The sequence below is a fragment of the Loxodonta africana genome, chromosome 26 (assembly GCF_030014295.1).
Source record: "Loxodonta africana isolate mLoxAfr1 chromosome 26, mLoxAfr1.hap2, whole genome shotgun sequence".
NCBI lineage: Eukaryota > Metazoa > Chordata > Mammalia > Proboscidea > Elephantidae > Loxodonta > Loxodonta africana.
In genome coordinates this window covers 13,476,333-13,598,228 of record NC_087367.1, presented here as the reverse complement: position 1 = coordinate 13,598,228, position 121,896 = coordinate 13,476,333, and the positions used below count along the sequence as shown (strand labels likewise).

The 121,896-nt window shown below is 40.5% G+C and overlaps 2 protein-coding genes across 10 annotated transcripts in view; both read left to right on the top strand.

The window, feature by feature from the left end:
- Positions 1–306: 306 nt before the first annotated feature.
- FOXN2 (forkhead box N2) lies at positions 307–67,544 on the top strand. 4 transcript variants are annotated; one of them, XM_064277124.1, is made up of 7 exons: positions 307–463; positions 32,897–33,074; positions 40,850–41,400; positions 50,398–50,522; positions 52,828–52,892; positions 56,881–56,949; positions 58,371–61,822. In XM_064277124.1, exons 3-7 carry the CDS (start codon positions 40,864–40,866, stop codon positions 58,892–58,894), a joined length of 1,320 nt encoding a protein of 439 aa, XP_064133194.1. In that variant the 5' UTR covers positions 307–463; positions 32,897–33,074; positions 40,850–40,863; the 3' UTR covers positions 58,895–61,822. The 4 variants fall into 4 exon arrangements, 3 of the variants coding, with proteins under 3 accessions (XP_064133194.1, XP_064133193.1, XP_064133195.1); XR_010319471.1 differs by lacking the exon at positions 32,897–33,074 and adding an exon at positions 62,645–67,544 and having other exon boundaries at positions 308–463; positions 58,371–59,236; XM_064277123.1 differs by lacking the exon at positions 32,897–33,074 and having other exon boundaries at positions 308–463.
- A 46,939-nt stretch (positions 67,545–114,483) lies between these two features.
- Positions 114,484–121,896, top strand: part of PPP1R21 (protein phosphatase 1 regulatory subunit 21) — an 85,461-nt gene continuing 78,048 nt past the window's right edge. For all 6 annotated transcript variants that reach the window (XM_023557254.2, XM_064277121.1, XM_064277120.1 and 3 more), the window contains exon 1: positions 114,484–114,585. In XM_023557254.2, coding sequence (XP_023413022.1) covers positions 114,529–114,585 — 57 coding nt within the window. In that variant the 5' untranslated portion in view covers positions 114,484–114,528. The remainder of the gene's footprint in view (positions 114,586–121,896) is intronic.

Here is a 121,896-nt window from a genome sequence, read left to right as displayed (position 1 = left end):
CCGCCCTTCCGGACACGGCAGTCCCCCAGTCGCTGATGCGGGCAGCCGGCGGGTCGGGACCCCTCCCTCCGGTAGGAGATGGGAGGAGACCGGAGGGGTGGGTGGGCCGAGCCCCTTTCCCAAGAGTCGCGGGAGGCGGGGACTGGAGGGTGGGGAGGGGCGGGGCCGAGAAGGAGGGGCGGGGCGGGCGGGAGGGGAGGGGCGGGTCGGGCGGGAGGGCGGGGCCAATCGCCTAGGCGCCGCGTTGCCATGGCAGTGGGGGAGGGCGGAGGGAGGGGGAGGAAGAGAGCGGGAGGGGGATGTGGTGCTGCTTTGGCCGCCACCGCAGCTGCCGCTGCCTGCTCGTTGCCGCGTCTTCCCGGAGGCGGCTGCTGGAAGCCGCCGGGAGCAGCTGCGGGGCTCTGCCATATTGTGTCTTCCCCTGGCCGGCCCTTGCCTTCCCCCTGCGGCGGCCGAGCTGACGGTGAGTCCCGGCCGGCGCCGCTCGGCAGCTGCGCTCCCCGCCCTGGCCCGCGGCGCCGCTCCGGGGCGCTGAGGCAGCGCGTGCGGCCAGCGCCGGGCGTGGGGCGCGGAGGCAGCCGTCCCGTGACGCGCCCGGACATTTTTGTTCTGTGAGGAATTGGCGCCGGCGCGGGGGTCTCCCGGGCGCGTGGCTCGGGTGGCGTGCGGGCCCTGGGGGTGTGGAGCCGAGGCGAGTGTGGCCCCACGAGGAGTTGGGAGTTTTCCGGAGAGGTAACGTCAGCCGGGAGGGGGTGCCGGCTCCCCGGAGGGCTCGGAGGCGGCCCCCGGCAGGCGAAGGGCTCCCGTCAGGGCAGGGTCCGCTGTCGGCGGAAGTACCCGCGGCCCTCGCGAGCCGCCGCCGCCGCCTGGGAGCTGAGCCCGACGTGCCGGGCGCGGGGTCCTCGTGCGGCCCCAGGGGGGAGTGCCCGGGCCCGGCCGAGTAGTGGCGGGGAGGCGCGGGGCGCGGCCGGGAGCGAAGTTCGGGCGGCGGGGGGCGGGGCGCGGCCGGGAGGTGGGCGACCGCGGGCCGACAGCGGGCGTCCTGGGCCCCTCGGCGGGTGGCCGTCGTGCTGGGTGGGAGCGAGGGTCGCGGCGGTGCGGAGCGGACACTTCCTGTTTGCCGCCCGCTCGGGGCCCGCGGTTACCGCTGCCCCTCAGGCGTCGTTTTCCGGGCGAGGTGAGGGGCCGCGGGAGAGCGGTCGGGGCGTGTGGGAGGCCCCCCTGCCTCCCGGTCCGCCCCGCCGCAGGCAGCCCGGAGGCCGGCGGGGCTGGGAGGGGACGCGGCCCGGGCGCGCGGTGCGCTCCGCTCCACTCCTCGCTCCGCCCCTTCGCCCCGCGCCTTCTTCCTCCGCAGCGCTCGGGAGTTGGGTGCAATTCCAGTGCGGTCTCGAGGTCTTCTCGGTCCTGATTGCTACTTTAAAGTCTCTTTAAAGCAGCCCCTGTAGTTCATTTTCTCCTTGGTGGGGGAAGGCTTCGCGTCTAAAGAAATGACACAGACTTTTATTCTTCTACCCCAAGTGCGAGGGAGCGGGAGGAGGGCGGTTTAGTTCCTGGTTAGTTTGGTGCTGCTTCTCCGACCGTCCTTCTGATTGTGACAGCCACGTGGTCGGCTGAGCGCAGCCCGGTGCTTCGGCGGCACTGGGATCTGGGGCTTCGGTGGTAGCCGGGGGCTTTGCAAGCTTTGCATCTCCGTTTATTTTGGCGCTTCTGAGTTGGGGAAGTGGAAAAATCGGCACCGTTTGCACGCAGTGTATCTTTGTTCCGTCTTAATCTTAAAACTTAATTCTGTCCCCTTGGAGTTAACTTAAGGTATCTTATTGACATTTTTTGCCTTCCTCTGCCGTTTCGATGATTGATCTTTAAAATCTCAGCAGCAGTATTAGGCACTGTCAATTAGGCGCTAAGCCCATGGTTCTGGGGAATAGAATAGTACGTTATGGAGTTTCCCAACCCTGGAAAACAATCGTTTGAATTTCAGAATCATCAATAAGAGGTTCAAGTGTAATCAGAAATAATCACATTCAGGAGGCTTTCTTACTGGTAGTTTTATAAAAATCTCACTTATTTTCTTTTTACATAAAAATCGTGACCCGAAAAGATAATATATTACCAATGAAAAGCTTTTTTAGGGATGAAAGAAATACTCCATATAAATTTAGGTATGTGCACTTTCTTAAGCTTTTTTTGGAAAAGTATTAATACAGCAGTAGTTGATATGAATGTTAACACGAATAGATTTCAGTTAAGGAAATAAATTTAATTTTTATATAGTACAGTAAAAGGTAAAAGAGTTGAAGGTAAGATTTTAAAAAAGAAACTTTTGGAGAGTTTGGAAAACTTTAAAATTTAAATCAAATCCGTGGTTACTAATTTCATCAGGCTTCATTTCGTGCTTGCTTTGGTGGATTTGAATGATTTCAGTAACGTGTTTTTGTTTGAGTTAGTTTTGTTTGCAGAATGCTGAACCACAGGGAACATTTAGAATATGTAGATAATTTAAGTTTTAGCAGCACTATTCAAATTTTTAAATTACACCACAACAGTGCTAAATTAATAAAATATTGGAGAGGCGCTCTGGCCTTCAGTGCAGAAAAGATAATACAATTAAGAAATGAGTGTGTATGTTGGCCACTGGGAGCAATGCCTAGTTGAGAAAGGAAAGTAAATGTGGTGACGAAATACCTCATGTAAAGCAGGAAGCACTAAAAATACGCCGAAGGATATGCTGGAGTGCTATTGGTTGTGGGAACCAGCTATCAAAACGAAGCGTTGAAAAGGGCTGCCCTTAGTGTTTTAACTAATTTTCTCTCTAGGTGTGAATTTTCCTTATGTCCTTTTGGTTGCTTTTAGACTGTTGTCACTTTGGCCACCGGGTTTTGCATAAATAAATGCAAAAAGAGGTCCTCAAAAATAGCTTTGAGCGCCCAATGCTTTACTAATTCCTTAAGGAAGGAAAAGAGGTCTTAAAATTTGACCCCTATTCTTAGGTTGGAGAGACAAGATTAACATAGATTAAAAGAAAAAGTTTACAATCTGAGAGGACATATTTTAGGAGTTAAATTGTATGATGCAGGCAGGTACTGTAAGAATTGAGAGGGAAACCTTAGAGGGTTTGAGTAGATGGGGCTGAGGGGGGACTCCTTGGAGAAAACAAGGCCCTTGCCTTCTAAAGCCTCATCTTTGCATTACTCGCCTTAGGTTACGGTTCCTGAGGATGATACCACTCTAATGACCAAAATCCCTTATATCAAATGTGAATACAGTAAGTCCCAGGTTAGGAACATCCACCCTATGGACAACTCTGTACTTGTCCTTTAATGTTGTATAAATTTCAAGGCTTCTAACTGGTTAGTTCCAGTTGGAGCCCCTGCTGAGAACTTGCGTTTCTTACAAGCTCCTAGGTGTTGCTAATGCTGCTGGTTAGGGACCAATTCTGAGACCCACTAGTAAAGCCTAAGGAAAAACCAAGCCCGTTGCTGTGGAGTTGATTCCAACTCATGGTGACCCTAGTGGACAGAGTAGAACTGCCCCATAGACTTTCCAAGGAGCGCCTGGTAGATTCGAACTGCTGACCTTTTGGTTAGCAGCAGAGCACTTAACTACTATGCCACCAGGGCTTCCACTAGTAGAGCAGTGGTTCTCAAATTTTAGTATACATAAGAATCACTTGGGGATCTCGTTAAACCGTAGATTCTGATTCAGTCTATCTGGGGTGGAAATGTAAATTCTCAGCAGGGGTTCAAACTAGATCGAACCTGTTCGAATGACAACAAAAACAAAAAAAACCCAAACCTATTACCATGGAGTGAATTCTCACTCAAGTGACCTTATGGGGCAGAGTAGAACTGCTCCTATAGGTTTCCAAGGCTATAAGTCTTTGTGGAAAGAGACTGCCACATCTTTCTTTCATGGAGCAGCTGGTGGGTTCGAACTGCCAGCCTTCTGATTAACAGCCAAGCACTTAACCACGGTGTCACCAGGGCTCCTGGAACTGGCTCAAAGCCCTGGTAAATTTGCCCTCACTTTGAAGCGATTGAACCAACCCGGCTCACAACAGATTCTTCATGACAGTCACCTTCACTTGCTGCACTGGAAGCTTTTAAATCATTGAAAAGGCTTCGAGCCTTGTTTTGCCCTAAAACCACCAAAACCAAACCGAGTGCCATCGAGTCGATTCCAACTCATAGCAGCCCTATTGGAGAGAGCAGAACTGCCCCATAGAGTTTCCAAGGATTGCCTGGTGGATTCGAACTGCCAACCCCTTGGTTAGCAGCCATAGCACTTAACCACTATGCTGCCAGGGTTTCCTTTTTGCACTAAAGTAAGGCTAGATAAGAACTGTACAGACCTGTTCTGACTTACAGATTTGACCTAAAGACACTTTGGAACAGATCTCATTCGTAACCAGGGGAGTACCTGTACCAAACCTCTTCTCACAACATTTTGGACTTTTTGAACTCTGTCCCCAGCCTTCTCCCGTCTTATCTTCCACCAATCTATAGGAATTGTTCAGTATCCACTACTCAACCTGGTATTACACTTTTACTTTTTTTAAACCTTTGCTGCTGTACCGTTTTTCTGTTGGAAATGGACCTGCACACATCCTCATAACTACTGATAATTTGCTGAAGCTAGAGGCCTGGCTGAAATCTTCATTTCCCTGAGAAGTCTTAGAATCATAGAATTTTAGAGTTCCCTTCGTCTTTGCAACTGAAAATTCTTTCCCTTCTCTAAACCTGTTGCTGTCGATTCGATTCTGAATCATAGTGACCCTATTGGATGGAGTAGAACTGCCCCATAAGGTTTCCAAGGATTCAAACTGCTGACCTTTTGGTTAACAGCCGAATGCTTAACCACTGCGCCACCAGGGCTCTGTCCCTTCTTTAATAGCATTTAATTTCTTTGGGTTGTAGCATTCTATATGGCCTTGTTTTCATTTAGTATTTTTTTAGCCTATACCATGTGCCAGACATTGTTATAGAAACTGAGGATACAACATTGAACAAGACAAATATTCCCATGTTCTTTTTTAGTTATCTTTTTAGGTTTTCTCACCACAACTAGATTATAAGGTCTTTTATCACCCAGAGGAGTCTTATTTTCTCAGATATCTGTTACATGCTTAGTGAATATTTGGTTGTTTTCTGCATAAAGAAAAGGCAGGACTTCTAGTAGAGGTGAAGAGATGGATGGAAAGACATTTCTTTAAAAGTGAAGGGAACAATACGAAATAACAACCAATTATGGATGGTCTTTGAAAACATTGCCTCTGAATTTAAACATGGTTTAGTACAAAAGGAAGATGGTGTTTGAACTGGAGAATATGATAAAAATCCTTATTTGGGAAAGTTTCATTTGACCACGGTGTACAGGACTGATTACTAACTGTGGGAATGGAGAGGAATCTATTAAAGGAAAAATCAAGAATTCAGAGAGAGCTTTGGAAAGAGAACATCATCAGGAAAGATGAGTTCATTTAGCTGACTGAAGTGAGTGGGAGATATCATAGTGAATATAACTTGTAATGACTGGAAATGGAGACGTGAGGTAATCCATTCGTATAGAGGTGACTGTTGGGAATTTTGTCATAGAGGTAACAGCTAAAGTGTTGAGGACTAAGGAACATGCAGGGGGTATTTGCTTTGGTTATATGTGACTTCATAATTCATACTGTAGACTTGTACAATGCCTGTGGTACTGTTTTATTAGGAATGCTGTCCCTGTCTTACCATCAAATATAAAGGGATCAAAATAATGTTTATCATTTCACTTCTAAGGGATTTGGGTTCATGTATTCCTTATTTCCCTTAATCCAGTTTTTAAAACTTAAATGAACATTATCTTAGAGTAGCTTTACGTTTACAGTAAAGTTGCAAGATAGTACAAAGAGTTTCCTTATACTTCTTGCTCAGTTTCCTCTGTTGTTAACGTCTTACATTATGTACTCTGGTACATTTGTCATAATTAAGGAAACAAAATTGCTGTATTACTATTAGATAAACTAAACATTTTATTCAGATTTCACTAGTTTTTCCCTAATGTCCTTTTTCTGTCTCAAAATTCCAGTTTCTCAGACTTTTCTTGTTTTTGATGGCCATGACAGTTTTGAGGTGTACTACTGAGGAATTTTGTACAGTGCGTCTCATCTGGGGTTTGTTTGTGTTTATCTCCTGATTAGAATGGGGTTATGAGTTTCAGGAAAGAAGACAACAGAGATGAAGTGCCATTCTCTTCACATTTTGTCAAGGGTATATGCTAACAACATGACTTACCATTGTTGATCACCTGGTGGAAGTTGTGTTTGCCTTGGTTCTCCGCTGTAGATTTACCCACATCTCGCCCCTTCCATACTCTGTTCTTTGGAAACAAGTCACTGAACACAGCCCATGCCCAGGACCTTAACCTAATTTTGATTCATCTATTCTTTATTTCCCTCAACCTATTTTTTATTTCCAGAAGTAAACATTTAAACTTGGATGGGTATTGACTAACTACTGTATTTAGGTGCTAAGTCGTGAGAAAGAGAGTCATCATTCCTACTCTTCTGGAGTATGTCTGATTTAATTTATCCCTTCATCTATATAGATCTTTATTTCATTGACAGTTATAAACACAAAATTACTGTAAGCCCTAAAAGGCTAAATAAAGCTCTTTACTTAAGTAGCCATGTAGAAGATATGTTATTGTCATAAGGGTTAAATGTGTGCAACATAAAAATAACTGTCTTTTTGCTGCTAACACAGATAATGAAAAAATAACTTTGATTCTCTCCAAGCAGATGTATTACTGTTAAAGTACCAGGATGGTTAATGAGCATGAATTGAGTATAAGAAAATTCTTGGAAAAGATAGGTGTAAACCTAAGAAAATAAAAGCTTTTTGATAGTATTTTCATAGGTACTGATGCTTCTGCCACTCAGGAGCTTTCTTTTCTGAGAAATGGTTTGGGAGCTGTGTTGGAGAAAGAGGAGGGACCCTGGCCTCTCTTTATGAGAAGCCATGATTACTTATGGAAGAGAAAATGAGGGTAAGGGAAATAAAGAACATTAATCGTATTTTTGAAAGTGATGATAAACCTTTTTTTGGAGGGAGGCCACTTTATAATTAATAGAAGACTGATGGCATTCTAACATTGGAACGTTATTGATAAAATAATACCAGTTGTATTGGAGAGTAAGATTTGATTAACCAAAGATTTGTTGAATGAGAATTCCAGTTAGTTTTTTCTAGTTAACTAGGTTAACTACACAGCATGCTTACTTCGAACTGTTTCTGAAAATCTTTCTAAAATATATTAATACACATCACATTGTACAGCCCACTGAACATAATTTAATATTTAGAATGTTGCAGTGAGCGAGTTAGTGTAGTTATTTTGAGTTTTATACATAACCTTGGAAGTAGAGAATTGGGGAAACTGATAGACTTATATCCTCGTGGTTTATTTCTTTATCCTGAATGAAGAAGTAAAAAAGAGGAAGAAATTTCTGTAAATTAAGATTTTACTGTTTTGCCTGTGCTATGCACAGTGATTAAGAAGTTGGCAGTTTGAAGCCCCCAGCCACGCCTTGGAAATCCTGTGGGGCAGTTCTGTCCTATAAGGTCACTGTGAACAAGGTTTTTTTTTTTTTTTTGGCAGTATACTTTTGACCAATCCCCCTTTCCTTAAAAGGTCAACTGAAATACTACCTCCTCCTAATCTGATTGAAAAACATTTATTAATAATCAAAGCAATGATTGCCACCTTTTGTTAAGTGTCTACTGTGTACTGGCACAGGACTCTACTCTAGACACATGACTATGTAATTGAATTCCCAAATAGTAAAACCCTGTATGGAGTGTTTTATTCCCATAGATAAACAGATTCTGGGAAATTATGTAAATAAATTGCTGAATATTTGAACCCAAGTCTGTCAGGCTTTAAAATCCATATCCTTTGTACTGTAACCTAGATTCTTAAAAAATGGTATTTACCAGGATGAAATGCTTACATGTTGCCTTATTCTCTTTAAAGAATAGGGAAAAATACAAGGTCAGGAGAGGAAACAAATATTTATATACCACCTATTATGTGGCAGGAATGCTACTATTTATTAGTGAGTTAAGTAAGTGGTGTTATTCCCTGAGACTCAGGAAGATTAAGTCATTTGTCAAAGATTACATATATAAGTTGTTGGCTGATGCACGTACTTGACTTCAAAGCCTTACTTTTTGACTTTTCTGGTATAGCACCCTGTTACATTTATCCATTTCAACATTTGGTTCCTAAATATTATGGTCTGTGCTAGATGCTGGTTACACAAAAATGAGTGTATTGCTTTCTGCCTAAAAGGACCCATCTTTTAGTATTTTTTCAAGTGGGTGATGAAAATTGATGTAGTAAATTGTGGCCAGCATTTCTTAAAAGAAAAAAAAAAAAATGGAAAAATTCAGTGCCTTGTACATGGTAAGTGTAAAGAATTATTTCATGAAACTTTCAGATAATAACGTGTATGTTTTGAGTCTTTATGAAAAATGCATTTCTTAGTGTGGGATAACATCAAAAATTTGAAAACCACTTGCATTAGGTTGGATTCCCTTGAGAAGCAAAACCAGTGAAACATATATATATATATATACACACACACATACACGCACAAACACGTATATATGTATGAGAGAGATTGATTTATCTCAAGGAAATGGCTCATGTAGTTGTACAGGCTGACAAGTCCTTAGGTCATGCGGCAGTGGAGGCTTCTCCTGACAACATAGCTACAGGGGCTAACAAACCCAAGTTTGGCAGATCAGGTGGCAGGCCACTGGCTCGTGGGCTGTGGAGGCTGACGATTTCCAAGATTGGAAGGTAAGTTGGCAGGGCACTGGTTCACAGGCTGCAGAAGCTGGTAAATCTTAAGACCAGTGGTTAGCGTGGCAGGCAAGTGGCTCAAGTCCCAAGAACTGGAGGTTGGATGGTGACAGGGCCAGATGCAGGATCCAGAGCAAGTAAGCGAGTTTTGCCAAAACATCCATATATATTGGATGTAGGCCACCCCTGAGGAAACTCCCCATACAACTGATTGGCTGATCACATTAGATTACATCATGAAGGATAACTACATCATTACATGACTGCCATACCACTGAGAATCATGGCCTAGCCAAGTTGACACACAGCCTTAACCATCACAGTGGAAGAGATGGAAAGGTAAACAAATGAATAATCCTAAATAGCAAGTCATTTATATAATGGGGAGGTCAACACATGGGGTCACTATGAATTGGAATCAACTCACTGTCAAATGGTTTTGTTTTTTTTTTTTTCTTTTTATAGGATGTAAGAGTTACAGATGCTAACCAAAAGAATGGCAGTTCGAATCCACCAGGCACTCCTTTGAAACCGTATGGGGCAGTTCTCCTCTGTCCTTTAAGGTTGCTATGAATTGGAATCAAATGGGTTTGGTTTTTTGGTTTTAAGGAAGCGCTATGGAAAAAGCAAATAATTCGAGGAACTCTCCCAGGAGAGGTGACTCTGAGCAATCTTAAAGCGTCTTAAAGCATTGAGTATGGAGTCCATGAAGGAATGACCATGGTATATCCAGGAAATCTAGGGGTAGTGTGAAATGCAGCAAACAGGAGCCTAGTGTTTTAGGGAACTTATAGGTTACCGTACCAAAGATTTTAGATCTTTATTACTAAGTCTGTGATTCTGAAGTCTCATGGTGTTCTCTTGCTAAAGAGCAAGTATATTTATTTATTTGACTCCATCACACAATCTAGGAACAATTTTAGGAATAGAAAATTTGGCTGTATGACATATATGCAGTAAAAATGATGATTTATAAAAACAATCGTAACCAAAAACAGTTACTTTGAGGTGACTATCAAATATTTTCCACTTTTTCTTGTGTTTTATTATCTGTTGGCTATTACTAGCAGACTAAAGTTGTAAGAAAACTTTATTAGAGAAAAAGTTGTCAGTTAACTTTAACCCTGAATTGTGAAGACCACTATTCAATTTTGATGATACCTAGGGGCCAGCTGCTGGAACAAAAGTATCAGAACTAGAGCTTGTAATCTTCACCTACAGCTCTGTTTTGTTTGGCTTGTAATAATTATTTGCCAATATTTAAATATTGGTACATTTCACACAAAAACCTACAGTCTGTTATCTCTTGGAAATTTGAATATCGTGGCAACATTAGTTTCTTGTTCCCAAATGGTCATAATTGGCTAAAGCTCCTTAGCTGCTGTCCCCCTTTTAGGCAAGGCAGTCCGTGTCATTCTCTGTTGTCTTACATCAGGTCCTTTTCATTCATTTGTTGCTTACCTGGCTGGCCCTTGTAGGCATTTGAATTGAGTCCTTTGTATAACACTTTGTGTTTTGAAAAGGGGATTTTGGTTTTTAAAAGATCACTCTGCTGGTATTGGGGAGGAAGTATTGGAGGAATATGAGAAGGGCCTGGTTAGAATGTTGTTATTATAGAGCAGCAGATGAGATATTCTTTTCTTCCTTTGAGCCTATGGTACTTTGCACCTTTCTCAAAGCACTTAACTCTACCGAGTGTTTCTTACCTCTTCAACTGATTTGTAAGTACCTCATACATAATACGTGCTAGAAAAGTACTTGTTGAATTTAATTATGTATATTCTAAGAATCAGTAAATGTCAAATACTTTTTAAACATGTGTTGCACGTGAGTGGGAACCAGAACAGGTTGGTACCATGTAATGACAGTAGACTTTTAATTCATTGTTTTGTTTGCCAAACACCGGAAGGAAACACTGTTGTGGGAAAATTGGTCTCTTGGTTTGCCATGTAATTTAATTACATTGTTTTGAAGATTATTCCAAAACCTCTTTATTAACCTGTTTTCTACTGATACCTGTAAGTAGTTTTCAAATAATATCAGCTGCAGTTTTTTATTTTCCAAAATTTCTTTATTCTTTTTATTATAAAATAAAACATAGATGCAGAAAGCCACACCAAACAAATGTATAGCTTAGTGAATTATTATAAGGCAAATGCCTTTTAACCATCTTCCAGGTAAAGGAGTAGAATTTTGCCGGTCACCTTAAGAGTCCTTCCACGTGCCCGTTCCTAATCACACCCCCCTTCCTTCAAAAAGTGACCACTCCTGACTTTTTTTGAATGATCACTTAATTAGGGTTGTTTTTAGTTTTATTACCCAAGTGTGTACTCCTAGTTGTCTGTATAGTTGCATCTCCCTCCCTCTGTGTTGACCTGCTTGCCCGCCGCAGTTTGTCAGATCTTTAAGTCTGCAGGTTTTCCCTCTCTCCCTTTAGTTTCCCTAGAACTTACCCATTCAAGAATTCTGGGCCTTTTGACTTGCCAGGTCTCCCGCAGCCGGAATGTTGCCCGTTGCACACTCACGGAGCAGCTCAGCATGCGCCTCTGTCCTTTCCATCTCCTGCCAGTTGGCAGTTGGGCCCGTTGTTTGATTCTGCTTGAAGACTATAGTTGCTGGGCTTTTTGTTTTGTTTTAGTTTTCTTCATCAGGGGGCATCTAGTATCCTGTTTTTGCTCTTTCTTGATGTTGGCAGCCTTTAATGCTCAATGCCTAGATCCATTAGTCCACTACAGCTTGCAAGATGATGAGTTTTTTTTTTTTTTTTCCAGTTCCATAATTCTGTTTTTGTTTATCTATTGGAATAATTCCATGACAATACAATTTTATAGAATAGTTTTCTGTCACCTACTATTTGGTTACCCAGTGGTACAGATCATACAGGAAAGGCAAATTATTGCTTGATTCCTTCCTTTTGTTTAGCCAGTTTTTAAGATAATGAATTGATTCCTTGCATTTCTCAGAAAGTGACATTTTTCTTTCTTTTTAATCTTACTAATTTATGGGCTTCAGTCCATTGCCATGTATTCATTGAAACATTATTTATTTTTTGTATATTAAATCTTTGTTCTCCTATCATTTAAAAAAGTAGTATGGCATTACTACCCTGCCAGATCATATGGCCATTGTTGTTGTCAGGTGCCATTGAGCCTGTTCTGACTTGTATGTACGACAGAACAAAACACTGCCCAGTCGTGCACCGTCCTCACAATTTTTGCTGCATTTGAACCCATTATTGCAGCCACTGTGTCAGTCCTTCTTGAGGGGCTTCCTCTGTTTTGCTGACCCTCTACTTTACCGAGCATGATGTCCTTCTCCAGGGACTGGTCTGTGTTGGTAATGTGTCCAAAGTATGTGAGACAAAGTCTTGCCATCCTCGCTTCTAAGGAACATTCTGGCTGTGTTCGTTCCAAGGCAAGTTTGTTTGTTCTTCCTGGCAGTTTATGGTATATTCAGTATTCTTCACCAACACCATAATTCAAAGGCATCAGTTCTCTTTAAAAAAAAAAAAAAAACCCATTTCTGTCGAGTCAGTTCCAACTTGTAGCGACCCCAGTCCTCCTTACCCAAAACCAAACCCAATGCCATTGAGTTGATTCCGACTCCTAGCAACCCTATAGGACAGAGTAGAACTGCCCCATTGAGTTTCCAGGGAGCACCTGGCGGATTCGAACTTGCGACCCTTTGGTTAGCAGCCGTAGCACTTAACCATTATGCCACTAGGGTTTCCCTAATCCTTCTTAAAAAAAAAAAAAATCCTCCTTAGGTCTCCCTTATTCATTGTCCAGCTTTTGCATGCCTGTGAGGTGATTGAAAACACCCTGGTTTGGGTCATGCATACCTTAGTCCTCAAGGTGAAGGCTTTGCTTTTTAACACTTGAAAGAGGTCTTTTGCAGTGTACTTACTTGCCCAATGCAATCCATCCTTTGATTTCTTGACTGCTGCTTTCATGGTCATTGATTGTGGGTCCAAGTAAAAAAAAAAATCCTTGACAGCTTCGGTTATCATGATGTTGCTTATTGGTCCAGTTGTGAGGATTTTTGTTTTCTTTATGTTGAGGTGTAATCCATACTGAGGGCCGTAGTCTTTAATCTTCATCAGTAAGTGCTTCAAGTTTCTCACTTTCAGCAAGCAAGTTTGTCATCTGCATATTTCATGTTGTTAATGAGTCTTTCTCCAATCCTGATGTCATGTTCTTCATATAGACCAGTTCTCAGATTATTTGCTTAACAAACAGATTGAGTAAATATGGTGAAAGGATTACAAGCCTGACACATACCTTTCCCGATTTTAAACCATGCAGTATCCTCCCTTGTTCTTTTTGAACAGCTCCCTCCTGGTCTGTGTACAGGCTCCACATGAGCACAATTAAGTGTTCTTATGGCCATTACATACTATAATCTTTCCTTTTAAACCTCATTTAATCTAATTTCTTCAAGTATAACCTTTTGTTTAATGCTCACCACCAGGTTTTATATTGTTACCTGTAGTCATTTTGGCTTCTACTTTATCTAGTTGGTTCCTTAGGAAGGGCTTCTGAGAACAGTGTTTTCCAAGTTCTTCTATACCATTAACCATTTGTGTCCTATATAGTTGAAATTCAGTTTTGTTTGATACAAAATCCTTGGCTCACATTTTCTTTGAGCAGCTTAAAAATGTTACCCCATATTTAACTGGCATAAAGTTACTGTTGAAAAGGGTGATGATAATCTATTTTATTTCCCTTATAAGTCACATGGTCTTTTTGCCTAGATTCTCAAAGGATTTTTTTTTTTTTTCTTTAAACTTTCTTAGTTTTACTAGATTATGATTTGATGTTGGTCATTCCAGGTCGATATTCACAGATACATGATGTGCTCTCTCAGTATGTGATTGCATATCTTTTTTATTTCAATAAAGTTTTCTTGAATGATTTTTGTATTCTTTTCCTTTGCTTTGATTTTGCTCTTCCTGTTACCTGTATGTTGGATCTTCTTTGCTTGTGTTCACTCTTGTCATTTTCTCTTGAGTCTTTCTTCAGTTCTTTTCATTAAGTTTTCTTAATTTTCACCTGTTTCTCTTGACTTTATCTGATATGTTTATTCTTTCTTGTATTCCTTTTAAGTATTTATTTACAAAAAGGTTTTATCTTTTATCTCAAATTCTTTCTTGAGCTATGTTGCTTCAAATCTGAGCTTTTCTAATTATATATATATATATGTATGTATGTAGCTGTGCATATATTTCATGTCTTATGTAATTTCCTTAAGATCATTTTGAAATAAAAGCTGATTTTGATCTGTTCTGTGAGCATCTCTTTCTGGCATGCTTTCATTGTGTGTAGGGATATTATTTTAGCCTGTTTCTTTTTTCTTATTATAACTTAGTTTGGGATACAACCTTAATACTTTCAGTCATTTTGTATGTGAAACTAGTTTTCCTAGACTTGCAGAAGAAGACTTGGTTTAGATAGCCCCTCTAACTTTATTGTGCTCCCCACCTCCCTTTTTTTTTTTTTTCAACTGTATGTTGGGTTTGGGTTTGTATCATTAACAAATATGGTGGAAGGCATACTGAGATTTCCTGACTGTCATGCTCTGACACTTCTGTCTGGACTTTATTGTTGCTTCATCTTGTCTGTTCCTATCCTGTTCAGTTTTACTTCCACTCTCGGAAGTTGCTCCTAAGTGTAGGGCTGTGTCTTGGAAGAGAGCGTACAATATCAGTTTCAAGAGTTCAAAGGGACTAGACTGCTGCAGGCTTATAGACCTTACTGTAGACCCCTCACTTAGCTCCTATTTGGAGTAGACACCCACTTCTCCCCAGTTTCAGCTTGTGTTCACAAATTGTCTCTCAGTGCTTTCTAGTGAATACCTCCTGGCTATTTTGTGCTTCTATTCTCAAGTCTCTCAGACAATTCATTGCTTCCTTCTGCTTTTTCTCACTTAGACACTGATAAAAACAAATCTTGTGGCTGTTGGTGGTTTGTCTTCAGTTCTTTGTATTTGGAGGTTTGTGGGAAGACTTTGTCGGTAGTTTTGTTGGAAATATCATCCATGGGTTTTTGAGTTTACTCTCTAGTTGCTCTGTTTGTATGTAGGGCTTCACAGGGAATAAAAAGTTAATGCTGCCACCACAGCTGCTATCTTACCAGATCCTCTTTAGGATAATTTTAATTTGGATGATCATATCTTTTTTTCCTAAAATCTTGGTAAAGCCTTAACTTTTTCATTTCTTTTAATGGTATTATAATTTTATTCTTTTCACTGATTTTGCATGTCAAAAAGCTCTGAACCTGTTGTTTTGCCCTAATTGTTTTTTCTTAGTAGAGAGAGCATTTAAGAATCTATTAAAGGTCCTTTGGGCAACATGTGCAAGGGTCATGGGATTATGGTTCTGTTGCAAATACATATGAGTGTTAAGTGTTTTGAAATCTAATGCTCTAGTTTTTCTCATATTTAAAAGTTAACCTGCATTTGTGTGTACATCTAGAGTCATTCTTAAGTTATGGGGAAGGAATTGTGTTTAATAGTTTAATATTGATCGGTTAGAATTTTGGGAATACATTTGTTCGTTTTCCTTTATTTAAAGGTAATAATTCAGAAGTATGGATTAAATACAGGCATACCTTGTTTCATTGCCCTTTGCAGATATTGCATTTTTTTTACACATTGAAGGTTTCTGGCAACCCTGCATTGAGCAAGTCTTTTGGCACCGTTTTTCCAGCAGCATGTACTCACTTCATGTCTCTCAGTCGCATTTTGGTAATTCTTGCAATATATCACACTTTTTCATTATTGTTATATCTGTTACGGTGATCTGTGATCAGTGATCTTTGATGTTACTATTTTAATTGTTTTTGAGGTGCCATGAAGTGCGCCCATATAAGATAGGGAACTTAATCAATAAATGTTGTATGTGTGGTGACTAAGTTGAAGCCAATGCTTGTTTGCCATTTTGAAAATCCTAGGACCCTTAAGAATTATGCTAAGTCTACTCTGCCTGTGCTCTTTAAATGGAATAACAAAGCCTAGATGGCAGCACATCTGCCTACAGCATGGTTTACTGAATATTTTAAGCCCACTGTTGAGACCTACTGCTCAGAAAAACAGATTCCTTTTGATATGTTACTGCTCATTGGCAGGGAACCTGGTCACCCAAGAGAGCTGATGAAGATATATAGGGAGATTAGTGTTGTTTCCATGCCTGCTAACAGAATTTCCATTCTGCAGTGCATGATCAATGAGTAATTTTGACTTTTATTTTATTTTTTTCTTTTTCCTTTAAAACTTTTTTTTAATTGAAAAATAAAAAGGTGAAGGTTTACAGAACAAACTAGTTTCTTATCAAACAGTTAGTACACACATTGTTGTATGATGTTGATTAACAACCCCACCACATGTTTACACTCTCTTTCCCAACCCTGGGTTCCCTATTACTAGCTCTCCTGTTCCATCAAGTCTTATTATTGAAGAAATACATTTCATAAGGTTATAGCTGCCATAGATAGTGATTCCTGTGATGAATCTGGGCGAAGTAAATTGAAACCTGGAAAAAATTCACCATTCTAAATTAAGAGCATTCATGATTCATGGGAAGAGTTTGGAAGAAGTTGATTCCAACCCTCATGGATGACTTTGAGGAGTTCAAAACTACAGTGGAGGAAGTAACTGCAGATGTGGTAGAAACAGCAAAAGAACTAAAATTAGAAGTGGAAGCCTGAAGATGTGACTGAATTGCTGCAATGTCATGATAAAACTTTAATGGATGAAGAGTTGCCTCTTACAGATGAGCAAACAAAGTGATTTCTTGAGATGGAATCTACCCCTGGTGAAGATGCTGGGAACATTGTTGAAATGACAACAAAGGATTTAGAATATTTTGTAAATTAGTTGATAAAGCAGTGGCAGGGTTTGAGAAGATTGACTGCTATCAGACAGCATTGCAGGCTACATAGAAATCTTTCATGGAAGGAAGAAGAGTCAATCGATGCAAGAAGCACCATCGTTATCTTAAGAAATTGCCACAGCCACCCCAGCCTTCAGCCACCACTGCTCTGATCAGTCAGCAGCCATCAACATCGAGGCAAGACCCTCCACCAGCAAAAAGATTATGACTCACTCGCTGAAGCCTTAGATGATGGTTAGTGTTTTTTTAGTAACAAAGTATTTTTTAATTAAGATATGTACGTTGGTTTTTTAAGACATGCTGCTATTGCACACTTAATAGATTACAGATAGTGTAAACATAATTTTTATATGCAATTGGGAAACAAAAAAAATTCATGTGACTTGCTTTATTGCAATATTTGCTTTATTGTGGTAGTCTGGTACCGAGCCTGAAATAGCAACGAAGTATGCCTGTAATCAGAAAGCTTAATGGGAAATTCTCTTGCTGTTTAGAAGAACAAGATTTAAATAAGTTCTACAAGGTGAAGATAATCATTTAACAAATATTAAATGATTGGTATGCGGTCACAGTCAGATGCAGTGTGAGACATACCCTTCTAGGGATAGTCAAGATGCCGTGAGAACACAGAGGGGCTAAGAAGTAACCTTCCTCAGGGAGTGAGGGTTGGTGACATAGCTTTTGTAGTCATAATAGAGGTTTATATGCTGACTTTATTAAGGGTTTTTCAACGCTTTTAATGAACTTATTATCTATTTGCTTTTATAAACTTTTCCATTAGTACTGCTTCATAAAATGGATTTACTGTAGACTTCCTACAATTACTACTTCAAAGTAGCATACTGTCAGGTGGAATTAAAATAATTAATATTTTCAAAGTTTTCTTTTGTGATTTTTTTTTTTTTGGACGGGGCGAGGTAACAAGTATTTATTGAGCACATTTTAATTTCTGGGCACTGCACAAGGTTCTGGGGATACAGTGATAATCAAGACATGCCTCTGCTCTCAAGGAGCTTACAGGCTAGTGGAGGAGATGGCTAAGTAAACAGGCAATTAAATACAGTGTGAGAAGCGCTGCAACTGGAATATAAGCCCAGAGTGTCGTGGGAACTCATCATGGGAAACATACCTAGTTTTGTAAAGTTAGGGAAGGCTTTCTGGAAGAAGTAAGTCCAATTTGAGACCTGAAGGATACGTAGGGATACCAGTTACTGTCAAGTTGATTCTGACTTACGGTGATCCCATGTGTGTCAGGGTGCAACTGTGCTCCACAGGATTTTCAGTGGCTGATTTTTTGAAAGTAGATTGCTAAAACTTTCTTCTGAGTTGCCTCTGGGTGGACTCAAACCTCCAACCTTCAGGTGAACCTTTCAATTAGCAGCTGAGCAGGTTAATGGTTTGTACCACCCAGGGACTTCCTTAGCTCAATGGTGACCCATGTGTTACAGAGTAGATCTGCTCCATAGGGTTTTCTTGGCTATAAACTTTACAGAAGCACATTGCCAGGCCTTTCTTCCATGGTGCCACTTGGCGAGTATGAGCTATGAACCTTTCAGTTAGTAGCCCAGCACAAAAAAATCCTTTGTGCCAATCAGGGACCTCAGGCCTAGAATACTCGTTGCAAATGGCCTTTTACTTTCTCTTCTACTCACAGACCATATCAGAATGCAAGTGACAGATAAAAATGTTATGCTAGCAAACAAACTGGAAACCCTGGTGGTGTAGTGGTTAAGAGCTATGGCAGCTAACCAAGAGATCTAACCAGTTCGAATTCACCAGGTGCTCCTTGGAAACCATATGGGGTGGTTCTACTCTGACCTGTAGGGTTGCTATGAGTCAGAATTGACTCGATGGCAATGGGTTTTTTTTTTAATGGGTTAGCAAACTGTGATGATAATATTTTCCAGATACTTCTCAGGTGGAGAATTGAGATTTAGGAAGTGAAAAGATCATGAAGCAAAATGCAAAACATAGTATCTAGCATAGTATTCTGTACTTGAGCGATAAACTGCTCAGTAAAACCTTTTTCATGAATGACATATTTCACTCTTCAACTGGTTGTACTTGATTGGAGCACTCTGCTTAGGAATGTTGAGTCCATTATTTTCTATTCTCTTTCTCTGTTTAACATTTCCTTTGAGTTAGTCTGGGTTAAGTACTTTATAAGGTATAGAATTTTAGTGTTTACCAAGTGATTCCATGAATGTTGTTTCTTTTGAGCTACTGGCACAGGTAACTGTTACTGGAACACAGTAGGAGGGATTAAAAATCTCTAAAAGAAGTTGGAGTGGGAATTGCATGGAGGCGTTGTCATTAAGTTAGGCCTTAAATGTTAAGAGTTTTGACTGAATGGTGGTAGGGAAGATAGGCAATCCAGATGTTAGAATAGCGGGAACAGGCATATAAAAAACTGCACAAGAAGTATTTGAACAGGATTAATATAGTTTGAAGTAATTTCAAGTAGAGGAGCTGTAGCTTGGGAATGTAGATAAAGGTTTGTGATACTGGCCATATCATTCACCCTCTCCGTATCTGTTTTTATGTTTAAGATGGAAACTAATGATAGTACTACCTGATAAGGCTGTTATGAAGATTATAAAACAATACCTGGTATCAATAAGCAATGAGTTTTGTGTTCTTTTTTTTATATACGAAAGTGTTAACCTTTCTATCTCCCTCTCTCCCCCCCCCTTGCACACAGACACACAATGTATGACACACATGTAGGAAATGTAGGTCTTACATGTATGTATCTATAGAAAAGCTAGTAATATTTGGATTTTATTTTTGATTAGCATTTATGTTATTGTAGAAGGAAAGTCCACTGTCTCGCTTTACAGATATTAAAAGTTATGTATCAGCAGAGCTAGAACCAAGGTCTGTCATACAACAGATATTTGAGCATGAAGCAGTAAAAAAAAAAACTAGCTCTGCCACTATGGAGCTTTTAGTCAGAAAAGATACGTATTAAATCATCACAGGTGTGATGAATGTTACCAAAAAGTACAGTATACTATGGGAGAGTAGAATTGGGGTTCCCCCCAGTCTCGGATGTTAGAGAAGGGCTCCCTTAAGATACTTAAGCTAAGGTATGAATGGTAAACAGCAGTTAGCCAGGGCTGGGTGGAACAAGGAGTAGCACTTGTAAAGATCCTGAGGGAGGAAAAAGCATGGAGTGGAGAGAACAAGAAAAAGAGTGGCAGAAGATGTATTCAGAGAAATTAAAACTCATTGCCATTGAGTCAGACTCTTAGTGACCCTATAAGACGGAGTAGAACTGCCCCGTAGGGTTTCCAAGGCCGTAAATCTTTGCAGAAGCAGACTGCCACATCTTTCTCCTGCAGAGCGTTTGGTAGGTTCAAACCTCCAACCTTTCAGTTAACAGCCAAGCATTTAACCACTGTGCCACGAGGGCATCTTTCAGAGAGGTTAGACAGGTGCTAAGTCATGCAGGGTCTTATATGCCTTGTTAAGGATTTGAACTTTGACCTAAGGGTCCGCTTGATGGATTAAGCAGGAAAGAGATAACTGTCAGATTTCTATAATATGAAGATCAATCTAGCCATAGAATTAACAAAGCCAAACCAGTCGCCATTGAGTTGATTCTGACTCTCGGCGACCTTGCGTGTGAGAGTAGAACTGCGTGTTACAGGGTTCCAAGGCTGTGACCTTTCAGAAGCAGATCATGAGGCCTTTCTCCTGAGGCACCTCTGGGTGGGCTCGAATGGCCAGACTTTCGGTTAGTAGTCAAGCTGCTAACCGTTTGCATCACGCAGCTGTAGTATAGAGAACAAATCACGAGAGGGTCAGGCATAGATGCAGGGAGACAAATTTAGGACGATTTTGTCAGGGCCACCACGTATGGTGGTGCAGAATGCAGCTATGAGGGGCACCATTCACGTAGACTAGAGCTGTAGTGGTCTAGATAAGACGTGGTGCTGACCTGGACTATAGTTATGATAATGAAGATGGAAGAAACGGGCAAATTTTAGAGATACTTAAAAAATATATATATATATAAAATCAGTATGCTGAGTTAAGCAGTATGGAGCCTTAAGTCATTTTACTCCTTCCAAATTTGACGTCAGTGGGCTATTAGTAAGATACCATCTGCTTTTATTAAATTTATTTCTGATTTAAAAGATGCTCGTTTTCAGTGGCATTATTAAAATCACTTGTAGGACATGCACTGCATGGCTGACAAATTATAGCTTATATTCAAAGCATTGAAATGATATTACACATAAGTAAATTTTGATGACAAAGAATACCACCCGTTGACATTAAAATGTCAACCAAATTTACCCTTGTTCCTTTAGAACATTAGATCGCATGCGTTTTAGGTTCCCAAAGCTTTGTTTCTTTCAGCATTACTGTCCAAGTGCAAAACAGGGCTGCCAAAAACAGACCAAAAAACCAAAGTACTGGTTGGCTAACTCAGTTGGCTAACTGCATGATTTAGAGAACAGGTTACATTACTTCTAATTCTAGATGGCAAGGATATTTCCCTCCATTAGTGATTATTTTGCTTTGATTTCTGTGGACTGAGCTCTCACCTCTGACACATCTTTGTCTGGACACGGGGTTGGTTGCAGTCTTAAAGTTTGAGAAGATGGGTTTTCTGAATTAGATTTTCTTGGAGAACCAGTAGTGCTTTTCCCTCATTTCATTTACTAACGTAGAGTAAATTACCAGTAGGACTGTTTTAAAGTTGTTGATAATAGTAGAAGTTTACAAATTATTTTGCCATCAACATTTTTAAAAGTTTTTATTAGAAGTAGCCTTTTTCCTAACCAGAGAAAACATTTCTTACTCAACTTTGACCTTATTTTGTGGAAATACCTTTGAAATCAGTGTGAAAGGCAGTGTTTCATCACATTAGGGATTCATTCTAAATAATAATATTTGGTCTTTTTACATAAAAATCAAGTTTGTTATAATGTTTACTGGTTAGAAGCCAGTGTGTTTCATTTGTTAACTTTTAAGCCATTGCTTCATTTTAACTTCCCCAAGACACTGATGAAAAACTGAGACATTTTAGAGACAAATGCTGTAACAATAAGAAACTCTTATACCTCTTGCGTACTGTGTACAAAGAGCACAAAATTATTAAGATAGAAATGGAATTTAAATGATGATTTGCAATGTGTATGTGGACAATTGCCTCAACAGATTTTTTTGCTCCCAGATTTTAGTGTTTTCTGCTTTTAGCACGAGTTGGAGAAAAGTTTGGTTCCCCTCCTCCACTTAATTTTACCCGGATTTGAGAAGCAGTTTCCATATGAGACAAATCTTTGACTCTCTTGGATTCTGCCCCTACCTATTTCTTGACTAGAAAATGCAGCTGTGCACGTGTTTTGTGTAAAGACAATGGATCCCGTGCTGTGTCACCTAAATCGGTGACCAAGAGGTAGTTTTATCCCTAAGACACCATAATGCTTCAGTTGTCCTGGGTACATGACATCCTGTAGCATTGTAATCAAATATACGCCTTTTTGCAGTACATTTGCATTTTGGCTCTACCTTGTATTCTCAGATTTTATGGAGTGGGCAGCATTTATAATGGAGAATCTTAATCAAAACAAAGATTACATTGTTAAATCAATAGGAAAGGTTGTGAGTTTCTTCCTTTTGTATGTCTTTTTTTTTTTCTCCCCCCTTACCTGAAGATTACCAACGTTTTCAGATGTTTTGAGGCGAGAGTATCTTTAAAGCTTGTTACACTCACCCAGGCCTCGCAAATAGTATGTGCTTAGTAAGTGCGAGAATGTTTTTGCTACCAACTCTCGATGATAGATTAACAGGAAGGACATTGTTTTCCTTTTTAAAAATTAGAAATTCTTCAAATTTAGAAAATAATTATCTCTGAGCTGCTAAAATATTTTCTGTCAAGTTTATTGTAAGTGTATTATACTGTTGAATAACTCTAGGAAATCTAATGCTGTGGCTTTTAGTCTTGCGAAATGGTACCTTGTTATAATTAATAAATGCTGCTCATTCCTAAGGGAATTGAAGGTGAAAGGATAGGGAAATTGAATGGACATGCCTTTTCATTATATAGTAAATCTTAATCAGAGGCAACATTTAAAGAACTGAGGTAATTGACATTTTCAATAAAATTCACAAACATTTGGATTTCTGTGCTGTGCCATAGTTCTGTAGTATTTTTTTTTTCCTATAAAAAGCGTTGTTTAGTGATCTGAGTTAAATTAATGACTGCTTGTTTCCCCTTGTTTCCCTTTGGTAGGGTTATCTTAGCCTAGGTCAATTTTTTTTTTTTTTTTATATTAATTTAAAGTGATTAGATGGGAAGGCCACCAATCTGAGATGGGGCCTATTCTCTGATTGCTCTTTTGACATTTGCAAGGTGGCTTGATTTGCGTATGACATTAAGTTCTTGGTGGGTGGTAATACAAAGATCACCTAAAAAGACAGAGATTAGAAACTGTAAACGCATTTAATTAACTAACCAAAAAAATTCCATTCATTTGTCATGTATGTCTGGAATTCAGATTTTTAAAGTAAGTATTTAATGAGACTGATTTTAAGTTTTTTTTTTTTAAGTAGGAAGCTAGAATAGTAGGGTGAAACTGGTGAGAAACAGTTTTATCTGTAAGTCAGACGGTGTCATATAGTTTGAGGCGATCAGCCATCTCTTGCTTTAAGTGTAGGACTGACTGCAGGTCTCCTGATTCAGGGGCTCTTGGCACAACTGTTCCAACTTCTTCCCAGTACTAGTAGAACATGACAGATGGCGTGGTTCTTTTTCACCCTAATTAATATAGTAAAAGCTTTTTAGAAACAGCAAAATCGACTTTCTTTTTTACCTTCTCTGGGTAATGAGGAAAAAAATATTTAATGACTGGCTCAGGGGTATAAGGAAAAATGAATTGGTATACCTTTGCTCTGGGGTATCAGGATTTGACTGTCATTTTATTTTTGATCTGAGTCTTTTCGATGCTCATTTTTATTTCCTAATAAGAATTCTTAGACAAGGTAATGGATTAAATATAAAATTTTAATAACTACAGATTATTTAGTAAATAATACTTAATAGATTTAGGGCTCTAAGAACTATAAGGCAAAACTTTAAAATCGAAAATGTAACATGAAGAGATTCAATAATATAACATGTTTCAAGCATTCAACACATCATTAATAAAATGAATAGTTAATTACAGTTATTTCTTATTTGCTATGGATCTATATTACTAAAGTATACACTAAAAAAACTTTTATGTGCGTAATTGCTGAAATGAGAGCCTGATGTTTTGATCGTTAAATAATTTTTATATTTATGAACCCATATTTTTGAAGTGCTATAGATGTCAACAGTCATAATATACGTAAAGTAATATTTAAATTATTGAATATTTTAATTTGATAAGAATTTTGTAACAAGATAGTAGATTCTGAATTTGTTGGATACAAATGAGTGTAACTCTGTAGATATTTATATTTCTGTGCTGTTTCAATTATAGCATAGACTTTTTTAAGGTTATTAACTACAAAATGGAACCCTGGTGACGTAGTGGTTAAGAGCTACAGCTGCTAACCAAATGGTTGGCAGTTAGAATCCACCAGCAGCTCCTCGGAAGCTCTGGGGCAGTTCTACTCTGTCTTACAGGGTGGCTGTGAGTTGGAATCCACTCGACGGCAGCAGGTTTTTTTGTTTTTTTAACTACCAAATACTAAAAGTTCTAAAAGTTTATATGCTTTAAATTCTCTTAGATTATTTAAACTACAAAGATTTGAAGAAGGACAAAATACCAACATAAGATAAGAAACAAAGTTCATGAAGCAAATCGAATAAGGAAGTGAAAGTCTCATCATAAAGAAAATGATGAAACTGTTCTTGCGGCACTCTTCTGAGAAGTGCTGGTTTCAGATGGCTGCCTTGCCCAGGAGGTGTTATTCATCATGACACAGGCCCATCCTTTTTAATTTCAAAACTTCAAAACAAAGTATTGTTACCGATTTTGTACCCTAGTTTTTGTATTTGAAGGATCTAACATTTATAAATCCACTACTTTAGGAAGAAAGCTAATAATTTTAAAAACCAGTAACAACAGTAATCATAATCATTACCATCTCCACAACTGGTCTTCATTGTGTACTTACTCTGTACCTCTGTTCTGAGTATTTTATTCTTATTTAATTTGTGCCAATAACCTTGTGAAAGTTAGTGCTATTATAATTCTAAATCAATAGGTCTTACAGCTAGTGAGTGACAGAGCTGGGATTTGAACCCAAGCACCCTCTGTCCCCCGGCTCATGGTCTTAACCCTCAGCCCCACTGACTCCAGATGTGTTATAATATCAAGAAGAGTGATTTCGAGTCTTTTGGGATTTTTTTTATAATATGAGATTGCTTATTTGTCACAATTTTAACTTCAAATATACTGCCCTTCCACTGAGTTCTCCTCAGTATTTCCTAGTATTATATATTTCAATTCCTTTCTCAAGCAAGAAGCCTTTTATTTTATAGCTGTATGCTGTTTTACCATAGAATATACCAGCTATGATAACAGCCATGTGAGTAGTAGAAGCAGGAAGTTTCTTTCTCAAGCTTTTTAGAAAAGGACCAGGAGAGGTTATCCTGAATAGTTTTATGTCTATACTTCTCTTTCTGTACTTTTTATCCACATTGCTAAATGTAGAAATATTGTAACCATGATCCAGAGTAGCTAACACTGTAGTTTTGGAATGTATTTTAAATGGCCTGTATACCCTTAGGTACTTCTGACATTTTAATAATTCATAATATAATGCATTCTAGCTTATCAGAAGGTTACTTCCTCTTTATCCTCAACGATTAAACCACAAATAGGCAAAAAGGGGCTTCTAAAAGTAGAGGGGGTGTCACAAAGTTTATGCGTTAAATTCGTGCACCTTAAAGGCAAGCTTTTAACCCTTATTCAGATCTTAATTACTGTCATAGGAAATTCATCTTTCCAATCTAGTAGATAGTAGATCTACAGTTACAGTTCCACAGTTTAGGAATCCAAAAAGCTCTGAAAACCAAGTCCCCCCCCGCCCCCGCCCCGCCAAAAGCTTTCACTTAACCCATTTTGTGACAAAACATGATCTGAAATTATATGAGGCTGTTGATAGTCTTAATTTACCCTTTTTTGTGCGAAGGTACATTTTGCTGCAGAAATACTGATTTATTTGATTAGTGAGAGCTGCTTCAGACTTCACTGGACATACAAAATATATGTGTTGTCTTAGCTTTCAAAAATTTAAAATATTCTGAATTTTGAAATGTATCGGCCCCAAGGATTTTCAGTATCATAAGGATTTTCAGTATCATAGACCTGTATAATGAGGCATACTGACCTATACTACAAGTGAGGAATCGTATCTAGAACTAAGAAGATGAATCCAGTAAACTCAAGTATAGGACTATGAGGCCCTTTAGTATGAAGAGGTGTTTTTCAAACTTGAATGATATATGGATCCCTTTTAAAGAAAAAAAATTATAGGTCTCATTTTTGAGAAACGCCTACTTTAAATTTAGTTAATGAAGTAGTTTTCTTTAAAAATGCCTCTCACTTAATCTTTCAAAATGGTAAAATACATTCTTTAGACTGTTAGTGAGATGAAAGCACAAAATGAAAATACATGACATCTGTGCAGCCCCCAGAATGTAACCAGGGATACCCTGATTTGAGGAACACTCACGTAGTGGCAAATAACCCTATATACTTTGTCTTTACAAACATTATTCTTTTGAATTTCTTGTTTATAATGATGAGCCTGAATCATAACTAAGGGGATAAAATATGTTTCTTCTCTTAAGAGTGTAATTTTTAAAGAGAATGGAAAGAGGCAACCCTCTTTTTAAAAATGTGGATAGAGTTTTTGTTACCTACCTTCTATCTCCAGGGACGTGTCCTCTACTTACTTCCAGTCGAAAATCTGTCATAGTGAGCCACTCTTACTAGTAGGAGTATGTCACATTTCTCAAGTGTGCTGAGGCAGGAAAAAACTTCAGAATCAGCCAGTGCTCTAAGATACCGGATAACATACTTTAGGGATATTGCCATCAGGAACTAATGCAAACATCTATTTCCAGCAGCATGGTGAACTAGGTACCTGGATCAGCCTAAAATACTAGACAAAATCTTAAATGCATCAGTGCGTTGGCACAAAAGTAAATAATACTTAGGTCAAACACTGATTGGAAGCCCAGTGAGGTAAGCGGAGCACCAAAGCTAACGCCTTAAGGGTATTTGCCAACTCAATTGTTCTTTGATGAGGCCTTGCAGGGTTCAGGGGCCAGGAAACAAAGTCCTGGCCCAGCCAAGGTGGAGTATCTAGCAGGAAATGATCTTCCCCATTAATCTGGAGCCATATGGGGCTGACTTCTAGGTGTGAGAGTGATCTCAAAATTCTTTGTTTTCATGTCCCTAGAGTTGTCTACAAGGAAAGTTATTTGTCTTGGGCATCTAATGCTGCTATAACAGAAATACCACAAGTGGATGGCTTTAACAAAGAAAAAATTATTTTCTCGCAGTCTAGTAGGCAAGAAGTCCAAATTCAAGGCATCAGGTCCAAGGGAAGGCTTTCTCTCTCTGTTGGCTTTGGAGGAAGGCCCTTGTCTTCAGTCTTCCCCTGGTCGAGTAGCTTGTCAGGCACACAGACCCTGTGTCCAAAGGACATGCTCTGCTCCTGGTGCTGCTTTCTTGGTGATATGAGGTCCCCTGTCTCTCTGCTCACTTCTCTTTTTTATATCTCAAAAGAGACTGGCGTAAGACACTACCTAATCTTATAGACCTCATCAATATAACTGCCGTTAACCCATCCCACTACATCATGGTGATAGGATTTACCGCATATAGGGAAATCACATCACAAGGTAAAATGATAGACAGTCATACAAGGGAATCGTGACCTAGCCAAGTTGACAAATATTTTTGGGGGACACAATTCAATCCAGGACATTATCTTTCTAAAATATTGCTGCTAAGGGAAAAAGTAAATAAAACTTCGCTGAAAATTTGTTACCACAAACCAGGCTTCATACTGATTTGCAGCCTGAATTCACACTAAACATGAAGCTAAGACTTTAAGGTGATCCAGGCCTGTTAATACTTGTGGGGGCCTGGCTTAAGCAAACACACATCATTTCTTGATGGACCCGGTTTCATTCCCAGTTTCAAAGAATTTCCTTTGGTAAAGGTCTAATGGAAATAAGTGGCTTATAATAAAAATTACAAACTGTCCAAGGAAATCAAGTATAATATAAGTGAATTAGCAGAACCAGACCTGAAAATAGTCACGTTTTAAAATTATCAGATTAAAATATAAACTAAATACATCTAATATGATCAATTCCAAACCAGAAAAACTCATTATCATGGAGTCTATTCCGACCCATAGTGACCTTATAGGGCAGAGTAGAACTGATTATCATGGAGTCTATTCCGACCCGTAGTGACCTTACAGGGCACAGTAGAACTGCCAGGGAGCTGCTGGTAGATTTGAACTGCCAGCCTTTTGGTTAGCAGTCAAGCTCTTAACCAATATGGTCAATGAGAGGCTTAAAAATGAAGAAAAGAGCAAACATTTTGAAAAAGAATCAAACATTCTAGAAATAACAATATACAGTAATCGATATTAAAACTCAATAAGTATGTATAAAGCAAATAGTCTCTATTGAAGAAAAATTGGTCGAATGAAAAGTAAATCTGAAGAAATTAGTCCAAAATGTGATGCAGAGAGGTAAAAACTTGGAAAATATAAAAGAGATTAGTAGAGAGAAAAAATCTGAGAAAAGACAGATTACCTTCAAAGGTGTCAATAACAATAATGGAAGAAGACAATGAAATGGTATGCTAAGAGAAAGTAACGGTCAGCCTAGAGTTCTATAGGTAGCAAAATATCTTTCAAGAACAGGGGCAAAGTCACTTTGGTGAGTGGCATCTGGGGGTCTTAAAAGCTAGCAAGTAGCCATCTAAGATGCATCAATTGGTCCCAACACACCTGGAGCAGAGGAGAATGAAGAACACCAAAGACACGGGGAAAGTATGAGCCCAAGAGACAGAAAGGGCCACAGAAACCAGAGACTCCATCAGACTGAGACCAAGAGAACTAGATGGTGCCCAGCTACTGCCAATGACCACTGCAACAGGGAATACAACAGGGAGTCCCTGACACAGCAGGAGAAAAGTGGGTTGCAGAACTCAAATTTTAGTAAAAAGACCAGACTTAATGGTCTGGCTGAGACTGGAGGGACCCTAGGAATACATGGCACCCAGACTCTCTGTTAGCCCAAAACTAAAACCATTCCTCAAGCCAACTCTTCAGACAAAGATTAGACTGGAGTATAAGACATTAAATGATACTTGTGAAGAGTATGCTTCTTAGCCCAAGTAGATGGATGAGACTAAATGGGCAGCTCTCGTCAGAGGCCAAGGTGAGAAGGGAGAAAGGGACAGGAGCTTTTTGAATGGACACGGGAAATAACAGGGCGGAAAGGAGGAGTGTGCTGTCATAGTATAGGGATAGCAACTAGGGTCACATAACTATGTATAAATTATTGTATGAGAAACGAACTGTGAACTTTCACTTAAAGCACAATTAAAAAAAAAAAAAACCAAGGGCAAAGTAGAGACATTCTCAGACAAATAAAATCTGAAGATCCCCTAGCACACCCTCACTAACATAAATGTTAAATTACATACTTTTTAAGTAGAGGGAAAATGGTCATAATCAGAAAGCCGGAGATTCAAGAAGGAATGCTGATCGAAGAAAGTGGTAAATGTATGAGTAAAATAGTAAAAATTGACTCTATAAACATTAATAATAGTGTCTTGTGGCATTAAATAGCTAGAACTAAAATACCAGTTAACATTTTATAAACCAGTTGATTGGAGCTAGTGTTCAAAGATCTTTTTTTATTTAGGAGAAAAAGATAACTTTGGATTTTGATAAGTATGTGTGGTAAAATTTCTACAGAACTATTCAGTAGTGGAAACAAGTATATGCCTTGCTAGTAGATGAAAAACAAAAATGAAATGAGAAAAAATATCATCCCAAAGAAGGCAAGAAAAGAGAGAGAAAAACAGAAAGCATGGGACACCAGATAAGATGGTAGGAATAGATCCAAATTTATATATGCATTATTTTTTAAGCTCAGCTATATGGGGTTTAGAACAGAGACTGCAGGGAGACTGGTTGAATGTAAAACGATAGAAAAGACATACCACGCAAATATTAATAGAAAGAAACTTGGTATATCATTTGAAACAGGCGTTAAAGCAAATAACATTACTAGAGATAAGAAGAATTGCTACATAAGGGTAAATGGTAGAAACAGGAAGATAACAGAAAATTTAAATTTGAGCTCAACTAATAAACCCAGCCACAAAATAAATGCAGCAAAAATTAACAAAACTAAAAGGAGAAATTGAGAGAATTCACTGGTGTAGTGAGAGATTTTAATATCTATAGCTGCCTCAGTTTTGGGCGGAGCCCTGAGGGCTCAGTGGTTAAGCATTCAGTTGCTAACCGAAGGTGAGCAGTTCGGATCCACCAGGCAGCTGCACCTTGGAAACCCTATGGGGTAGTTCTACTCTGTCCTATAGGGTCGCCATGAGTCAGAATCGACTTGATAGCAACCGGTTCAGTTTTGGTTCCTCGTTTTTTGCTCATGAAAGCAAATCAAAAAGAAAAAAAAAGTGTGGCTGTAGAGAATTTTAAACAGTGTTGTTGGCCAGCTTTAATCGAATGGACGTGTATATTTTATCTAATCACCATAGAAACATCAGCTGAATAATTATGAAAATCAGCACATACTGGACCATCAAACAATTCTTAACAAATTTCGAAGAGTTGGTATCTTGTAGACCATGTAAGGAGCCCTGGTAGCACAGTGGTTAAGACCATGGCTGCTAACCAAAAGGTCATCAGTTGGAATCCACCAACTGCTCCTAGAAAACCCTATGGGGCAGTTCTACTCTGTCCTTACAGGGTCGCTATGACGGCAACTGGTTTTTGGTAGACCATGTAACTTCGCACACGTCTTCCAAATACCTTCTCAAATGCCTCCTTCTTTCATTCCTTCACACCCCACAGCAATTTTGCGCTGCAGGACCTCAGACCACATGGGAGCTGGGAACCCAGAACAGGTGCGGGCTGGCTCCGTGGCTGCCTGTGCGTCCACCTGGAGGCCATGGCCATGGAGGAGGCTGGCCCCACGTGGCAGCTGAATGCGGATCCCCCTGCCAGCAGGAGGGAGCAGAAGGCGTGAGGACCCAGCTTCCTGGAGGCCACCTGGAGACCTTTCTTGAGGGAGGGGACGCTCTATAGCTGTTGCCACCTTGCCTGCTGCCTTATTAATGCACAAAATAGTTGGATACTAGATTTTTTACTATTGTCGTAAAATGTGAAATGTCACATAACAAGGTAGTTGATAAATGAGTAAAACAAAAACCAAATCCGTTGCCTTAGAGTCGATTTTGACTCATTTTTGGTGAATGAAGGCTTAAATGTGAAATGCAGAAACTGTGAAACTTAGAAAACAATATGTGGGATAAAACCTTTATGACCTTGGTGTAGGAAAGAATTTCTTAAATGAGGCACATAACTGCAAAAACCAATAAAGGAAAGGGTTAATAAGTTCTGTATTAGAATTAAGAACTTTTTTATTTAAAGAGAACAATAAAGACACTAAAAAGACATGCCATCTATTGGAGAAAGATATTTGTGTTACACATAAATATTAGTATCCAAACAATACAGATCATTAAGAAAAAGACAGTCCTGCAGAAAAATAGGCAAAAGACTTCAGTAGACACTTAATAGAAAGGACACCTAAATGAGTATATATACGTGTGTGCGTATATATATATATATATATATGAAGAGGCATTCAACCTCATTTTTCATCTGAGAAATACAAATTAAAACCACCAAACCCAAAAACCAAACCCACTGCCATCGAGTCAATTCCGACTCATAGCGACCCTATAGGACAGAGTAGAACTGCCCTGTAGTTTCCAAGGAGCGCCTGGCAGATTCGAACTGCCAGCCTCTTGGTTAACGGCTGTAGCACTTAACCACTGTGCCACCAGGGTTTCCATTAAAACCACAGGAGGTATAATTTCATAGTCATCAGATCGGCAGAAAATTTTTTTGGTGGGACATGGAGTACCCAGAATATATGTACAGTTCTGGTGGAAGTGTGAGCTGGTTCAGCCGTTTTGGAACAGTTTGTCATTATCACTTAAAGTTGAAGAGAAAAATACTGTGATTCAATAATTCTTTCTGCTCTCTGAAATGTATTCTATTTTTAGACATATACTCTGGAAAAATTGTTGTCACTTGTGTTCCGGGAGATACAAACAGGGTATCCATAACAATACTATCTGTAATAGCCCCATAAAGAAACAACTGTAGTGGCCGTGAAGAGTATAATAAAATGTGATGTGTTCATGAAATGGAATATTAGTCATCTGTAAAAATGAATTACTTCTGCAATAACTTTTTGTTAGTAAATTTGGTGGCAGGAAGTCTCAGAACATACTCAGTATGATTCAGTTTTATATGATTCTTAAAAAACATGGAAAGCTAAATAATACAATGTTTAGGGATCCTAACATACGGTAAAACTATAAAGAACTGTTTTTACTCAGTGTTTGATACAATCAGTTAAAAACGTGGAGAAGTAATGTAACTAAAAAAAAAATCTTTCTTAAAACCAAAGTTTTGTGTTTAGGAGGTCCCTTCGTTGTTTTTTGGAAACCCTGCTGCCATGGTGGTTAAGTGCTATGGCTGCTAACCAAAGGGCCAGCAGTTCGAATCCACCAGCTGCTCCTTGGAAATTCTATGGGGCAGTTCTACTCTGTCCTATAGGGTCACTAAGAGCCAGAATCGACTCGACGGTGACAAATACAGGTTTGGGTTTTTTTGGTTTTAGTTGTTTTTGGGCAAAAAGGCTATCGATGTAAAGCCTCTGATTGATTCCCTGCAAGGCTGCATATCATGTTTTAGGTAATACTGAAAATTCTGTGGGTTGGTTTCTGTTATTTAGTCTCAGTAAAGCGTTTCCTCTCAGACCAGTGTTAATATCAATCTAAGCAAAAGTGCTCTCTTTGGACCTTTTGGGAAATGATCTGAGAATTCCAGTATGAAACTTTATTTTCCTTGTCTTAGAGGAAACATCGTGGTAACCTGGGACATAATATGCAGATGTGCTGATCTCTGCTGGACACCTTTGGGAGGTGCATGAGCTTTGGCTGTGAAAGAAAAAGGGTCCCAAGACTCGAACCATTCCTGAAGCCAACTCTTCTGACAGGGATTGGACTGAACTATAAGACAGAAAATGATACTGGTGAGGAGTGAGTTTCTTGGCTCAGGTAGACACATGAGAGTACATGGGCAGCTCCTGTCTGGAGGCGAGATAAGAAGGCAGAGGGGTACAGAAGCTGGTTGAATGGACACAGGGAATACAGGGTGGAGAGGAGGAGTGTGCTGTCTCAGTAGGGGGAGAGCAGCTAGGAGTACATAGCAAGGTGTATGTAAGTTTTTGTATGAGATACTGACTTGATTTGTAAACTTACTTTAAAGCACAATAAAAAAAAAAAAAAGTCAGCAAATTACGTCTAAAACAGATGAATCTAGAATGTCAGTATATGTATTATTCAGAAATAAGGAAGGAGATACCAGAATAAACAGCTAAGAGTTGAAAGTTTTTGCCCCTGGTGAGTAGGATAAGGATTGGGAGAAAGGCCAGGGGTATTTTGTTTTTGTTAGAAGCCTTTTAGCACTATTTGATTTTTAAACTACGTGTGTGTATTATCTTGATAAAAATAAATATTAATTTTATAAAGGAAAAGGGTACTTTTTAATCCTGAACTCTCTTCTTGAGATACAGCTGTGACAGAGTACTCAGTCACACTCTAGACAAGGTTTCTGAAGTGGATGTACTGGGTTTCTTTGAGTTCTCTACTTTCAAAATTCTCCTTGTGAGAAGAAATTGATTGTTCCTGAAATGTAGATTTGGAGTCTTCACACAAATTGTCTGGAAAACTTACCTACTTATTTTTGTGGAAATGTCTGGGTTTTAGAAATTTGATTTATTAGTGGATATATTATTTAAAAAAAAAAAAAAGCTTTTTTCTTTTTATATTAATCTTTTGGATTAAGCTAGTTAAAGTGCTAAAAATTAAAGTGTATTTTTCAGCTTCCACATCATATTCCCTTGGCTTTAAAAACGTATTTTGAGTGCCATTTATTATAGGTAACAGTTACATGTGGTTTGTTGCAGTATTGTTACTAAAAGCCTAGTAAAAGGAAGTATTACATCACAGGCCTGGATTTCCTTCTCTTTCTTTGCTCTTTTGGCTTTATGAAGCAAACTGCCATGCATGTGATTAGTGCTCTGCTCCTGAATGGTTTCAGTTCATTTGATGAAGTGATTTCTCATAAAAATAGAATTTTCAAAATAAGTAAAAGTTTAAAATTCATCTCGATTTTGTTGTGAGATAATACATCCCTTTTTGTTGTATGATTATATTACGTATTCCTGAAAACACTAAAATTGTACACAGCTGACGGATCAGCTCACCCAAAATGTGTGCTGCTTTGTAACCAGAACGCTAACAAAAACAAGTCCTAATAAAAGACTAAGGCTATCTTTAAAGAGATACTAAATTTGTTACAGATAAATGAAAACTACGGTCAATTTAGGACAAAAAAAAGAAAGATGAGGATTGCCCGATGGAAGGGTTGAAGCTGCAAGGTTACGGAGACAAGGGTAAAATGCATCAAGATTTGGAGAGAAGATCTCGTTTAGACTTCCAAGAAAGGCGTGTGGCCGAGCTGTGCCAAGAGGAAGAACACGGGTTGAATGAGAATCGTCTACACTACCGCACTGTATTTTCAGCAGCTTGCTGCCTTCCGCTGGGTTAACCTATTTTGGTTGGGTTCAGCCGTTGTCACTTGGTAGTGCAAAAACGTAGGCTGGGAAAAGTGTACAAGCCATTGTGATCTCCACATTATGCTAAAATCATTCCTCTGTTGACCGCGGAGCTAATTCCTGTTCCAGGAAAACTTTGTAACAGAATAAGCTGTACTGAGAATTCAAGAGGTGGCTTCTGTGCTTGACTCGAGCCTTAGGAATGTAAGCCCATGGTCTTTTAGTGATGTGTGAAGTGAAAATACAACTAAAAAATAATCTAGTAGAAGCTTTTTTCCCTTAAAGCTAATTGTAATTTTGAACTGTAAAAATAACAAACATATTTTTTAAAAAAACTGGAAAAGAGAAGAACAAAGAAAAATTTCCAAGTTACTGATAAACCACTGTTAGCTTTTTTACGTATTTTCTACTTTTTCACGTTTTAAAAAAAATTTTTTTGTTTAATGCCTTCAGGAAAATTATTTTTAATGACTTAGATTGCATAAATGTACTTCAGTTCGTTTAACTACTTATGTGTGATTGGATATGTAGGTGGTTTTTAGTTTTATACTACCTTTAATACTCGTAGATGGAAGTCTGTATTTGAGAGAGATCTACTTCTTACATAAAGGGTGTAAATTTTTAATGGTTCTTAATACCTATTGCCCATTAGTTAGCTTTCCAAAATGGCCTAGGTCGTTGCCCAGAGTTGTGTATTAAATGTTTTAAACTATTGCTAATTTGGACAAAAATGGATCCCATCGTTTTTATCACTTATTTTTGTGCTTACTACATACCAGGAGCTGTGCTGAATGCATTGTCATATTTCATGTCACGTTTTTGTTTTGCTTTGCATTTCTTTGATCATTAGTGAAGTTGAATATTTTCTAATACATTTCTTTACTATTTATACTTACTTTTTTGTAAAAAAAGATAATTTGTTTATTGTGATTTTAGTGTTCTAAGTATAGTGTTCAAAAATGTTATAAAGGCTAGTTTAGAAACTAACCCAAAGTTGGTAGTTCGAACCCACTTAGAGACACCATGGAAGAAGGGTCTGGCGATCTGCTTCTGTAAGGCTTGCAGCCAGGAAAAGCCTATGGAACAGATCTGTTCCGTAACATGTGGTTGCCATGAGTTGGTATAAATGTGGCAACAATTGGATTGGTTTTTGGTTGCACCAATACAACTCATTGCTTCTGTTCGTTTTAGCATTGCTAAAAATATAAGTTCTTTAAGAAATCGAGTGTACACTTGGGGATATAAAACTCGAATAATGAACTCAGTCCGGTTTATAATTTTGGCCGTATTTTATTAGTAGAATTCTTAGGCAAATAACTTTCTTAGCGCACTTTCTATGTTTGTTTACCAGCCACACCCATCCCCGCATAAGGTATTTTTGTAAGTGCTATGGTGATTTTGTTACAGCAGCATGTAAAAAAAAATTACAGTAGTGGTGTTTCTGAAAATACCTCATGGGCAGGGGGCGTGGTTGGCAAACAAAGTAGGTATGCGTTATTTGTGTAAAAACACCGTAGGTGGGACCATACAATAGTTGTCCTTTTGTATCTGTCTTATTTCACTCAGTAAAGTGTTTTCAAGGTTCATCCATGTGGTAGCATGTATCAGAACTTGATTTCTCTTTATGGCTGTTTAATGTTCCATTGTGTGTATATGCCACATTTTATTTATCCATTCATCAATTGACAGACACTCAGGTAGTTTCTGGAAACCCTGGTGGCGCAGTGGTTAAGGGCTGCTGCTGCTAACCAAAAAGTCAGCAGTTCGAATCCACCAAGTGCTCCTTGGAAACCCTATGGGGCAGTTCTACTCTTTTCTGTAGGGTCGCTATGAGTTGGAATCCACTCATCCACAACCATTATTTTTCTTTTTTGCTGGGTGGGGGGTTGTTTCCACCTTTTGGCTATTGTGAATAATATTGCAATGTACATTGGTGTACAAGTATCTGAGTTCCTGCTTTCATTTCCTTTTTTTTTTTAATTAATTTTTATTGTGCTGTAAGTAAAAGTTTACAGATCAAGTCAGTCCCTCATACAAAAATGTATATATATACACCTTGCTGTATACTCCTAGGGAAAAGCTGGTGGCGTAGTGGTTAAGTGCTGCGGCTGCTAACCAAAGAGCCAGCAGTTCGAATCCGCCAGGCACTCCTTGGAAATTCTATGGGGCAGTTCTACTCTGTCCTGTAGGGTCGCTATGAGTCGGAATTGACTCGACGGTACTGGGTTTGGTTTTTTTTTTTGTTTGATATACTCCTAATTGCTCTCCCCCCAATGAGACAGCACACTCCTTCCTTCCACTCTCCATTTTCGAGTCCATTCAGTCAGCTTCCGGCCCCCTTTACCCTCTCATCTCCCCTCCAGACAGGACATGCCAACACAATCTTATGTGTCTGTTTGATCCATGAAGCTCATTCTTCACCAGTATCATTTTCTATCCCATAGTCCAGTCCAATCCGTGTCTGAAGAGTTGGTTATGGGAATGGTTCCTGTCTTGGGCTAACAGAAGGTCTGGGGACCATGACGTCAAGGGTCCTTCTAGTCTCAGTCTGACCATTAAGTCTGGTCTTTTTATGGGAATTTGGGGTCTGCATCCCACTGCTCTCCTGCTCCCTCTGGGGTTCTCTGTTGTGTTCCCTGTCAGGGCAGTCATCCCTTGTAGCTGGGCACCATCTAGTTCTTCTGGTCTCAGGCTGATGTAGCCTCTGGTTTATGTGGCCCTTTCTGTCTCTTGGGCTCATAATTACCTTGTGTCTTTGGTGTTCATTCCCCTGTGATCCAAGTGGGTTGAGACCAATTGATGCACCTTATATGGCTGCTTGCTAGCGTTTAAGACCCCAGACGCCACTCTCCAAAGTGGGATGCAGAATGTTTTCTTAATAGACTTTATTATGCCAATTGACTTAGATGTCCCCTGAAACCATGGGTCCCAAACCCCTGCCTACTTTCATTTCTTTAGGGTATAAACCCAAGGGTGGAATTACTGACTCCTAGGGTAATGCTTTGTTTAACTTTTTGAGGGACCACCAAACTGTTTTCTATTGCAGCTGTACCATTTTTCATTCCCACCATCAATGCATGAAGGTTTAAATTTCTCCACATCCTCGCCAGCATTTGTTATTTTCTGTTGTTATTTTTCTATAATAGCCATCCTAGTGGGTGTCGCTGTGAGTCAGAATTGACTCACTGGCTACAGGTTTTAGTGGGTGTGAAGTGGTATGTCATTGTGGTTTTACATCTTCCGGATAACGAAGGACGTTGAGCATCTTTTTGTGCTTATCGACCATTTGTTTATCTCCTTTGGAAAAAATGTCTGTTCAAGCTCTTTGTCCAATGTTTTGTGTTGTTTGTCTTTTTTTTGTTGAGTTGTAGAAGTCCTTTATATATTCTGGATGTTAAACTGTTGTGAGATACATATTTTCCATTTTTTTTTCTCCTTTAGAGTATTTTTTCACTTTCTTGATAATGTCTTTTCATTTACAAACTTTATTTTGATGAAAACCAATTTATCTGTATTTTCTTTTGTTGCTTATGCTAAGAATATCTAAGAATTTGTAGCCAAATACAGGGTATTAAAGATTTACCTCTCTGTTTTCTTCTAAGAGTTTGATGGCTTTAGCGTTTATATTTTGGCCCTTGCTCCATTTTGAGTTAATTTTTATATGTGGTAGAAGTAGGGGTTCATGCATATGGAGATCCAGTGGTCCCAACACCATTTGTTGAAGAAACTCTTCTTCCCCATTGAATGGAGTTGGCCCCCTTGTCAAAAATCAATTAGCTGTGTGTGTATATATATATGTGTGTGTGTGTGTGTGTGTGCGTTCATTTTTGGACTCTAAGTTCTATTCTATTGGTCTATATGTCTATCCTTGTACTAGTACCACACTGTTTTGACCACTGGAGTTTTTAGTGCATTTTGAATTTGGAAAGCATGTTCCTTCTACTTTGTTATTTTTCAAGATTGTCTTGGCTATTTAAGGCACTTTGCAATTCCTCATGAATTAAAGGATCGATTTTTCCATTTCTGCAAAAAAGGCTGCTGGAATTTTGGTAGGAATTGCATTGAATCCGTAGATCGCTTTGGGTAGTAAAAACATCTTAACACAATTAAGTCTTCCAGTCTATGAGCACGGGATGTTTTCCCAATTATTCTGGTCTCCTTTAATTTCTTTCAGCAGTGTTTTATAGTTTTCAGTGCATAAATCTTTCACTTACTTGGTTAAATTTATACTTGTATTTTATTATTTTAGATGCTATTGTAAATAGCATTGTTTTTCTTAATTTCCTTTTCAGATTGTTCATTGCTAGTGTATAGAAACACAACTGATTTTTGTGTGTTGGTCTTAAACCCTGCATTTTGCTGAATTCGTCTATTAGTTCTAGCAGCTTTCTTGGGGGCATCTTTGGGATTTTCTGTATATATAGAATCATGTTATCTGTGTATAATGATAGTTTTACATCATTTTCAATTTGGGTGCCTTTTTTTCTTTTTCTTGGGTAATTTTCTGTAGGGTCACGGTGAGTCAGAATCAACTTGACAGCAGTAGTTTTTTGGGGGAGGTTTAATTTTCTGGTTAGAACTTTCAGTACAATTTTAAATAGCATTGGTGAATGTGGGCATCTTTGTCTTGTTCCTGATCTTAGGTGGAATTAAAAAACAACAAATCCAAACCTGTTGCCATAGAGTTGATTCCTACTCATGGTGACGTGTGTGTGTGTGTGTGTGTGTGTGTGTGTAGATAACAGGAATAAGGACTGAGTGTGGAGAGAACAGTGTTAAAATTTTAAATGGATTGGATTATTGTCATTGGTTACTCATAGGTGATATATGTGTACTGTTGCCTGGTTATGGTAGTAGTTAAGAGTGTAGGCTCTGAAGTCAGTCAGCCTGGATTTAAACTCTGGCTTTTCTGTTTATTTACTAGCCACATAACCTTAAACAGGCAGCTTAACCTCTCTGAGTCATTTTCCTCATCTGTAAAACTAGGTTAATAATAATGCCTAGTTCATAGGGCTTAATTGATGCTTAATTAAGATACAGTATGTCAAGTGTTTAGCACAGTGACTGGCCCAAAAAAATATTAGCTAATGCTATTGGTAATGGAGTGTTCTGAGACTACATCTAGTAGTAGATTACTAGTCACAGATGAGAGTAACCTGCCAGCTATGTTCTAAGTAAAATACGACTCTGGAGATATTTCCCCTTACTTCAATTATGTAAGTATGAGTAGATTGGACAGGACTTCGGAGGTTTTCCGTTGAATTCAAAGATGAGATGTCTTAATGAACCATTGAAAATGAATGAAATAACACATTAGTTCTGTCACTTTGCTCTCTGGTTATTTTTCCATGACATGTTTTTGAAGTGAAGTATGTTTAAAAAGAAAGCAAAAAAAGTCTCTGACAAAGCTAAAATAAAAAAGGATAGTTTAAAAACAGATATTTTTCTCCTTGAAAATACAGTGATAGTTCAAACCTCCCTGAGAGAAAGTAGACTATCAGCCTTTCCGTGCCAGTGCTGGATGAGATAATATAGGATACAGAGTTAAAGATACTGGAGTTTACAAAAGAAATAATGAACTCATAATAGGCTTAATGTACCTGATAATGAATTTAGTGAAATAAGAAATGTTATCTCTTTTTTAATATGGTGTACTATAAAGATTTGAGAAAGAATTTATCCCTTTTTTGGATAAATATTTCAGTTTTGAGGGATTTATTTGGAGTTATTGTTTAAAGAATATTTCAAATTTAGTTATTTTTATGATTGTGCCATATGTATGGCTATTAGATCATAGATCCTTAAGATTTTTAGATTATAAAATCTTATAATTCAAAGAAATTGTCTCTTTACTTTTAATAATAATAGCTATGCTTAATAGGCGATTACTGTGGGCTAGGTACTTTACTAAATATTTAAAATATGTAATTTAGTTTTGTTAATAACAACCATACATTTGGTGCTATGATAGTGCATTGTATTTACAGCCATTTCAAATAGTATGAAATGAGTTCTGTTCTTGTAACCATTAGTGTTTTTGTTACGCAAATATTGTGCCTAAGTATTATGTGGAAAATTGATCACATAATTTCTCTGATTTGGGAATATTTAAATATGTATTTTCGTCTTCCCAGAGGTTACGAATCTTAAGAATTACAATTGATTGATAATTGTTTCCTTTGTTGCAGAGTTATAAGAGTCAATGGGTCCAGTAATTGGAATGACACCAGAGAAGAGAGCTGAAACCCCAGGAGCTGAAAAGGTTGCAGGATTAAGCCAGATTTACAAAATGGGAAGCTTGCCTGAAGCTGTCGATGCTGCCAGGCCAAAGGCCACTCTAGTGGACAGTGAGTCAGCGGATGATGAACTCACAAACTTGAACTGGCTTCACGAAAGCACCAATCTTCTTACCAACTTCAGCCTGGGAAGTGAGGGTCTTCCTATTGTTAGTCCACTGTATGACATAGAAGGAGATGATGTGCCGCCTTTTGAACCGTCGCGCTACCAGGACCCCGAAAAAAAATCGGCAACTTCAAAGCCCCCTTACTCCTTTAGCCTCCTTATTTATATGGCTATTGAACACTCTCCAAACAAATGTTTGCCCGTCAAGGAAATTTATAGCTGGATTCTGGACCGCTTCCCATATTTCGCTACTGCACCAACAGGCTGGAAGAATTCTGTTCGTCATAATCTGTCCCTGAATAAATGTTTTCAGAAAGTGGAAAGAAGCCATGGCAAGGTCAGTGTTTATAAACATTGCTATATTTGGTGAGGTGGGGGCATGTAGCCATGGAGCACTGAAAATGCGGGGAAATCAAGGGAGTTAAGACAGTTCAGTCAGATTACTTCAGTTTGATCTTAATTACATGAATTCATCATTTGCTTTCATTTCGGACGTTTCAAAATTTCTGAAGTGTTGATATAAATCTAATAGAATTATGTTTAGTCTACGCTAGATACGTAAATTAGTCTTTTTAATATCCCAATTTACTATTCCTAGTTTCTGTAGTGTTCTTAAAGGTATTTCAGTATATCATTCTTACTTATTCAGTCTGACAGTCTCTGATTTATAATTGGAGTGTAGACCATTTACATTAATGTAATTAATATGGTTGGGTTTAAATCTATCATCTTGCTGGTTTTTTTTTTTTTTTTTTGCTCTATCCTTTTTCCCTTTATCCTGCCTTCTTTTGGATTCAGTATTTTTTAAGATTCAGTATTATCTCTAGTGTTAACTTATTAGCTATAGGTCTTTAACGTTTTTTGTTTTTAGTGGTTGATATAAGGTTTTCGGTTTACATCTTAGTCTACCTTCAAATGATGTACCACTTCATGTATATTATAATAATTATACCGTAGTATACTTTTCCCTTCCATCCTTTTTGCTATCATTACCATACATTTTACTTCTATGCATATTACAAATCCTATGATACATTGTTACATTTGCTTCAAGCAACCGATTTTACTTTTAAAGAGATTAAAATAAAAAATACCATTTTTACCATTTCTATGTGTTCTTCATTCCTTTGTGTAGATCAAGGGTTGGCAAACTAAAGCCTGCAGGCCAAATCCAACCCACCACCTGCTTTTGTAAATAAAGTTTTATTGGAACACAGCCATATCCATTTGTTTGCATATTGCCTTTGGTTCCTCTGGTGCTATCACAGCAAAGAGAAGTAGTTGGAACAGAGACCTTATGACCTGCAAAACCTAAAATATTTATTATCCAGTCATTTAGAGAAAATGTTTGCTGACCCCTGATGCCCTCTGTGGTGTCAATTCCTTCTGCTTAGACAAGTTACATTTCTTAGAGTGCAGGTCTGCTGATAATGGATTTTTTTTTTTTTTTTTTAAAGCTGTTTTGGGGGAAGAGAGTATATAGGTTTTTTCTTTCAGTACTTGAAAGGTGTTTTTACCTGTTTTGGGGGAAGAGGTTGTGACAGGTTTTTCTTACAGTACATCTTCTGGCTTGGATAATTTCTGATGAACTGTCATTCTTATCTTTGTTCCTCTGCATGTAATTTTTTTTTTTCTTTAACTCTGTTAAAGATTTTGTCTTTACCAATGCCTTTCAGCAATTTGACTATGATGGGCCTCAGTGTGTTTTTCTTTATATTCATCCTGCTTTGGCTTCTCAGAGGTTCTTTGATCTGTGGTTTGTTGTCTCTTACCAGTTATCTCTTCAGATATTACTTCTGCCTCGTTCTCTTTTCTCCTTCTGTGACTGCAAGTAAAAATATGTTAGACCATTTGCTGCTGTCCCACCTCTTGAATGCACTCTCTCTCCCCACTCTTTTTTCTCTTTGTTGCAGTTCGAATAGTTTCTTTTGACCTTTATTAAGGTTCATTTTTTTCTCTGCTGTGTTCATTCTGCGATAAGCCCAATAAAAAACTTTGTCACATTTTTCATTTCTAGCATTTTCTTTTTTTAGTAGTTTACATCTCTTTGCTAAAGTTCCACACTAGATGCCGTAAGATATTAATCATAGCTATTTTAAAGTGTCTGTGCAGTAGTCTCAACATCCGGTCCATTTGTAGGTCTATTTTTGTTGGCTGTTTTATTTCATGTTTTTGCGTGAATTTTGTAATTTTGGATTGAATGTCAGACATCGTTTGTAAAAGAACAGCAGAGACTGAGTTAAGTATTTTTCACCTAGAAATCTGGCATGCCTCTTCTGTCAGTTGTTAGTGTGGACAAGTATGGATTAATCTAGTTAGTAATCGAACTGGGCTTGAGTTTCGTAGTTGCCATAGTTACCTTCAGTGTACCACAGGCTCCAAATTCCTGCAAAGATGAACTGCCACCATTTGTACTTAATGTGAGGCCTGAAGCGTCTGATGATTTTTCTCACCATTGCTCCATTCAGCTTGTGCCACAGTTGGGGGTGGGAGGAAAGTAGGGTCTCTCTCTGGTCTTGCCTCTCTCACAGCAATAGACTTCTGTTGCTTATTACTGTATGCAAGGCTTCTGTGGGGTAGAGTGGGTTTCTTGCTTCTCCTGCTTTAATCCTAAGCAGGCTTTGTATGGTTGTGCCTCAAAGGTATGGCTTTGCCTGACTCCCCTAGGGTCAGTCGCCACCTTTTACTCAGTGTAGAGTCTAGAGCTACACTCCTCAATAGCCAAATGTCCACATGTGGCTAGTGGCTAGTGTATTGGACAACACAGACAGAGAGTATTTCTATCATCATTGAAGGTTCTATTGGACGGCACTGCACTAGAGCTCAGGCCAATTTTCTGCCCCTTCCCATCATGGTGGGTGAACTCTGCCTAGTTTCAGTAGAAGGTCTTGAGTAAAGGTGAGTGGCCAATCCTTTTCCCAGTGGCAGCAGATCTCTGCTTTGTATCACTTGAGGATGTGGACACAAGGAGATTTTCTGCCCCTTTCCTCGTTGTTAGTGAAGTGTGGGATTAGCTGGGTTTTGTCCTTCTCCCAGCAGCAGCCATCCTTTCCCTGGAACTGGGGTGTTAAGGGTATTTTACCTCTCTCTCAGCGGCAGACAGATTCTGCTTCTTATTGGAGAAGAGTCCCAGGTGCAGGCAGGTTTTATGACTGTCCTCACAGGAAGGACTTGGGCTCATGCAGGGTTTGGAACATGGATGAGCTTTACCTGATATCCCTTCTGCAGCCTCAAACTTTGGAAGGTTCTGTGGATCACCCTGTATATCTTCAAGAGTACCTACCTCTCCTTAGGTCTACTGTCCTGCCAACAGCCTTCTTGAGCACCTGATGGAGGCCCACAGTAAAGAGCTGGCAAGTGGGTGCAGACTCTTCCTCCATGTCTGGGAATACGAGGGATTCTAAATTGTCATGCTTGCTCACACTTGGCTTTTAAGAATTTGTTAAAATTCAGGCTATTTTTTTTTTTATAATGGCTGCCACTTCTTTCATGCCCTGCCAAAGGTGAATCAGATCCTATGTTCTATCTTTCCTCAGAGAGCCTCGTCACGCTGTAGAGTTCAGTTCATTTAGTTGCCCTTTGGCCTTAGGTATCTGATAAAAAAAAAAAAAAAGTATCTGATAGACTCATAAAAAATTATGATTTTGTAGATTACTTTGAATTTTTCTTGTTAGGATAAGAATAATATTCTTACCTGGCTTTCCATATCCTAAATGGTAGCAGAACTCTCCTGTTCTCACTTAAAAGTTAAAAGAGCCAGTAATTATTTTTTTAGGTGACTGAAGGATCTTCGAGGAAAGTGTAAAAAACAGAGTGGCGGAGTCATCAGACCTCCTCATCTAACTTCACAAGGAGGGAGGAGAACCATTATCAGCATCAACAACCCTGGTGGCGTAGTGGTTAAGTGCTACAGCTGCTAACCAAAGGGTCGGCAGTTCGAATCTGCCAGGTGCTCCTTGGAAACTGTATGGGGTAGTTCTCCTCTGTCCTGTAGGGTCGCTATGAGTCAGAATCGACTCAACGGCACTGGGTTTGGTTTTGGTTTTTTTTATCAACAACCCAAGGCTGATCCCTATGAGGCAGAGGGCAGACACGCCTCCTCTCTCCAAGCTTTTTATCAATTCTGACACCATCCCTCCCACGGCACTCTCTACTGCTCTGCTGGGTGTGATAATTCATTGCAGTGGCCTTACAGAACTCCGAGACAGTACTCATGATTATGGGGTTTATTAGGGAAGTAACAGGTTACAATTCAAAATACAGGAGGCCCTCAGCGCAGGAATTCGGGTCCAAAGGACACACGCCGCTGCTAGCTCTTCTTCTTGGTGGTTTTCAGGTCCCCTCCTTTCCACCTCTGGCATGGCTCATTGTAAGCCTAGTGGGGGATAGCATAACTGACCAATCCCCTCACTAGAGTTCCGTACACCTTATTTGTACGGTCCCACCCCAACAAGGGTGTCATGCACCTTATTTGTTTATTAGCGAGTTATCCAGTCCCCTTGGTGGGCCACAGGCCCCTGATTTGCACAGTCCCACTCAATCATTTGGTAGGAGTTACAAGGCTGTGGTGAGAAAGACCATATAAAAGCAATCCTTCACACACAAAGTGCTGCTTAAACTTGAATATACATACTTATCACCTGGGAATCTTACTGAACTGTAGATGCTGATTCAGCAAATCTGGGGTGGAAACTGACAGTTCTTATTTCTAACAGACTCCTGGGTGATGCTGATGCTGCTAGTCCATGGACAGGCCTTGAGTGGCGAAACATTAGGACACATCATCATCTTATAGCTAACACATAGGAAGCTGTATTAGTTACCTGTTGCTCTATAACAAAGTACCCCAAAATTTAATGGCTTAAGGCAACAACATTTATTATCTCACAGCTTCTGTGGGTTATGAATCTGGGCATGATGTAGCTCTGGGTCTCTCACAAAGCTACAGTCAAAATGCTGGCCTGGGCCGTAGTCATCACAAGGCCCAGCTATGGAAGGATCTGCTTCTAGGCTCGTTACGTGATTGTTGGCAGAATTCAGTTCCTCGTGATCTGTTAGTTGAGGGCTCTAGTTCTTCACTGTGTTATCTAGAGAGATGTTGGCCTCCATTCCTTGCCATGTGGATGTCTTTTGAGGGCAGCTTACAACATGACAACTGGGCTCATCGGAGCAAGAAGTGAAAAAATCCAGAGGTAAAGCAAGGCAGATGTCCACTATTTTGTAATCTAGTCTTGGAAGTGATGTCCTATCATTTTTGCCGTATTTTGTTCACTAGGTTCTGCACACACTCAAGGAGGGAATTATAAAATGGTGTGAATACCAGGTGGTGAGGACCATCAGGAGCCATTTTAGCATCTGCCTACCACAGTAGTACAAATTGTTTTTCTCTTTTTATTTTTACGTGAAACGGGATCACAAGTCACTTTATTGTCTAAGCTATTATAAATATTAAGCCCTGTTGAGTGAAAAAAAAAATTTCTCAGCATTTATTATAAATGGGAATTACCATGAACAATGAAATAGGATTAGAAATTTATGAATCAGGCATTTATTTTGCTGACTTTGTAAGTTCAATATACCTCACTTCTTAACATATGTAATGGGATCACCTGACTACTGGTGTCAAGATTAAGTAAAGGCATCTTTGTAAAGAAAGGACTTTTAAGTAATAAACCACTCAATAAGATTATCATAGTATTAGAAATTCTGGATATGTCCTTTCCAAAGTGCATCTTTTGATTTTATTTTTTAATTGTAACAGTTCTTTCCTGGTTTTAGACCTTTTGAGTTTGCATTTATGGTGAAACATAAAAGGGAAACTGTCTACTAGGCATACAGAAATACGAGAGAGTAATGGAGGTGGTGTGGTGAGATTAAAGCTCTTAAGTTTGGAGGTCATCAGCATCAATTCTGAGTATAGTTGAGCTGTTTGGAATGGAAACTTTGTTGGAATGGTGATAGAAGATGAAGTAGAGATGTAGAAAAATCTAGGAAAAGTCTGGTGTAGTAGAAGTCAAATAAGGTAAATTTAAATGTGAATGGGTAACGGTGTCAAATAGTGCAGAAACCTTGAAAATGATTGGCTAAGAGGAAGCCACTGGGACAAGTAACAGACAAAAGATTAGAATTCAAAATAATATAAGCAGTGTTATACTAGTAAATGTTTAAAACCTGGCTGGGGGTACAGAGGGGTTGGAGAGTACAGTTTTTGAAGATTTTCATGATATAAATACTCCCATCATGGCCAATTTCAAGTTAACCACGTCATTGAATGTGAAATCGAGAAGAGATGTTTACACACCACTGTTTATAAGGAACTCCTATAATTCATCAAGAAAAGAAAACCTAAGAGGAAAATGGGCAAGATAGAGGAGGAAATACAAATTGTTAATAAACATATGCAAAGATGTTCATACCCACTAGCAATCAGGGGCATAGAAAGGAAAAAGGAAAAAACAGTTTTTACCCATTAGAATTCAAAAAATTAAAAAATGTTTGATAATTCAAAATTAGGCAAAATGGAGAATTACTAGTAGTTTTACACCATTGATAGGCATATAAATTAGTACAACCATTCTTTTATTTTTATATGTATATAATTTTATTTGTTGAGAATATACACAGCAAAATGTACAACAATTCAACAGTTCCTACATGTAGCATTTAGTGATACTGATTACATTCTTTGAGTTGTGTATCCATTCTCACCCTCTTTTTCTGAGTTGTCCCTCTTTCATTAACATAAATTGACAGCCCCCGAAGTTTCCTATCTAATCTTTTGAGTTGCTGTTATCAATTTGATCCCATATAGATAGTTCTGAAAAGAGCATAGTGCTAAAGGCAGGTATCTTTACTAGTTAAGCTAAAGTATTTCTTGGTTTTAAGAAGACTTCAGGTGGTATTTTTGGTTTAAGGTTTAAAAATTATTTCAGGACAATTGTTTCGGGGTTCATCCGACCTTCATGGCTCCAGGAAGTCCAGAGTCCGTGAGGATTTGAAGTTCTTTTCTGTATTTTCCCCCTTTTCATCAGGATTCTTTTGTGGAATCTTTGATCACAATGTTCAGTAGTGGTAGCCAGGCACCATCCAGTTCTTCGAGTCTCATGGCAATGGAGGCAGTTGCTCATGTGCAGTTAGCCACACATTCCATATCCTTCTCCTATTCCTGACTCTCCTTCTTCCTTCGTTGTTCCAGGTGAGTAAGAGACCAATTGTTGTACCTTGGATGGCCATTTGCAAGCTTTTAAGACGCCAGGCACTACTCACCAAACTAGGATGAAGAACATAAGCTTTATCAACTGTATTATGCCAGTTGACCAAGTTTTCTCAGTAGACTGTGGTCCTAAACCTTCAAACTTGGAAAACCAATCCCGCGAGGAGTTTGGTTATGTCTAAGAAGTACCCATAACTGTGCCCCCTACGTGGTTCATTATATATATGAATATACATGTATGCACATACATACATGCATATACATATGCATACACTTACATATACATACCTATACTCATGTACTTTGGACGTGTTATCAGGAGGGACCAGTCCCTGGAGAAGGACATCATGCTTGGTAAAGTGAGGGTCAGCAAAAGAGAGGAAGACCCTCGATGAGATGAATCGACACAGTGGCTGCAACGATGGGCTCAGGCATAGCAATGATTGTGAGGATGGCACAGGACCGGGCAGTGTTTCATTCTGTTGTACATAGAGTCACCACGTATCAGAACCGACTTGACGGTACCTAACAGCATACACATATATGCCCACCTGCATACATACCTGCACATAATGTTTTTGGTTGTTGGAAAATTATATATGCCATAGCAGTTACCAAAAGGCCCTTTTTTCTTGTGTACATCTTAGTGGCATTATTTACTTTGGTTAAGCTGCACACGCTTCACCCACATTTGGTGTTACATTTGCCATCATCAAACATAACAAATGTCTACTCTCTAGAGAGTGATTCTCGCCCCTGCCCCCCATCCCTGGTACCCACCAATGAACATTGGTCTCTGTATATGTATCTGTTCTTGTGTTTTTATAAAAGTGAAATCATACAATATTTGTCCTTTTGTGATTGACTTACTTAACTCAGCATAATTCCTTCCAGATTTATTCCTGTTACATTTCAAGGACTTATCATTTTTATGGCTAAGTGGTATTCCTTTGTATGTACGTACCACATTTTGTTTATCCACTCCTTTATTGATGGACACTTAGGTTATTTCCATCTTGTTGCTATTGTGAGTAGTGCTTCAGTGAACATAGGTGTACATGTCTGTTTGTGTCTCTTCTATTAGATCTCTAAGGTAAATACCTAGAAGTGGAATTGCTGGGTCGTAAGGCAGTTCTGTTTGTAGTTTTTTGAGGAAGCACCGTACTGTTTTCTGTAGTGGTTGTACCATTTTACAGTCTTACCAGCAGTGGATGAGGGTTTCAGTCTCCCCACGTCCCGCCACCATTTGTAGTTTTCTGTTTTATCAGTGCCATTTTAGCAGGGGAAAGATGGCATCTCGTAGTTTTGATTTGTACCTGGTGGTGTAGTGGTTAAGAGCTATGGCTACTAACCAAAAGGTCGTTAGTTTGAGTCCACCATGTGCTCCTTGGAAACCCTATGGGGCAGTTCTACTCTGTCCTATAGGGTCGCTACGAGTTGGAATCCACTTGACAGCAACGAATTTGATTTGGTTTGATTTTAATGGCTAATGATCACAAACATCTCTTTATGTGTTTGTTGACTGCTTGAATGTCCTCTTTGGCAAACGTGTGTTTATTCATGTCCTTTGCTCATTTTTTAATTTGGTTGTTTGCTTTTTTGTTGTTGAAGTTTAATGGCGAACATTTAGTTGACATTTTACCGTGCAGAGCCATCCTGTACGACCTGCAGGCTATTCACTGCACAATTCCAGGCTGTGCGGGTCGTGCAGACAATAACGGGAAGGTGCGTCTTGGGGTCGTGCAGTCCTGTGGGCCTGTGCCAGGCACTGTGCAGAACACTTTGTTTATTTTGATTGAAACCACGTTTCAATTTTGTGAGGTAGATACTATTATTATCCCTACTTTACAAATATGAGGCTATGGCACAGGCAGATAGAGGTTAGTTAACTTTCCCAAGGTCACACAGCAGTAGGTGGCAGAGCTGGAGACAAGAACCCAGGCAGCCTGGCTTCTGGGCTTTTAATCACTACAACGCGTGCATACCAAGCCCACCCCAACCTTTACGTTGTATTCGGAAGGTTTTAGTGTTTTTTTCTCCACACATTTATTAACAGCCTTTAAATACTGGTTGTGCGTGTCTAAAAATTCCAAGTCGTAATTCTTGTATGCTTTATTGTAGGTGAATGGAAAAGGTTCTTTATGGTGCGTTGATCCAGAATATAAACCCAGTCTCATGCGGGCACTGAAGAAGCAGCCTTTTTCCTCAACATTGACGGTTTACACGCCTCCTGCCTCTCCGCGAAGGTAAGGGTCTCCCATAGACGGGTCAGTGATGACCTACCAGGGTCACTGTGCAGCAGCCTTTTTCCTCAGCGTTAATGGTTGACACACCTCCTGCCTCTCCACGAAGGCAGGGGTCTCCCTCCCATAGACAGGTCAGTGATGACCTACCAGGGTCACTGTGCGAAATGGAGAAACTTAGCAAAGCCCTGGAGGTTTTTGTTTATTTTTATTTTATGGATAAGATGTTAGCCTAAAGCATTTTTACTTAGAGTCTCACTTGTGTTTCTAGAACACAATTAGGAAATTGGGTAGGTGAGAACATAAATTCTGAAAGATGTAGTTAATATTATAGTTCAAGTTTAAAGAAAGTTGTAATATGATTTTAGTTACAAAAAAGTTAAATCATTCTAATTGCGGTACTAATGCAGACCTACAGATACAGGAAATTAAAAGGATATTAAAAAATTTTAAATATGATTAACAGTTTTTGTCATTGTACCATTTATATATAATGTGTATATATATTTAGATGTCTTTTTCTAAGTTTTTTTCCCTCTTTTGCAGCACTTTTAGTATTTAAAATTTATATCCAAGTCTCATTTTAAAATGTCTTACAAGTGAAATAACACTATAGAAGGTTTTGTTTGTTCTGCTTTGTTTTTGTGGATAAATATAATACATTTCCATGTAACTTTCCTTGACTTCTGTTTTCCAACCCTGTGACTGACTCCTGTTGATCTTACAGCTGTCTCATTTTAAGTCAAATCTGAAAATGATATGAGCTCCTTAAATCTGATTTTGTTTCTTTTTTCTAAAGAAGCCTTCAGAATCTTTTAAAATTCTATTACATACATTCATTTGAGTTGAAAGCGCCAGATATTGTTAAGATACTTTTATAGGTAGTCTATTATGGTTAATTTGTTTTTTGAAGAAAATTTTTAACTTTTTAATAAAATACTAAGGAGAAATTTTCAGTTGGAAGTGTTAAAATAGTATTAGATAACTTGTAGAGAAGTACTTGTAGCTGAACTATAGTCAAAAGCTAGTAAGGCTAAAATTGAAATGCTGGTAATATATGTATATATACGCTGAAACTTTAAGCTCATTTACCATATTTGAAGATTAGAAGGATCACTGTAACAGAACTACTGGGTAGTTTATCCTTACAAAATTAAACCTAGAAGTTATCATTGTTGTTTGGGGGTTGCTACCTTGTTTTTAGCTAATGTTGGTGCTTATGAGGTGTTCTAGTTAAAGAAATAATAATTTAGAAATTAAAAAAAAGTTCTGTTGATGGTTACTTAGGTGTTTTATTTAGCTATGGGATTTTATTAAACATTAAATGAGAGACTTGTCAGTAATTTTTTGTAAAGCATCACAGATATACTTCACTGTGCTTTTGATATTTTACATTTTCATGTTTGTATTTCTTTAAGCTCAACACGTTTAGATGATAAGTAAAGGTAAAAAGAAAATGTAGATAAAACATGACAACATAAAAGTTAAAATCTTTGACTTTAAAACATTAATGTGAAATGAAACCTTTTCTCCTCTTCGTTCTTCGGCAAAATAACAGTTCTGTCTGCCATACCTTTGTGTAGCCTCCTCATGTTACAATTCGTAAGTGCGAGGAAGAGTAGAAGATACGGCGTATGGAAAACCGGATATGAAATAGAATTAATTTAATTAACAAAATGTTTTTATAACACTTCCACAAATTCCAAAAAAAGAAATAGCTTTCCCTAAAAAATTTTAATTTTTGGAATCAAAAGCACAACAAAATGTTGGCGTCTTTCTATGGATATAGAAAGTTTAATTTGATACTGGTATTTATTTAGGAATTTATCTGCTTGGCATCATTACCGTCCAGCCCCCCTTAGACATTTGTCTTGATAAGCACTTTCCATTTCTGTGCTAACACGTACACTAATAACACACCACACTTGAGCATTGAATACAAAGCTGAGTAACTGATGTATTGCCTGTTATTTCAGGCATTTTAAATGCATTCTTTGTTTAGCTGTCACAACAGCCCTGTGTGAGAGATTTAATTATTCCTGCTTTACAGATGAAGAAACTCTGAGAATAATTATTTTGCTCAGCATCACCCAAATAGTAATGATTCTGTCTGGGACCTTTTCCACTCCAAAGCCCATGATGTCCGTGCTTTGGAAGACTCTTCCTAAACTGAGTAGTGTTACCAAAGAAGACAAGGCAAAAACAGTTTGTTTTCTGCTGTACAAATTAGATGTCTTCGTTATAAATTCTGTAAAAAATGAAGTAAAGATGCTTATATGCACATTTGTCTTTTCTCTGTGTTTTTCAGTGGTTCTTTATCACCTCACTACTTGACCTCTGTACTAAAGCAGAACCAAGTGCGATCTCTCAAAGGTATGTGTAAAGATCAATATTTCAAATCACAAAAACTCAGGTCAAAATTCAGGGTTTTTTTGTTTAATTTTTTTCTAATTATAAAAGAATTGTATGTTCATTGTGGAAAATTTGAAAAATAAGAACATCTGTAAAAGGTAAAAGTCATTCTTTATTCTGTTGTTAACATTTTGATATCGTTCCTTCGGTCCTTTTTTATGCCATGCATGCATGGGGTCACCTTGAGTCAGGGGCAGACTTGATGGCAGCTAACAACAACAATGTATGAGTAGACCCCTACCTGTCTGTCGGTTTGTCGTACTGTGGTGACTTGCAACATACATGATGCTGGAAGCTATGCCACCGGTATTTCAAATACCACTAGGGTCACCTGTGGTGGACAGGTTTTAGGAGCGCTTCCAGACTAAGATGTACTAGGAAGAGGGACTTGGCAACCTACTTCCGAAACGTAGCCAATGAAACGTATGGATCACAACAGGATATTGTCCAATACAGTGCTGAACGATGCGGCCCCCATGTCTGGAATGCACTGCGCAATAGCCGCGACAGTGGCCCCCCCATCCCAGAGATCATGAAGATGGTTCAGGACTGGGCAACGTTTCATTCCATTATACAGAAGGTCACCATGAGTCAAAGTTGACTCAGTGGCCCCTAACAACAGTAGTAACAGATGAGTAGATATGTTTGTGGAACCCTGGTGGCGCAGTGGTTAAGAGCTCGACTGCTAACCAAAAGGCCAGCAATTCAAATCCACCAGCCTCTCTTTGGAAACCCTTTAGGCAGCTCTGCTTTTTCCTATTGGGTCTTTATGAGTGGGAATGGCCTTGATAGTAATGGGTATATAGTGTTTAAAAAAAAAAAAGAACCAATTTTAAAATGGCATGAAGCACGTTAAAAACGGGGGAAAAAGCGTTCTTAAGTGTTTTAAATGTGGTAGTAAACAACTGAGTCTTCAGTTTAGTTTTAATACCAACAGATTGGGTACTACAAATAAAAATTGCTTTAAACTCTATCCATAGAACTTTTATTACCAAGTAGTTTATGGTTGTACTTGGGACAAAGCAGTGATAATCAAGTATTCTTTGATTATCATAGTGTACAGGGTCATTTCTCTCATACTTATTTTTAATGTTGAAAATTTTCAGTTAATTAGCAAGGCATTGCAGGAAGCCGCATGTAAATATTCTAAGCCAGATAGATCAGATAGAGGTAAAATCCTTTTGCAAAGAAGTGTCTGGTTTCATAAAGTTAATTTCATGTAGGAGAGTTCAAATCAATTTGTCTATAATAAATTCCCTCCAAGAAATAAATCTATTTAAAGAGCACTTCTTTTCTATCATCCCACTGTTTAAAGAAACAGTAGCTAACTTTGTTATCACTTTTAAAATTGTAGAAACTAAGGACTGTGTTCATGCATGCAGCCTTCTTATGTCATCAGGATAAGCTACTTACCAGTTTTCTTTATTTTAGGTATTGTGTTTCAGAAATATGATTCCTTGAATTGTACTGGGAGTTGACCACAAAAAGCCACCGTGCTAACTTTTTAAAAAATAAGATTTTATAGGTACTTCATTTATAAGGTTATAAATTTCTGTCATCCACTCCTGATTATAATAGATTTTAGTGTGAGAGTCTTTTCCTTCCTACCACCTCCATTTTTTTTTTTTTTAAATAAATTTGGAAACAAGGTAGACCATTTTTTATTAGAAGAAAATTACATCATAGAGCAAGAGTCTCTCTGTTAGGGCCTTTGCCTAATGCCATGCAAGTTGTGCCTGGCACAGGGACACCCCGCTGCGGCAATGAGTGGGGTCTGAAATCCAGCCCACGTTTCATTCTCCAAATTGCGGGCCCTGGGGGGAAGAGTTGGCCTTTTTTCCAGTTCACACAGAGATACCATATGGACCAGCTACTGCACTTTTTTTCTTCAAAGACATGTTAGAATTCTGAGCTCTCTAAAATCATAAGCAGGTTTCGTTCTAAGACAGGATTTGGAGAGGTCTTTGTTTTGCTGTCCTCTTGCAATGACATATGGGCATCATTGATTTAAATCCTTTGAACTTGCTGTTCTTTCTGCCTGAAATCCTTTTCCCTCAGATTTACATGGCTGCAGTCTGAGGTCTTTGCTCACGTTTCACCTTCTCCTTAGGCCTTCCCTGATTTCTGTACTACAGGGTTGCTATGAGTTGGAATTGACTCGACGGTACTGGATTTGGTTATTTTTTTGGACTTCTGTACTTATTTCTCTACCTAAAGTTGCGGCCACCTCCCTCGCACTGCCCATCTCCCATCCTTGCTTAATCTTCTCCCAGTGCTTATCACTGTCTGGCATACTATGTTTTAATTATATCTTTGCCTTCTGAGAAGTTAGGGGTTTTCCTGTTTTGTTTTCTGCTATATTCCCACAGCCTAGAACAATGTCAGGCTCATAGCAGGACACTAAATTTATTAAACAAATAACAGGATGCAGAAGTTCTAATGTATTCTGTAATTTTAGTAAGTGTTAAGGGATGATAGAGGAATAACTAAAGGCCTAGGTTCTGGTGGTTCACATCCCACCGCCGCCATCCCTACATACTCCTCTGTGTCTGTTTCTCATCTTTAAAACGGAAATGTTAATAGTATCCACATCCTCAAGTTGGGAGGATTTGATGAATTAATACAAGTACTTAGAACATGTCGGGCTCACTGAAAGCACTCAATGTTCCTTATTAAGTTGATGATAATCAGCTTAGACTAACGAAACTAACAGCCTAATTGGGAAAACCTTAATGTAGACAGTGTTATGTCAGGAGGTCACATTTTATTGGATGGATATGAGCTATAGTATTTCGTGCTGTCTTGTAGTAGCCATCTTCTGATTTACTCAAGCCTATTTATTGGAAAAAAAAAAATTTTTTTTTTTTGTTTATTTATTGAAGTCAATAGCATTTCCTGCCTTTGGAGAGTTTACCATCAAGTTGGGGAGAAAACAAGCCAGTCTTCGTGGCTTTATTATCTACAATGACTTTAGAATTAGATACTGCAAATAAAGTTGAAAACACTGGGCTAATAAACATTTTCAGCTTTGAGATAGGAGTGGGAAGTAATCTAAAATGTAGAAATGTTTTCTGACTTTTCCCTTACATTTTAGAGTACACCGTTTTACTTTTCTTAAATGGCACTTACAGCAAGATGGGAAGAAAACACAGTTATCAGTAGATACGTAGACCTGAGAGCGTAACCGCTGCATCGGGAGTAGAACTGCTGATGTTACCAGCCTTTTAAAGTCAGCTTTTCTTATGAAATATGCAGTTACATTTGATCTCTTGAGTATCTAAACTTGTAGCACTTCTAGGCTTGTGTATAATTATGACTAAAGGCACTACTAATACTTTTCTGCCTAGAAGAATTACTCACTTAGCGTGTGTAGAATCTCATGACATAGACCAACCAATTATTTTTCTTATTTTCTGTAACTAGTATGTGGTTAATGCAGTACTTCGTAACAGTAGATATGCATAGGTAAGGATATTATCCAAGGTGAAAATAATAAAAACTAGCAATGCCTTAGTGTACATCCTTATTCTTAGCTAATTTAGCCTGTTTAAGGGTCGCTTGAGTCAGAATCGACTTGACAGCAGTGAGTTTGGCTTTGAGAGTTTGGAAGGGCAAAACATTATTGAAACGCAGTTCAGGTTTTTATTTTCATTTCGAATAGTTAAAGAAGAGAACTTTTACTGTCTCTACCGCTCTGCTCTCCTCTATACAATACTGTTCACAACGTTGCCCCATAACTTTAAGTGAACAAAGGCAGATTGTAAAATACTATGTATAACATCATCCCATTTTTGTTTCATATATGTGTATGCTTTTATTTATTTACTTATTTTTAAGTAGAAGAATATACACCAGAATCTTCATGTTGATTATTTTGGGGTAGATACAGATACTTTCCATGCCTTCTTTTTTCTAAAAGCGTTAATATTGCCCCTCTTTTCCCTTGCAGAGTCTGATATTGATGCTGCCACTGCAATGATGCTTTTAAATACTTCTCTAGAACAAGGAGTTTTAGAACGTAAGCCATCATGCTGTCTTTTAAAATACATTTCTCTCTGAGCGCCTTTTCAAATCTAATTTGGAAAACAAAATGTTTAAGTATTACAGAGTTCCTTCTTTTTCACTAAATTGTACTTTCATCTGAATAACTTTGTTTCTGTTATATTTCCGTTAATTTATGTGAGCAGTTGAGAGATTGAAGCTAACGCTGTGATACAAGTTTTCCACGTTAAACAAGCAGCAGAGAAAGAAACAGCAAGCTTAGAAAAATAAGCCTGAAGATCTGCAATAGGATCTAAAAAAAATAGGAAAATGTATTTATAGCCTTGGAAAGCCTTCTTTAAGATACTAAATGTAAAATCCATAAAGGAAAAGATTGGTAAATTTAATTAAACATCAAAAATTTTCAAGTCCTGTACAACAGAAGACATCTTTAATAAACATAATGCAAGCAAAATACTGAGAGAACCTATTTTTACCATGTGTAACAAAGGATTAATATCCAGTATATATATATTAAAAAAGAATCCTACAAGCACAAAATAAGAAAACAGGTCAACAGAAGAATCAGCAGTGGGTACAACCCGGTGGGTCTGAGAAGAGTAAGTGTGTCTGGACAGTGCACATGTGAAGGTGTCCAGTTTCTCTACGAATCAGGGAAATGCAAAGTGAAGCAATACTGAGAGACAGGTTTTTATCCGTCAGATTATCAGATAAACGTGATTAATAATATGAGGTGTTAAGTGTTAGAACTGGGCATTGTCATACACTGCTGGTTATGAATTGGTAAGCCTTTTTTTTTTTTTTTTAATTGTGCTTTAAGTGAGAGTTTAAGGTACAGCCATTTTTGAGGGCAATTTGAGAGTACCAGTTACAACTTAAAATGTGCATCTACTTAGCAGTTCTACTTCTTGATGTCTTTCCTAGAAATGTATCTGCATATATGTGAGAGAAGAGGCATCTAGAAAGATTTTTATTGCAGCAGTATTTGTACTGGTGAAGAATTGGGAATAACCTAAATACCAACAGGGAAATGGTTAGCTAAATAAGGGTACATTTATATTGAGGTCTTCTCTGCAGTAGTGCAAAATTATTATATTTTTCTTGGAAAGGACATATATATGTACTGTTAAGTGGTTAAAGAAGGTTTCAGAATAATACCTACAGAATGATATGAACTACATAAAAAGAAATAAACCGCAAAACATTATTAATCTAAGGTAGTAAGGTAGTATCAGACATCCAGTTTGTATTTGAAAGTCTCTGGTGATCTCATAAATATTTTCTTTGCAGTTTGTTCGCTCTAATCAGTGTCCACATAAGTTTTAAGTATTGCAGCTGATGGATGTCTCATGTCTCACTCTTTTTTTTAAAATATCTTAGTTTTCAAATGGCTTGTTTTTGCATTTGAGCTACTGATGGAAGTTTTATTTTCCACAGGTGAGAAACCTCTTCCTCTTAAAACAGCACTGCAAAAAAAGAGGAGTTATAGCAATGCGTTTACCCATCCCGGTGCTGCGCGTTTACCAGAGGGCGACTCCCCAGCCACCAGCACTGATCCCAAGGAAGACCACAATTACAGTGCAAGCAGCATGGCGGCACAGCGCTGTGTCTCCCGGTCTAGTGTGTCTTCCCTGTCCTCTGTGGATGAGGTATATGAACTGATCCCAAAGAGCAGCCACGTGGGAAGCGACGGCAGTGAAGGGTTTCATAGTGAAGAAGATACAGACGTTGATTACGAAGACGATCCTCTTGGAGACAGTGGCTACGCGCCACAGGCTTGTGCAGATACCTCTAGAAAAGGACAGCCAGGCAAAAAGATGCGAACGCAGCCATGCCAAGAAATCGACGAGGAGCTCAAAGAGGCAGCTGGATCTCTGCTCCACCTTGCTGGAATTCGCACGTGTCTGGGTTCCCTAATAAGTACTGTTAAGACACAAAATCAAAAGCAGCGGAAAAAATAGAAATCCTTATTAGAGTGAAATTACTTTAAAGTGTGGCAATACTCTTCTACTTTATTCTTCACAAGGGATATCAAAGCCATAATGGACTTCTTTAGTTTCGGGGTGGGGAGGGGTGCTAATTACTTCTTTCTTTCAAAAGATTAATGTTTTATTTTATTTTTTTATTTCTATTAAATAATTGCTGTTAGGATCATGCCCAATCGTAAATGTATGATGTGAAGTCCTAAGAGGATAACTTCTGTGGATGAGGGTCTCCAAGATTTGGAAGTTTTTATAATGAAATACCCGGCATCTATCTTCAAACTAAAGGGAAAGTCTTTCCTTCTGTTAATACGTCAAAATGTAAGAATTTGCAACTCTGAGTTTTTTTTTTCATTTTCTTTTTCAGTCCATAATTAACTATAATTACTGATCCTGCTAAAAATTTTGCTGATGTCTTTCTTACATATTCCTCCCTTGGCACAAGGATAAGGTTTGGATGTTTTATTTTGTCTTAAATTTCTGTTTTTAATTTTTTTTTTTGAGGCAGAACAAAGTCGAATATAAATTGGAAAAGATCCTAGAAGGTCCTTTTCGTTACATAGGTAGAGAATACAACAAAGAGTGCTAAGATTGAGAAAGTACAGCTTTGTGATATAATTTTCCTCTGAGAACACTCCAATTCCTATTACAACGTTACCTTTGATTTTTTTTTTTTTTTTTAACTTCACAGATACTTCATTACATTTATCGGGCCCCTTTGTTCTTTCCCAGAGTGCTTTGCAAACATTGTTTCAGGTTTAGTCACTAGCTGTCTTTGTCAAGTGGAAACTACCATCCAGTGAGAGGATATAGCCGTGGAGTGTGTTAGGGGTTAGCACCCATGTTGACACACTTTTGCAATAAGAGGGTCTTTCATTTGCTTGTTGAATGTTCTAAATTCTGAGAATCTTGTAATAGGAATGGAGTGTCATCTAAAATAAACATTTAAATGCTTATTATCATCATTAAGGTAGATCACTTAGGAAAAAACTTCTGTCCAAGCTTTGTATGAATTAAATTTATATGTATACCTAATTACAAAGGATTTAACAAAACTAAAGGGAAAAATATGCTCATGGATTTTTAAAATTCGTATAAAATGAAATCTTATACAGTACACCCCTTTGGGGAGGCAGTAACACCTGTATGTGCCATTAATCCTTGCCAAAACAGTTCTGTTGCCATTCCGAAAGTGCGTCGACCAAGGTGTTTTAAGTATTTGAATTAATCTGCTCGTACGAGACGTTTTGATCGTAACATCATTGGCATAGTTTTACTACATTACTTGGAAAGAACAAGGGACAGCAGTAAAATCAGACTTACTCATTATGGTTTTTTCTCCAGTGTTGGAAAGAAGTTTTTAAAAGTTGAGTCTTAACTCATGCGGCACCCTGTTCCATAGGCAATAACCTTGTTTTTATTTTTCTGCTAACTTCCTGTGTCACTGTACATATACACACACCAGTCAGGCTCATGATGTTGGCTTGCAGCTTGCAGCAGCTTTTTCTAAGGCTACAAAGCATTTTCTTTTCTTTTTTAAGCAACAGACACTCCTATTTTAACTTAAATTTTATTTGGGCAAAACTGTCAAGCAAGAAAGATGATTTAAAAAAGCAAGTGTCTTTTTTAGCTGACAAGACCTTAAGCCAGGGATAACAACATTAAGGTTCTCTGTGTTGTGTCCATGTTAATTGTTATTGAACCTGGATAGCCACATTAACAGCATTGATGCTTCCGAAATACGGTCATTTTCTAATTCATTGATAATGAAAAATAGCCCTTAAGCTTGCAGGATGATGTATTTGGACTTTTGTTTTTCGTATATGTCCCAACTGCTACAGAAAATGGGTAGCCCAAAGTAACACCTTTTACAGTAGGCCATGAATGTAACAATAAAGTGCTTTTACCGCAATAGAAATAGTAAACCTATTCTAGAAATCATTTTACTAACACAGTGTTTCAGCACACATTTATAAGCTCCTTACTGTGGCCCTATGGATAGGCCTTGGTAACAGTGTGTCGGTGACCTGGTTCCAGTTTATTTCATTCTGTTGAAATTCTGCACCACCAGTGTTCTCCCTGGTTCCTGTCTATTAGATATGCCTCTTTATAAGTAAAGGGAAATGGTCTGAGATAAAGAGGGGGAGAGTTGTTCTCAGCTGTAGCAGGAAAACTTCAGAATTATTTTGTCTTAATATAAGTAACAGTAACTCTTTAAATCCCTTCATTTTCTCTGCCTTATTTGTCCTCTTCCTATAAATAAAAATGTTTTTAAGTTACATTCATCACTAGCAAGAAGATAAAACACTTGTGCACTAAAAGCTAACAGGGAGAAGTTACAGGATATTTTACACTTGGTTTTCGCACAGAATTCACTGCGTGACTTCCCATTTGCTAATATACCAAGGCAGTTATTTTTAAGGGAAAAAACGTTTTTAATTACACCATCCTTGTCTCCCTGTTATTACATCCAGAGATTATGATCCCATTCAGGTGTGTTGACAGAGAAGCGTGGCTAATAACCACCCAGTTAAGGAGAATCACTCCAAGTCCTGTGGCCTGGAAATTGTTTTCAATATTAGTAACAAATTTTAGTATACTCAAAACAACTGGAAACTCTGGAGAGGTTACATACATGAGGATTTCCCAGCATATTTTAAAACTACGACTTAACAGATAATTTTGTCTTACATCAAAATGTAAATTGTGGAAGAAAAAAAAAAGTAAAGTATGTTGCAGCCGATTCCAGTTCAGAATCGATCCCTGGTAAAAGTTTTGACCTGGCGCTATTAACCTTCATCTTCCACGTCCCAAATAGAATCAGTGTTTGTTGTTTTTAATATATTTGAAATTTATTTGTACAATGTATTACTAAATTAGTGAGTATTTTATTTTGCTTTTCAAATTTAGAGAAAGCAAACAGAGTAGTGTCTATCGCCATGAAAAAGCTCACCACGGGTGGATCACCTCCTTTTTTCACGTTTGGGCTTTCCCATCCTCCTTACGGATGGCACGACTGCTGTTAACTTAGGTTCCCTTGTACATTGTAAAGTTCAGTACATACAAACGTTTTTTCCCCTTTTTCGACTTTCTGAGGCATTATATGAAGGGTTTATACTAGATGGTAAATTAAATATCTGTCAGTGTGAGTTCAAAGCTAGCGAAAGTGTTAAGGAGGGAATGCCTGTGTCTTCACAGACCAGGAGGCCTTTCCCAGCAATTCAAGCAGTAGGTGTGAACACTTCACAAAGCGGTAAAGACTGTTGTCTTAAATACTACAGTAACTTAACAACATTTTGTGGAGGCCATAGCATTTAATTAATGAAACTTTTGAGGCTTTTTGGTTTACATCTATTTTACAGTTTTTCATTATTTTGAAATGTGTAAGCTTTGATTAAAAACAGTTTACTTCCATATGTGAATGAGTAGTCAAAATATTTATTGAAAGGCAAAGTATTTTAACATTACACCTGCCATTTTTTTCTTGAAGCACATTCTTTGCATCTGACTGCCAGTGCCATTGTCAAACTTTGTTTTAAATTGTTGTACATGTCTTAATAAACTAAGTGCTTAATTTTAAAGTGTTATGTTGCCATCATAGTGTATACAAATGTATAATTGCCAACCCATTGTAACTATTATTTATTTTTAAATGAACGTATAAGAATGCTTTTTGACGCGAGAAATTTGAGATACTAAGCCGTTTCCCTGCCCTCTTTTCTGATGTAGCATAACAGTTTTCCTGAGTTTGGATTATAACTGCCAGTAGATGACCAGTCACGAGCGAACCACTTCTCAGCCGCCAGTCCTTAGCCCATATTAAAAGCAACTTACGAATGTTTAGTTTTTGTATCTAATCTGGTTATTAAAATGTTTATAAAGTTTATTTTTACCAAAGAGATGCAATTCATTATGATAAAGTATTACAGAATAAACTTTGTTTTATAACATTTTTGTGCTGTTCATTTGTGGGCCGGGGTGGAGGAGACACAGGTGGCTCGTGGTCCTGTGTACACGCACATGCGTATACACACGCACGTAAACACAACTTTCTGTTGCACTTGTACAGAATTGGAGTCATGCAGATGAAAAACCATGTTTCAATTTCAGAATTGAAAAAATCTTTTATTTTTCAAAGCGTTGTTTTTCCTGGTTTTTACATGTCATCTTAATCACTGAAAGCTAAAATAGGACTAATTTAATGATCCTCTTCCTAAAATTCAGCTGTTTTTCCTGTTTGAGTATTTAAAAGAAAACTCGTGTGTGTGAGAAATTTTGAAATATAACAGAAGAATTGAGTAGGATATAAAAGTATTAAGATTGTTTCTAAGTGCACTCATGTTACTTGAAATACACCAGTAATACCGCTGTTTAAAAACTGGGACATCCAATATAAAAAATAAAAAGGAATCATCTACAACCAACCTCTTCATCTTGTTTCCCCCCTTGAAGTTCTATGCCGATAATTTAAATAGTATTTTCTACATATAGTTCATTTAAATTAAGTGAGTCAACCACATTGATTATAAACTACAACCACCCTCTCTGTGCCCCACTCCTTCCAATGCATCCTTTTGAAGTACAACAGTCGTTTAAAAATCATAGCCATTTGGGACCCATCTATTTGTTCCTTAAAAGAATTTTTTTCTCACTTTTGCATTTATTGTCTAGCTCTGATGGGGAAAGAAATATTTTTACAACAATAACCTATTTTTGAAATGTGGATTAAGAACGCATTCATCCCTTCATAATTTCAGAACATACTAATTTGATAGCTTTTTAAAAACTGGAAATAAAGCTGTCAATGTAGATTGGATTTAGATTTAAAATACCAATAGTTGTTTATGTTCCATGAAATTTTAAATAGAGGTGTTTAGAAGCTGCAGGTGAAAATTAAAATAGCCAGGAGCTAACTTTTGTGTATACGGAGAATTCAACGCACTTATATTCACAGATAGTTGTGTTCCAAAAGTTTATTTACAAATCTGTTGTTTGGAAAGTAGGCGCATTTTCCAGCAAACTTCAAGGCAAGCTATAAAAGCTTATTTAGCTCATAATGTGTTTGATAAACAACAATCCCTTCTTAACTGAAAGCAACATGCACAAAATTTTTTGGATAAGTAGTTTCCTTCCATGAAAGTTTTGCCTCAACCTCAAGATTTTGGCTCAAGTGAATACTGGTATTGAGTTACCCTTGGCAAGTTTAATAAAAGGAAAGGGGGAGTTGGACAAAAAGAGATTACAAAAAGTAATATTAATTTAGGGGAGATCGAAGCTGAAACAACTGATGTGTGTCAGGAGAAGGGAGTTGAGAATTCTAAGAGATTGCAGCCAGATTAAAGTACTCTGCAATGTAATTTAAGTTTATAGGGTAATCTTGTACGTTGGAGAGGGGTTGACAAAAAGCTCATCCTTAGTGAGCTGAGATCTATTCACTCAAGTATTTGAGCGCCTAGTCCCAAACACAAAAATAGACAAGCCCTGCCCTAAAAATGTAAGTGTAATAGTTGCCATCGAAAGACTAGAGAGCTATGAGATCATGTAACAGGCGGCCTAACAGTTAACTGCTCAGCTGCCAAACAAAATATTGGTGATTGGAACCCACTCGGGCTCCGCGGCAGAAAGACCTGATGATCCGCTCCCGTAAATATTACAGGCTAGAAAACCCAGTGGGAGGCAGTTCTACTTCGTCACGTGGGGTCGCTGTGAGTCGAGAATCAACTGGCACCTAACAACACCCTGAAGATGTGATTTAAGCTAAGATATGAAAGAAGCAGAGGTATTATTTTGGGAACGAATGTATGAAAAATTGTGCCGGTCAGGGGTTACTGTTTTCTCTGAGATCTCTGTGATAAGGGAAAATGAGGCTTTCAGTGAGCTATGACAGTGTGGCTACAAAGCAGAGGGACTGGGGCCAGATCTTGCAAAGCCATACGTTGCTGCTGCTGCTGCCGTTAGGTGCTGTTGAAGGTTTCAACTGGTAGCGACCCTATGTACAACAGAACAAAACACTGCCCGGTCCTGCGACATCGTCAGAATCATGCTTGAGCCCATTGTTACAGCCACTGTGTCAGTCCATCTTGTGGAGGGTCTTCCTCTTTTCCTGACTTCTACTTTACCAAGCGTGATGCCCTTCTCCAGGGGCTGGTTCCTCTTGATAGCGTGTCCAAAGTACGTGAGACAAAGTTTCACCATCCTTGTTTCTAAAGAGCCATTCTGGCTATACTTGTTCCAAAGGCTGATTTGTTCATTCTTCTGGGAGTCAATTGGTATACTCGATATTCTTCACCAACACCGTAATTCAAAGGCATCGGTTCTTCTTCGGTCTTCCTTATTCACTGTCCACCTTCAGCATGCATATGAAGTGATTGAAAATACCATGGCTTGGATCAGGTGCACCCTAGTCCTTTTCGACACTTTAAAGAGGCCTTTTGCAGCAGATTTGCCCAATGCAACACAGTCGTTCAATTTCTTGACCACTGCTTCCATGGACGTTGATTGTGGATCCAAGTAAAATGAAACCCTTGACAACTTCAATCCTTTCTCCATTTATCATGATGTTGCCTGTTGGTCCAGTTGTGAGGATTTTTGTTTTCTTTATGTTGAGGTGCAATCCATACTGAAGACTGTAGTCTTTGATCTTCATCAGTAAGTGCTTCAAGTCCTCTTTACTTTTATTAAGCAAGGTTGTGTCATCTGCATATCATAGGTTGTTAATTCATCTCCAATCCTGATGCCGCATTCTTTGTATAGTCCAGCTTCTTGGATTATTTGCTCAGCATACAGATTGAATAAATATGGTGAAATATACAATCCCGATGCACACTTTTCCTGCCTTTAAACCACGCAGTATCTCCTTGTTCTGTTCGAATGATTGCCCCTTGGTCTATGTACAAGATGGCTCATGAGCACAATTAAGTGTACTGGAATTCTCATTCTTCTCAATGTTAGCCATAATTTGTTGTGATCCACACAGTAGAAAGCATTTGCATAGTCAACAAAATGCAGGTAAACATCTTTCTGGTACTCTCTGCTTTCTGCCAAGATTCATCTGACATCAGCAATGATATTCCTTGTTCCACCCCCTTTCTGAATCTGGCTTGAACTTGTGGCAGTTCCCTGTCAATGTACTGCTGCAACCCTTTTTGAATTATCTTAAGCAAAATTTTTCTTGCTTGTGATATCGGTGATATTGTTTGATAATTGCTGCATTCTGTAGGATCATCTTTCTTTGGAATGGGCACAAATATGGATCTCTTCCAGTCAGTTGCCCAGGTAGCTGTCTTCCAAATTTCTTGGCATAGATGAGTGAGTACCTCCAGCGCTCCATCCATTACAGCCTTGGAAATCTTATGACAGTTCTACCCTGTCATATACAGTTGCTATGAGTCAGGATGAACTCGATGGCACACAATGACTTACTATGTTGAGCATCTTTTCATGTGCTTATTGACCATTTGTATATGCTTTTAGAAAAATGCCTATTCAAGCCTTTTGCCCAGCATTTGATCGGGTTGTTTGTCTTTTTGGTTTTGGGTTGTAGGAGTTCTTTATATACTCGGGATATCAAACACTTATTACCCATTGCCATCGAGTCGATTCTGACTCATAGTGACCCTATAGGACAGAGTAGAACAGCCTCATAGGGCTTCCAAGGAGTGCCTAGTGGATTCGAACTGCCGACCTTTTGGTTGGCAGCCATAGCTCTTAACCACCACGCCACCAGAGTTTCTAAATGCTTATTGTGTTAATGATTTTAAAATAATTTCTCCCATTCTATGGGCTGTCTTTTCACTTTCTTGACAATGTCTGTTTATGGTGCATTGGTTAAGAGCTTGGCTGCTAACAAAAAGGTTGTTAGTTCAAATCCACCAGCCACTCTTTGGAAACTCTGTGGGGCAGTTCTACTCTGTTCTATATTGTCTCTATGAGTCGGAACTGACTCAAAAGCAACATGTGCAAAAGGTTTTTTGTTTTTTTTGATCAAGTCCAATTTATTTTTTTCTTTTGTTGCTTATGCTTTTGTTGTCTAAGAATCCATTGCCAAAAACAAGGTCCTTCTAAGAGTCTGAAGGAGCCCTGGTAGAGCAGTGGTTAAAGAATTCAGCTGCTAACTGAAAGGTTAGCATTTCAAACCCACCAGCTGCTTCATGGGAGAAAGATGTGACAATCTGCTTCTGTAAAGATTACAACCTTGGGAACTCCATGGGGCAGTTCTACTATGTCCTATAGGGTTGCTATGAGTCAGAATCATCCCATTGGCAATGGGTTTTGGGTTTTCTAAGAACTTGATGGCTTTAGCTCTTATATCTAGGTCATTGATCTGTTTTGAATTAATTTGCATATATGCTATGAGGTAGGGGTCCAACTTCATTCTCTTGGATGTGGAAATTCAGTTGTCCCAGCACTATTTGTTGAAGAGAACATTCTTTCCCTATTAAATGGACTTGGCACCCTTGTTGAAAATTGATTGGCCATAGATGTATGGATTTATTTCTGGACTCCAATTCTATTTCATTGGTCTATATGTCTATTCTTATACTAGTACCACACTCTTTTGATTACTGTATTTTTAAATCAGGAAACGTGAGCTCTCCTACTTTGTTCTTTTTAAGATTGTTTTGGATATTTGGGCCCTTCGTAATTCCATATGAATTTAAGGATCAGCTTTTCTATTTCTGAAAAAAAGAATGTTAGAATTTGGATAGGGAATGTTTAATAGTATGAACATCTTAATAATGTTAAGTCTTCCAATACATAAACATGGGATATCTTTCCATTTATTTAAGTCTCGCTTCGCTGCTAACCAAAAGTCAGCAGTTCGAATCTACCAGCTGCTCCTTGGAAACCCTATGGAGCAGTTCTACTCTGTCCTATGGGATTGCTATGAATTGAAATTGACTCGACAACAACAGGTTTGGTTTTGGTTTTTAATTTCTTTTAGCAACGTTTTATAGTTTTCAGTGTACATGTCTCTCACCTCCTTAGTTAAATTTATATGTAGGTATTTTAGTCTTTTAGATGCTATTGTAACTGGAATTGTCTTAATTTTCTTTTCTAATTTTTCATTGCTGGTGTATAGATATGCAACTGATTCTGGGGGGTTGATCTTGTACCCTACCACTTTGTTGAATTCATTTATTAGCTCTAGTGGCATTCTTGTAGATTTTTGGAGATTATGTCATCTATGAATATATATAGTTTTATATCTTCCTTTCTGATTTGGGTGCCTTTTATTTATTTTTCTTGCCTAATTGTTTGGCTAAAGCTTCGTGTACAATGTTGAATAGTAGTAGTGAGAGTGGGCATCTTTGTCTTGTTCTTGATCTTAGGGAAAAGCTTTTAGTGTTTGACCATTCAATATGACGTTAGCTGTGGTTTTTTCCATAAATACTCTTCATCTTGTTGAAGTATGTCCCTTCCGATCCTAGTTTGTTGGATTTTTTTTGTTTTTAATCATAAAGGGTGTTGGATTATGTCAAAAGCCTTTTCTGCACCAATTGAGATGATCATGTGGTTCTTTTCCTTTGATCTATTAAAGTAGTGTATTTCACTGAATAATTTTATGTTGAACCACCCTTGCATTCCTGGGATAAATTCCACTTGGTCATGGTGTGTAATTCTTTTTATATGCTGTTGAATTCATCTAATTTCTTTTTGCACAACAAAAATAGTGTGTCTTATTTAAACTGCAGAGTAAGGGAGATAATAAAAATTTGTAAGTAAGCAACAGATGAGAAGCTGGAATAAACTGGACAGTTTCTATTACTTTTAGACCTGATAGTTGAATGAAAAACCCTCAAGTCAGGTTGATGGCTCCCCCATAGACTATGAGATGGATTGCAGGAAAGAAATATTAAAAGCTGTCTAAGAAGGAATGGGAGGGTATGAGGGACCAGTTTCTAGTTCAGTGGCTTTTTTTTTTTTAAGTAAGAACTATTTGAATTTGGTTTAGTAATCTGTGATGCGCATTATCTGGAATGATAATACTGAGTGTTTTCTACTTGCCAGGCATGGCAAGCACTAAGCCAAATATTTTGTATATTTTTTGTTATTTCATTTAATCATCATAGTGACCATATGAGGTTAATGAGGTCAATGTTATCACCTATAGATGAAGAAACCCAGTCTCAAGGGTCTTAAATTGCCAACAGTTACACTAGCTAGAAAAAAAAAAAAAAAGATTAAAACCCATGTCTGATTCCTAAAACTATGCCTTAATTACCAGGTTGTACTGCCTCTAAGTTACAGGAATATCCACGCACAATAAGAATGCTTGGCCATTTATTCATTTACTCAACAAATTTCTATTGAGCACTTATTAAAATGTCAATCACCCTTGTTGTTTGGTAGTGAACAAGACACACCAAAGTCTGTGCCCTCGTGGAGCTTATATTCTAGCAGATGGAGACTGACAAAATGAAAAATAGAATTAAATTACCTGAAATAGAATTAAATGATCTGAAACTGATAAGGTTGGAAAGGGGAAGCAGGATCGGGGTGACAGGGTAGACAAGAAGAGCTGGTTGAGTGAGGGTTGGAATGAAGTAAAGGAGAGAGAGAGAGACGAATGTCTTGAACAACCTTCTAGGTAGGGAACAGCGAAGGCAAAGGTAGAGGCTGCAGCCCTTTGATGTTTTTGAGGAAGAGCAGGAAGGGCAGCTATTGTACCTGAAGCAGGTTGTGCAAAGGAAAGACTGGTAGGAGGTGAGGCTTGCGAAGTCTCCAGATTGTGGGACCATGCCATGCAGAGCTCTGTAGGCGCCATGGTAAGAAGTTAGAATCCAAGACTGGGGGAGTCATGGAGTCAACTTGGGTTTTCAGGGTATCACTATCACAGCCTGAGATTTGGAGTTCATTAAAAGCAATACAAATTCTTATAAAATACAAAAAATTCTTCATCAAATCCTTTGACAAAACGGTATATATCCTGTACACTATGGTCTGTTATGGTTACCTGTCAAACTAAAATGATCCTGAACCAAAAAGAAAAAGTATAATTTTTTTAAAAGTTAAGAAAGTAGGGGTACTACTAAGCTTTTATAACTTGTATCTTAACAAGTTGTTTCCTAGGGTAAAATCTTACCAATTGTGATAAGTAAAAAGGTCAGCCTACATTATGGAAGTCTATTAAAATATCTATTTACTACTTTTAAATGTAATTGGAACCAAGACATCTAAGCTTTTTTAGGGCATTAAAGGAAGAGAGTAGAATAATTTTATAATTAGCTCATCTGGCAAGCATTCTCTTAAGATCTTGTTTATAGTATTAAATCTCTTAACAGGTAAAATAAAAGTAAATATGAAATAAAATCTTTTTTTTTTAAATAATACTTTATTGTGCTTTTGGTGAAGGTTTACACAGCAGCTTAGGTTCCCATTCAACAATTTCTATGCAAATTGTTCAGTGACATTGGTTACATTCTTCACAATGTGTGAACATTCTCATTATTTCTGTTCTGGTTGTTCCATTTCCAATAAATAATCTAGTTTCTCTGCCCCCTTATATTCTCATCTTTCTTTTAAAGTAACTGTTGACCCTTCAGTCTCAGGTAGGTGATTTTTTTAAAGGAGCACAGTACTTATGGGTGATATTCATTATTTTGTGAGCCAATCTGTTATTTAACTACAAGGTAACCCTCAGGGGTTAATTTTTCTTCAAGGTTTGGGGAGTATAGGGCAATATTCTCTGGGGAGTGCACCAGTCTCAATCAGTCCAGTATGTCTGGTTTTTTGTCTTTTAGGAATTTGAGATTCTGTTCCACATTTTTCTGCCATTCAATCAGGGTTCATTTATTGTGGCCCTGATTAGAATAGTTGGCAGTGATAGCTGGGCACCATCTAGGTATTCTCGTCTCAGGGTAGATGAGGCTGTGGTTCATGTAGACTATACGTCCTGTAGACTAGTTTCTTCATTAAGTCTGTAGTTTGCTTCTTTCTCTTTGAAACTAAATCTTAATCAAATTATAGTACTGCCAATTCTACAATATCATAATTTGTTTCACCCACTTACTGATTCTTCAAGTAACTGCCACCCGGGAAACATTTTAAGAACCCAGATGCTTGGTATCTTTCTAATCAAATGAGCAAGAACCAGGTCAGCAACAGAACTTGGCCTTCACATCTATTGAGATTTCATGTAAAACAGTTCCCGCCCACTTTCTACCTTCCCTTGCCTACCACATCTGAACTCTTGGAGGGAATTATATATAAAATTTTACATATATACGTATAATATAAAGGAAAATACATTATGTATAAAGTTTCTAAATGAAAGTGGTGATAATTCTGAGAATGAGTGTTTCCTTGTCACTTGATTCTGCTTAAATACTATCTCTTCCTTCTTTTAAACAAATTTTGCTCCAAGAAATGTATAACCAAAACCCACTGCCATCGATTCGATTCCGACTCATAGCAACCCTATAGGACAGAGTAGAACTGCCCCATAGAGTTTCCAAGGAGCGCCTGGTGGATTTGAACTGCAGACCTTTTGATTAGCCGTAGCCCTTAACCACTATGCCACCAGGGTTTCCAAGAAATGTACAGTCAGATTTAATTCACTTTAAGAACAAAGTTGATTATCCAAATGAGAAATGACAATGTTTAAATACTTGCAGCCAGTTTTGGGGAGAGGCAGTGGTGTACTTACATATTTTAGCCTGCACGCTGCAGGTTTCTTATCAGTGGTGGTATAAGCAAGGCCATATGTAATTTATTAGTGCTCTCTCTTTCTCTCTAATTGCTTTCCAGTAGAACTGCAGAAAGGAATTCTCACTCTGTCTTCTGTTTCCCGTGGGGGTTTGCCTTTGTTACAGCTCGACTCTAAGCTTTAAGTGGAGTTGCAGCTTTTGAAATAGAGCATTAATTGGGAGCAATTATCCAATTATACCAGCTGTGACTATGCTGTATACAGAATATTTACCAAGAAAAGAAAGCATTTAACAGATGATTTAATATAGCAGCCTGGCATAATGGATCTGCAACCCACACTGCGATCGCATGGATAATGCCTTTGACGGCCAGAATATTCAAGAGTGGCCAGCAAGTCCGTGCAAAGAAATAAAACAAAATAAAAGAGGTATTAGGCTGGCTTTTAAAGCAGTGCAAATATGTGGGGTGTAAATATCAAAAGTAATCAAAGAGCTTATGTTTGCTTATTATCTCAAATGAGTGAAATGTCTCCAACTGCGTGAGTTTAAAAGTTTTCGACTTTAATCGATTTTGTTATTCTTTTGATGCCTCCTGTCTGTGCCCCGAAGTCTTATTATAAAGCTGACCTTGAAATTGATGCTTTGGAACCACTTTAGGTATGTCTCAGATAAGCACCAAAAAAAAAAAAAAAAAAAAAAAAAAAACCTGCCTCGTGCGAAATTCCACTCTGTAACCACTGGTGGGACAGTGAGCTGCCGGTTTCTGCCTGAGACCCATTCAGCTTCTCAAGGGCTGACCAAGTGCTTGGGGAGGGGAAAAGGCTTTGGCTGGGCTAAAAAAAAGTGCTGATTAAATGGCCATGAAGATGATCCACATGCAAGGAAAGTTTCCTGCGTGAAATTTCACTAGTAACACCTGCAACATTGGCTCTGCAAGAAATGGAGAAAATGTATCCTTTTTTTTTTTTTTAGCTCTATATTAAAGAAACAAAACAAAGGAACCAAACTCTTTGCTACCAACTCTTGAATCATTTTATTGGTGCTGCCTTGACAAAGAGATGCCATTCTTCTATGCACTATGATGTCACCTTTGTCCAATCATAACCTTCCTTAGGAGAGTGGAGGATAACTCTCTGGAGACAAGGTGAGTGACAGCAGCAAGCCACGAAGCAGTCACTAGGCAACAAGATCCAGCCTTCAGCGGCGGAAGGGAATTTGAAAACGTTTAACCCTCACGCTGTCGGGGCTTCTGGTGCTGGTACGGCGGTCAGTTTGCCACAAAAGGCCTCCTCTGAACAATGCAGGTTTTTTTCTAGAGCTAGTTTTCTAAACGCAATTTGGGGGAACCTGCTTCTTGGACGGAGACTATTACTTGGTTTGGAAAGTTAGAAATTTTTAAAACCTGTTTTCACAAGGATCACAATTATGCCACAGGATGATCGCCTCAGCGTGTTTCAAAAAACAAAAACCCCATTGCCGTCGAATCTATTCCGATTCACAGGGCCCCTATATGAAAGCGTAGAACTACCCCCATAAGTGTTCCAAGGAGCGGCTGGTGGATTCGAACTGCTGACCTTTTTGTTTAGCAGCCTAGTTCTTAACCATTGTGCCACCAGGGCTCCCTCAGCGTGTTTACACCCCCCCCCCCAAAAAAACAGTTGCCATCAGGTAGATCCCGACTCACAGTGACCCTATAGGACTGAGTAGAACTGCCCCATAGAGTTTCCAAGAAGCACCTGGTGGATTCCAACTGCCGACTTTTTGGTTAGCAGCCACAGCACTTAACCACTACGCAGCCAGGGTTTCCAAGAACTGACCCCGATGTGACATGAACGTCCGACCTTTTTTTTTTTTTTTTTATCTTCTGCGTGTTTAGTACTATTCAATTGTTCCCCATAAGCTGGGTTGCTGAGCACATTTGTGTCGTCTGTACCCTGTACAGTCACTTCGCAGAGGGGTGAGTGGAGCCGAAGGCCAGGCTGTGGCCCATTTGCCAAGATGCGCTCTCATTAGGTCAGTATGGAGAAAGGCTGTCTTTTTGACTCTTTTGCTCAAACGGGCACCATTTTGTAATTTGTTTTTTCTTAATGTGCCTTTTCCTAAGTTGTGCGAAGTCAGTGTGTGAGCCACGTGGTGGGGGGTGCTGCAAGGACATCCTAGTTTTCCAACTTGTCAGAAGGTTCTGCAAGAGCGTCCCTCCCCTTAACTCTGCTAGAGCGTGTAGCCCAGGGCTGGATATACCCGGATGGGGATGCATTCCGTCTACGCTGGATTTCCATAATCACCTAGGGCAGATGGCTTTGCTTTGTTTCCAGAAAAACACCTTTTAGAATTTCTCTCATGAATCTATTTTCTTGTTAAACTGAGAGATCTGATAGTTAAAAAAAATGTTTTTCTGATGCCAAACATTTATACTATGTAATGATTTCCTTAAGAAATCTTTCTTGTTTTTAAGCCACATAATAAATCAATTAGCAGAAATCACTCACTTTATTAAGTAGTTCCTTGAGGCGAACAGGTGTCATGATTTCTCTAACAGTGCCTGACACATAGTTGTTGTTGTTAGGTGCCAGCCAGTGGGTTCTGACTCATAGCCACCATATGTACAACAGAACGAAACACTGCCTGGTCTTGCACCATCATCACACTGGTTGCTATGTTTGAACCCATTATTGTAGCCACTGTGTCAATCCATCTCATCAAGGGTCTTCCTTTTTTTCTGCTGACCCTCTACCTTAGGAAGCATTATGTCCATCTCCAGAAACTGGTCCCTCCTGATTACGTGTCCAAAGTAGTGTGAGAAGTCTCACCATCCTCACTTCTAAGGAGCGTTCTGGCTGTACTTCCTACAAGACAGATTTGTTCATTCTTTTGGTAGTCCATGGTATATTCAACATTCTTCACCGACCCCATAATTTAAAGGCATCAATTCTTCAGGCTTCTTTATTCATTGTCCAGCTTTCGCATGCATATGAGGCGATTGAAAATACCACGGCTTGGGTCAGGCGCACCTTAGTCCTCCAAGTGACATTTTTGCTTTTTAACACTTTAAAGTGGTCTTTTGCAGCAGATTTGCCCAATGCAACGTGTCTTTTGATTTCTTGACTGCTGCTTCCATGGGTTTTGATTGTGGATCCAAGTAAAACGAAATCCTTGACAACTTCAATCTTTTCTCCGTTTATCATGATGTTGCTTATTGGTCCAGCTGTGAAGATTTTTGTTTTCTTTATGTTGAGGCGCAATCCATACTGCAGGCTGTAGTCTTTGATCTTCATCAGTAAGTGCTTCAAGTCCTCTTCGCTTTCAGTAAGCAAGGTCGTGTCATCTGCATATCGAGGGTTGTTAATGAGTCTTCCTCCAATCCTGATGTAGTGGGTTCTTCGTCATATGTATCTTTGCATGCATGTATGAATGACTGTATGAATGAATAGTAGTCACTTGGGGGAATCTGATAGGAGAATTATAACTCACAACGTATTTATTATGTAAGGCATACAATATTAATTGTCAGAAACCAGGTTATTTAGCATAGCATTCATTTTGCAACTGAGGAAGCTGAGACCCAGATAAGTCAACTAACTTATATATCTAGTTAAAAGTGGAGCCATAGTTCCCAAAATCAGGTCACTGTGGAGACTAATTTAGACTGTAATCATGTCGAGGGCAAAGGTCCTTTCTATTAACCTTGATGTATGCCTTGCCTAGTACCATTAAATCTCTCCTCAGTGTTGCTGCTAATGTATTTCATGACTACAATGAGGTTGGAAAAAAAAAAAAAAACTCAGATCAAGTTCAGAAATACACAGGCTGTGACTGGCTCATCTAGGCCACGTTTCTTCTCAAAAAACAACAACAACAAAAATCCCATATGATGGTGCTCTATAACTTTGCAAAGTGTGTGTTTCCTGTCCTTGAAGGATTTTACAATCTATTTAAGGAGACAGGACTAATACAAGCTATATTAGAGAAATACCACAGCCAAAGATTTATCAAGTCAAGACTTTTATGTATCTTATTTAACCCTCACAAGGTGCAGGTCCAGGATATGAACCCAGAGTTATCTGGCTTTCAAAACTTACCCTAAAATCAGTATTTCCCAAACTTCGGTCATTCATGATGTTTTTCATATCTGCGTTACCTGTACTATTAACTTAATATTTTTCTTTAAATTGTCCCACTTTTAATCTTAGTGCTTGGTCCAGTCATCTAGCGCTGCCATAACAGAAACACCACAAGTGGATGGCTTTAACAAAGAGAAATCTATTTTCTCACGGTCTAGTAGGCTACAAGTCCAAATTCAGGGCGTCAGCTCTAGGGGAAGGTTCCTCTCTCTGTCAGCTCTGGAGGAAGGCTTCCCCTGGTCGCGGAGCTTCTCAGGCGCAGGGATCCTTTGTGCAAAGGACACACTCTGCTCCTGGTGCTGCTTTCTTGGTGGTATGAGGTCCCCAACTCTCTGCTTGCTTCTCTTTCCTTTTATCTCTTGAAAGATAAAAGGTAGTATGGGTCATACCCCTGCGAAACTCCCTTTACCTTGGTGGTGTTATAATCCCATCCTAATCCTCTCAACTAAACTACAATCACAAAATGGAGGATGACCACACAATACTGGGAATCATGGCCTAACCAAATTGATAACACATTTTCAGGAGGACCTAATTCAACCCATGATGGTGCTGTTCTAAGTTATAATACCCATTAAATTAAAGGGTGTGCCAGATGCATATTTTTTTCATAATTACATTAAAATAAAAATATTTATCTTGTGCCATCTAAAATTATATCGTGCTTTCAAGGTACAGGTACTGATCCTTGGGAAACTCTCTACTACACTGTATTTTGAAAGGAGCAATGACATTGGCTATAACCCAGAGCCAACCAATGCTATGGATTGTCAAAAGGGAAAAGCCAGTGTGGATGACTGCAGCTGGACTGCATTTGACCCTAACAAGGCCTTCTTGAGATGACAGTAGATATTACAGTGTTATGTTCAAATTTACCTGCCAGTTCCAGCCTCGTCACTAAATGATGTGACCTCACACCAGTCTGCTTTCTCACCTGGAAAAGAGCAGGTTGGATAACATGAACTCTGGAGCCAACATTCTACAAACTAAAACCATCTGCATGACTTATTTGTCTCCGTGGTTGGACAGAAGATCGATGTGTCGAGGGGAGATTCCTGCACAGGAACTTAAAGTGTAACGGAAGCCCAGTGACCACAGAAAATGCAAATGTATTAAATGCCCTGTTAAAGACTTTCAAATGATATTCTTAAAAAGCAAAATTAAGCATGTTGCTAACAAAACCAGAGAATCCAAACCCATTGCCATCAAATTGATCCCCACTCATAGCGACCCTATAGGACAAAGTAGAACTGCCCCATAGGATTTCTAAGAAGTGGCTGGTGGATTCACACTGCTGACCTTTTGGTTAGCAGCTGAGCTCTTAACCACTGTGTCACCAGGGCTCCTAAATAAAAAATAAATAGAACACACTAAAAATAGAAGTTGGGGCAAACATATCAAACAAAAGCAAAAAATAAAGTAGAGGTGGCAAAAGTAATATTAGACAAAGCAGAATTTGAGCTAAAAAGGTAGAATAAGAAGAGATATTCTATTCTGGCAAAAGTACAGTCTATCGCAAAGATATTATAACAGCTGTGAATATTTGTGGGCAAAATAAGTAAAGCAAAAGCTGTTAGAAATGTGTAGAGAAGTTGACAAAAATCACAATTATCATGGAAATTTTACTAAATCTTCTTCTGAATTTATAGAATACATAAAATAACTAAAATATTGAGAATTTGATTGATATATAGGGTTGCTATGAGTCGGCATCAGCTCCATGGTAATGGGTTAAGCTTGAATTAATAGATACATGCAGAGTTTTGTATCAAACAAAAATACACACCCTTGTCAAACAGACGTTTGGAAAAGTAAAAATCACACCATCACACTCTCTGACCACAATTCAATAAAACCAGAAATTAATAAGAAAAAGCATATTTCCCTTCCCTCAAGTTAATTTGCTTGGAAATGTTCTTATTAAATTTAAGTCAAAGAGGAAATAAAACTGAAATTACAGGTAATTTAGACATTAAGCAATGAACTAACAGTAAAAGATGTAGTCGAGAGAAAATTCAAAAAAGTTAAGTGTTTTTGTCAATAAAGGTAAAATACTGTGGTAAATTAAAGAAGACAGAAAGATGAATAAAATAATATGAAGGAGAAAGTAAGGATAAATAAAAAGATAAAAGCAGAATGTGATTTATCAGAAAAATTAACCCACTGTCATTGAATCGATTCCAACTCATAGCGACCCGACAGGACAGAGTAGAACTGCCCCATAAGGTTTCCAAGGCTGTAAATCTTTATGGAAGCAGACTGCCACATCTTCCTCCCGCAGAGCGGCTGCTAGGTTCAAACTCCTGACTTTTTGATTAGCAGCCGAGGGCTTTAACCACTGCACCGCCAGGGCTCAGAAAGACTAAACGGATTGCCATAGAGTCGATTCCGACTCATATCGACCCTGCAGGACAGAGTACAACTGCCCCATAGAGTTTCCAAGAAGCGCCTGGTGGATTTGAACTGCCGACCTTTTGGTTAGCAGCTGTAATACTTAACCACTATGCCACCAGGGTTTCCACCCAGAAAAACTAAACCCAAAACCCACCGCCTAAAGTAGGCTTAAAACCAAGGATTGTTACTTAGAAGGGCAGTAAAGAGAGAAACTTTTCACAAGTTTGGTTATGAAACCAAGAGCAAAACTACAGATTAGAAATGGAAAGGGGTATAATAACAGGTACCAAAAAACCTGTTGCAGTTGAGTCAATTCAGACTCATGGTGATCCCATGGGTTACAGAGTAGAACTGAGGGTTTCTTTGGCTATACTCTTTACGGAAGCAGACTGCCAGGCCTTTCCTCCACGGTGAGACTGGGTGGGTTTGAATTGCCAAACCTTCAATCAGTAGTCGAGCCCAAATTGTTTGTACCACCCAGAGACCTATAATAACACATACCACAAAATTGTATTACAAAAATACATACAGCTTTATCCCAATAAATCTGAACATTTAGATGAAGTAAACAATTTAATAGAAAAGTTGAAAATCCAAATAGACCCATAACCACAGATAAAGTGGAAAAGTTTGTCAAGCACCTACTTACCTTCATCCCCAACAAAAGCACCAGTTACAATGTTAACAGGTGAATCCTGCTTGTCTCTTGTAATTTCTTTCTTATTTTAACTGTTTCATAGGATAAGAAGAAGAGGAGGGAAGCAAAGTGTCTTAGTTTATTTTACAGGATTATAAACTCCTAATGCCTAAGCTAAGAAAACAGTGCAAAAATGCTGTAGATGAATTTCTAGAATAGCTCTTTTTTATCTATAAAACTGGCTAAGCTTTCCAAGGCTGATTTAACTTGATGATAGCATGGACGTTGGTAGGAGTATATGTTGGTTCAGTCTTTCTGGAGGGCTGTCAACATCTATGAAATGTTTGAATGTTTATATTTAACCTAGAAATTCAGTTTAAGGAATTTATCCCAAGAAAATAGTAGAATAACTGTGCAAAAATGTGTAAGTATAAATATAAGTTCATCGTAGCGTAATTTACAATGGTGAAAACCCTGGTGTCCATCTGTTGAGAATGTTAAAATCAATGGTATTGGTTACAATGAAAAACTCTGAGATTATCAGCAGGGATGATATGTATTGACATTGAAAGACTTCCGTAATCTACTGGTAAATTCAAAAAAGCAGATTATACAACAGTATGTGTAGTTTTAACTATTTACTTAATGTAAATATAACTATTTACATTATATTTACATTTAATAACTAAAATGCATACATATACGCTTACACATTAAAAAAGTCTAGAAAGATTCATACAAAATTGTTAAGATAGGTTATTTCTGGGATGTGAGATTTCTTGACAGGAAAGTACTTTATGTAATTGTGTATTGTATGAATTTTTTTACAATGAGCATATACCACACAGATAAATGAATACATAAATAGATGAGTAAACAGTGAGAGCTATTAGATAAAGTGTTTCTGTCTCTCCTGCTCTTTCCCTTCGAGAGCAAATATAATTTTTGGTTCTACTAAGTTCCAATATTATTACCACAATATCCTTGGCTTTCCCTCTTCCTTTTCTTGATTCCTTCTTTTTAGGGACACAGGAAGAGGAAGCAGCTCAGTTGATGACTAAGTTTTGAGCCGTGGCCCTCAAAGTTCTTCCTAAAATTTGTTTCTTCAGTTTTTGCAATGATTTTTAAGTCATGTAATGTTTTTGTTGTTGTTGTGTGTTGTTGAGTTGGTTCCAACACATAGCAACACTACAGGACAGAGTAGAACTGCCCCATAGGGTTTCCAACAAGCGGCTGGTGGATGCGAACTGCCGACCTTTTGGTTAGCAGCTGAGAAGAGGGAGGCAGAAAAGTCCATGTCGAAGTGATGCGATTTGAGAAAGGCTCTACCAACCATGGTTGGCTTTGAAGAAGGAGGTGGGCCATGAGCCAAGGAATGCAGGCAGCCTCCAGAAGCTAGAAAAGGCAAGAAAATGGATTCTTTTCTAGAGCCTCCAGAAAGAATGCAGGTCTGTCCATACCTTGATTTTAGCCCAGACAGACCCATTGCAGACTTCTGACTTCTAGTACTGTAAGATAATAAATTTATGTTGCTTTAAACCACTAAGTTTGAGGTAATTTGTTATAACAGCAGTAGGAAACCAATACAGCATATGACTTGATCTCTCAGTAAGAAAGCACATTTTCTATGATTTCTCCCAAGAGTATACTGAAAGTATGACACAGACTCACTTTTTTAGTGACATTCTAAGCATTTCTTCTATAGAGCTAGTAGCTTGAAGAATAAACACATCTCATCTGTAACCATCTCTTTCTGTAAGTCTGATACCTTAAAAAATACTATGACATAAAGAGAAATTGCTTGCATGTTGAACCTCTTCAATTTTTCCCTATTTTCCAAAATTAATAACCTTCATGAGTCAGCACCTTGCCCATTAACCAACGTCGTACGTTGAAACCTCACCCAGTGGTAATTGCTGGCTGCCTGGATGTCCCTAAGTCACCCAGTTTTCTGGATGATCTTACTTCAGCAAAATTGATCAGACTGACTCCACTCCAATTTGAATATGTGAAGGAAAATCAACTACAATCTCAGTATTTCCAGGAGTTCTGAGCCTGAGGTTGGCTGGGCAGGTATGCTTATATTTTTGTTAGATATCTCCAGCTCCAAATTCCCACTAATTTTTCTTGATCTCCACTCTGCATTTTGCCTCCCACACTGGCTCCCCATTTTATACAGCCTGTGACCAAACTAGATATTGTCCTTCCCAGTCTCTTCATGCTCCCAAATACCACTGTGACTCAAGGATGTGGGCAGAGCAGACTTTATTAAAAGTTTGGAGCAAAGAAGGGATTGTGCTGCATAAAACACAGAGAACCACTTCACACTGAATATAAGAATGACTTACTTCTAAATGTGCCTTACAGCCCCTGGGTGGTACAAAACATGAACATGCTCAGCTGCTAACGGAAAAGTTGGAGGTTTGAGTCCACCCAAAAGGCATGACGATCTGCTTCTGAGAAATCAGCCGTAGACAACCTTATGGAGCACAGTTCTACTCTGATACACACGGGGTTGCCACGAGTTGGGGTTGACTTGAGAACAACTGGTAAACATGCCGTGGCCCTTCTCAAGGCTGGCTAGTATCTCATCACTTCTATTTGGGTTCCATCTGCCTGCTGTGATTCTGGATCTACTCTCTTCTTTCTTTGATCCTCACTGTTTCCAAGCTCCCAAGATCTCAAATCACTGCTCACTTCTTAGGGAGAATAGTTCATTATATCTTTGTCCTACTTTAGGCCATCCCAGCTAATTTCTAAGACCCTTATCTTTTCAACAAAGCAGCTAGCCCACTTGGTGAGGAGAAGGAGATATCGTTTCAGGACTAGCCTAGCTGTTTATTTTATTTTCTTTATCTGGAGTAAGATATGTCCATATAATGGCTTATTCTCCAGACTAGTTGAGTGGTATTTTAATTTGCTCCCTGAGCACATGTGGCCTTACAGACACCCAACTAATGAAGAGCTTATTATACACAAGGCCTCCTTCATGACTGGGCCCTCTGTGGCCAGTAGGGGAAGAACTTTGAGGTTGCAGCAAATCTGTGCATTCAAAAGTAAGAGAAGAGAAAGAGTTGTGCAAAAGAAGGCCAGCTGAGGGGACTGACTCTCCAGAGGGGGCTGGCTGCTAGGTGGAGGCCTCTTTACCTCCTAAAAAACTGCCCAAATACTGTCCATCAGAAACCAAGTCATTCTGCTGAGTGAATGCAGCCCCACTGCTGAGCTCCCACAGGGCATGTACTAGGTGTGCTTCTTTGGGGTTCCGGTGCCATGACTTGCACACAGGAGACCCTTAGGAAGGTTGAGAGGTTCTAAGTTCAGACTGGTATTCTCCTGAAACTGAGCAGGGATGGGGTGCACTAGGGAATTGGGGCTTTATTAGGGGAGGAGGTGTGGGAGGTGGTAGGGAGGGAGGCAACTTGAATCGGGCAAGTCTGGGGAGTTGGCACAGTGATGGTGCCCCATGGCTCCAGCTCTTTGGAGTAAAGCAGTTAGAGGTGAGATGTGGATGGCAAGAGGATGGTTGGAGGGATTCAATGATAACAGTTGTCTTTTTTGTTACTTGGGAGATTCATCTGTATTTCGGTACTGAAGAGGTGGCTGGCTACACCCATGTGAACCAGTGAACAGAAGAGAGAGTGAAGCCCAGTAAGATTTTTAAGCAGCAAGAGATGCGTAAAACAGCACCCATGTCCAAATTGATCCCAGGGGGAGACTGGACAACCACAATCCAATGGCAGGGTAGGACACTGTCTAAAAGGCATAAATGGAAAATCTAGAAAACCCTCCAGTTTCATTAAATTGTAACTGGTCAACAAAGCTTTCTTTAAAATTAAACTCATAAGGAAGGTAGGAAAATAAATGCATAAAACAAAACACAACGTGCCAAAATTTATAGGATGTAGCTAAAGCAGTGCTTGGAGGAAAATTTATAGTAATGAAACACTTACATTAGACAAGAAGAAAAAGAAACAGGTAAATAAGAGGAGAAAATAGAAAGTCTAACCTTAAGAAACTAGAGAAAGAAACTAAATCCAAAGTAAGCAGAAAGAAGGCAACAATAAAGATCAGAAAGAAACAAAATAGAAAAACAAAGAAGAAAAGTACACAGTTCTGCTCTGACACACATGGGGTCGCCAAAAATTGGAATCAACTCCATAGCAACTGCCTTGGTTTTTTGGTTTTGCTTTCTATGCCACTTATGCAAGGCAGGCTGACATTACGGAACTGGTTCTGCAGGCATTAAACGATCACCAACTCCAGCCCATAAAAAGCGAGGGTTAAGGAGCAGTAAGCTGGGATTTTATGAAAAGTCTTGGTTGGTGGGTTGGGCCTCACACCCTGCCTCCAGGGATTGGAGAGGGGAGGACTCATCCTTCATTCCAAGCCAAGTGACAGTGTCTTGGCGACCCACTGAGAGACCTTGACATGCGTTTCCTGGAGTCTGGGGACTGGCATCAGCTTTTTGCCGAGAAAGGCCCACGAGTGTGAGGCTGTGCTGGAAGTAAGCCTGCCCGACAGCAAAGAGAAGGTGGCCACAAAGATGCTGAGTGTCCCAGTGGGTCATGTGGGCTCGGAGAGGGAGCTGGCTGGGGTTGTTTTAAAATGAACCACGCAAGAGGATCCTGAGGGCATGGGCGAAGGGCCCAAAGGTGAGGGTCTGTGTGTGGAAGACTGCCGGAAATCCATGGGCTAAAGGGACAATTGCAAGCGGCCAGCTGGAGGAGAGGCAGCCTCCTCCACAAAGGGTCACAGGAGAAACTCACTAAAGCGCCTGCAGCAAAAGAGCCTGAGAAGGTGCCTGGCCACACCGCCCAAGGGACCAATGGAGGCTCAGCCTGCCACTGAGAGACTGCCCTTGCCCCAAGCCCCTGCCCAGGAGCCCAACCCTGGGGGGTCACAACGGCAGGCAACAGGAGGAGGAGGAGGCGCACCACGAGGAGGAAGATGCCAACCTCTGACCCATGTGGCCGCTTCCGGCTTCCAAGCTTGAAGCAGGGGACAGTGAAGGAGAGGCCTCCAAATTGAACAAAGTTCAGATTGGCCTGGACATTTAATTATTTAAGTAAGACTATCCAACTGACTGAAAGGGACCAGGAAAGCTTGGAGATCTGCCTGAGATTTCATCCAGGGACAGCAAAGACCACATTCAGCGAGTGGGCTTGGAGTAAATATGGGAGAAAGAAAAAGTTACTTCATTATTGCATTTGCGCTCATCTTGTTTGATAAAATAGTAAAGAATAATTTGAAAGTATATTTTTATATACTGCATTCTTGTACGGATTGACACCATAGCCACAATAATGGCTTCAGACATGTTAAAGATAACGAAGATGGCACGCGGCCCGGCAATGTTTAGTTCTGCCATATATAAGGTCGCCTTGAGTCAGAGCCAACTCGACAATGGCAACTAACAACAACAATTTGGATAAAATGACTTAGTATCTGTAGAGCTTCTGGAAGGAGGCTTGGCATGTAATAAATAGTATATAAGCATTAGCTACTATTACGACTACTGTTTTGTAACCTTAACAATAGATCCTAAACATATTTTCAAGTCAGTGAAGACAATTACGGCAATAACTGATTTCCACATGGTTTTATTCACTAATGTATTTCTACTTACAACAGTGTCTGGCATATAGCAGGTAATCAATGAATAGTTGTTAAATGCATCATTTCAAGTGGGTGCAGTGTGCTGTTGTACAGATTGTTCCATGTTTATTCATCCTTCTCCTACTATTTGCTGGAAACATTAACATCTAGGTGGTTTCCAGTCTTTCATTATTATAAACTGGGCTCTAACAAACCTCCTTTTTTTGCATCTTCGTGTACGTTCTTATTATTCTCTTAGTGTAAACTCTTATAAAAGGAATTTCTGGGTCAAAGAGTAGAAACATTTTATTAAACCTCTGAAAATTGTTGTCAAATTGTCCTCTGGAGGAGTTCTGAGGTAAAGGAAGAATGAGAAATTCCCAAGTACACAGATCATTTTTATTATCTTTCTATATCTCTGGATAGTTCCTAGTTCCAAGGGCTTGGGCATGGCTTCAGCCCAAGAAGGATTTATGCAAGTTGGAAAATAAGAATATATTCCAGGAACTTTTTCTAGGGCATGGTTCTGTTGACTGAATGAAAAGAGAAGAAAAACAGCATTCAGCAACAGAAGGAGCACTGAGTAGCTCCTCAGCCTCGGCTTGGGCGAGAAGAGATTCCTCTCTCCAAGCACCACAGAGAAGAATTACAAGTCAAGAAACACCTTGTCCTTTGAGTACCTACTATGTATGGCACTCTGCTGGCCATCATGGACAGTTGATGCCCAGCATATCCCTCTACATAGCACTGACCAGGTTATAGTGCAGTGGCCCCTCTCTGCCTCTGTCACCGCCACCCCCACCACCTCCCTGTGCTGGTCCCAGGACTGTAAGCTCTCCAGGGAAGAAGGCTTGTCAGCTTCATCTTGTATCCCTGGCACAAAGCAAGAGAAAAACAGTAGGGCAATGCATGCTTGTGAAACTGAACAGGAGTCCCCTAGGACAACTCCACGGGGATTGGCACACACTCTCTGGAACACACACACACACACAGAGGAATGACTAATGTCAAATATCAAATATGAGAAGCTCAACCACTTACATTTTGATTTGTCACACTAGAGGCTCACATAAGGAGCCCTGGTGGCGTAAACAGTTAAGCACTCGGCTGCTAACCAAAAGGTTCGTGGTTTAAACCCACCTAACTGCTCTTTGGGAGAAAGCCCTGGCTGTGTGCTCCCGTATAGATTATAGCCTATGGGGGCAGTTCTACTCTGTCACATGGGGTCACTATGAGCCGAAAGTGCCTTAAAGATATACAATAACAAAGTTCAGGCAGTTTTTGGGTTTGAAACCGTTCTCCTCAAGTTGGTCTGTCTCCAGCTTTGGTTACCAGCATCTAGTCAGGATAAATCAAAAAACCAAACCCCTTGCCGTCGAGTCGATTCCAACCCTACAGGATAGAGTAGAGCTGCCCTATAGGGTTTCCGAGGAGCACCTGGTGGATTCAACCTGCCAACCTTTAGGTTAAAAGGCATAGCTCTACTGTCTCTATAGGGCAGAGTAGAACTGCCCCCATAGGGTCTCCAAGGAGCAGCTGGTGGATTCGAACTACTGACCTTTTGGTTAGCAGCCTAGCTCTTAGCCACTGCACCACCAGGGCTCCTCTAGCCAGGATAGATCATTGTAATGAGGCTTCACTGTGCTTCCTTGTAAGGACCAAAATTTGAAGCCCGCACAAGCTTGAGACCCTGAGCCAAGCAATCCAAAAGATTGCCCCCCTCTCTAAGGACCTGGGTGTTGAATCTGCATGTGGGACTGCAGCAGGTTCTTCATCCCAGCTCCTTCACTACAGAGCCCCGTATTATTGGAGGTGGTAACGCACCTAACCAAGCAATTACATTTCCCGGCCTCCTTTGCAGATAGGGATAGCCAGTAATATATAAAGGGAATTGTTGGATGGGACTTCCAAGAAAGCCCCTAAAGGAGGCTTTTTCAGCTTCTAGGTGGCTCAGTCACCTATGCCAAGCAATTTGGAAGACAGCTACCTGGCCGACCGATTGGAGGAGATGCATGTTTATGCCTATTCCCAAGAAAGGCGATCCAACCAAATGCAGAAATTATTGAGCAATATCATTAATATTACAGGCAAGTGAAATTTTGCTGAAGATCATTCAAAAGCAGCTGCAGCAGCATATCGACAGGGAGCTGCCAGGAACTCAAGCCGGATTCAGAAGAGGACATGGAACCAGGGATATCACAGCTGATGTCAGACGGATCCCGGCTCAAAGCAGAGAACACCAGAAAGATGCTTGCTTGTGTTTTATTGACTGCGCAAAGGCATTCGGCTGTGTGTATCATAATAAATTATGGATAACACTGTGAAGAATGGGAATTCCAGAACACTTAATTGTGCTCATGAGGAACCTGTACATAGATCAAGACGCAATCGTCGGAATAGAACAAGGGGATACTGTGTGGTTTAAAGTCAGGAAAGCTGTGCGTCAGGGTTGTATCCTTTCACCATACCTATTCAATCTGTATGCTGAGCAAATAATCCAAGAAGTTGGACTGTATAAAGAAGAATGGGGCATCAAGATTGGAGGAAGATTCATTAACAACTTGTGATTTGTAGATGACACAACCTTACTTGGTGAAAGTGAAGAGGACTTGAAGTACTTACTGATGAAGATCAAAGACCACAGCCTTCAGTATGGATTACACCTCAAAGTAAAGAAAACAAAAATCCTTACAACTGGACCAATAAGCAATATCATAATACATGGAGAAAAGATTGAGGTTGTCAAGGATTTCATTTTACTTGGATCCATAATCAATACCCATGGAAGCAGGAGTCAAGAAATCAAAAGACGGCATTGCATTGGGCAAATCTGCTGCAAAAGGCCTCTTTGGAGTGTTGAAAAGCAAAGATGTTACCTTGAAGACTAAGGTGCACCTGACCAAAGCCATGGTGTTTTCAATTGCCTCATATGCATGTGAAAGCTGGGCAATGAATAAGGAAGACCAAAGAAGAATTGATGCCTTTGAATAGTGGTGTTGGCAAAGAATATTGAATATACCATGGACTGCCAAAAGAATGAACAAATCTGTCTTGGAAGTTCAACCAGAATCCTCCTTAGAAGCAAGGATGGTGAGACTATGTCTCACATACTTTGGACATATTATCAGGACGGATCAGTCCCTGGAGAAGGACATCATGCTTGGTAAGGTAGAGGGTCAGTGAATAAGAGGAAGACCCTCAAGGAGATGTACTGACATAGTGGCTGCAATAATGGGCTCAACCATTGAGGGGATGGCACAGGACCTAGCAGTGTTTCCTTCTGTTGTACATGGAACCAGCTCAACTGCCCCTAACAACAACAGATGGCTTTGTTCTTCCTACTTTTTTTCCCTTCTTCTTTCTTCCTACCTACACAGCGGAGCTTCAGCAGCCATTTTGTAACCATGAACTTGAAGATAGAAATCAATGCTAGGGGTGATACAACAGAAAAGAGAGGAGCCTTGGACAAACTGGCTGACTCCAAGACTGGCTGCATCCAGACTTACTTTACCTGAGAGAAAAGCAAACCCCAGTCTTGTTTAAGCCACTGTTACTTGGGGACTCTGTTAGCAGTAACCAAAGTAATTGCTAATGGAATGGGTAGCACAGTGCTATCCCGGGGAACATATTGGAAATTTTGAATGGGAACACCACTCGTATTTTGTAGACAAGAGACTTGGATGTCCTGTCCCAGACCTTTATGCAGATTCAACACAACAAAAGCAATAAAAACAACAAAACGTTTGTAATGCAACAAAAACAAGAAAACGTTTGTAATTACCTGTGCCTTGAACCTAACTATACTTTACACATAAACATGATGTATTTTTGCCCCATGGTTTCAGATCCACCTAATTTTCCAGGAACGCAAATGCCATACAAAACAAGGAAATGTTGTACTTCACTTTTTTGGGACTTTATTGAAATTTGATCATTATTTGCAAAATTAAATCACTAACGGCAACTCCACTGTATCTAATCTAAAACCCAAAAACCAAACCTGTTGCCGTCAGGTCGGTTCCGACTCATAGCAACCCTATAGGACACAGTAGAACTGCCTATACGGTTTTCAAGCAGCCGCAGCTCTTAAACACTGTGCTACCGGGGTTTCCGTAGCGAACCTAACACACTTGTATTCATCTCTGTTTATCGTTGTCCCATTCATGGTGAATGACTAATGCAGCATCTGATTCCTTCATTATAACTTCTGGTGTTGCTAATCCCAGGCATTTCCAGATGGAAATACATATTAGTTTATTGTAAACTACTTCCCTTGGATCTTTCCAGTCAAAGCATTATTCTGACTTTATTTTTGAAAAGATATGTATAGCTGGGTTATATTATCTATAAATTTCATTTCCACATCATAATGGGGAGATAATTCAATATTTGCTCTAGAAATGGGGGGAGGGCATTGGTCTTGACAGCACCCCTTGTCCTAACTGCTACGGACTATTGCACACTCAGCCCTTTGTCTTCTTTGCTTTAGTGCTGAGAGGCAGAAAGGGCTGGCGATAGAGAGCCGAGTGTCTGGGGTCTGTACATGAAATCAGAACAGGCATGATTTTTACCTTCATTCACTGCAAGCCTGGCTTTGGCCATAAATGCAGAAGGTGCCTTACACGCAAAGTCATTGGAGAGCTGATTCTGAGAGTTAAGCATTCATCCACGATCTGCCACTAACAGCTCGGAACACATTCGTTTATCAGAGGACACAGAATTGGGACTGTCTGTCGATTTGGGGGGAGGCAGGGACAAGTACCGTTCCGGAACTCCAGGGACTCAGAAGGGAAATGAAGGGCGAAATGAAGTGGCCATCTGGGAGTGGGAGAGAAGTGCCAGGGGACACAGCACGGACAGGGATACCAAGAGGACCTGCCATCAGTGTTGCCAACCTGACCATTCGCCTTGGCCAACACATTGGAGTGCCTGAATTAACCACATCTTGCTCTCCTTAATTGGAGCAGATAATTGGGGAGCTGGCTTTGTGCACAGGAAATGTGTTGAGAGAGATTTGGCAGAGTGCAACAGGAAGAATGGGACCACCTGATTTCATCTTGTGCCAAGGAGGGCGACACAAAGCAGCAGTGTCTCTACCAGCCTGGCCCAGGCCAAGCAGGGGAACGGAGAGCCCTGAGCAAATCCGCAAGCGGGCGAGAGGGTCCCCCTCCATGAGCTGCGGCTTGCCGAGCTGGGAAGATCTGGGAAGCAGATGGGGGCCAGGGGACCTAGGGGTGGGCTCTGTGGCTGAGCTGCTTTGTGACTTTGGGCAAGGAATTTCACCTCTCTGTGTTTGTGTCCTCATCTGTAACACAACTGAGGACAACAATGTTGTGACCTTTTTAAAACGAAGTCACATCATTCCACCCAATCCAAAATGTTGCTTGAATCCTGTCATGTGGAGTGAACTGTGCCAGGGCTGCGTCTATTTCCTTAGCTCCTTAAGCTTTTAGGAGTAAGAGAGGTATAAAATAAACACATAGAAACAATCCTAGAGGGGGCTTTTGAATCTTCCCCTTCTCCCCAGATAAATCTCCACCGATCTTCCCTTCACGTTGGGAGATATCTTGGTGGAAAGATATCTTGGCTCCTGCCCCAGCCGTTTGCCCAACTTCTCTCTGACATGCCCCATGAGAGGGACTGTTTGGGGGTGGCGTTGCCAGGACAACAGAAACCAGACACCAGTAGAGGTGTCACTATTTCTGAGGATGTGGCCAGTGAAGTGTTCCCCTGATGACAACCCGTGACTGTCATGGGCTCCTTTCCAGCTACTTTTTGGGATGTTTCTTCTTAGAAAACGCTTTGTCGTAAAATGTGGTAAGGCCCAGAAGGAATGCGAGGGTCAGTGGGCAATGCCTCGCCTCTTACCCCATCGTGGATGTGGGATAGCATCTTCCTCTGAAAGATTTATCCTCATTTGCTCCTGGCTTAGGGTTGGTTTATGATGACTGTTTTCTGGGAATTTCCAACGCCAACTGCAAGGAGCCCTGGCCCCAGCTCGTGCCCACATGGAGGACAGCGACAGCTCAATTTCTTGCAGGACTTTCTCTGGGCAGCAAGAGGTAGAAAAGGGAGTCAAGTGACCGAGTTTGTGTTTGCATAACCCTGGACAAGGCTCTTTACTTCTCTGAGTGTCCAAGTACTTGGTACTGAGGCATTTTGTAACTCATATTCCTAAGGGAAAGTTTAGGACACATTACCGAAAACATACAGAATATCTATTTGTAACTGACATTGTGATTATTCTGCATCTAGCTCAGGATTTATTCCTCATGATCTATGAGTTATTTAAATGAGCATTTTCCTTCAGTCACATCATTTGCCTTGGAGCTATTTATCTGGCAGTATTACTATTCATCAAAAGTGTTTAAATAAACGCATTTGTATTTTTCTTATTAAGCTCTGTCAGCGTGCATAGTTGGATCTGAATTACAGACGCCGTAATCTCATGAAAGTGGTCAATGGATCAAGTTTGGCCTAGCTGTAAAAGTCATCCGATAGCTCCAAAGATAGAATGAATCAGGAAATCACACGTCATTCCCCCAACCATCTTGTAACAGATTATTAATCAGAGATTGCATAATAACATCTTCCTCACTGGGCTGTTGTGAGGATTCAGTGAGAACATCAAATACTTGGTACCCAGTAGACAGCTAATAAGTAATCAACCAAAACATCAAACCCATTGCCGTCCAGTCGATTCCGACTCATAGCAAGTCAAACTGCCTCATAGGGTCTCCACGGAGCACCTGGCGGATTCAAACTGTGAACCCTTTTGGTTAGCAGCCAAATTCTTAACCTTTATGTCACCAAGGTTTCCAGATAAGTGGTAGTTGTTATTAATTTGTTTATAATTTAAAAAACACCACACACACACACACTTCTGATCCTTTTACCAAGGAGTGCAACTCTAGTGGTTGTTGTAGTTGCTAGGTGCCATCGAGTTGGCTCTGACTCATTGCAACCCTACGTACAACAGAATGAAACACCGCCCGGTCCTGCGCCATCCTCTTGAGCCCATTGTTGCACCCACTGTGTCAATCCATCTCTTTGGGGGTCTTCCTCTTTTTCACTGACCCTGCACTTTACCAAGCATGATGTCCTTCTTCAGGGACTGGTCCCTCCTGATAACATGTCCAAAATATGTGAGACAAAGTCTCGCCATCCTTGCTTCTAAGGAGCATTCTGGTTGTACTTCTTCCAAGAAAGATTTGTTCATTCTTTTGGCAGTCCACGGTATAGTCAATATTCTTAGCCAACACCATAATTTGAAAGTGTCATTTCTTCTTTGGTCTTTCTTATTTATTGTCCAGCTTTCTCATGCAACTCTAGTCAAGACGAATAAAATCTCTCTTCAGAGCCTAAGCATGGAAGTTGGCCGTAGGTCATTGCTCTTTGGAGCATGGGTCCCCTGAGCATAGTAAACATCTCAGAGCATGGTAAACATCCCTGCTGAGTCCAGCCGTGGCTAGGTGGGCACCTGAACTCATACTTCCTGCCTCACCGGGGAGGTGTATAAAAAACACTCCAAGACTGTACGTGGGTATGTAATCATTGTATTCTGTGGTGTAGGTGGGGTCTGGGTTTTATGGTCCCTCTTGAACAGTCTCTGCATCTGTGGTTACAAAAGCTATGTAGAAAGCCTTCGTGGAAGAGGTAGCACATATACCCTGGCCTTGGAGGACAGGAGGAGCCATTATTGGGGTGGGAAGCAATCCGAAGGACAGAAAGAGTCATCTTCCTCTGGGTTGGATGGGCCAGGGGGCTGAAGGCAGGCTGATGATAGTTCACTTATAAAAAAATGACATCTTGGAATGGTGCTGCATGGCTTTGGTAAGAGACAACGTTGGGCTCCATGTGTCACGTGTGGTACCAGTTGCCAAGTATCCCCTGTCCTTTCTCCCTTCTCGTCACACACACCTTGAGTAAAACCCAAAAAACCAAACCTGTTGCCATTGAGTTAATCCTGACTCAGTAGCCCAACAGGACAGAGTAGAACTGTCCCATAGGGTTCCCAGGGATAGGCCAGTGAATTTGAACTGCCAACCTTTTGGTTAGTGGCCGAATGCTTAACCACTTCTCCACCAGGGCTCCACCTTGAGTAAAGTGCTACTTAAACTGGAAGATCTGGAGGTTACAGAGAAACCTCGACCATGTGGATTTTTCAACAACAAACACATGAGTGAAGTTTATAGATTACCTACTCTCTTTTTTTCTCCATCTGTCCTAGCCCAATACTTCTGCCAATACTTCTGCCTCTTCCCTCATGGAAACGAGAACTTGGTCTAAGGAAAGGCTCCGTGTCCTGTCATTTACATGGTAGAGTGAATCATGGCCAGCTAATATAGTACTTCTCTGGGGATATATATGTGTATATATATATATAAAAAACCAAGCCAGTTGCTGTCAAGTTGATTCTGACTCATGATGACCCCATGCATGTCAGAGTAAAACTGTGCCCCATAGGGTTTTCAATGGTTGTGATCTTTCAGAAGCAAATTGCCAGACCTTTCTTCCAAGGCACCTTCAGTTAGTAGTGAGCGTTTAACTGTTCATACCACCCAGAGACTGACTCTCTCTCCAGTTAGGTGCACAAATCTGAGTTGTACAGGTTGATGAAAGTTTACATACACCCAGGTAACTGCCACCCCGATCAAGATTGAGAACATTTCCAGCTCCCTGACAGAGGCATGTGCATTTAAACCTCTTTTCTTTATGATAAATTCATTTGTCCTCTGGAAAAGACGTTTTAGGGTTGGGAGGTAAGTGAGGGGACGGGAGGAGGTTTGTAGGAATAAGCCTTACATCGACTAACTGATTTACTGACCAAGCATGTATGGAGCATCCTGGGTGTTCCATGACCTACATGTCAGGCCAGCCCTGCTGAACTGCAGTCAAGACCCTCAGGCTCTCCTTCAGCTCTTCCTCTCCCCTCCAGCCTTGCTGCCACTGTGTGAACGGGACCCTTACTCTCTCCTGGACCCTTACCGCAGCCTCCTAACTGGTCTTACTACCTCCAGTTCTTTTTTTATGTTATGAACCTAATCCCATACCCAAAACCAAACCAAACCCTTTGCCATCGAGTTGATTCCGACTCATAGCAACCCTACAGGACAGAGTAGAACTGTCCCCATAGTGTTTCCAAGGAGCACCTCGTGGATTTGAACTGCCGACCTTTCGGCTAGCAGCCGAGCCCTTAACCACTGTACCACCAGGGCTCCCCTAATCCCATGCTTCTCTCTAAAACCCTATTAGTGGTCTTGTGCTGGCTACAGCCCTGGTCCCGGCTGCCCTCTGTGGTGCTCCTGACTGTGAGTCTCCAGCCAAGTCTCTGCCACCTCTTTCCATTTAACTTGCTCCCTTCTCCGCACTCCCTCCCCCACCCCCAGCAAATAGAATGTGTGCTTGTATACATGGCTTTTCAGGTGCTGTTCCCTGTCCTTGGAATGTCTTTCCTTTCATTGCCCCCAAACCTTCCACTAATCCTTAGAGCATCCTGCACTGCTCCCTTTCTCTCATCCCCCACAGCCAATCTGCCAAGAAAACTAGGTGGGTTTCAACACACATCCTTCGGAATACACCCTGAATCTGCCACAACTCCCTGCCCCCACCACCTCCTAGCTCCAAGACATTTCTCTCTTACTTGCACCACCTCAATAGCTGCCTAATAGCGCCCCCTGCTTCTGCCCTTAGACGCCTATGGTCTCTCTCAGCACAGCAGCCAGAATGACCTTCTTAAACACGGGTCAGCTCACATCACTCCTCTGCTCAAAGCCCTCCAGAGCGGTGGTGGGCTGGAGTGGCTTGCTCTAGCCAGGGACAGCCAGTGTGCAGTGACATCACATGAAACACTGCCACATAGGTGGCTTAAAACAGGTGATGGTGGGAGTATTTACACCAGGGAAATTGGCAAATGCTACAAATAAGGGCTTTTTTTTTTTTAAGAGCAGTTTATTTGCACACCCACAGTGCAGTGGCAACCCTTTTCTTTACTGTAAAAGCCAAAGTCTTCCTAATTGCCTGCAAGGCCCTCAGCAACTGGACTTCATTTCTTCCTTCCCTTCCCCTCGGCTCCAGCCACACTGCCTCCTGGCTGTGCCTCCAGCATGCCTGCACGCTTTCACTCCAGAGATGCTTTGCCTTGGCTCCGTGTACCTGGAACTCTGCACATGACTGCACCCCAGGCACAGCTCCTTCCCTCTCATCCCTTAAGTTCTTGCTCAAATGTCACCTTCTCAACAAGGCCAAGCTGACCACCTCACCTTCAAGTCCAACCCCATCCCTGACTCTCCTCCTTCCCTTACCCTGTTCTGCTTCTTCCTCATAGCATTTTTCACCTTCGAATTGACTGTACCAAAAAACCAACCCCCTTGCCGTCGAGTCAATTCCAACTCACAGCAACCCCATTTGACAGAGTTGAACTGCCCCATAGAGTTTTCATGGCTGTGAGTTTTATGTCAGCAGTTCACCAGGCCTGTCTTCCTCGGCACTGCTGGGTGGTTTCGAACTGCCAACCTTTAGGTTAGTAGCTGAGTGCAAACAGTTTACGCCACCCAGGACCATAGGGTTAACTTATTTATTATATTCACTGGGCGTGCTATGTCTTCCCCATGAGAATGCCACCTCCTTGAGGGCAGGAATTTTCGTTTAAGAGACTTAATTTTTTTAGAGCAGTTTTAGGTTTACAGGAAAACTGTGCAGAAAGTACAGAGAGTTCCCCTATCCCCGGCTGTCTCCCTGCAGTTTCTCCCATTACTAACGTCTTGCTTTCCTCTGGTAGGTTTGTTCCAACTGATGAGCCGATAAGGATACATTGTTATTAACTAAAGCCCGTAGTTTACATTAGGGCTCACTCTTCCTTTGTACAGTCCTCTGGGTTTTGACAAAAGCGTCATGTCACGTGTGCGCCATTACAGTATCATACAGGGTAGTTGAGGGCAGGGATTTTGGACTATTTTATTCACTGACACATCCCAGTGCTAGAAGAGTGCCTGGCACACAGAAGACACTCAATCAGTGTTTCTGGACAATTGACTGACTCTGCAAACATGTACCTCCTCTATAAACCATCTGTAAACTTTGCACTTTCCTCCTCTCCATCCACAAAAGGCCCCCACCCTGTTTCCCCTGTAACCACAGAGCTCTCTTTCCACGTGGGTCTATGGAGGTACTCATAGTGTGTCGTCATGATTGTCTTACTCTCTGCCTCCATCACCGATGGCTGTCTATGAGCTCTTCACAGGCATCTCCAACACCTATCGCAGTGCCTGGCACAGATGCCACTCCGTTGGTATCTATCCAGTCAGCACCAAAACCCAAAACCAAACCCCTTGCCATCGAGTCCATTCCGACTCATAGCGACCCAGTCAGCACAGGAATGTAGAGGTGACTGGTAACCAGAGTTCAGTTCTCACGTTGATTCCCTTCCTCCTCCTGGGCCCCTCTAGTGATGGCCCTGCTGAGGCTGGCAGGGTTGGGAGTTACGGTCAAGGAGCAGCTGCACTGGATGTGGGGGTGTAGGGGTCTTCTGCACTCTTGGCTCTGAGCAAGCTGGTTATTATTTTTTTCTATTATCCTCCTCCGACATCTGTCCCCAAATAGCCACTGCTCACACATCTGTCCAGGTCCTGCTCTGTCCACTCAGGTCTCCCCAGACAAAGAAGGGGCTGCACCCTGTGGACAGGGGTGACTTGTCTCTTTTCCCAAACATCAAGTGAGGGAGAGGGGCCCACACCCTAAGACGCAAGGGAATACAAGGATGTTCCAACACGTCCTGCAGAAGGGCTTAGTAATCTTCCAGTTACTAATTTGCCTTACCTGTTCTGTTCAAACAGGCTAATTGTTTCCTCTTAAAGACTCACGTGTAGTGGGATGAGGTCACCAGAGACGTGCCTAAACAATTACCAACACTGGTCGCCAAAGTCGGGTAACCAGCTCCTTCTCAGCCTGTAGGTCTGATTTTATCTTTCCCAAAGCACCGGGAAGCAAATTCGGTGATGGCACGCCCCCTGGTGGAAATATGAGATACACCAGGCGAAAGAGCATTCTGCTGATTGAGTCGTATGGGTAGAACTGAGTGTAGGTGTGTTTGGGACTTTCCCAGCAGTACACTACTCATGCTTATTTTCCAGTAAATATTTGTTGACTGAAATATAAAATAGAAGTGAGTCATATAATCCATTTGTAATTATGGACTTGGAATGTGTGAATTTTAATAAAAATTGAAAAAATCAGCCAAGGCAGATTAAGAGCAGGCAGGGTTGGTCTCAGGTCTGATAAGAAAAGGGAACGTAACTTTGAGAGCTTCCATATATTTTCTGCCTTCACGTCGTATTTATTACATTCCCTCCTTGGTTGCCTAAGGCAATTAATTTTTTAACATGAAAGTTTTCAAATATACACGTTACGGATTGAATTGTGTCCCCCACAAAAGATTCATTGAAGTCCTAACCCCTGGCACCTGGGAAGGTGACCTTGTTAGGAAATAGGGTCTTTGAAAACGTTATCAGTTAATGGGCAATCATTCCAGAATAGGATCCCATCTGAGTAGCGTTGTTATAAACAAGGAGAAGAGAGACCCAGAGAGGCAGAGGGAGGATGGCCTCGTGAAGATGCATCTATAAACTGGGAGAGACAGGACAGGATCTTTCCTGCATTTGGACTACCAACCTCCAGGACTGTGAGACACTAAGCTTCTGCTGTTTAAAGCCACCCACTTTTTGGTAGTTGTTACTCAGTCCTAGGAAACTAATACGTTGTTGCTGCTGCTGTTGTTGTTAGGTCCCCTGGAGTCGGCTCTGACTCACAGCCACCCTACGTACTACAGAATGAAACGCTACCTGGTCCTGTGCCATCCTCACAATTGTTGCTATATTTGAGCCCGTTGTTGCAGCTACGGTGTCAGCCCTCTCCTTGAGGATCCTCTTTTTCGCTGACCCTCTATCTTACCTAGCATGATGTCCTTCTCCAGGGACTGATCCCTCTTGATAACATGTCCCATTCTTTGAAATGTTATCCATAACTTGTCTTGATCCATACAGTCGAATATCTTTGCATAGTCAATAAAACACAGGTAAACATCCTTCTGGTATTCTCTGCTTTCAGCCAAGATCCATCTGCCATCAGCAATGATATTGCTCGTTCCACGTCCTCTTCTGAATCCAGCTTGAACTTCTGGCAGTTCTCTGTAGGCGTACTGCTGCAACCGGTTTTGAATTACCTGCAGCAAAATTTTACTTGCATGTGATATTAATGATTTTGTTCGATAATTTTTGCATTCTATTGGATCACCTTTCTTTGGAATGGGCACAGTTACAGGTCTCTTCCAGTCAGTTGGCCAGGTAGCTGTCTTCCAAATTTTTTGGCATAAACAAATGAGCACCTCCGGCACTACCTCTGTTTGTTGAAACATCTCAATTAGTATTCCGTCAATTCCTGGAGCCTTGTTTTCGCCAATGCCTTCAGTGCAGCCTGGACTTCTTCCTTCAGAACCGTTGGTTCCTGATCATACGCTACCCCCTGAAATGGCTGAACATCGGCCGGTTCTTTTTGGTACCTTGACTCTGTGTATTCCTTCCATCTTCTTTTGATGTTTCTTGCATCATTCAATATTTTGCCCATAAAATCCTTCAAAATTGCAACAAGAGGCTGGAATTTTTCTTCAGTTCTTTCAGCTCGAGAAATGCCAAGCATGTTCTTCCCTTTTGGTTTTCTAACTCCAGGTCTTTGCACATGTCATTGTAACCTAATTTCCTTATAAACTACTATAATACACAAAAACAGTGAGAAGAGAATAACAAAGTCCCCATAGACTCACCACCCAGGTACTGGAGTTAAAAACTGTGGCCATTTTCTTACATAACCACAAAGCCATTATCACATCTAAAAATTAATAATTCCTTGGAAACATCTAAATGTCCGTGTAAATACTCTACGCTCATGTGTCCTCGAATCTAAAACCGTTTTCAGTTGTTTGCTTTAAACCAGATCCAACAAGCCCACACCTTGTATTCGGTTTTATGTATCTTAAATCTCTCTCTCTCTCAATTGAGTAATCCTTACATACAGTGCAATGCACAGGTCTAAAGCATACGGTTTTTTTTTTTTTTTTGTGCTTTAGTTTACAGAGCGAATTAGTTTCTCACTAAACAATTAATATACATACTGTTTTGTGACATTGATTGCCAACTCCACAACATGTCAACACTCTTCCCCTCTCGACCTTGTGTTCCCTATTACCAGCTTTCCTGTCCCCTCCTGCCTTCTCGTCTTTGCCCCTGGGGCTAGTGTACCCATTTAATCTCATTTTGTTTTATGGGCCTGTCTAATCTTTGGCTAAAGGGTAAACCTCAGGAGTGACTTCAGTACTGAGTTAAAAGGGTATCCACGGGCAATACTCTCAGGGTTTCTCCAGTCTCTGTCAGGCCAGTAAGTCTGGCCTTTTCTGTGAGTTAGAATTTTGCTCTGCAGTTTTCTCCAGCTCTGTCTGGGAGGGAACCTCTATTGTGATCCCTGTCAGAGCAGTCGGTGGTGGTAGCCAGGTACCATCGAGTTGTGTTGGACTCAGTCTGGTGAAGGCTGTGATAGTTATGGTCCATTAGTCCTTCGGACTAATCTTTCCTTTGTGCCTTTGGTTTTCTTCATTCTCCCTTGCTCCAGACTGGGTGAGACCAGTGGAGTATATTAGATGGCCGTTCACTAGTAAAGCATACAGTTTGGCAAGTTTTGACAAATGTGTACACCTGGTAAGTTATGCCCTAACTAAGACCAGAACACTTCCATCACCCTAGAAAGTTTCCTCCTGCACCTTCCCAGTCAAATCTCTCCTGAGCCCCAATCACTACTCTGATTTCTTTCACCGTGGATAAGTTTTGCCTCTTGCGGAATTTCATTTAAATGGAGACATACAGTATGTACTTTTTTGTGTACAGCTTCTTTCACTCAGCATGTTTTTGAGGTTCATCCGTGTTATTGCGTGTTCCTTTTTATTGCTGAGTTGTACTCTGTGGTGTGTACATACCACACTTTCCTTCAGGTACGTATGTTTTGATTTTTTTTCTCCCTTTTTTTTTTTTTATTGTGCTTTAAGTGAAAGCATGTGAAAGCTGGACCATGAATAAGGAAGACCGAAGACTGAAGAAGAATTGATACCTTTGAACTGTGGTGTTGGCAAAGAATATTGAATATACCATGGACTGCCAAAAGAACGAACAAATCTGTCTTGGAAGAAGCGCAACCAGAAGGCAAAGATGGCGAGACTGCATCATACATACTTTGGACATGTTGTCAGGAGGGATCAGTCCCTGGAGAAGGACCTCATGCTTGGCAGAGTACAGGGTCAGCGGAAAAGAAGAGAACCCTCAACGAGGTGGATTGACACAGTGGCTGCAACAATGAGCTCAAGCATAACAACGATTGTAAGGATGGCGCAGGACCAGGCAGTGTTTCGTTCTGTTGTCCATAGGGTCGCTATGAGCCGGAACCGCCTCGACGGCACCTAACAACAAGTGAAAGTTCACAACTGAAGTCAGTTTCTCGCACAAAAGCTTATACACACATTGTTATGTGACCCTAGTTGCTCTCCCTGTAATGTGACAGCACACTCCCTCTCTCCACCCTGTATTTCCTGTGTCCATTCAACCAGCTCCTGTTCCCTTATGAGCTGCCCACATAGTCTCATGTGCCTACTTGAGCTAAGAAGCACACTTCTCACCAGTATCATTTTATGTCTTATAGTCCAGTCTAATCTTTGTCTGAAGAGTTGGCTTCAGGAATGGTTTTAGTTTTGGGCTAACAGAGAGTCTGGGGACCTTGTCCTCTGGGGTCCCTCCAGTCTCAGTCAGACTGTTAAGTCTAGTTTTTTACTAAAATTTGACGTCTGCATTCCACTTTTCTCCTGCTCCATCGGGGATTCTCTATTGTGTTCTCTGTCAGGGCAGTCATTGGTAGTAGCTGGGCACCATCTAGTTCTTCTGGTCTCAGGTGATGGAGTCTCTGGTTTATGTGGCCCTTTCTTTCTCTTGGACTCATATTTTCCTTGTGTTTTTGGTGTTCTTCATTCTCCTTTGCTCCAGGTATATTGGGACCAATTGATGCATCTTAGATGGCTGCTTACTAGCTTTTAAGACTCCAGATGCCACTCACCTAAGTGGGGTGCAGAAGGTTTTCTTAATATACTTTGTTATGCCAATTGACCTAGACGTCCCCTGAGACCCTGGTCCCCAGACTCCCATCCCTGCTACTCTGTCCCTTGAAGTGTTTGGTTGTATTCAGGAAACTACTCAGCTTTTGGTTTAGTCCAGTTGTGCTGACTTCTCCTGTGTTGTGTGTTGTCCTTCCCTTCCCCAAAGATCATTCTTGTCTACTATCTAGTTAGTGAATACCCCTTTCCCTCCCTTCCTACCCTCATAACCACCAAAGAATGTTTTCCGCTGTGTTTAAACCTTTTCTTGAATTCTTATAATAGTGGTCTCATGCAATGTTTGTTCTTTTGTGACTGACTAATTTAACTCAGCATAATACCTTCCAGGTTCATCCATGTTATGAGATGTTTCACAGATTTATCATTGTTCTTTATCGTTACATAGTATTCCATTGTGTGACTATACCATCATTTGATTATACATTCACCTGTTAATGGGCACTTTGATTGTTTCCGTCTTTTTGCTATTATAACCAGTGCTGCAATGAACATAGGTATGCATATATCTATTTGTGTGAGGGCTCTTATTTTCTAGGATATCAATGCTGTTAGAGTTTGTTTTATGTATTTTGGACTCCTGTTGTTGGGCGTGTAAATATTTTTTATGGTTATATCGTCCTGGTATATATATAAAAAAAAAAAAAAACCCAGTGCCATCGAGGTGTATGAGCCATCTCCTGGTATAACAAAAAAAAATTTTTTTTTTTTATTGACCCTTTAATCATCATATAGTGTCCTTCTTATCTTTGTGGTAGATTTTGCTTTAAAGTCTATTTTGTCAGAAATTAATATTGCCACTCCTGCTCTTTTTTGATTGTTGTTTGCTTGATATATTTTTTCCATCCTTTGAGTTTTAGTTTGTTCGTGTCTTTAAGTCAAATGCGTGTCTCTTGTAGGCAGCATATAGACAGGTTGTGTTTTTTTTATATCCATTCTGCCACTCTCTCTCTTTATTGGTGCATTTAGTCCATTTACATTTAGCGTAATTATTGATAGGCATGAGTTTAGTGCTGTCATTTTGATGTCTTTTTGTGTGTGTGTGTGTGTGTTGTTGAGTTTCTTTTTTCCACTTAATTTTCTGTGCTGAGCTGTTTTTCTTTATGTATTTTCTTTTCCTCTTTTTCATTGTTGTTGATTTTGTATTTGCTGAATCTTTATGTTTTTCTTGTTTTGTATTTCGGTGTACAGGATTGTTAGTTTCCTTTGTGGTTACCTGGATATTTACTCCTATTTTTCTAAGTTTAAACCAATCTTTTATTTCTTTATATCACCTTGACGTCCTCTCTATATGGAAGATCTATGACTACATTTTTTAGTCCCTCTTTTTTGTTTTCGTGTTGTCATCTTTTACATAATAATGTCTCTGTTTCCCTGTTTTGAGTGTCTTAGCTTTGATTTATTTTTGTGATTTCCCCATCTGGGTGGATATCTGGTTGCTCTGTCCTGTGTCCTGGGTTGTTATCCAATGTTAATGATTTTCTGACCAGAGGACTCCCTTTAGCATTTCTTGTAATTTTGGTTTGGTTTTTGCAAATTCCCTAAACTTCTGTTTATCTGGAAATATCCCAATTTTACCTTCATATTTGAAGACAGTTTTGCTGGGTGTATAATTCTTGGTCGGCAGTTTTTTTCCTTCAATGCTTTATATATGTCAACCCATTGCCTTCTTGCCTGCATGGTTTTGGCTGAGTAGTCCAAGTTTGGTCTTATTGACTCTCCTTTGTAGGTGACTTTTCATTTATCCTTAGCCACTCTTAAAATTCTCTCTTTATCTTTGGTTTTGGCAAGTTTGATTATAACATGGCTTCGTGAATTTCTTTTGGGATCTACCTTGTGTGGAGGTTCAATGAACATGTTGAATAAATATCTTCTCGTCTTTCATGATATCAGGAAAGTTTTGTGCCAACAATTCTTTCTGTATTTTCTGTCATCCCTCCCTGTTTTGGTACACCAGGTCACTCGTAGGTTATTCCTCCTGATAGAGTCCCACATAATTCTTAGGGTTTCTTCATTTAAAAAAATTCTTTTATCTGATTTTTCCTCAAATATGTTGGTGTCAAGTTCTTTATCTTCAGTCTCACTAATTCTGACATCCATTTTCTCATTTCTGCTCCTGTGACTTTCTACTGAGTTGTCTAATTCTGAAATTTTACAGTTAATCTTCTGGATTTCTGTTTGCTGTCTCTCTGTGGGTTCTTACAGCCTATTAAATTTGTCATTATGCTCTTCTCCAATCTTCTTAAGTTCCTCTAATGCTTTGTCTGTGTGCTCCTTGGTTCGTTCTGCGTTCTGCCTGATCTCCTTCCTGATCTCTTGAAGAGTTCTGTAGAGTGATCTTTTGTATTCTACCGTTGGTAATTCCAGAAAGTTCTCTTTATCTGGAATATTTTGTGATCCTTTGTTTTGGAAGCTTGCTGAAGAGATCATGGTCTGCCTTTTTATGTGATTTGATATTGACTGTTGTCTCCGAGCCATCAATAGGTTATTTTATTTATTTTATGTTTGCTTACTGTGTTCTAGCTTCTGGTTTTGTTTAGATATGCCCAAATATGCTGCTCAAGTGAGCTAGTTTATTACTGGCTCCTTTGGAGCTCTAACATCCTGTCACCAGTGGTTAGAGCTGCTACTAGGTATAGGAGCCCAGTAGTCCATTTACTTTTGTTGTATGGATTCAGCTCAGGTGTCCAGGTAGTCAGTAACCAAGTGTGTGGTTCAGGCTTTCACCTACAGTCTTAGACAAGCAGGGATGATTGGTGTAGGCACAGGTATCTGGCTGCAGTAGAAAGTCACACACTGAGCAAGGCAGGGGGCTGACAACCACCCCAGAGAGTGTGTGAGGAAAGCACATCCCTGTTCCCTAGAGCACGTAGGTAGGTGAGTTTTGCAGCCAGACTATGGGCACCCAGTGATGTTCGTTGTAAGGACTGGGAAGCACCATGGACCCTGCCATGGGTAGCTAGGTGGTATGGGTGGAGCCACCAGTCCTTAGGCCCCAGATGTGGGTAGGTGAGGACCCTGCTTAATAGGCATAGTGGTGGCAAACATCATGAACCTACCTCTCCACTATATAGCTGAAACAGTTGAAGTTAGACTTCAGGTATATACCCTGTTGTACCGTGCTAATGAGGGGCTATGCTGTTGAAATGGCCCACTTAAGTCTACGCAGGGGTGAAAGGCACCCAAAGTCTGTGGACCCCTTATACCTGTGCCTAGGCAAAGGAGCTGTTTCTGCCCTTAGTTCCCAGTTTAGGGCTACTGGCAGATTATATTTTCCCTATTTGTTAATTTGTTCCTTCTCCAAGGTGGGGAGAATGGCTCAGAGCACACGACAGGTCCTACTTATGGCCCAGAGAAAGTAGCTATCAATGAAGCTGATTCGGTAAGGGTGCAGAGTGAGGAGGAGTCAGGTAAATGGGAGAGGGTTTTTTTCCCAATGGGGTGTTTTTTGTGCTGGGCGGTAGATTAGACATAAGTACTTATCTTTTGCTGATTGCACGCCACTTTTCACAAATTCTGGAGGCGTGAGTGGACTCTCCACTGCTTGGTCTCTCAATGTGGTAAACGCCTCCTGAACACCTCTGCTTGCCTTACCGTGCTTGCACCAGTGGATCCGGCCTGTGAGATGCCAGTTCCTGCCGGGTCAGGTCTGGCAGCTCCTTGCTGCTTCTGAACCATCTCTTCCTCCCCCTGCCACTCAGCCCAATTACTCAACTTTGCCTTTGATGTTCAGGGCTCCTAGATTGTCATACATAATCAATTCACTTGTTTTTTCTGGTCTTTGTTGTTTTTTTTGTTGTAAGAGAGATCACAGGAAGCGTCTGACTACTCTGCCATCTTGGCCCTGCCTCCCTAAATACCATGTTTTTCTGATGCATTTTACTGCTGCTGGACGTCTGGATTATTTCCAATATTGGGCCATTACGAATAAAGCTGCCATGAATATTTTCATAAAATTCTTTTTGTGGGCGTATGTTTTCGTTTCTGTTGGGTAAACACCTAGGAGTAGAATTGCTGATCATGCTGTTTGTGCATGTTTAACTTTGTAAGAAAATCTTCAATCTCTCTTTTCATACAAAGCACTTCCTGATTCCCAGCTTTTTCAGTTGTATGGTAGTTCTACATTCTGTATATGCCCATTTGCTTTCTCTGGGGTTGCTTAACTTGTCCCTTTAACCTCTTCATTTCCTAAAAGCCAGAAGTTTGCTCTAAAACCAGGATGTCATCCAGGTTAAACATTTTGGAAAGAATGCTGCAGACATTGTTCTATGTAGTTCATCCTGAAACCCATTGGAAAGTACATAAGTGGCACTGCTGTCCCATTCTTACTGCCCTAAGGCTGATGGGTAGATTCAGGGATGGTGGCCTGATTCCCAATGCCAACTTCCTCATCAACCCTTCATTTATTGGTTCCAGGTGATTTATGCCTTGACTCAATTATTTTGTGAGGGGTTGCAAAATAGTGATTTTCTATCATCCTTCCTCATTTATTAGCTGAAATTCTTCTGTGAAGAACTTTCCTTTGTCAACTTTCCCTCACTGTCACATAGGAAAGACAGGAAAAAATACTTAACATTTGTCTTCAATTGCTAATGCAAAATTTTCGTTTGGTTTATTGATTGAATTTTTTTTTAAAGCTAAGACGAGGAAAGCTCTCCAAATAAAGAATTATTCAAAATGTAAATGTAAGAACTCCCTCATCTTGTTTTAAGAATGAGATGCCTAATATAGAACAGTGATGGATCAATAAATTTGGATAGGTTGTGGGCTATAGAGTAATAATTATAATGGTAACAACTAACATTTACAGAACTTTGCTTATTGATTTTAATGAATTAATAATTAAGTTTGTCATTTTAATGAATTAATAACTAAATTTAAGTCATTTTCATTGTAAATTAACATTTATAGCTTAAATGAAAGTGCTAGCTATTATGTAATCTAAAGTGCCTTATTCAAGTTAGGTTTAACTTTTTACCTTGAGGAAAACATGAATTCATTTCTTTATTCTGTTGACATTTATTGAGCACTCATTCTGCTAGGAAAACAAAGAGGAAGTAGACCCAGACCTTGAGAGGCCTCAAGGGGCCTTGCAAGTGAGTTTGGCCTTGGTTTCTGGGGCTTCCCTTGACCAATATTTATGGCCTTTGTTGTGGGACATACAAAGAAGACTCTGAAGTTATTGGCAACTCCCAAAGTCAGATACCACCTAGCTACAGGCAGGGTGTGCTGGCGACTCTAAAGTGGGGGAAAAGCCCTGATTTGTAACATTTGCCTATTTTCATGGTATGAATATTGTTATTATGGCCAATTTCAAGCTACCAACATGACATTACTGAATACAGTTACAAAGAGATGTGTCACACACCATTATATGGTATTTCCACCATGGAGACAATAAACATCAATAACTTCAGAGCATAGATTGTAGTACAATAAGGAATGAACCCCACTGGTGCTCTGGTTAAGCGCTTGGCTGCTAATGGAAAGTCATTGGTTCAAACCCACCAGCCACTCCTTGGGAGAAAAGACCTGGCAATCTGCTCCCGTACAGATTACAGCTTGGGAAACCCTATGGGGCAGTTCTACTCTGTCATATAGGCTCACTGTGAATCAGAATTGACTCAGAGTTGCACAACACCATTAAAATAAGGAAATGACAAGTGTTGAGTACCTATTAACTTTGCAATATAACTTATTCAATTGTAAGTTTATATAATTTAATTTTTAATGATGGCTGTGTTTAACCACCAGCTTGCACAATTCCTGAAAATTTAACCATCGGCTCTCATGAGTCAATATGAGTCTGCTCTGGCACACCACTGCGTACACCCAGGGCAATGTTGTTGTATAGCCATTGCAATGCCCATATGCAAATAGGGACCTGGAATAAAGTGGCTGGGTGACATTCTGAGCCAGGGATGGCCAATGGTGCTGTATGGAGAAAAGGCCGTAGCTGGACAAGAGTGGAATCAGGAAGACCAGCTGGGAGGCTCTTCAGACAAGAGATGATGCCAGTGGAGACAGGGAATAGTGGACAAATTTGGGTCCTACCTATGGATGGGTTTGGGAAGGAAACCGTGAATAAAAGTCTTCTTCCTTGAAATTTGGGGCCCTGGTAGTGCAACGAATTGTTAAGAGCTCAGCTAACCAAAAGGTTGGCAGTTTGAATCCACCAGCCACTCCCTGGAAACCCTATGGGGCATTTCTACTGTGTCCTATGGGATCACTATGAGTTGAAATCAACTCGATGGTAATGGGTTTGGTCTTTTTGGTTTTCCCTTGAAATTCAGGGCTACATTAATATGTATACTATGTAAGGAGCCTGGGTGGTACAAGTAGTTTGTGCTTGGCTGCTAGCCCCCAAATTAGTAGTTTAAACCCATCCAGTGGCACCGTGGAAGAAAGGCCTGGCAATTTGCTTTCATAAAGATTACAGCCAAGAAAACCCTAGGGAGCAGTTCTACTCTGTAACATGTAGGGTCACCAGCTAATGACAACAACACCATGTATGTGGCAAGTTGAGATATTTTTTCTGTGTCATTGTCTCTCACTCCTTACTCCTGGTGGGGAGAGGGGTCCTTGGCAAGTTAAAGTAAGGAAACAGAGACTCTGTAGCCTGACAAGCACTGACATTATGTATTTGAGAGACAGTAAGCATAAGCCAAAAATAAGCCGACAGGCCTGAAGACTCTACCTGGGCTTGCAGACAGGACCTGCTGCCCCGCAAGCTGGGCTTCCAGAATGGAACCAAGAGCCTTGGGACAGGGAAAGTGTGGGAACACGGGGGAGGGTGGTGGAGGTAGGAGTGAGGGCAAGAAAAGCAGAGAGAGAAGGCAGAAGTGGACATGCATCCAAGATGGCCTCTAAATGTGCAGGAATGCAGCGGGAAAAGTAAAGCAATGCTCTGTGCCTATGACTGTGATGCCGCCATGTTCTGTCTGATGACAGGCAGCCCTGCACACCTCTCCAGATGCTGTAGGCACACTGTGGGGTTAACTGTAAGTATGCTCGTTCACAGGATCATTGAGTATAAAGGGGTAAATAAGATACAGTCTTCATCCTAAGGATCTTGCAGTTTAGTTGAAGGCACACGACTAGCCATGATATAATAGGCAATTAACAATGGCAGGAAATAAGCACCCATAATGGTCCAAAACCAAACTAAACCAACCCACTGCCATCAAGTCGATTCCAACTCATATAATAACCCTGTAGGACAGAGTAGAACTGCCCCATAGGGTTTCCAAGGCAGTAATCTTTACGGAAGCAGACTGCCGTATCTTTCTCCTGCAGAGCTTCTGGTGGGTTCACAACAGTCCAGATTTTTTTTCTTTTTTTTAACGCTAAAGGACAGCTAGGACAGAAGAGGGAATGTCTGAGATGGGCTTTGAAAATTGGTCAAGATTTATTGAGGTGGTGGGGACCAGGGCAGACATTTGGATCAAGCAAGGTGGTGTGTGCAAAGACATAGAGGGGTCAATCAGAAGGACTGAGGCAGAGGGTGGGAAAGACGCAGGTTCCCTATGGAAATAGGAAGCTGTTTTTAATCTGTGAAGCTAGTAATCTGTGGCAATAAGTGGGGTGGACTGGAGTCAGGGGATAGCTGGAAGGCCATTTTAAGTAGACCAGGAGTCTCAGGGGAGAACTGATGGGTGGACTGTAACTGGTACTATTTGTAGAGCTGTGGAGAAAGGTGGGGTATGTCTGTCCCAAAAGGGCCACTTGTAGAGTTGGAGAGACCTTACTCTGCCCCTCTGTATGATACTGGCAGTGAATATCAAAAAGCCAATCGCACTGCCATTGAGTCAATTCCAACTCATAGAGACTCTATACTACAGAGGAGAACTGCCCCACAGGATTTCCAAGGAGCGGCTGGTGGCTTTGAACTGCTGACATTTTGGTTAGCAGCCGAGTTCTTAACCACTGTGCTGCCAGGGACCTGACACTCAGACAATAAGGGTGAAATCAGAATTCTAACGCAGAAGAATGGAAGAAGGGAGAGCTTCATGTTTAAGAAAATCCAACTAATTATTAGCAAAATTGAATAGGTTATCAAGATTAATGTCAACAGTGATAAGTCGTGTTGATAGTATGTACTCTTGAAACAGTATATTGAAAACGGTGCTTTACCGCTGTGCTCTTTCTCCCCAAATCCCATAACCCCAATCTGATCAAGAGAAAAACCAAACTGGTTGCTGCCAAGTCGATTCCGACTTCTAGTGACCCTATAGGACAGAGCAGAACTGTCCCATAGGGTTTACAAGAAACAGCTAGTGGATTTGAACTGTTTACCATTTGGTTAGCAGCCAAGCTCTTAACCACTACGCCACCAGGGTTCCAGTCAAGAGAAAAAACATCAGACAAATCCCCAGAGATGGACATTCTACGAAATACCTGACCAGTACTCAAAACTGTCAAGGCCATCAAAAACAAGGAAAGTCTGAGAAACTGTCACAGCCAAGAGGAGCCTAAGGAGACAGGATGGATCAATGTAATGTGGTATGCTAAATGAGACCCTGGAACAGAAAAAAGGACATTGGGTGACATCTAAGAAAATCTGAATGAAATATGGCTTTTAGGAGTCCTTTTGGACTGACTACTGAAACATAGAGCTTTTAGACGACGTAGTGAAGTATAGAGCTTACGTACTGAAATGTGTAAGGATGAAATGATAGGATGTCTGGGATTTGTTTTAAATTAATTAAGGGGGATTGGCGAACACGGATGAGGTTATAGGCCAGGAGTTGATAATTATTGAAACTGGGTGATGCGTCCGTGGATTTCATTACGTTATTCTCTCTATTCTTGCATGTGTTTTCAAAGTGCTCACAATAAAAAGTTGTGTTGTTGTCAGTCGCCGTGCAGTTGGCTCCGACTCATGGCAGCCCCATTTTTAAACAGAAACGAACTGACAGGCGGGTGGTGGAAAAAGTTGTAAACTTAAAAAAAAAACTAATAGGTTGATTTATATAAACCTGGGTGCTGGAAGTGGCCGTTTCTGTTTCCTGCCTTCAGAGAAAACCAATTTGGAAGAAGGAAAAAACAAAAATGAAGCAAAAGAGGAAAACTGGGCTGAAAGACGAGGCGTGAGCTGTGAAATGTTTCTACTTCCCATTTGCCCCAAGGCCTGGCTGCACCCTGCCCTTGGATTATTCCAGACAATCCTGGATCCTGGATACTTGGGTCACCCCCTTCCCTTTTTTCTTTCATGAAGGTATGAGTCCAAACATACGTTGAGGAGTATGATGCATCCTTAGGCACTCCCTCCCCTAGTCTAGGGCTTATTCACCTCCTGGCTGTTTCAGCAAAACAGTAAAAGGTTTTCTACAAGCAGGCACTTAACCTAACAGAGGAAATACAGCCCCCGGTAGAGGTGGAGGACCCGGGCTCTCGTTTTGATCTGGCTAGTGCAGGTCATGTGATCTCGGATGAGCCAGGTCAGCGCTCTGCGCCCTTTAGGTCCGTTTTTCCCTGTCCTGCTGTGTGTAAGCAAGAGCATTGGGGGACTGCCAAACGAAGGGGTTGCAAAACTTCCAAGTACAGAATTCCTATTTTTAGTCGGGCCCCTCAAGGTTACAAATCAGCAGATTCTGTTCACATTTCGCCCCACTGAGCATGGGTTACAAAACTTGAACTTTGGAGCTAGCTGCTCAAGGGAAAAGTTAGGTGGAAGGAAGTTTTCTTTCCTTTTTTTTTTTTTTCTTAATTTCATTTCATAGTAGAGTGCTATGCGTTTTCCCACTGGACTAAAAATAAAAATATCCACCAGGACAGTGTGTTATAATAAAAGGCCCACCAGTTGCCTTCCTTAATCCTTTCCCTGAATCCAGCCATACAAACACTCTTTGTTGTGCGTTATCCCCGTGATCAAATGGGGTGACCAGTTGTGAGGACTGTGATCCAGGCCAGAGAGGCTTTTTGCTTAGTTATCTTAGTGATCGCATGGGGAGACACTGGTGGCAATAGCTGATCTTCCAATGTCACTGCAGTAGCTGCTCCGTATAGCAGGCTATTAGGAAGCAGGACTATGATTTAAAGGCTCTGGGTAGGGCTTTGAAGCTTGAAACAAGTTCTTCATTTTCAGATGTATGAAAAGATGAGAAAGACATCCCCCAGCCAAGACAGCAAACACGTGGCTCTACTGTTCCATGAAAGAACGCTCACTCAGAGGCTGACAACATCATCTGAAGAGCCCGATGGCATAATCGGTCATTGTCTCTGTGGTCAAAGGAAGTTCCATGCTGTTCTGGATCTATATAAATGCTACACACCAGTGCCTGCTTTGCATCAGCAAAATCCAACTTTTGCCCCACTATGTGACTCTTTAAAGACACGAGATGTTAAATATACAATAGGTTTAAATTCGAGTTGCTCACTATTAGATTCAGTAAGCTATTTGGGGAATGGCGTTTTGTTTGTTCATTTATTGGGTGGTGGACGCTTTTGCCTACACCTTTTGACTGTTGTGACTAATGCTGCAATGAACACTGAAGTACAAGTATCTGCTTGAGTCCCTGTTTTCAAGTCTTTGGGGGTATATGCATAGGAGTGCAATTGCTGGGTCATTCCGTAATTCCTTGTTTAACTTTTTGAGGAACTGCCAAACTGTTTTGAACTGTGGCCGCACCATTTTACACTCCTGCAAGCATTGTATGAGAGTTCCGATTTCTCCGCATCCTCACCAACACTTAGTTTTTCTTTTCTTTTTTCTTAAAATTATAGCCATCCTAGTGGATATGAAGTGGTATCTCATCATGGATTTGATTTGCATTTACCTAACGACTAATTTTGAATATTGAATACACCATGGACCACCAAAAGAATGAACAAATCTGTCTCGGAAGAGGTATAACCAGAATGCTCCTTAGAAGCAAGGATGGCGAGACTGTGTCTTACCTACTTTGGACGTGTTGTCAGGAGGGATCAGTCCCTGGAGAAGGACATCATGCTTGGCAGAGTATAGGGTCAGTGGAAAAGAGGGAGACCCTCAAGGAGGTGGATTGACACAGTGGCTGCAACAATGGGCTCAAGCATAACAACGATTGTGAGGATGGTGCAGGACCGGGCAGTGTTTTGTTCTGTTGCCCGTAGGGTCGCTATGAGCCAGAACCGACTCCACGGCACCTGACAACAACAACAATGGCTAATCAGAGAACTGGTGATGCAGCAGTTAAATGCCCGAAAGGTGCCGGTTCGAACTTACCCAGTGGCTCCGAGGAAGACATACCCGGTGATCTGCTCCTGTAAAGATCACAGTGTAGGAAACCCTATGGGGCAGTTCTACTCTGTCCTGTAGGGTTCTTCTGAGTCGGAACCAACTCAACCGCACAAAACAACAGCAACATACCGATACCGCCCATCCTTAGGATTTTTCATACTAGAATTAAGCAACCTAGTTTCTCTCTGGAGGCACAGGACCCGTGGCCACTATGCTGGCTACCCTAAAAAAACTACCCTACAGAAGCAGAAATAGAAGTAGACCTGTAGGAAGAGGCAGAGACAGAGAGGGTGAGAATTGCAGAAGATTTCAGATTCCTGTCTAAGTCGTGCCTAAGGCCCCACAGCTCCTCTTTTCTTATGATTCTGTGAGATACCCACATATTCTAAAAACTGCGATGCTTTTAAATGCCTTAATAATCATCACAGCACTTGAATATTTGCCACGGGTCCAAGCAACCTTCATAAGTACACTGTGTTTTAGTTGAGACAATTGCTGGTAAACATATGGGACAATTGAAATTTAAGAAAAATTTTGTTAAAAATGCACAAGATAAAAACGTGCCTCACAAGGAATTATCACAATGTTAACACCTGTGTAAGCATCACACAGGTAAGAAATAGGACATTGTCAGCACGCCAGAAGCCTACCTCACGCCCTCTCCCAGAGACTACCATCTCTTCATCCACAAAGTGATCACTCTCCTGGCTTTCATGCTTACCACTTTCTTACCTTTCTAGTTTTATCACCCAACCATGCATACCTGGACCTCATTGTTGAGTTCTGCCTTTAAAAAAAAAACTTTCAACAAATGAAATTATGCAACTTTTTTGGACCTGGCTTCTTTTGCTCTTGATTGTTTTTGAGATTCATCCATTTGTTGCTTGTAGCTGTAGTTTGTCTTTTTTCATTGCTGTTAAGTATTCCATAACAGGAATGTACAATTATTTATCTATCTGTTCCGTTCATAGCCATTTATGATTTTTTTTTGAGGGGGCCTATCGGAGCCCTGGTGGTGCAGTGGTTAAGACCTTGACTAGGAACCAAAAGGTCAGCAGTTCGAATCTACCAGCCACTCACAAACCAGAGAACTACATTTACAGTGTTTAATTCTACCACTTGGTGGTGCCCTGGGAAACTAATAATAATAATTTAAAAGCTATTGTTGTGCAAGTTAGCTGAACAGTAGGACCTGGCTATTAGCAAACTGGAAAATATAAACATTAAAAAAATCTTGGAATCCTCCTACATATCACAATGGCTGGGAATGCATACAACTTCAGCCTTTACTATAAAAACCTAGACTTGCTCATAGCTCAACAGAAAACCAGTATAGTACAAATTGTTTTAGTAATCATGGAAAAAATATCAAGCATTCAAAAGTGACAATATAGCAAACAGCCCTGTACCTATTATTACCTAGGATTAGTTAATGTTAACATCCTGTCATATCTGCTTAAAAAAATTAAAGAAATAAAAAGAAAGTCCATGCTCCTTTGTTCTCCCGAGTCTGTTCACTAGAGGCAACCGCTATCCAGAATTTGATGTGTGCCCTCCCAGTACTTATTTCTGCATTTGTAGTATGTGTTCATATGTTCATGAACAATACAAATGTTATTTCATATTGTTTATCTTTTCATACTGTAGTATGTTGCAATTTGCCTTTTCATTCGACACGGTGTTTTGTAATCTCTTCACATTGGTATACATCTAGTTCATTAGTTTTAACTGCCATGTTGTAATTTCTGGCAAACGTATACCGAAATTTATTTATTCATTCCTCTATCAATAAACATTTCCATGCTGCAGTGAATGCAATGCTTAGAACATCTAACGTGTCCTCAAAATATATTAAATGACTGAATGAAAGCAGGCTTTATTTCCAAGCAAAAGGGGCATAAAATATCCTATTGTTTTGCTTCAACTCCCCAGTTATTTGCCGTTAATGTCCACTTTATTCTGCACGCGTGGCAGAAATCATTCCTTTTTCCCCAATCCACTGAGAAAGGCTCTGATGTGTACGCAGGGGTGGGTGGAGTGGGTAGTGAAGGGACACAAAGAAATCTCATTAACAAAATACAAAAAAAAAAAAATCAAGGTTCGCATGGTGGTCAGGAGCAGGGGCTGGTGGCGGCAGCAAGGGTTATAAATTTGGGAAGGTCTTAGAGTTTACAGCGCGGGGCATGTCCTGTGCTATCATATCGGGGTAACGTGACAGTGGAAACACAGGTCTTTCTCTCCATCTGGGTTCTGCAAAATGTAACCATCAAACGCCAGGGGGTTGCCATGGGAACCAGCTGGGGCGGGGGAGGAGGGAGCCGGAATTCTTGACGTGCTTAGAATGTTTCTTCTTCCGGTCCTCCGCGCTTCGCAACCACCGCCCCTCTCCGTCGTTCCCCGCCCATTCTGTGAGCGCTCAGCGTTCTCCTTCGCCTTCCTATTCTCTCCTACTCCGCTCCACGTCGCCATCTTGGACCATGCATCAAGATGGCGCCCCCCGGCCCCGGAGTCAGAGCCCCGGCGCGCCAGTGAGGCTGCGCGCGCACGTGCTGGGGCCTAAGGGGGCGGGGTGGCCGAGTCAGACGTCGCCCCGCCCCCGGCAGTCGCCCCGCCCCCGGCCCCCTCCGCCTTCCTCCCACCGACGAACCCGGAAGTGGAGGAGGAGGCGCGGCGGCCGTGGCGGCGGCGGAGCGCGCGGGCGCTGGCGGAGCCGTACCCGGGAGCTTGCCGGGGGCTGGGGTCCGGGGGCGGGGCCGAGCGGCCTGGGCAACCTTGCCTGGACGGGGCGGGGGAGGCCATGGCCTCGGCAGAGTTGCAGGGGAAGTACCAGAAGCTGGCTCAGGAGTACTCGAAGGTACCCACCGTGGGCAGGGAATAGGGGGTCCCCGGCCCTGCGGCCTCGGGTTGCCTCGGCAGCGACTGCTCGGGATGGAGGGGGGCAGGCGAGCGTTCCCCGCCTCCGTCCTCCGCCGTCTCTGTCCACCATTACCTTGCCTCCACCTGCAGCTCCCAGGGGATGAGGCCGGGCGGCGTCTGGGTCTGTGTGCATTTCTGCGGGATGGAGCGGGAGTTTGATCCTTGTCACAGAGCGAGCAGGCGTGGGACGGGGGTGTCAGAAACCCTGGCTTCTGACTCTGGTGCTGGCCAGGAGGGCAGGGAGGGGTGAAGACCACCTCCTCCGCTCGCTGTTCCCTCTGTTTTCGCAGCCCAGTCATTGGGAAGATCAACCTTTCGCCCATCCTGCAGGGTGGATGTGACTTACTTGTCCCCCGCCCCCGAAGCATTTCGGGAGGGTAAATAGAGTGTCAGACGTGTAAACTGCCTCACCAGGGATGGGGTGCTTTCACAAGATGATGTCTGCAGTGATGCTGAGAGCTTGAGTGCCAGGGCTGTGTGATTTTTCTTTTTCCCTCGGTCACCTGGAGTGGGGGAGAATAGCACACAGCAGGTGCTCAAAACATGTTGAATTAAGCAAAATAGGCAGCTGCCGGCTTTGTCATGCTTATGGCCTCAGTCTTTCAAACGATGGAAGCCTTACCTTGGAAAAGGGCAGTCCCGCTTCTGGGTAGGGTGCTTCTGCCTTCAGAATTTTCTAATGAGCTCATTAAGTCAGATTTTACATCTGTGGAAATCCGTTCAGCAGCCATTCCGCATCTAAAAAAACAATTATCTTGGCATTCGTGGATGCAACGGGAAGACTTAGCCTTCTTTTTTTACAGTTGGGAAAGACAGAGGCACGATTTTTTTTCTTCATGATTTTATTCACCTAATACCCAGCAAGGTAAAAATGAAACATTCCTTGGAGATAAAACAAAAACTTACACTTAAATGTACTTATTTAGTCTTTTCACTATCAAATGGGTGTCTTTTGAGATCCTCCACTTATTCCATCAGTGCTGCTCTTGGTAAAACTTTTTTTGCGATTCTATTTAAACTTGTATTAAGAGCCTGTGACCTGTTTTTATGTATCATCAGGGATGGCAAGTTTTCATCATTTGAAGGAGGATTGTTTTTGCTTGAAAGGACCAGACATTGTTTGGAACAAATCCATATGACAAAGTGGGGTGGGGAGAGGATGGCAGTGCTCAAGCTTGACCCTACTGTTCTGGGCTGAAAGTGTCTCATGAATATAACGTAAAGGGACTGATTTTCTTCAAATCGTAAACAAACTACAAAGGCAATTCCAAAGGGCAAAAGAGGAGTTCCAGAAATGTTCTGAGCTGTGACTGCATTGCTGAAATAGTTGTGTAGCCTCCTACAGTAGTAAAAACTGAGAGGCTTTATTCTTCTGGACATGTAAACTCATTGATTCAGTAGACATTTATTATGTGACCCTGGTGAGCCATCTGCTAGGGTCGGTTGAGTGTGGCGGGGTTCCAGCGTGAGGAGCTCACTGGTAATAGAATGTTCAGACATGGTACATAATGATACACCCTGAGAATGGCTTACCGTTCAGTGGGAGCCCAGAGGAGACAGACAAGTAAGGTGAAGTTAGATTGAAGAGCAGGTAAGAGGGAGGAAGGGAAGGTAGCATTTCAGGCGAAGGGAACGACCTGTGTTTGCTGACGTGGAAGGACTCTAAGGTACGTGGTGGGGAGCTGTAAGACGAGGTTGGAGGGGTAACTGGGACCTGATCATACAGAGCTGTGGATGTCATATAAGAAGTTTGAACTTTATCTTTTGAGTAGTGGGGAGACATCAGAGGTTTTTATGGAGGGTAATGATGTTACTTTTTTAGGAAAGAAACTGGTTATGGAGGATGGGTTGGAATAGGGAAAGATTGAAGAGAAAACCAGACAGGAGGCTGTTAGAATAGTTTTAGGAAGAGTAATGTAGGACTGGATGGGGTTAGAGACTGTTGGGATGGACAGGAGGGGCTAGACTCAGGAATTGTGGTTTAAAAGCACTTTGTTCCTCTAGTCATACCTCATTTTTGAGTGCCTGCTTTGCACATGTGTTTATGAAAGCCATAAAGAGGCATAAAGGCGTTCATCCTGTGTCTCATTCGTTCTGCAGAACGTTGTGATCAATTGGAGGTGGTGAGTGAGGGAAGAGCCAGAGTTGACTGTGAAGTTCTTAGGTGAGGGAACAGGAGTGCCATTGACAGAATGAGGGATGGCAGGAAGGAGAGCCGATTTGGAGCTGAAGGGGTGCATTAAATGTTGGATGCAGGCGTAGGATTTTAGGGTTGGAAGACAGATTTGTCTTCTTCACACAGTTTGAGGTGTGTTGGGACAAGTGCCAAAAATTTCTAGCAGGGATGGACTGGCTAAAAGTCAGGACAGAGGCTAGAGCTCTTGGAGTCAGTCCCATAAAGACGGTAGTTGAACTGTGAGTTAATTAAAAAGAACACTTTGGATGGAAACTGGGGACTCTGGCAGGGGTGGGGGATGTGACAGAAGGAGATGCTAAGCAGGCTGTAGAGGGTCTGCCAGACTTGGAGGGTGTCTCCCCTACTGGGCAACGCCGTTTTTTTATTCTTATAATTACAGTGTGGTGGAAGTTTCAGAACACAGAGAGAACAAAGACCCATCAAAAGATTTCATGTGCTTTTTTTAGTTCTAAGCAATTTCTAGATATAATCTATGCTGCCTCTAGCCATTTGCCTGCTGAATGACCATTCTGACAAAAGGAAGGCGTGTTCTACCTTTTTGTTACTTTTCCTGGGGCAGAAATTGTGGGCTGATGTTGAAATCCAATTACATCTTCCTTTTACCTTATTCAGGGTGTAAAGAAACAAGATCTCTTAATCTGTAGAAAGACGTCTACATGTTGAGAGAGCCGATCCCTAAACAAAGGACACTTGCAGATTCTGTCCATTCTTCCTTAATGTAGACCTCAGTTAGTGTTCTCGGAAAAGGTCCATTCCTTGCTTAAGAACTTTGGTTTTAATCTTCTTTCTCCCCGAGAAGGAAAAAAGGGTCTCCCGTAAAGGAGATGGAGAGTGTAGTTAGATAAAAAGGTGACCCATGAGTCCATGATGGATGAGAATTTCTGAGGCAGACAGAGTGCTAAAAGCATGAAGTAGTGTAGAAAGGCATGTAAGAACGGAGACTAAGACCCCAGTGGTCTGGGCAATTAGGAGGTCGTTGGAAGCTTTTCAGATTTCAGGTTCAGCAAAGCTGGGAGGAAGGGGGAGGCGTGTTGACATTGGTTTTCAGAGGTTTATGGTTTTTTTTTTTTTAGATGCAAGCTACTTCTCTGAGATGTGAGGGGAAGCTAATTAAGGTTCCTTCAGTTACGACATTGTGGATTTAAATTCAAAGACCATTTCTCACTTGGTGTTCTTCCCTAGGCCCCCTCTGTCCCTGATGCGCGGCTGTATCTTGTTAGGGAGAAGGGAGGCTGAAAGTACTCGGTTCTGCCTCATTTGATGTCAGCCCGCTGCCATTGCGGGAGCTCCTGTACCCGTGTATGTGTGTGAGCAGGTTTCAAGTTGTAAGTGCTTTCCCAGAGTTTGTGCCACGCTGAGTCAGGGGTTCTCAAAGTGTGGTCCCTGGACCAGCATCATTAGCATCGTTTGGGAATAAGTTAGAAATGCAAATTCCCAGACCTCACCCACACTTGCTGAGTCTGAAACTCGGGGGGGGGGGGGGGGTGAGGCCCAGCAGTTGCATTGTAACAAACCTCTCCAGTTATTCAGTGCACTGCTGAAGTTGGAGAACCATTGCCCAGGGTAAGGGTGTTGGCTTCAGTAGTGTTTGTTCAAATAAAGATAATCTTTTTAAGCTCTGTTTGAGGCAGTGAAAAACACTGGGAAAGCCAAACATCCATTATTTCTCTTAAAAACAGTTTATTTTGCCATTGAGGTTTCCTTTTGTTAATGAGGAGATCCTTGCCTTTGGAAGAACTCTTTAGACTTACACTCTTAGTACAGAGTTACTGGTATTGGGAAGGAGTTGGTTTTGATTCGTATGTTTACTTTTCATAATGGTGGCTGGAGATGCCTGATCCATCACCGCTTCCCATGAGAGAGATAGACTCAGGATTGGATCGCAATCGAGTATCAGCTTGTTACAACCTGTGGTTCAAAAACCTGATGCATAGGGTTTACTAGTAAAGATGGATTGGAAAACAGCTTTGGGTCCAGTGCTAATAGAACTTTCTGTGATAATGGAAGTGTTCGTATCCACACTGTCCAGTAGGGTAACCACTAGCCATGTGTGACTGTGGAGTCCTTGAAATGCGGTTAGTGCACCTGAGGAAGTGAATTTTAAAATTTATTTAATTTTAAATAGTTTATATCGAAGTAGCCACATGTGACTAATGGTCACCATATTAGATAGTGTTGACATAGGCCCTTGATCAGGGCGTCATAAACTTAAATGTCTGTGTGGTTTACATGAAGATACTCAACTTCAGATTCTGGTTCTGCAGGGCTGGCTGGGGCCTGAGATTCTGCACCCAGCAGGTGCTGTTGCAGCTGTCTGCAGACCACACTTTGCAAGGCCCTAGGAAGACAAGGGGCATTGCACTGGTTTCCTCTTGAATTCATCTGACTTACCTAGTCACAGATGGTGCAGCTCAACTACAAAGATTAAGGGTGGAAGTTTTGTCCTAGTGTATTTACCTGCCCGGGAACAGGAGCAGGAGAAGGGGTTCCATTTGAGGACAGGCCTGAGAGGAGCAGCTTTTTCCTGCATCACTGAGAAAGTAACCCTGGCCACTAGGACATAGCCTGCAGATACTTTATTCTGCCACCTAGAGGAGCAGGGACGGAGACAAAGAGAGAGACCAAAGGGTCTTCCCAGAACTTTAAACCCACTGCCATCAAGTCATCTTGGACTCATAGGGACACTACAAAACAGAGTAGAAATGCCCCATAGGGTTTCCAAGACTCTAAATCTTTACAGAAGCAGACAGCCACATCTTTCTGCTGTGGAGTGGATGGTGGGTTTGAACTGCTGACCTTTCGGTGAGCAGCCAAACGCTTAACCACTGCGCTACCAGGGCTCCTTAGAATACTTAACATGTTAGAGAACCAGACAAGGGTTGAAAGATCGTCCTGGCCAGGGATACTGAAGCTGGGCTCCACAGATGACTTCCCCCCAATACCATATGCAGAGTTTTGTGTTTGTGTGCTAAAGTGCATTTTTTAGGGAGTAGGCCCTTAACTTACCAGATCCCCAAGGGTTCCAGGACCAAACAAGATCAAAATCATGATTCCAGGCTATCCTTTCATTAACAGATGAGTTAACTGAGACCTGGCGGGTTAAGTGCCTTGTCCTAAGTCACATAGCTGGTTGATGATAGAGCTGGGACCAACACACAGAGCAGACCTTTCTCTGCACGGAAGACTGATCTGTAATATTTGGGGACTCAGGCATCTCCAGTTCACTCAGCTGTGGTTTAAGTCCATTGTGAGTTACATAAACTTCCCTAAAGATACATTCAGTTGTGACCCTCTCAAAGAGCTTTACTCTGAGAGCGCTTGAAATGAGAGCATCACATCTCTGAAGTGGCAAGTGGTGGGAGGTTATCCCGGGGCATTCCTGGATTATGAAATTCTCTTAATTGCATTTTTTTCTTAATCTGCTGACAATTTCGTTTCCTAAAGTGGTAGGATCAGAATAGAGTTTCTTCATCTATTCCTGTTGCCGTCGAGTCGAATCTGACTCTTCTCGACCCTGCAGGACAGAGTAGAGCTGTTGCATAGGGTTTCCACAGAGTGCCTGGTGGATTCTAACTGCCAACCTTTTGGTTAGCAGCTGAGCTCTTAACTACTGCGTCACCAGGGATTCCTTCATCATCTCGTGGGTAAGGCTTATTGTAAGGTAAGAAAGCCCTCAAACCTCAACCATGGGAGGAAAGAATCTATAGAATGAACTTGATTTTAACATGTTTCCCCGGCCCTCTACCTGCTTAGTGGTTGAGTGGGCTGTGTCTTATTAATGATGTCCCCTGAAACCATTAAGCTTGCCGAGAGATTTAACTGTGTGGAGGAGGGTTTAGAAATGATTCTTCTGCATATGTAGAATTTCTTGTTTTGGAATTCTACAAATGGCCCTTAGAGCAGGCCCCTGTGGCTTGCTATGGGGCTCCGTGCCCTCTGGAAGGCAGTAGTGGAAAGAACACAGTAGTCTTTACAGCCAGACAGACCTGGGTGGGTTTGAATTCTAGCTTTGCCTCTTTCAAACAGTGAGACCTTGAGCAAATTTCTTACATCTTTCTCTTTTTTTTTTTGGCTTTAATAAATAGACATTTATTTTCTCACAGTTTAGGAGGCTAGAGTCTGAATTCACGGTGCCAGTTCTAGGGGAAAGCTTTCTCTCTCTATTGGCTCTGGAGGAAGGTCCTTGTCTCTTTTTGAGCTTCTGCTCCTGCGTGATCTTCTTGTGGCTTGGTGTCTTTTTTTCCCCATCTCTGTTTATTCCTTTTCTCTCTCTCTCTTTTTTTTGTTTTAATTTTATTGTGTTTTAGGTAGAAGTTTACAGCACAAATTAGTTGCTCATTCAAAAATGTATACAGAAATTGTGACATTGGTTGCAATCCCCACAATGTGTCAGCACTCTCCCTCTTTCCCTTTAAACCTTGGATTTAACACTGTGTATTCGTCCAGTTTCCTGTCCCTTCCTGTCTTTTCCTCTTTGCTTTTGGGCAGGTGTTGCCCATTTGGTCTCGAGTACTTGCTTGAACTAGGAAGCACGTTCTTCACGTGTGTCATTGTTTGTTTTATAGACCTGTCTAATCTTTGGCTGAAAGATGGACTTCCGGAGTGGCTTCAGTTCTGAGTTAGCAGGGCGTCCAAGGGGCCACGGTCTTAGGAATTCCTTACGTCTTTAAACCTCAGTTTTTGTTTTGTTTTTCCTAGAAAGTGAGTTGCTTTAAATCTTGATGCAGCTGGTTTTTGACGTGACTTAGAAAACCAAAACTTCAAACCTTCAACTTTTTAAAATTAACCCGCATATACTCCATCCCATTCCTGAAGCCTAGAATCAGGATTTTGGTGAGGGTTAGAGAGGGTTTAGGGATAAGGTTAGGGTTGTCTTTTGTACACATTCTTTTGGAATGAGGAAAAGCTGAACATTTAAAGGTTTGTTTTATAGGGCTATAAAACAAATGTAAATGTCAAAGTGTCCACTTCAAGAAGTCAGCCTTGTCAGAATGGTTCTAACACAGAAGATTGTTGAAGATTAGATGAAAAAATGCATTTAGATGGTTCACC

Coding starts and splice junctions, on each gene's coding strand:
- FOXN2 (XM_064277124.1), top strand. CDS start 40,864: ATGGGTCCAGTAATTGGAATGACACCAGAGAAGAGAGCTGAAACCCCA. Junction 41,401..50,397: donor TGGAAAGAAGCCATGGCAAG/GTCAGTGTTTAT, acceptor GCTTTATTGTAG/GTGAATGGAAAAGGTTCTTT. Junction 50,523..52,827: donor CCTCCTGCCTCTCCGCGAAG/GTAAGGGTCTCC, acceptor TGTGTTTTTCAG/TGGTTCTTTATCACCTCACT.